This window comes from Mustela lutreola, chromosome 11, assembly GCF_030435805.1.
Source record: "Mustela lutreola isolate mMusLut2 chromosome 11, mMusLut2.pri, whole genome shotgun sequence".
Taxonomy (NCBI): domain Eukaryota; kingdom Metazoa; phylum Chordata; class Mammalia; order Carnivora; family Mustelidae; genus Mustela; species Mustela lutreola.
The window spans coordinates 60,414,407-60,547,545 of record NC_081300.1 but is presented as its reverse complement, the minus strand read 5'-3'; the positions used below and the strand labels follow the sequence as shown (position 1 = coordinate 60,547,545).

The 133,139-nt window shown below is 46.1% G+C and overlaps 3 protein-coding genes and 2 long non-coding RNA genes across 10 annotated transcripts; 3 read left to right on the top strand and 2 right to left on the bottom strand.

The window, feature by feature from the left end:
- The first annotated feature begins 12,827 nt into the window (after positions 1–12,827).
- Positions 12,828–60,963, top strand: AFG3L2 (AFG3 like matrix AAA peptidase subunit 2). 2 transcript variants are annotated; one of them, XM_059140795.1, is made up of 17 exons: positions 12,828–13,140; positions 17,523–17,622; positions 18,224–18,301; positions 23,308–23,414; positions 23,553–23,705; positions 26,214–26,288; positions 30,337–30,461; positions 32,210–32,483; positions 33,718–33,855; positions 37,276–37,429; positions 44,529–44,636; positions 44,735–44,860; positions 47,198–47,308; positions 50,087–50,202; positions 53,922–54,122; positions 56,226–56,420; positions 60,127–60,963. In XM_059140795.1, exons 1-17 carry the CDS (start codon positions 13,024–13,026, stop codon positions 60,367–60,369), a joined length of 2,421 nt encoding a protein of 806 aa, XP_058996778.1. In that variant the 5' UTR covers positions 12,828–13,023; the 3' UTR covers positions 60,370–60,963. The 2 variants fall into 2 exon arrangements, with proteins under 2 accessions (XP_058996778.1, XP_058996779.1); XM_059140796.1 differs by lacking the exons at positions 12,828–13,140; positions 17,523–17,622 and having other exon boundaries at positions 18,239–18,300; positions 23,306–23,414.
- Positions 60,964–63,442: 2,479 nt separating this feature from the next.
- On the bottom strand, positions 63,443–81,536 carry TUBB6 (tubulin beta 6 class V). Of its 2 annotated transcripts, XM_059140797.1 has the most exons (4): positions 81,343–81,536; positions 80,845–80,953; positions 79,158–79,268; positions 63,443–64,935 (listed from the first exon to the last, which is right to left on the bottom strand). In XM_059140797.1, the coding sequence occupies exons 1-4, from the start codon at positions 81,397–81,399 to the stop codon at positions 63,872–63,874; spliced, it is 1,341 nt and encodes a 446-aa protein (XP_058996780.1). In that variant the 5' UTR covers positions 81,400–81,536; the 3' UTR covers positions 63,443–63,871. The 2 variants fall into 2 exon arrangements, with proteins under 2 accessions (XP_058996780.1, XP_058996781.1); XM_059140798.1 differs by lacking the exons at positions 79,158–79,268; positions 81,343–81,536 and having other exon boundaries at positions 80,845–80,952.
- On the top strand, positions 78,806–79,620 carry LOC131811844 (uncharacterized). Its single transcript, XR_009346132.1, has 2 exons — positions 78,806–79,066; positions 79,102–79,620. It is a non-coding gene; the product is annotated as an uncharacterized LOC131811844 (long non-coding RNA).
- Positions 80,846–103,320, top strand: LOC131811843 (uncharacterized). Of its 4 annotated transcripts, XR_009346129.1 has the most exons (7): positions 80,884–80,983; positions 82,161–82,270; positions 82,648–82,855; positions 92,678–92,707; positions 94,392–94,679; positions 99,765–100,842; positions 103,070–103,320. It is a non-coding gene; the product is annotated as an uncharacterized LOC131811843 (long non-coding RNA). The 4 variants fall into 4 exon arrangements; XR_009346128.1 differs by lacking the exon at positions 82,161–82,270 and having other exon boundaries at positions 80,846–80,983; XR_009346130.1 differs by lacking the exons at positions 82,161–82,270; positions 94,392–94,679 and having other exon boundaries at positions 80,846–80,983.
- Positions 103,321–107,924: 4,604 nt separating this feature from the next.
- Positions 107,925–127,869, bottom strand: CIDEA (cell death inducing DFFA like effector a). Its single transcript, XM_059140506.1, has 5 exons — positions 127,741–127,869; positions 117,222–117,366; positions 116,228–116,374; positions 110,169–110,350; positions 107,925–108,368 (listed from the first exon to the last, which is right to left on the bottom strand). Exons 1-5 carry the CDS (start codon positions 127,776–127,778, stop codon positions 108,221–108,223), a joined length of 660 nt encoding a protein of 219 aa, XP_058996489.1. The 5' UTR covers positions 127,779–127,869; the 3' UTR covers positions 107,925–108,220.
- Positions 127,870–133,139: the final 5,270 nt, after the last annotated feature.

Below are 133,139 nucleotides of genomic sequence, written 5' to 3'. Positions count from 1 at the left end.
CTTACAGTAATCTTCCAAAGTTGATACCACTGTGCCTGCTTTATAGATGAGCAAACTGAGGTTCCAGGCAGTAGAAAAGCTCTCTTGGTGTTCACACACTAAGGGATGGAGCTAAAAACCAGTACGGGCCATTGCCAGGCCTTACCTTGGCACCCTGAAAAGAGGAGCAGGCTCTGTCCTTTCTAGGGGCACTTAGGTAGAGAGCCCACAGAGCAATGCTATCTGTTTGATGGAGGGGCCGCCCAGCTGATGAGGCCCATGGTGGAACTGCTGAAGCAGGGGGCCGGGGGCAGGATTTCCTCTGCGGGTTCATGGAGGGCTGAGCTGCTAACAGACCTCAGGGAGCCAAATAGGACTGGACAGTGGGGGTTTGCACGATTCCCACTCACACCTGTGCTACATAATTACAATTATGATCAGACCCATTGTGGAATACTTCCTTTGTGCTCAGCACTAGGAATCTAGGTGCTGTTATTTTGGTTTTTAAAAAGCGTCATCATTTACAATCAGCATTTTCTGCAAATGCATATGGACCGTGAGGCTTAAGGAATGGGGCCAGATGGTGAGTTAGAACACACTGTAGGGAAGACAGCTCCTGCAGGTTGTTCCAGGTCTGAGAGGGATGAACTTCTGAGTTTGCATCTCACTGTGTGAGAAAGTTAAAACCCTAACCAGGTGAAACGTTGGTACAGAGACCTGTTGTGTAGTGATGAAGCTGGTAACTGAGAAGAGGGAAGAAACAGGACCACCTTCCATCTGGGACAGCGCTGCACAGCTTCACAGCCACCTGCCCTGGCCCAGCCCTCAGGTCTCTGGGGGACACACAGCTGTGGGTTCTCAGGCGGCCACGCCCAGCTCAGGTGATATCCGGTCTGTGCAGCTCCCTTCTTCTGATTACATCACAGCCTACGCACACCTCCCTCTGAGACTCACCATCACGTATAATGATCCCGTGTGGTTTACTGCCTCTCTCACCAGGCCAAAACACCTTTTGAAATCAGATATTAAGTTATCCTTATTCTTGGTATTTCCAGAGTCAGAAACATAGTAGGTACACAATGAATCAATAATTGTTGAGCAACCAATGAAAGTCACATCCCTGCTTGAAGCCCTATCCTGATACCTCCGTTTTTGGTCAAGGACTACACTTTCCTTCCCTCTGTGAGCAGCAGCTACAGGACCTGGGAACCTCTGAGAGATGGAGACCCCGGGCCCCACCCTCAGCCCTGCCATACCATAGCCGGGGGCCAATGGGGACAGGCATTTGCAGTTTAGCAAGTTCTCCCAGGGATTCTGACGCCAACGGAGACCAACAGCCTCAGATCCTCCTTGCCCAATCTGCCAGCAGGATTGGGCAAAGTGCTTCCTTGTCATCACCAGACCTTCACTCATACTATTTCTTCCAGCCAGAATGTGCTCCTCCATGCTTGTCCTGGAAGCATCTTCCAGATGAAAAGAGAAATAGATGCAAAAATCCAGAAGCCTGAGGGGGTACCGCGCTCTTAGGAGGCTGCAAATTGCCTATAAGGCTGGATTGCAAGGTCCCTGGGGAAAGTGACAAGGGTTGAAGTTAGAAAGGTAGACAAGGAGCCTTATCACGAAGGCTGCATTTCTCTTATATTTCATTCCAAGATGCTGAGATTTTATTTTGAAGTTCTGACATATTTTAGAGTTTGAGATTGCTGAGGCAAAACAGTTCAAAATATAAACAAGATCTATGAAGTACACTTGGCTGGCTGTGGTGGGGGCGTGGTTTCAGTGAAATGGAGATGAAGACACTACATTGCGTCATCCCCCAAGAGCCTCGCCTGTCCCAAGTCTGCGTGCAGAGTCGCCCTGACGCTGGGGAGCCTGCCGACCAGGAGGCACCCACGAGTCTCTACCGTAGCAGTGTGTGTACTCATATCCCCCGGTGGGCATCTGGGGGAGAGGCAACCACATGCTTTTCCTTTATCTACTTCCATGCCTGGAGCATAGGGGCTTAATACATTCATTCCACTGAGTGATTAGGAGCTCCAACTGCCCTTTGAGATGATAAGGGACCACAGTGTGAGAGGTAGAGCAGAGTCCCAACCCTGGCTGTGTGTTGGAGGAATCTGAGAAGCTCTGAAAAGGACCAACACCTGGAACCCACGGGCTTTTATTTCACTGGACTATCACGTGGTCAGTCTAGAAGCTTCTGCCCCAACAGAGTGCTTGGGCCAGCTCAGTGGGGATCAGACTTGAAAACCCTTAAAGACCTTATATGCAGTCGGGTTTAGTGGAGAAGGAAAGGAAGGACGGCCCACCCACCTTCCCTCTTGTCCCTCATCCCTGTCATTTATTGAAGAGCTGGCAGTCTGACTTGTGGGGGTCCCTCTCTCCACCCCCACTGCCCCACCCTCACCATCTATCACCTTAATTCTTTTTCCCCCAAATTTTATTATTTTCTTAAGTAGGCTCCATGCCCAACATGGGGCTCAAACCCACGACCCTGAGATCAAAAATCACCTGCTCTACCGACCGAGCCAGCGGAGCACCACTATTGCCTTCATTCTTGGCACTGTCAACATCAGTGTGTGTGATCCATGCAGACGTCCAGGCTTCCGATTCCTTGACCTTCTTAACTTTAGACACCTCCATCCCTGCTAGATTTCAGCCACCCACTCCCCATCTGGATCTTGCCTGGATCTTGCTTGTGTTTTGAATTCCACCTTAAACATCGCAAGCTCCAATACCTACCTGTGAGGGACTCTGCCTCCCTAACAGAACAAGGACGGGTTAGGGGGCACGTGTCTCACATCTGCAAGTGTTCAGTGGAGGCAGAACCCACTCCACCTGCTTCAGGGCTGGACCAAGATCTGAGGGTCTGAGGGTCTGAGAGTTGGCCCAGGAGCCTACCTGTGACCCAATGCTGGCCACGGAGCATGAGGGAGCCCCCTGCTATGTTGTGGGAGAAGGTTCCTTGCTCCAAAGAGCAAGTCATCAGAAACCGTCACTTCCATTGCTTAACTCCTGGAACTTGTGGGACCCCATTGCTTCGAGCAGGAGGATGAAATCAGCCCCGAGAATGGAAATTGGTAGGAAAAAGGCAGTTGTGAACCCTTTCTCAGCCAGCCTAAAATGCCCTTTCCTAGGAACTCACAACCATGCCACAATAAATGTTCTATTGTTTCGTGTCATTTGAATTCACATTTTAGCCTGAAGCCCCCAACTGATACACCACCTTCTGAACACAGCCTCCAGTCCTTACCCACGCGACATTCCCTTCCCTCCCACACGGGACACTTCACTCCACATCCCCCCTGGGTTATACATATGGTCAACTTTAAACTTGAACCACCCGTGCCCTCCCCCAAAACCCTCCAAATCTCCCCCCTTGACTCTGCACCTGTCTGTGGGTCCTTAGAGGAGCCCAGGACCCAAGCTCTTTTACTTACCTATACCCCTGCTCATCCCAAACAAACTAGTTGGGTTGATTTTTCCTTGCTTGGGGTTTGCAGAAAACAGAGGAGCAATCCCTAATCGCCCTCCTCTTAAATAGGCAAAGATTTGTTATTTTTAATAAAATGTGATATGAGGGGCGCCTGGGTGGCCCAGTCGGTTAAGCATCCGCCTTCAGCTCAGGTCATGATCTTAGGGTCCTGGGATCCAAGCACTGTGTGGAGCTCCCTGGTTAGCGGGGAGTCTCCTTCTCTCTCTCCTTCTGCCCCTCCCCCACCTCACCCAGCTTGTGCGTGCTCGCTCTCTCTCTCTCTCAAATAAATAGAAACTTTTAAAAAATAAATAAATAAATGTGGAATGAAACAATGTTTTTGTTCCATAGGAATATTCGAGCAGAGATGGAGGCTAGCTTAGGAGGGTGCTGGGCAGACCCAAGACGCCCCGAGGCAGTTCCTGGACACTTAGCAGGAGGAGCCCAGCGCTCTACGAAGCAGCCAGGACAGATGCCAGCAGGTGTGGCGGGTGTGATCATGGCCAGGTGACACATGAGTCTGATCCAGGGCCACCCAACAGCTCCTTGTTGTTGTTTTAGTTATATGAGTTCTGTAGAACTGGAAAGGTGCCAGTGAAAAGAGCCACTTGGCATGTGTTAGTGGGCTCAGCACCGGTTGTTTCCCCAGTAATCATCAGGCAAAGATGGGATGACAGATTCCGCTGTTGACTGACCTCCCACAGCAACGCAAAAGAATTGCTTGCTCTCACGGCAGCCGTGGGAATGCAGGAGAGATTCCCAAGGAATGGGGGATTTACGGGCAAGCGTCACCCCTCACCTTTATCTCTGGTTGAAATGTCTCTTCCACCTTTTTTTTGGCTTGGAAGCCAAGGTCACTTGTGTGTTTACTGAAGCAACAAGGGAAAGGATAAAGGACACGTGCCATCCTAGAAGTTGATGGTGGTAAATGCCCACGGTGCATGTGTAAAGCCCTTGAAACTTATCCTCCAGCTGCTACACTCCCCTGTAAGTAGCAGAAAATTGTTCTTCCCACTTCTCCTCTCAGTCCTCAAGATTAACGTTTGCTCTTTCTGCTTTGTTAGTGCTTATTATAATCCACATGTTGTGACAGGCTCTTCTCCTTAGGGTCACCAGAAGCCATCACATTTTCCAATGCCCTTGCCATTGGTCAGCCCCCCATCCTAGACCTGCCTAGTGCACTTGAACTACTGAGCAGTGTCTCCTTGAAACTCTGTTACCTTGATTCCAGTGACATCTCATTGCTATGTCAAACCTTTCCGGTCTTTTTTGCAGATTCCTCTTCCCCCTCTGGGTTCTTCTATTCTTCTCACTCTACACTTTCTCCCTGAGTGTACTCACTGAGTTTCATGGTTTCTACTCACTCCCAAACCTGTATCTCGATCTCATTTCAATCCCAAGCCTCACGCCCATCTATCCAGTTACCCAGGAGATATTCCCTAGGTCCGTAGCTCGAACTCATCATAGCCCAAGCATCTTCCAACCGTAAGCAAATTCCTTTCCAGAATTCACTGTCAGGGTCATGGTATCACCCGGGTGCCCCAAGCTAGAATCATCCCTTACCCCCTACCTCCAACCAATCATCAGGTCCTTTAGAACTTACCTCTTACAGATTGTGTTGATCCATTCATTATTCTATATGCTTTAAGAGCCAATGTGATTTAATAATTGTAGTTGAAGGCATAGGTTTGCAGAGGAAGAAACCGAGGTGCCTGTTCTGGCGAATTGTATGACTTTTCCAAATGTCCATGTCGTGATCTATGAAATAGGGTTACTAGCAGTAGCTACACTGTAGGATCTGTGAGAATTAAATGAAACTATAGGGCAAGTCCTTTAGCACAGTGACTGCTGGGTGGTAACAAGTATCTGCTGTTCCAATTGCTGGTGTTGGACTACCACCTGCCACCTCGGACCCAGCCCAGCCCTTCACCACCTCTCTTCTGGAATATTCTACTAGCCCCCTGGCTGGTCTCACAGCTGCTCAGCCAGCCCCTCAGAATGGTGCCATCCCCAAGCCCAAACGTCACTCTCATCACTCTCCTGTCGGCAGTCTATGTTGCACCCCCTCCAAAGCTATGTTTGATCTCCTCTCCCTCCCCCCCCCCCCCCCCCCGGGGCGCTCTGCACTCCCAGGCCCTCCCGTGACTGCCCCTGCACGCCTCCGCCATCACTCTCAGCTCGCTGTTCCACGGTGACTCTTCTTGTTTGTGTTTCTGCCTCTCCCACTGGATGGATGCTTATTAAGCTGGAAGATTTCCGGCTCCACCTCTTACCTTTTCAATTGACATTTCCGGCGGGGGGGGGGGGGGAGACCTAGAAATAGGCATTTTTTGATGCGCAGCCCAGGCAGATAGAAGGCTCCTCGAAGTGTGGAAAGGAGTCCTCCACGTGACTGTGAGCTCTTCAAGGATGAGGGCGCAGCCTTGCTCATTTCTGTGTATCCAGGAACCGTCCCAGGACCTGGCAAACAGTAAGCACTAGATAATTGCTTGTTCATTGAGTCAGGGCGACTCAGAGGCAGTCATGAACCTGGGAGTGGCCTGGCCACAGGGCGGGGGGGTGGGGTGGGGGTGGGGGTGGGGGTGGGGGGGTGGGGGGGTGGGGAGGTGGGGGTGGGGGTGGGGGGGGAGCTCCACCTGCAGGAAGTACTGGGGGAGCCACGCAGTCCAGTGTTCCCAGAAGCCCTCAGGCCCCCTTTCTGAGAGGTTTTCAACTGTGAGTCCTACCTTCCATTTCATCGGTTTGGATTCTATATATTGAGATCTTGTGTCAAAATTTCATTTTAACAAGAGTCTAATGCTAAAAATAAGTAAGTTTGAAAACTCCTGTGGCAGAACAGTTTTTAATGTGGAAAGAAAATCAGTCTCCCAGTAGCTAGGAAGTTTTGAAGAACTTTTGGAGCTGTTTCTCTCCCGGTTGCCATGGATATGGCTTCCTGATCCCAGGATAATAACAAAACCTAGGCTGTGATTTTTTTGTAAGTTTGTACCTTTAGTTAACATACAGAGTTATATTAGTTTCAGGAGTAGATACGGTGAGTGGTTTAGCAGTTCCATACATTACCCACTGCTCGTTAGGCTCGGATGTTTAATTGACACAAATACAGTGACAGTAAAGACTGGCTTTACAGAGATGTCACACTGCTATGTTGTCAGAGCAAGATGGCAGAGGGCCATGCCTCTAGATCTTCTAAGATCCTATGTATAGAATATTACTGGGATCCAAAGTCATGTTCTCTAACTAAACTGAGAACTATCCCGAACCTCAACACAGTCAAGATATTCTAGCACATTCCTAACACAGAGTATATCTCCATGACCTTTAAATTTCTATGGTGTACGCTTCTATTATATAATTAATCCTTCTTCTCAAACCCCACATACAATTTCCGAAGTAAGCCCCTCCTATGTATAGCTTAAATTGCGTTCCTTTTTCCTGCTCCTGGGCCCTTTATCCCACACAGCTTCCACAGTTTTTCACTAGAAACAGAAGATACCATCTCCTTCCCAGCGTGCAAACCCCCTTCCCATTAAGCCTGCTGGGTCGTGAGTTCAAACTCCACTTTGGGTTTTTTTTTTGTTGTTGTGTGTTTGTTTGTTTGTTTGTTTTAAGATTTTATGTATTTATTCAACACAGAGAGACACAGCGAGAGAAGGAACATAAGCAGGGCAAGTGGGAGAGAGAGAAGCAGGCTTCCTGCCTAGCAAGGAGCCCGATGCGGGACTCCATCTGAGGACCCTGGGATCATGACCCAAACTGAAGGCAGACGCTTCACGACTGAGTCACCCAGGAGTCGCTAAAGCCCCACTTTGGGCATGGAGTCTACTTTAAAAAAGAAAAACAAAAAAGGAAAAATATTTCATCATTATCAAGTAAAGTGGTGATTAGAAAGATTCTAAATGTCCTGCTGTTATCATTCATGAAACTTGCACTGGTATAACTTGAGTCGATGTCATGATTCCTTCATTATTCATTATCATCTAGGAGATATTATTCTGTCTCTAGGTTGTTTTACCAAGTTTTTGAAATGCACACTGCGGGCTCCTCTCAGAGATTAATAGACCTCTCCTGCCACCTAGTGGTAAAATATGCATACTGCTCTGCATGAACGGTCTCCAGGTCCTCCTCCCAAAACACTCTTAATCGATTTTTTAAAAATAGTATTTACCAGGCAATCTCTCTGCTAGGAAATCATCCTCTGAATAGATACTGGTATATAGCTATATAGCTATATTATATGGGTTATAGATACATCAATAAGAATGTTCACTGTAGCATCTGCAGCACAAATTAATTGAGAGGAGTCTGAACAACCCTGTTAAAACCAGTTCTTCATTTACCACAGAATACAATGGAGCTGATCCAAGAATGGGGTGGAACTATAGGTTATTAGCATACAAAATATATGTTAAAAAACAAAGGTGCATAAAGTATGATTTTATTCATGTAAAGGAACATTTTATATGCTTGTAAATACATATAAAATATATAGACAAATACAGAAAAATAACTTAAAAAATTTTTAAGATTTTATTTATTTTTTTGACAGACAGATCACAAGTAGACAGAAAGGCAGGCAGAGAGAGAGAAGGGAGGAAGCAGGCTCCCCACCAAGCAGAGAGCCCGACATGGGGCTCAATCCCAGGACCCTGGGATCATGACCTGAGCTGAAGGCAGAGGCTTTAACCCACTGAGCCACCCAAGTGCCCCCAGAAAAATAACTTTTAGAGAGTTAGCTTTAAGCAGTAAGAATAAGAAGTTCAGAGACGTTTTATGATTCATTTCGTGACTTTATATACTGATTGAAAAAAATTTTATCCTGAACTTTTTGTATTTACAAGATTTATTTGTTTTTGTTTTTGTTTTTAAGATTTTATCTATTTATTTGACAGACAGAAATCACAAGTCGGCAGAGAGGCAGGCAGAGAGAGAGGGGGAAGCAGGCTCCCTCCTAAGCAGAGAACCTGATGCAGGGCTCCATGTGGGGCTTGATGTGGGTGGGGCACAATGTGGGGCTTGATCCCAGGACCCTGAGACCATGACCTGAGCCGAAGGCAGAAGCTTAACCCACTGAGCCACCCAGGCGCCCCTATCCATTCATAAGTTGATGGACATTTAGGTTGCTATAAGTAACACTGTTATGAACCAATGTCTATTAATTTTTGTGTGGACATGTTTTCATTTCTCTTCGGTTTACACTTAAGCAAGGACATGCTGGGTTACATGGTAATTGTATGTTTAACCTTTTGAGAAACAAGCTTCCAAAGCGATTGCACCCTTTTACTATCTCACCAGGATGAGGGCTCTGATTTCTCCACCCACTCATCAACACCCACTATCTCTTTTTATTGCAGACATCCTACAATGTGAATCGAAATCTCAACTTGGTTCCAATTTGACTTTCTCCAATGATGTTAATGACGTTGAGCGTTTTTTACAGTGCTTGTTGGCCATCCATCTATCTTCTTTGGAGGCATGTCTATCTAAATCGCTTGCCCAGTAAAAAGCTTTAATGAGATTTAACTAACATAACATATAATTCACTCATTTAAAGTGTATAAATCAATGGTTTCAGTCCATTTGCTGGGTGGTGACGCAAACATCACAACCATCTTAGGACATTTTTGTCACCCCAAAAAGAAACACAAACCCTTGAGCTATCGCCCCCCATCTCTCTCCCTCCCCTCATCAGTCTTAGGTAACCACTAATCTGCTTCTGTCATTACAGATTTGCCCAGTCTGAACATTTGATATAAGTGGGTTCGTATACTATATGGTTTTCTGCGTCTGCATTCTTTCACTTGGAATGATGTTTTCAAAGTTCATCCATGTTGGGGCATATATCAGAATTCTGTTACTTTTCATGGCTGAATAGGATTTCATCATCCATATATTACCACGTGTTGTTTATCCATAACATTTGGGTTATTTTCCGCTTTGGGGCTACTGTGATAATGTTGCAATGCACATTGCTATACAAGTATGTTTGAATCCTTGTTTCAGTTCTGTTGGGTATATACCTAGGAAGGGAGCTGCTGGGTTGTCTGGTAATTCTATGTTTAGCTTTTTGAGCAAATGCCAAACTTACCCACAACAAATGCACCATTTTACTTTCCTATATGTAGGAATGTAGCAGCAATATATGAGGGTTCTGGTTTCTCCACATTCTCACTTTTTAAAAAAATTATTATAGCCATTCTAGTAGGAGTGAAGTAGTATTTCACTGTAGTTTTAACTTGCATTTTCCCAGTGACTAATGATGTTGAGCATCTTTTTGTGAGTTTAGTGGCTATTTGCGTATCTTCTTTCCAGGAATATCTATTCAAATCCCTTGCCCACTTTTTTTTTTTTTTTTAAAGATTTTATTTGTTTGTTTGACAGACAGAGATCACAAGTAGGCAGAGAGGCAGGCAGAGAGAGAGAGGAGGAAGCAGGCCTCCAGCTGAGCAGAGAGCCCGATGCGGGGCTCGATCCCAGGACCCTGAGATCATGACCTGAGCCGAAGGCAGAGGCTTTAACCCACTGAGCCACTCAGGCTCCCCCTTGGCCCACTTTTTTAAACGAGGTTATTTGTCTTTTTACTACTGAGTTGTAAGAATTACCTGTATATTCTGGATATTAAACCCTTATCAGATACATGATTTACAAATATTTTCTCCCATTCTGTAGGTTATACTTTCACTTTCCTGTTAATGACCTTTGATATACAGAAGTTTTTAGTGTTGATAAAGTTCAACTTATTTTGTTGTTGCTTGTGCTTTTGGTGTCATACCTACGAATCCATTCCAAGTTGAAGGTAATAAGGATTTAATTTTATGTTTTCTTCTCAAAGGTTTATGGTTCTATTTGTCATCCTTAGATCAGTGATCCATTTGAGTTAATTTCTGTAGATGGTGTGAGGTAGGGTTCCAACTCATTTTTTTGCCTGTGGATATCCAGTTGTCCTGGATTTGTTGAAGAGATTATTCTTTCTTTAATTGAATGGACTTGGCACCTTTGCCAAAATCAGCTGGCCATAGATGTATAAGTTTATTTCTGGATTCTCAATTCTATCCCATGTGTCGACCCTTATGCTAGTTCCAAACAGTCTTTTTTTTTTTTTTTTTTTTTTTTAAGATTTTATTTATTTAGGGGCACCTGGGTGGCTCAGTGGGTTAAGCCTCTGCCTTCGGCTTAGGTCATGATCCCAGGATCCTGGGATCGAGCCCCACATCGGGCTCTCTGCTCAGCAGGGAGCCTGCTTCCCTCTCACTCTCTGCCTACTTGTGATCTCTCTCTCTCTCTCTGTCAAATAAATAAATAAATAAATAAAATCTTAAAAAAAATACAATGATATTTGCTTTTACATTTTTCTATTTATTTACCTATATTAGAGATCTTCATTTCTTCATATAGTTTCTGTTTGGTGTCCTTTCATCTTAACCTGAAAGATTTCCTTTAGCAATTTTTGTAGGGTAGGTCTAGTGGAAATGAGCTCCCACAGCTTTTGTTTTTCTGGAATGACTTAACTTCGCCTACATTTCTGAAGTTTTACTAGATACAGAATTCTTGGTTGACATACTCATTTTTCTTTCAGTACTTCAAATATATTATTCCCCTGCCTTCTAGCCTCCATGGTTTCTGATGAGAAATTGACTGCATATCTTATTGATGAGCTCTTGTAAGGGATGAGTTGCTTCTCCCTTGTTGCTTTCAAGATTATCTCTTTGTCTTTGGTTTCAGTGGTTTGATTATAATGTATCTCATTATACACTAGAGTCTCTTAAAGTCAAGATGGATGAACTTAGAGGGTATTATGCCAAGTAAAATAAGGCAGACAGAGAAGATTTCACTTCTACCTGGAATCAAAAAAACAAACAAACAAAACAAAGCAGACAGAGACTCATAGGTGCAGGAAGCAAACTATTGGTTACCAGAGAGGGAAGGGTTGGGGGGCTGGGTGAAATAGGTGAAGGGAATTAAGAGGTAAAAACTTCCAGTTATGAAATAAATAAGTCATGGAAACGTAATATACCGTATAGAGCATACAGTCAGTAATATTGTAATAACTTTGTATGGTGATAGATGGTTATGAGATTAATGGGGATCATTTCATAATGTATAAAAATATGAACTCACTATCATGTACATTTGAAACTAATAGGATACTGTATGTTAATAACATTCAGTAAAAAATTTTAATAATGGTATGAATTTACCATTGTTTTAAACAGTCCCCTATAGATGAATATTCTAGTTATTTCCAATAAATTGTGACTACAAACCATGCTGTAATTATTAACCTTGTGCTCACAGCATTTTATACATGTGCAAGCTGTCTGTAGGGTTCATTTCTATAAATGGAATATCCGGGTTAAGGAACACATGCATTTGACATTTAGGCAGACATTGCCAATTTCCCTTCCACACGCTGTCATCATTCTTTGTGCCCACCAGTTATTTCTGAGAACGCCTGCCAGTAGAGTGAGTTGTCAATATATTGGATTTTGCCACTGTGACAGGTAAGAAATTTCATTACCATTTCAGTGTCTGTTCTTCCAGATTTTTCCCGTCTATGTGCATACGTTAATACAATTCTGAGGCCACCTTCGTACTCCTCCTCAGCCTCATCTCCGGCCTTTCCTTTTCCTCCCCATCGGCAACATCAGCTACCACTTTTATTATACATAATACTGGCCAAGCTAACAGAAAACAGTGACATGTAAAACTTGGCTCCAGAGTCCTCTCTCTCCTCCTCAGTCACGGTGTGCGAAACAGCGTGCAGTTCCATTGAGTTCATCTGAGAATCATTTCTCTTTCAAACGGTTCCCGATGGATCCAAGCCAGATGTCACAGTCTCAACACTTTTATCATTGCATTTAGCTCACCGACTTGTGATTATTTGCATTGCTCTCCTAGGGTTAGGGATGCGTGTTAGCATCTCCAGACACTTGGGCGATGCCGTCGCTGATTAGGAGCTCAATAAAATATTTCGGGAGTGACACACCGAGTGTGAATGCCCAAAATGTCGACAATGGCCTCGCGCCGAAACAAGGAAAGATCCGTTTGTCTGGGACCGCAGCAGCCTGCCCGGCTCTCTGCTGGCTGCTACGAGCTGGCCCCGCCCCGCAGCCCTCGCCTCCGCTCGCCCTTCTACCCTACGGCCACGCCTCCAACCCCGCCCCCAACGTCCCGCCCTCCTCCCCGCCCACCAGCCCTACGCTCCTCCCTCTAGGCCCACTACCTTGCCCGCCCTCCCCCTCCACCCCGCCCACTGCCCGCTGTCGCCCTCGACGCTCCTCCTCTTTCGACCGCGCCGCTCGCGTAGCGAGGACGCTCCGGAGCCGAAGGAACGGCCCTAGACCCCTGCGCCCGCTCTGCGGCTGACGTCAGCACGCCGGGAGGGGTGGAGCTGGGAGAAGACGCGCGCGTCGAGAGCGTGGGCTCGCCTGTGAGCCGGAGACCCGCAGCGCGGTTCGCTGGTTGTTCCGACCCGGTTCCCGCGGCCGGAGTCGGTCCGTCGCCACCTCTCCGGCCGCAGAGCCGCGCCTGCGCAGCGCCCCCGGCCCGAGCAGGCGGCGCCGGCGGCCATGGCGCACCGCTGCCTGCGGCTGTGGGGCCGGGGAGGCTGCTGGCCCCGCGGCCTGCCCCCACTGTTCGTGCCTGGTGGCCGCCTGGACCCCACCGAGCGGTCCTACCTCCGGACGGTGAGTCCCGGGGGCCCAGCGCCCTCCGCCCCCGGCCCGGCTCGACCCTCCGGCCTGCTTCCGGCCCGGGAGAGCAGGGCGTCAAGGTCACCGGCCCCCGGGCGCGCTCGCGCCTGTCCGGGCGTCTGGGGCGGGTTCCTCGCGTGAATGAGGCCGCGTGCGCTGCGTGTTCCGGGCCAGGACGCCCAGCGTTTCAGATCGGTTTTATCCCGTGGTTCCCGTAAGCACGCTGTGCGTCTCAGAGCCTGGGTGTAGAATTGGATTTTTGAAAACAGAATCAAATACTTTTGCGTCAAGGAGCTTCAAAAAGATCATCCGGGAGGGTCCTCTGACTTCATTCAGGACGAACCCATTTTACAGATAGAGTAGATGAGACCTGAAAACGTTAAGGAACTTGTCTGTCGTATCTCCAGTGTAGCTTACCTTTCTTTCACCTGCTCTCATGGTATGGAAAAGTAGCAGCTGTTGTGCGTGTGTTTTAAGCGTTGGCAACGTGAGCGTGATCTGAAAGCACAGGTTTCGGAGGTAAGCTACGCAGCCTCTCTCAGCCTCCATCTCTCCATCTGTAGAAGGGGGCTGCTGCCATTCTGGATCTGGCACATAGTAGATAATACATATTAACTATGATTATTAATAACATCATCTCAGAGTAGAGAATGTGCTTTTTGTTGTATAAGAAGGCCCGTCTTCAGTTGGAGGCTGTTTTTCTGTTGGTAAGGAGCAGATAACAGGGCTCCCACGTGGGGGCGGTGGTAGTACGTTTTTCTGAAGTGATGGTAGCCTGTTCTCACGGGACAGTGGCAGTAATCTGTCAAGTAAAGGTTCGTGTCATGGGTGGGTAGTCAGTATCATCTATTTCAGCCACATGGTCTCTTGCTGTCTGCCAGTTTTTTAGAGACCAACCTTGGCATTGGTTTGCTTAGGGCCAAGGGGCAAATGAACACGGTGATTAAGGCCCAGAGTCAGTCACAGGAACCTGTCACTTACTAGCCAGATGCCTTTGAGGAAATTATCTCAGCCTCTCCACTGAAAATGGAGCCTTCATGATTTTCTTTGAAAATGTTGCCAGTCTTGGAGTATCTTCATCTCTGTCTTACACGCCTGCCCTGCGCTAGGCCTAACGTTTGCGTCACATTGTGTTGCCATCTTACCATGCCCTCTCCTTTCGTCCCTAGTGAATACTGGACTCAGACAAGTAAGAAGCAGATAGGGATCTGCCCTTTGATTTTGCAGTTATGATGTCAGGAATCTTACCTGAACACCTTTTCTTTTTTGAGTGGCACTGTTGTCCTGTGAGTCTTGGATGCTTAGGTCTAAGGAAGTCCCCTGTGCTGACAGCAGTAGCTGATTGATCAGGGGTCTGTGACACATTCCTGGTGTTGCTTAGAAGATCTCTATGGGGACATTAGGGCATTGCTAGGGAGTCTGAAAGAACAGATTTGCCTTTAGGTTTGTGCCACTAGTAAAGGTCAGACACAGAAGAAGTACGATTCTCACATTTTTTCCGGGGAAAAGATTTTGGTATGAGATGTCCATTCTCAGATTTTATGCTCAGAGGAATAAAGACTGATGAAAAAGCTGCTAAACTGTACACATATTGGCAAACCTAAAAGCTAATCCTCTAATATGAGGTGCTCTAAACTTAAATTTTATGAGTTGATATTTTTTATCTTATCTTTTGAATGGGCTTGGGTTAGATAAGCAGAGAATAGTTTCAGTGATGGTGCCCTTAGAGAAAATAACCTCAGCGTTAAAAGCAGGTTCAGGATTATTGCTAGAGGTATTCTAGGTTAACACAATTTGAAAATAGAAGAGAGTTTATTGGTCAGTAAATGTTTATGGTGTATATGCCTTATGCCCAATTCTGTACTTTACAGTGACATAAAGATTTACTTTATATGGTGATGTAAAGAACCCTTACTTTCCAGGGGCTTTCAAAATAATTGGAAATGGTAATTTAAATCGAGGTATCACCATATGATTTTAACAGTGCTTTTACATACGTAACTACATTTGATCCTCATGGTGGCATGCCTGGGAACTAGCTGTTTTCTCCCATTACAGATGTGTAGGTGAAGTTCTTAATAAGAGATGTGTTAAAGATGTCATTCAAAAATTGAGATTTCTGGCTTTAACAAAACTAAAAGTTCTGACACCGTCTGCCTGGTGATTACAGGTTCTTTGAATCCCAGGCCTAGATGTCGCTTTTCTTATGACATCCTTAGGTCCCCTGAACATGTAATCCCTTCCTCCTGTGCTCCCTGTGTACTTGCATGTACTTGGAGGTTTTGTAGTGCTTGTGTATTACACCATCCTGCAGTAGGTCTGTCCTCAGGACTCTCTCCCCTACACTTCTGAGTTTCTTGGAGGTAGGGATCGGTTCTGACTTCCAGACCCCCAGCACTTAGCAGCGCGTGGCCTGGAATAGATGGTTCAGTGGATCAGTGTGACTTACTGTTGCCTTATCCACCTTGCCTAACAGGTTATCTTAATCTAAGTGGATTTGGTATTGGAAAAGCCTTATTTACTTTCGATACATTCTTGCTTATTCTTAGTGGTGTTTTCTTAGGCCAAGTGCTCTCAGGGGTCAGGGAGGGCCTAACACAACAGAAGCTCCAAATTCTGTCAGACCAGCATTGCTGTCAACCAAGATCAGTGTCAGTGCTTCTGTCCTATTTTGCTGTGTAGAATTGTGTATTAATTTGAAGTTAAATCAGCTTATTCTTTATTTCTTATTGACTTTTTTATTCCCATCCCATAAAACTAATCATTTTAAAGTGTACAATTCACATGGTTATACAACCCTACTACTATCTAATTCCAGAACATTTCATCACCCCCAGAAAGAAGCCTTGTAACCCCATTTGTCTGCAACCAGTCCTCTAGTCCTAGGCAACTGCCAGTCTACTGTCTTTGGATTTGTCTATTTTGGACATTTCATATGGGTGAAATTACATAATATGTGGCCTTTGTGTCTGATTTCTTTAAGTTAACATGAGCATTTCATGAGCTTGTCACATGAGCATTAACATTTCTTAAGTTAACATGAGCATCTTTAATTTAACATAAGCATAATGTTTTAAGATTTATCCATGTGGTAGCATGTATCAGTGCTTCATTCATTTTTATGGCTGAGTAATATTCCATTGTTTAGTATACCACATATCAGCACTTGATGGACATTTGGGTTGTTTCCCCTTTTTGGCTCTTGTGGATAATGCTGTTATGAACATTCACGTACAAGGTTCTGTGTGGACATGTTTTCCATTTTCTTGGGTTGGAGTGGACTGACCAGATCACATTGTGACTCTGCATGTAACATTGAGAATGCTGAACTTCTACAAAGTGGCTACACCGCTTCCCATTGTCACCAGTTCCCGGCGGCTCTGCCTTTTCCACTTTCTCTACGTTCTCACCAGCACTTTTAATTGTCTTTTTGATTATAGTCACCCTGGCAGATGTGGTTTTGTGTTGTTCTGTTCCTCCCATCAGACCCAAATGAGGCAATGCTGGTGGAGACTAATACAGATGAACTTCTCTGTAAACATTCTCATCTGTATTTAAAAGTTTGTTCTCCTCAAAAATGGTGATGAATTTTCACTTTGCCAGGGGATAGGATTTCTTGAAGTTTTTCCACTGCCACATTTGGATGTATCTCCTCACTGCACCTTGCTTTTAATTGTGAACCTAAAAATTTAACAGGGAGTTTGTTCAGCTTGTTTATGTTATATTTCCAGTTTACCTAAACAGTATTTAAAAAATAACTTTATAATAGCCACATATGTTATTTAAAGCAGAGATGTGTCTGTAACAGGACTTGCATAACCTGCATTCTCTCTAGGATGACAGTGTATCAGGTATCTTTAGCAACTGTTAACTAGTGTAAGGATTATCAGTAATGTGGACCGTAACTTCCTCATCCTGGAATGAAGATGAATTTACAAGCAGTGCTGTCATGATTTCAGGTGAATAGTCTTGGTTTCAGGTGAATAGTCTTGCCGTTTTATAGACCCTGCAAATGAGACAGCACGATTTACTGTATCAGTTTGTCTTTTGAGTGCTACAAATTGCATAAACAATGCCAAGGTGAATGTGCCGATGAAGAGTAGTAATTGGGCCACAGTTCTAACTCAGGCAGGATTTAAAGTGTTCTTGTCTTCTGGATCATAACTTAGGTGTCCTGGTTCATGTGGTGGAATAGAGAGGCACAGTCCCAGGCAACCAAAGTCCTCCCCTTCAAAGGGTGGAGACCCCTATGCTAGTGTGAGCACCTGTTGAGGGGAGAAACATTTCATTCACTTTGAGATATTAGGAAAAGAAGTCCTTTCAATGGTTTTATCTTGATATAACTTTTATGCTTTTATATATATGTTATGTTGCAGCTTTATCGATATGCTACAACTCAAGCAACAACCAGCAGAAATTCTCTTTTGACAGATGTAATTGCTACTTATCAAAGATTTTGTTCTCGACCTCCAAAAGGTAAACACACTCAGGTGTGATCATAATGTTCTATAATCTGTTAAAAATGTGCCAGGAGTGGGGTGCCTGGGTAGTTCAGTCAGTAGAGCATCTCACTTGGGCTCAGGTCATGGTCCTGGTGTCCTGGGATTGAGCCCCCATATCAGGTGACAGGCTCCCTGCTCAGTGGGGAGTCTGCTTCTCCCTCTCTCCCTCTCTGCCTCTCCCCTCTACTAGTGCTCTCTTGCTCTCAAATAAATAAAATCTTTTTAAAAAAGTGCCAGGAGCAGGTGTTCACTAATAGATGCGTAGCTGTTTTAGGTTGACTCTCAGCTTCTGTCTCCTGTAAACCACCCCCTATGTACTTGTGTCTGATTGCAGTGATGAAAATGTATCCCATTCAATTATAACACTTCTGTAGGTAATGAAATTGGCATGCAGTTGAGGCTTTTTTTCTTTATCACCAAATGGTTATTTAAGCATTGAATTACTTCTACACATGAACTGCTATATTTTGAGCTTTAGCGTTTTAATGGTATATCAGCTTTCAAAATGAACATTCATACGTAAAACCTAATGAATTTAGTCTAAGGGTGTGTTTTTTTTTTTTTTTTTCTAACAGGGTTTGAGAAATACTTTCCTAATGGAAAAAATGGGAAAAAAGCTAGTGAATCTAAAGAAGTTACAGGAGAAAAAAAAGGTACCTTTTAAAAAGATTATGTTTAAGCTTACTACTTTCCTCTAGTATATAATGTTGCCAGTCATTTTCTCTGAAAAAAGGAAGTGTTCTCCTAAGGCAGTTGTGAAGTGGAAGGTTACAATACATATAAAATTCTATAGACCCTGTGTTTCATTTCACCTTACTTTTCTATTCATTCTTGTCATTTTCAAATTGAATTAAGTTTACCTTAGAGATACTGATCAGTCAGTATCAGTCATATTTATTCCTTTTATTTTTAATGTTATGTTAGTCACCATACAGTATGTCATTCGTTTTTGATGTAGTGTTCCAAGATTCATTGTTTACATATAACACCCAGTGCTCCATGCAGTACATGCCCTCCTTAATACCCACCACTAGGCCAACCCATCCTCCCACTTCCCTTCCCTCTAAAACTCTCAGTTTGTTTCTCAGAGTCCATGGTCTCTCATGATTCGTCTCCCCCTCTGGTTCCCCCTGCTTTATTTTTCCCTACCTTCTCCCAATGTCCTCCTCGCTATTCCTTATGCTCCACAGGTAAGTGAAACCATATGATAATTGACTCTCTCTGCTTGACTTCTTTCACTCAGCATAATCTCCTCCAGTCCCATCCATGTTCATGCAAAAGTTGGGTATTCATCCTTTCTGATGGAGGCATGATACTCCATTGTATATATGGACCTTATCTTCTTTATCCCTTTATAGCTAAGGGCATCTTAGCTATTTCCACAGTTTAGCTATTGTGGACATTGCTGCTATGAACATTGAGGTGCCTATGGCCCTTCTTTCCACTACATTGTATCTTTGAAGTAAATACCCAGTGGTGTAATTGCCAGGTAATAAGGTCGCTCTGTTTTTAACTTTGTGAGGAACCTCCACACTGTTTTTCAAAGTGGCTGTATCAAGTTGCATTCCCACCAACAGTGTAAGAGGGTTCCCCTTTCTCCACATCCTTTCTAACGCTTGTTTCTTATCTTGTTAATTTTTGCCATTCTCACTGGTGTTAGGTGGTATCTCAGTGTGGTTTTGATTTGAATTTCTCTGATGGCTAATGATGATGTACACTTTTTCATGTGTCTGTTAGCCATTTGTATGTCTTCCTTGGAGAAGTGTCTGCTCATATTGTCTGCCCTTTTTTTTTTTTTACTTGATTATTTGGTTTTTGGGTGTTGAGTTTGAGAAGTTCTTTATACCTCTTGAATATCAGCCCTTTGTCTATAGTGTCATTTGCAAATATCTTCTCCCATCCCATGGGTTGTCTCTTTGTTTTTTTGACTATTTCCTTTGCTGTGCAGAAGCTCTTTATCTTGATGAAGTCCCCAAAGTTCATTTTCGCTTTTGTTTCCTTTGCCTTTGGAGAAGTGTCTTAAAAGAAGTTGCTGTGGCTGATGTCAAAGTATCAGTTGAATTTAACTGCAAATTTCATCAATATATTTTACACATCTAAATCATTTTTTAAAAATTTAGAAATCCAGGGCCTGGGTGGCTCAGTGGATTAAAGCCTTTGCCTTCAGCTCAAGTCATGATCCCAGGGAGCCTTCTTACCTTCCTCTCTCTCTGCCTGTCAAATAAATAAATAGAATCTTTAAGAAAAAAATTTTTTAATTAAAAAAAATTTTAGAAACCTAATACATGCATATGTATCTGGCACATATTTTGATATAGTGTGGTGTTTTTCAGAGTTCCTCAGAACCTGTATGAGCTTGGGTTTCAGATAGGGTTTCTTAGAGCTTGGTGGCTGGGGTAACTGTGTAGTCCATGAGTCTCCTGTCCCCATTTCACGTGTGTGATAACATTTAGCATAATGTCTGTCACATTTCAGTTGGCATCTTTGTTTTTAGGGAAATGTAAGGAAAATTACAATACAGTGTTTTTTTGAGTCAGCCAGTGGAAAAGTTTTATTTTAACAACCACATACAGAAGGTGGGTCTTACTTACTTATTTATTTTTATTTTTTTATTAACATACAATGTATTATTTGTCTCAGGGGTACAGGTCTGTGATTCATCAGTCTTACACAATTCACAGCACTCACCATAGCGCATACCCTCCCCAGTGTCCATCGGCCAGCCACCGCATACTTCCCACACCCCCCTCCACTCCAGCAACCTCCAGTTTGTTTCCTGAGATTAAGAGTCTTATAGTTTGTCTCCCTCTCTGTTTTTGTCCCATTTCATTTTTTTCCTCTTTTCCCCCATGATCCTCTGCCTTATTTCTCAGATTCCACATAACAGCGAGATCATATGATAATTGTCTTTCACTGATTGACTTATTTCGCTTAGTATAATATCCTCTAGTTCCATCCGTGTCATTATAAATGGCAAGATTTCATTTTTGCGGGGGGGGGGGGGTTGGACGACTGTATAGTATTCCATTGTATATTGTTCCAACAATATACATCTTTTTTTTAAATTTTTTATTTTTTATAAACATATATTTTTATCCCCAGGGGTACAGGTCTGTGAATCAACAGGTTTACACACTTCACAGCACTCACCAAAGCACATACCCTCCCCAATGTCCATAATCCCACCCCCTTCTCCCAAACCCCCTCCCCCCAGCAACCCTCAGTTCCAACAATATACATCTTTATCCATTTATCTGTTGATGGATATCTAGGCCCTTTCCATAGTTTTCCTTGGCTTTCCATGGCTCTTGTGGACATTGCTGCTATAAACATTGGGGTGCATATGCCCCTTCGGATCACTGTGTTTGCATCTTTACCCCAAAGATGCAAACATAGTGATACCCAGTAGTGCAGTTGCTGGGTCATAGGGTAGCTCTATTTTCAACTTTTTGAGGAAACTCTGTACTGTTTTCCAGAGTACAGCCCTCGTTTTTAAGTGAACTTGGTTTTAATTCTAGTTCTAGTCGGAGAGACAAATAGATGCTCAGAGAATGCACGGAGTGAAAACAAGGCCAGGGGCTAAGAGAAGGGAGCAGCACTAGTGTGGCCTGACTGGAGACCTGGGCAGTTTGTATGTACAGTGTTTCCCAGGGTCATGGTGGCTCGTCTTTTTATCTTGGTTTGGGGTAGATTAAGGATAATAGGTCTGCTTTTAAAATAGAGCCTGTCATGTTACATTTTCACATGTGTTCCACTCCTGTCCCAGTAGTAGGGATTCTTGTCAAACAACTTTAGAAATGCATTGTACTCTTTCCCAGCCCTGCGCCTCATTACAGGTAGAGCTTGCCTCTCTCAGACCCTGCCTCACCTAAGACATGTGCAGAAGCCCCTTGTGTGCATGACGGTGGGGTGATCACGTCAGGAACTCTGTGCTAGGTAGCTGCAGCCTCCCGTCCTGCGTAGTAGAGGAGTCACTGCACAGTAGTTGAAGATGTTAGAGTAGTATTTGTGATTCTATGAGAGGATAGAAAGTAGGGTGGGGGGATATTCACTGGTTTCCCAGGGCTGCAGTAACAGAACTGCACAGCTGGGCATCCTGAGCAGCTCAAGTATGTGTCTCCCAGTTCTGGAGGCCGGAGGTCCAAGATCAGTATGTTGGCAGGGTTGGTTTCGTCTGAAGATCATGGGGGAAGGATCTGTTTCAAACCTTTCTCCTTGGCTTATAGGTGACTGTCTTCTCCCTTGCTGCCTTCTCTTTGTGCATTTCTGGTTTGTTTTAATAAGAATGACCACTATATTGGACTAGGATCTACCCATATGACGTCATCTTAAACTTGATTATTTTTCTCTGAAGACTCTATTTCCAAGTAAGACCACAGTGGGCTAGGACTCTAAGCACATGAGTTTGGGAGAGGATACATTTTCATCCCGTAACAGAGACTAATTTCAAATTCTTGCAAACTAATTTTAGTGGGTAAGGTTTTTTGTTTGTTTGTTTGGGTATCAAAATCATGCCTCGCTTACGGAAGAAACTGTGACAGTATTCAGTTCATGGGAGTGGGAAAGGGGAGCCCCTCCTTTTTACCTACAAGTGGGAATTCGGAAATTCGTTTACGTTCACCTCAAACACAACTCTGTCACTCTCTCAATGTCACTTAACACTACAACCAGTTATTTACCAAATTTCTTAAGCTATGCCTTTTTTATCTGTAAAATGGGTACACCCCCGGTTGTCGGTGTATTGTGCAGGTGTCACGGGATAGTGTGTGTAAAGCGCTGGCAAGCTTCCTCAAATGCTGTCAGTTTCCTTTCTCACTTCAGACTCCTCAGTTGCCATAAGCTATTTCGCAGGAAGTCCTTTTTTTGGATTTGTATAAGGTTTTGATTTTTTTCAAAGACTGGAACTTCCCTCTCTTTTTTGATACTACCCTATAAAATAGAGAAAATGACATTATTCACATGTTACTGTTCCTATTTGACAGGAGCATGAAGAGATTAAGTAAAATCTCAAGGTGTCAAAGTGATTGGAAAACAAAGCTGGATTCTAATCCCAGATATGCTTCTGATTCCTCAGTCAAGGTCAAAACATGTTCTAAAGCCACAGTAACAATAGAATTAATGATTCTGTCTCCCAGGAGTATAGCTTATCTGTGCTCAATGATTTTTATACTTGGTTTAAATCTAGTTGAGGTATAGGATTGGATTGCCTTACAGAACTTCGATGTAACTATCAAGTAACAAAGCTAACATTAGGGTGGCCTGATGAAACTCTGCCTCCTGTGTATCTTAGTTGCACAGAGTGAAACAGTATTTCCTTCAGACTCATCCATACTTTGAATACCAAGTGTTGTCACGACACCTTAACACACAGGCCGATTCTTGAAGTTGCTGGTTGATGAGTACCTGAGACAGGGTGCTGAAGGGTTTCCTATTCCTGATTCCCAGAAATAAAAGGCCTGCGTCTGTTTCTAAGCATACAATACAACACAGAGGTCACAACTATTAATAGTTGGCTCTGGATATATCTTAATGAAAAAAGATCAACAAGTTATTGTAAGAACTTTTGTAGTAAGTCTTTTATTAAACTATATTAATGGAAACTTTGTTGAGAGATATAAAATCTGCTGTGTTGGTATATGTGCTCTCTGTTCGTGAACAGAATCAAAGCCAGCTGCTACCTCACGCCCTTCTGGAGGAGGAGTTGGTGGCGGTGGAAAACGAGGTGGCAAGAAAGACGATTCTCACTGGTGGTCCAGATTCCAGAAGGTGTGATTCCAAACTGGATATTAATTTGGAGGGTGTGGGGTGGCTGCAGGGGAAGTTGGGAGGGATTTGTGGCCAGTATGGCCTAGATCATGTTGTGACATTTAAGTCTTGACAGAGACTGTCTCCTTCTTTGCCCAGGGTGACTTTCCATGGGATGACAAGGAATTCAGAATGTACTTTCTCTGGACTGCTCTATTTTGGGGTGGAGTCATGTTTTACTTCCTGTTCAGGAGCTCCGGGAGAGAAATCACATGGAAGGACTTTGTCAATAACTATCTTTCCAAAGGAGTAGTAAGTATTTTGTGGGAGTGGTGGTTTTTAGTGGTTTCAAAGGTGAATTCAGTAGATTGCACCAATAAAGTAACAGTCAGCTAGTTACACAGCTTGTCCATTGTAAAGTTACTATTATCATCTCTCTCTCTCTCTTTTTTTTTTTTTTTTTTAATCCTGGAAAAAGTACTTGCAACCAAAAACCCTGTTTGTTTTGGCCCAGCAATCCCCACATATACCACAAAATCCTTTTCTTGTGCTTCTGCTAGAACCTAGCTTTGGTCTTGCTCCCGCCATCCTCCATCTACTTTCTCCCTCCATCTACTCTTCCTGTGTGCTCTTTGGTCACCTCTTCCTCCTGCTATAGTGTGCCAGCCTCTCCCGGCTCCTTTATACTTCCAGGGCTCTTAATCTCCCGTGGCTTTGGCATTGGGTAAATAAGGGGCAGCGGGTGTTGAAAGTGAGAACAGATGGGCTCTAAGTCCAGGCAAGGCTGCTCAGGAGGCTTTGTCATACCAGCAGGTCTTTACCTAGTGAGACTATATTCCAGTATCTTTGAGATGCTGTGGACTGTAAGACACATTATTTTATGTATTCCTAAGAAAAATTTAGTAAGCTGCCATTGAAACTATAAAATAATACTAGTGTCAAACATACCCTAATTTCTCAAGTTAAAATATGAAAAATGTCCACCTTAGAACTGATTAAATGAACTGATAGTGAGAAAACCGGGCTGCTGTGTCACTGGGGAAATTTAACCTCTTGGTACTGGGCTTTTCATCAAGGAAAATGGATAAAAATAAAGGTGAGATAGTGATACTGGGTAACATAAAGAATCAAAAGTTGTTTTTATTTTTTTTAAAGGTATTATTTATTTGAGAGCGAGAAAGTATGCAGGGGGAGGAGCAGAGGGAGAGGGACGAGCAGACTCAGCACCAAGTGCAGAACCCAACTCAGGGCTGGATCCCAGGACCCTGAGATTACGACCTGAGCCTAAATCAAGAGTCAGAGAGGTTCAACTGACTAACCCATCAAGGTGCCCCTCCGAAGTGTTTTTTTTTTTAAGATTGATTTTATTTGACAGAGAGATCGCAAGTAGGCAGAGAGGCATGCGGGGGGTGGAGGGGGCAGCAGGCTCCCTGCTGAGCAGAGAGCCCAATGCGGGACTTTACCCCAGGATCATGACCTAAGCCAAAGACAGAGGCTCAACCCACTGAGCCACCCAGGCGCCCCTCAAAAGTTATTTTTAAAGGTTGTAGAGTAAGGTTGAGGATGGAAAAATGGAAACGATTATTTACTCAGATTTTTGAGGCAAATGTTTCTTGTGGAAGCCAAGATATTTATGTGTATATCCCAGATGTTGGGAGAGCCCGCTTTCTAAGAAGTGACTTGTGTCTGTGTTGAGGGGGCTGTAGCCATCCTTCCAAGTGTGGTGACAGGGCCTTGGGGGAGATTCTCCAGAGAGGCATCTACTTTTGACCCCCTGGTTCTTTGAAATCTGTCTGCTGTTGTCCCAGAAGTTTTATAGGGAGTAGTCACTCCTTTCCAGATGGCGTGCCTTTAGGAACAGATAGTCCTCTGTCCCAGCTCCTCCTGGAATTACCCAGGGCTCCCTCACTTTCCATTTTTGACTTGTACCTTTCAGACTTGTGCCAAAGCATGCTTAATGACGACAGCAGGAGGCAAGCCTCTTCCAGAGGGCTCATGCTCCAAGTCCACTCCAAACTTTCGAGTGAGGTTTTTAGTGTTCTTTAGAACCCTGTAGTTAGGATGTTATAGGGGGAAAAAAAAAAAGCTTATTTCATTTTATACCCATAGAATGGCAAAATGAAAGTCTTCTAATAGCAAGTGAGACTGAAGACCAATAGGAATATTTTGTTGTGCGTTGTGAACTGGAGAGCAGTTTCACGGTGTCTACTAAAGTACGTATATCATGCAGCCCAGCCTTACTGTGTCTAGCTACAGGTACACGTCCAGAGATATTTTTGAAGATGTGCCCAGGAGCGTATACGCAAGACTATTCGTAACAGTTAGTGGTAGCGAATGTTTTGAAACAGCCTAAATGTCTATTAACAGGAGAATGGATAAATAACTTGGGGTGTGTGCATAAAATGGAATACCATGCTGATCTGGCTGGTCAACAAGGGTGTACCTCACAAATACAAGGAGGGGGAAAAAAAGTTGCAGAAGAATATATACCAAGCAAGACTGTTTTTAAAGTCCTAAAGACAGGCAACAGCGAGTATATATTTAGGGTTATGTCTATGCGTGGCACAAGTGCCAGGACGTGCTTTGGGACAGTCAGCACCTAACACCACCTCTGGGAAGGGGACATGACTGGGTGCTTCAACAGTGTTTGTGGCGTTTTTATTTTTCAGCTTGGAAGGGGAGCATGCTTCCTCTCTGTATTTTTTGTCATGCTTCTTTGTGTGTCTAAAATAAACTACCATGTGCGATTTTAATGTGCTTGACCATCTCAAATCTCTTCTGTAAATTTATGTCTAAATATATAACTTTTTAAAATTCCAGGTAGACAGACTGGAAGTCGTCAACAAGCGTTTTGTTCGAGTGACTTTTACACCAGGAAAAACTCCCGTTGATGGGGTAAATGATTTTACTAATTGATGTGGATTAACTATAAATTAACTTCTCAGATCTGGAGTTGAAAAGCGAGCTTTCCTCACATTGCAATAGCTCTCTGCGCTGCAGATATTAGAATTAGGCAGCAGAGCACTTGCAAATTTCACTACCATGGGTGAGAATGTGAACGCTGTGTATGTAGTTGGGTTACGAAAACTGGGTCAGTTTTGGTTTGGTTTTGGTAATCATTTGGCTATACATTTAGGAAACTGTGAAATCCTAGTTTTCAGTGTTCTGGTGTCATCTGTGATTTTTCAAGACTGAGAAAACAGTTGTTCGGTTAGGGAAAAACTGTTAAAACTGAATTGTTTATGTTTCGAGGTAGGTTTTTTCAGATTGGTTTAAGAAGCATTCTGATCATATCTCTCCCAACTGTTATGTGATATGGATTATTCTGACTTAAATTTCTTTTCTGATTTCAAAAAGAATTTGTATATCTGGTCCACCAGTTTGAACTCTACTCTAGACCCCCTAGACCAGGTCGAGGGGATTGTTGGGGAGGGCAGGAGAGGGGCAAATGAGGTTCCCAGGGGTCCCCAGCCTTCCATGGGCCTGCCTTCGAGGGCTGTTCCTAGTCCCTTGGTGTCCTGTTGTCTTACCGCCCTCCCCCAGGACCAGATCTCTTTACCAGGTTGCATCCCTCCTTCCAGATGATTTTGCTTAAACGTTCCCTAATCATCCTGCCTGGGTAGGGTGACACTTAAGGAAAACTAGAACTGATGGTGACCCCTTCTTTCTGAGCATATTAGTAAACAGAGGAGTATTTGTAAAGCTGTATGGCTCCGGTATTTCAGTCATGATGAAGTGTGCATTAATAACCACACTACTTTTTTTTTCCCCAGAACTATCCCTCACAGTTTTAGTGCTGGAAATTAAATTGGCACTCCCTTTCAAGAGGACAGTTTGGCAGAGTATTTATCAGCAGTTTTGAAAGTACGCACACACTCAGTCATGTTGCTTCTAGGACTGTATCCTAGGGAAGTAAGGATACATATAAAGATGTTTATGCAAGGATGTCCTCCAAAACGTTGTTTCTAGAGCGGAAACTTGGAAATCGATAAATGTCCACAGTAGGCCCCTGGTTAATGTTAGGGGCTCCTCATTTCTCTTCAGTCTTGCCACTAAAGCAGTGGCCACATTTATGTATTGAAATTCATACCATTTTATTATAAATTGCTTTCTTTTTGTCTCTCCTTTATATTGTAGTTAAGATTTTATATGAATTTCAGAATTGTGCATGCTTCAAGATCATAAAGGGGATATGAATATGATCTTGAATGGCATCAGAATTGCTAATAGTGTTTGTCTCTGAGTGTTGAGTTTACAGATGCTTCTTATTTTCTTTGTATTTCCTTAGTTTTCTACAGAGGGCATGTATTACCTGTTTTATTTAATAAAAGACTTTTATTTTGAGCTTTCAGAAACAGAAGATTTTTAGTGTCCTGATTCTAGAGTAGCAGTGTCAGTTGCTGTGTTGTGTAAGCAAGGCTTTGGAGTCTGACAGATCCAGCTGCACATTAGCTCTCCTCTTGACTAGCTCTGTGACCTAAGTCCCCTAAGCCTGGGTTTCTTTTTTTTTTTTTTTTTTTTTTTTTTTAAGATTTTATTTATTTATTTGACAGAGAGAAATTACAAGTAAGCAGAGAGGCAGGCAGAGAGAGGAGGAAGCAGGCTCCCTGCTGAGCAGAGAGCCCGATGCGGGACTCGATCCCAGGACCCTGAGATCATGACCTGAGCCGAAGGCAGCGGCTTAACCCACTGAGCCACCCAGGCGCCCAAGCCTGGGTTTCTTTATTGCTAAGATCAGAACCTCAATAACAACTCTTTAGGGTTTAGTGCTAAATGAGATCATGAGCTGGGGGTTTTTGAACTTCAGTATCTGAAGAATCACTTGGAGGACTAGGAGCCACCCTCAGAGGCCCTTAACTAGATCTGGTCTCCAGATCTGCTGCTGGTCCTTTATCTGCCCCGATTCTCTAATAGGAGTCATGTGTCTTGTCATGTCCAACTGGAAATAGGCACTAAGTAAGGGAATGCTCAGTCACACGTGCTTAACCTGTTATTGACTTGCTGGGAGCCTGTAACCACAGGAATCTTGTAGCTTTGAAGTGCACAGCTTAGCAAGGACCATTGTTGTATAATGTAAAACTTAAGAAAAAAATACACTTATTACAAAACTTACTCTCCATCTTTTGTGTTTAGATACTTGGAGAGAAATATCAGAGTGATATCCTCCACTCAGTAGCACTGGTTGGTGGGAGGAATACGGGATGACAGGTTACTCTCTTCTGTGTATTTTCTGAGTTTTATATTCTAGACTTATTGTTTTGATGGAAAAAAACCCCACTTTTTAAAGCAATGGCAGATTTAAGAAGGAACAGAGTCTTTTCATGCTGTAAAATGCAACTACTACTTGCTGAGTGCTTAAGTGGGTTCTTGTGTATTAGAAACTCCGTAAGTGTGAGTATTGGTAGGTAGGTGTGTGGTTGTGGAAGAGGCAGTGTGACATGCCAGATAGGGTCCCTGGCTCAGTAGCCAGCCAGACTGCTTGGGTTTGGATCCAGCCTCTTTTTTTTTTTTTTTTTTTTTTTAAGATTTTATTTATTTATCTGACAGAAAGAGATCACAAGTAGGCAGAGAGGCAAGCAAAGAGAAAAGGGGTGGGAAGCAGGCTCCCTGCCAAGCAGAGAGCTCGATGCAGGACTCAGTCCCAGTACCCTGAGATCATGACCTGAGCTAAAGGCAGAGGCTCAACCCACTGAGCCACCCAGGTCCCCTGGATCCAGCCTCTTAATAGATATGTAACCATGAGCAAGTGAAGTCACCCCGTAGTTTTCTTGTCTGTAAAAAGGGGACAGGAAGAGGGCTGGTCTTCAGCCAATAAACAGCGAGTACAGCGGGGAATACTTACGTGCTGGTGCTGGGGGGTAAGTAAGTAGCCGTTGCTTCAAAGCCTTCAGCTGTTCCTCTCAAGGGTCTCAGTAACTTGCCAGATCAGGTGAATAGGAGAGTAACAGCTGGCACAGCAAGATATGCCTCTGTTGTTGTAGGCTGGTGGGGGTGCCTTCCTAATGTTCAGATTTTGAATGTGACTTACGGTGATAGCACCTCCTTCTTAGGGGATTTCTGAAGATGGAAGGAGTTCATGTATCTAAGAGACTAAGAAGGATGCCTGACATTTAGCAAGTGCTCAGTAAACTTTACCTGTTGTTACTGTGTCCCATTAGTTTTTAGTTGGGAATAGGCAGCCTAGAAGTGTGTGGGAAATGAAGAAGAGGAAAAGGATACGTATTTATGAAAAGGCTTGTCTTTTTTTTTTTTTTAAAGATTTTATTTATTTATTTGACAGACAGAGATCACAAGTAGACAGAGAGGCAGGCAGAGAGATAGAGGGAAGCAGGCTCCCTGCTGAGCAGAGAGCCCGATGCAGGCCTCGATCCCAGGACCCTGAGATCATGACCTGAGCCGAAGGCAGCGGCTTAACCCACTGAGCCACCCAGGCACCCCAAAAGGCTTGTCTTTTTAAGTAGATTTTTCATTCGTTCGAGTTTATAGTTGTAGAACCACTAAGGAATATTGCTTAAGAAATGCTTATTAGCAAGGATTGCCAAGTGTTTTCACTGAGTGAAACTTAATTGCTGCATTATTAAAACCAGTCTTTTATTATTGTTGGGGTTTTTTTCAGATTCTGAATTTTTGGTATTTCTGAGAAATCCTTTAAAAGTTGAACGTTACAGGGCGCGTGGGTGGCTCAGTGGGTTAAGCCGCTGCCTTCGGCTCAGGTCATGATCTCAGGGTCCTGGGATCGAGTCCCGCATTGGGCTCTCTGCTCAGCGGGGAGCCTGCTTCTTCCTCTCACTCTCTGCCTGCCTCTCTGCCTACCTGTGATCTCTCTCTGTCAAATAAATAAATAAAACTTTTTAATTAAAAAAAAAAAAAAGTTGAACGTTACAGTAAATTAAACTTTGCTTCCCTTTCATTCTTAGGATATTTTGTTTTTGTGTTTTTATAGCAATACGTCTGGTTTAATATTGGCAGTGTGGACACCTTTGAGCGGAATCTGGAAACCTTACAGCAGGAATTGGGCATAGAAGGGGAGAATCGGGTTCCTGTAGTCTACATTGCCGAAAGTGACGGGTAAGAAGACTGTTGACCGGGCCTTGTGCAGCTCAGTGTGTGTTCTGTCACCAGGTGGCAGGGTACAGACAGCATTCTCAAACAGGCCTTTCTTGGTGTAGCCAGACTTCTTGTAAATCTTAGGTAATTTGTAGGTTTTTGCTCCTGACTAATTTTCTACACCTTCATATTTATCTTTGATTAAGCAATAGATTGGGGTATGACCATCCTTTAGTAGGATTTTAGGGTAAAGAGTCCTTTTGTGTGAAAGAGTGGCGTCACCGTCTTTTAACCTTCATTTACATTTATGTTTCAGAGTTTCCCAAGAATTTTAAGTAACTCTTCTTCCTTTCTTGTCAGAACTTGCTTCTTCTCTTAGGGGTTGTCTTTAATAAAATCACTTATGAGTCTGAGGGGCCCATTGATTTTAAGAGTCACTTGTCTTTCATTTCTTTGGGGATTATATTGTCTTTGGGTACTCAGCCACATACTACACCGGGTAGATTTCCTCACGGTCACTTCATTCGCATTGAGGTGTACCTCATTATGGAGTTACCAGTTCAAGAGCAAAAATAGAAAGAAATCCTAAATTTTCTGAATATGTAAAAGAGCAGAAAAACAAATTGCTAGTGTGCTAATCGAGCTGATGATTACTCTGTTTTAGAGACTTTCTTATGTCTCGGTTTCTGTAGACCTAGTTTCCCTCCATTATTTAGATCCACATAGCTATCGGGGTGGTTTCACCAAGGCTGTGTCCCTCAGCCCCCAGGGCTGTCATATAATCAATTAACTAGGCTGCTGAAATGTTATGGAAAGTTTTGTTGCACCATTTTTTAAACCTTTACTGTCAGTGAGTATTTTTTTGCCGTCCAGAAATAAACCAAAGGTAAAGTTTTCACGGTTCTTGCTGCCTGCTGTAGGGGCATTTAAACTAGTGTAAAAGATGAAAACTTAGAAAGTAGATTCTGGTTTTGGTTTTTGTTTTGTTTTTGAGCTAACCGGTCTACAAGGTTTTGACCTAAATTTCTTTGGGTAAGTTCAGCTAAATTGCTTATATTAACCAATACGAGTATGTATCCTTACCCATGAGTGTATTGAAATTTACTAAGGCAAAAGGCATCCCCCAGCTTTACGTCCTCTCTGAGCAGAGTTGTCTAGAGCAGGCACTAGTCTGAAGGACAAATGATTGCTCCCCCAGGAGTCAGGCTCTTAGGTCTGCACAAGCTGCACAGCACTCAGCAAGCAATAGCTGTCACCACTGTAAACGGGACTTTGGAAGCTGATCTGCTGTTAACTTGGCAAGGATTTGATGTTTGGAAGACATCTCTTTAGAATAAGTCAATGTATTCCAATAAGAGAACTGGAATTTCTGCCCAAGCTAACACCAGATCATATTAAAAATGTTAAAATTTTTAAGTAATGCAAAAGAAATGTCTTTGAGCTGTAGATGTAATGATAGTAAATTACAGTTTAGGTCTGTTGTGCATAAAGGGTGATTATCGGGGTAGAAAGAAAATCTCAGTAGACATCGCAGAAAGAACAGCTTTATCTTCGGTGTCATCTTCTGCAATTCTACGTCAGTGATATCGAGGCACTAAGGTCTCTTTGTGCCTCAGACAAATCTTAGAATATTCAGTTTTTCTAAAAATAGAAAATCTATACAATTAATACCCTTAGCAGTTATCAAAAAGTCTATCTTACAAAACATGTACAAAGCCAGAGTTTAACAGACTTAAAAACATGTCAGTGTTGTGTGTGGTTTCCTTCAGCTCGTTTCTCCTGAGCATGTTGCCTACAGTGCTCATCATCGCTTTCTTACTCTACACCATCCGAAGAGGGCCTGCCGGGATTGGCCGGACAGGCCGGGGGATGGGTGGACTCTTCAGTGTTGGAGAAACCACTGCCAAAGTCTTGAAGGATGAAATAGATGTGAAGTTCAAAGATGTGGCTGGCTGTGAGGAGGCCAAGCTAGAGATAATGGAATTCGTGAATTTTTTGAAAAACCCAAAGCAATATCAAGATCTAGGAGCAAAAATCCCAAAGGTAAAGTGAACTTTCAGACGATTATTTTCAACTGATTAACCCCAAAATCTTTTGAATTACTTCTTGATCTCTAAAGTTATAATTTTATGAAGTTTGATGACTTAGGATAAAGAATCTGTTATTCTCCTTCTATCTTACCAGTCTTTGCTTGTTATTCCATGTCATTTAGTCTGTGAAAATGTTTCTTCTTGCAATACAGTGTGTATATTCCCAGAAAGATTTGTGTTCTCTCCCCTTGGAAGCCTTCCCTGATTTGCCTTTTTTATCCCTCCAGTCAGATTTAAATAACCCATCTCTTACCAAATGTGCATGAAAGCATATTGTCCCCCACTGTCACCCAGTTATCTCTCCCTGAGCAACTCTGAGCACACACTGCCTGTGCGTGGCACCTGGAGTCAAACTCACACAGGATTTGGTGGAGAAGAGATAGGCAACACTAATTCAAGTCTTCCCCTCAAATCCGAGGACTGTTGACCATGGGCTGGGCTTACTGACCTTTTTACTCCAAGGGCCAGGCTCAGTCTTTAAGTAAAAGAATCCAGAATGCTTCCTGATTTAAAAAATCCATTAATAAAGTTTCCTTTAAAGGGATCCTTTGTAAAGGAAATCATAATTTCCTTGATTTTCATGTCCTACCTATATGGATTTAAAAAAATCATATTTGATAATTTTTATAATTGGTTGTTACTTTCTTAGTACCTGTGTGCATCATACCGAAGCATCTCCACAACTTAAATAATTCTGCTGTTTGAGCAAGCACATTTTCTCTTTTTAGCTATGTTCACAATTGGTCATTAGATTTTTACTTCATTTGTAAAATTTTAAAGGGAAGAAAGTAAGCAGAATGTAATTTGGGAGTGTGTTGTTTTGTGTCTCCTTGACTTATTTGGAGTGTGTTGTTTTTGTGTCTCCTTGACTTATTTAAGTAAACCTCGGTTGGTTCATTAGTAGATATTCAGCCTAAGTCTAAAGGTCTGAAAAGCAACACTAAAAATCTTATAAAACAGGCAAAGAATTTAAGATTTCACATTCTTACTAAGTTTTTAAAACATCTCTAAGTAATCCTTTTCTTACTAATATAAAAATGTTTTGCCATAGTTCATATGTTTTAAGGAACATTCAGTATATGTCAGTAGAGTTTATAGACAGATTTATATCTCAGAATTGCCTGCGGATATGCAATTTACTTTTCTGAAATTCTAGTTAAAGATACTTTCCTTTTTTATATCTGAAGGGTGCCATTCTCACCGGTCCTCCAGGCACTGGAAAGACACTGCTAGCTAAGGCCACAGCCGGAGAAGCCAACGTCCCTTTCATCACCGTTAGTGGATCTGAGTTTTTGGAGATGTTTGTTGGTGTGGGTCCAGCTAGAGTAAGTCTCTTGTTCTGTTACAGTGGCACAGCTTCCACACCTTTCCCCTGAGCTTCTCCCCAAATATGGAGTTGGTAAAGATGGCCCTGGCCCAAACTAGTGCCATCTGTTAATTGGGTTGTCGTTCTGACATTGAGTTGTGAGAGTTCTTTGTCTATTCTGGGTAATAAATCCTAACCAGATACATTATTTGCAAGTAATTTCTCCTGTTCTGTGGTTTGCCTCTTCTCTTTCTTGATAGTGAAGCACAAAAGCATTTAATCTTGATAAAGACCAGTGTATCCATTCTTTAATTTTTTTTGCCATTGCTTGGACTTGGTATCATATTTAAGAATCTGTCACCAAATTCAAGGTCATAAATATTTACTCCTATGTTTTTGTCTTAAGAGTTTTATAGTTTTAGCTCTTATTTAGGTCTGTGATCCCTTTTGAGTTAATGCAGCAAGGTGTAAGGGTCCACTGTCACTCTTTGACATGTGTGTATCCAGTTTCCCCAGCAGCATTTGTTTGTTTTTTTTTTTTTTTTTTTTTTTTTTTGGTGCATATTTTTTTTTTCCTTTTATTTTTTTTATTTATTTTTTTAATATAATTTTTTATTTTTTATAAACATATATTTTTATCCCCAGGGGTACAGGTCTGTGAATCACCAGGTTTACACACTTCACAGCACTCACCAAAACACATACCCTCCCCAATGTCCATAATACCACCCCCTTCTCCCAAACCCCCTCCCCCCAGCAACCCTCAGTTTGTTTTGTGAGATTAAGAGTCACTTATGGTTTGTCTCCCTCCCAATCCCATCTTGTTTCATTGATTCTTCTCCTACCCACTTAAGCCCCCATGTTGCATCACTACTTCCTCATATCAGGGAGATCATATGATAGTTGTCTTTCTCCGCTTGACTTATTTCGCTAAGCATGATACCCTCTAGTTCCATCCATGTTGTCGCAAATGGCAAGATTTCATTTCTTTTGATGGCTGCATAGTATTCCATTGTGTATATATACCACATCTTCTTGATCCATTCATCTGTTGATGGACATCTAGGTTCTTTCCATAGTTTGGCTATTGTGGACATTGCTGCTATAAACATTCGAGTACACGCCCAGCAGCATTTGTTAAAAAGATGATTTCCCATTGAATGGTCTTGGCATCCTTGACCATAGATGGGTACATGGGTTTAATTACTGCACTCTCAATTCTGTCCTGTTGATCTGTATGTCTGTCTTTATACCAGTACCGCAGTCTTGATTACAACTGCTTTATAGTAAGTTTTGAAATCAGGAAGTGTGAGTGTGGATTAACTGTTAAAGCAACACTTAAATTTTTCCTCTTGTGTATTTCATTAAATGTTAACTTTTTTTTTAAACACCTAGGAGGGGTAAAGTGCTATCATAGTTGTCTTTCCAGACATCAGGATACAGCATATAATCAGGTGTTATGTCATCAACTGGCAGGATTTAAAATTTTTCTTAATTTTTTATTTTTTCAGTCAATGGCAAATGTGTTAATGATGTGTCTTACCCCTGATGGCATCTTCGGTAGAGTAGGTAGATTCATATGGGTCTTGTCAAGCAGCTAGGGGAGTCTGAAGGTGTTGTGTTGCTGATGTTGTGGCATCTGATATGGGCCGGAGCAGTGGGGGGACTGAAGACAGGAGAGGAGCTGTGGGTGGTGAGAAAGCAGTGAATCTAATGGGGTGGAGACCAAAGAGGAGCTGGCAGTCAGAGAGGCGTGAGCCCATGAGTAGGCCAGACCAACGGGAGGGGGGGTGTCAGAGTAGACTGGGAAGCTGGTTGTGTAGGGAAACCTTGGCAGTGAAGGTGATGGAAATAGGTGCTTCAGGGGACCAATCAACCAGGAACCACTGAGAAAATAATGTCCAGTGAGGGAGGGGTGGAAAAGGGAGAAATCAGGCCCAGGGAGTACTATAACCAGGAGGGTCATGTCTCTGCCCCATATTGAGAACATCGATGAGCAGGGGTTTTCCAGCAGAATTATTTTGGCAGTAGTCACAGCATATGAGGTAGACTTCAACTCCCACGGGCCTGGAAGGAAAGACAAAAACCCTTTCCAGTTGAGAGCTTTGCAGTGTTAGCCAAATTAGAGTTCAGGCAAGAGGGTGAAGGAAGTATTTAGGGAAGAGTGTGAGATGGTTTATTGATCACAGATCTGGAGTTGAGTGGGGGAGGGCCTAGGTAACATGAGTTACCCTAGAGGATGTGTTCAGAGAAGTATAGCAGTGAAAACCTGGAAGTCCAGGGAGGAAAGGGTGACAGGGAGAGTTGGACTTCGGTGAGTGAGGGGAAGAGGGATGTGAGGCATGGGAGATTGTTTTTGAAACTCTGAACTCTTGGCTGGTGAAAAGGTGTGGGGATGCCCATTCCTTCAACCCACTTGAACTAGTGGCCTGAAGGGACATGTTTAGTAGGACAGAATATAGGTGCGGGAGCCTCACACCTGCTCCAGCAACAGCAGGGCTAAGGGCAGGACACTGTGTCTAAGCTGTGGGGTGATGATCCCTGTGGGGACATGGCTCAGTCACTGCCTTCGCTGTGTGTATGTGTACTGCCTAGGTCTGTTAGTGCGTGTCTGCTTGCAGCTGCCTTGGGCATGAAATGCAAACCCCAGAGTAGTTTGAACTTTTAATCTGAATATAAAGTCTACAGTTCTACAGCATTATCTTTTTTTATTTTTTAAAGATTTTATATATTTTATTTATTTGACAGAGCGAGCCAGAGAGCACAAGCAGAGGGAATGGCAGAGGGAGAGGGAGAAGCAAACTCCTTACTGAGCAGGGAGCCCAACACAGGGCTCGATCCCAGGCCCCTGGGACCATGACCTGAGCTGAAGGCAGAGGCATAACCATCTGAGCCACCCAGGTGCCCCTACAGGGGCCATTGACTCATCCTTTTTTTTTTTTTTTTTTTTTTAAGATTTTATTTATTTATTTGACAGAGAGAGATCACAAGCAGGCAGAGAGGCAGGCAGAGAGAGAGGAGGAAGCAGGCTCCCTGCCGAGCAGAGAGCCCGATGCGGGCCTCGATCCCAGTACCCTGAGATCATGACCTGAGCCGAAGGCAGCGGCTTAACCCACTGAGCCACCCAGGCGCCCTGACTCATCTTTTTGTAGGGCAAAAATGTGTAGTATTAAGTTGCTATAAAAATAACAGATATTGTTAGTGCCTGTGATATATACAGTATCTTACGATGCTATAGAAAAAATGTTTGCTCACCTTAAGACAGTTACCCACCAACTTCATTTGCCACTTCCTTGCTTATAACTTTTAAAATATGTACTATACAGTATAGTATGTTAACAAAAAGATTTCCTATTAGATGGAAGCATGATGCTTATTTTAGTAGGAGGAAAATAATATTCACTTGTTAAGTGACTCTAGTGTTTATATTTTTATCCAGGTCCGAGACTTATTTGCCCTTGCTCGCAAGAACGCCCCCTGCATTCTCTTCATTGATGAAATAGATGCCGTGGGAAGGAAAAGAGGAAGAGGCAACTTCGGGGGGCAGAGTGAGCAGGAGAACACACTCAATCAGCTGCTCGTGGAGATGGACGGTGAATATTCAAGTCTTTTCATATTTTATTTTATTTTTCTTGGTGTAGAACATTTATTCCATGAAACACTGAAAGTGTAGGTCAGAGGGAAATAATTTTAATCAAAGCATTAAATGTTTTCTTTCTACATATCTTGCTTTGTATTAGGAAATGACATTGCAGTCCATTTCACTAATGGATCACAAAAATATTTACAAGAAAATATTAAAATGACTCAAACACAGAAGGCAAGATGAGGTGCAGTAAACTTTTTTTTTTTTCCAGAAATCTCTACCCCAGTGCCCCCCACATACAAGAAGAGAGTGAAATAAATAACAAGGTTCCCTCAGTCACAAGTTTCCAAAGAACTGGAGGAGGGGAACAAACAGGATGAAAACAGTGTATGAGAGGGAGAGGAGGTTAGCACTGCTTCAGTAACCAGCCTGTTCTGAATGTAGTAATCCTCTTGTAGGTGCAGTAAATTCTGAACACAGCTTAAACTTTAGGGCTTAAACTATCCTACAGTTTAATTTAAGAATACCTTAACAGTAAGGGCACCTGGGTGGCTCAGTGGGTTAAAGCCTCTGCCTTCGGCTCAGGTCATGATCTCAGGGTCCTGGGATCGAGCCCCGCATCGGGCTCTGCTCAGCAGGGAGCCTGCTTCCCTCTCTCTCTCTGCCTGCTTCTCTGCTTGCTTGTGATCTCTCTCTGTGTCAAATAAATAAACAAAATCTTTAAAAAAAATTTTTTTTTAAAGAATACCATAACAAAGTCACTCTTTCACTAACTATAGTAAGAACCTCTTTCCCCAAACCAATGATCCAAACAGAAACCTGCTCCGGCATTAGAAGCTATCATAGTAGCCCTTCCATTCCTTTCATGGAAGCTTCAGAAATATCATCCTTAGCCTGTGCTGAGACAGGAACAGATGGACCAGATTTGGGAGCTGCTTTGGCCAGAGGTACATCCTCTGACTTTCTTTGAGGAGCAGCAAATTTATTCTCCCAACATACCCTCAACGGAGTGAGCATGAATGAAATAATCTCTGCCTTGGGATTAATGATCTGTGGCTTGGTGCTGATGGTTGCCGTGGCTTTCTTCTCATTGGTGGCTGCACTTGTATCATCCACCTTGGGTCTCTGAATCAAGTTGTGGGGAGCCCGGCAAGGGAGCTGGTGGGACAACCTAGGGCAGGTCCAAGTGGAGGCATTTAACTGTGGTTGCTGTACGAGGTTAAACTCCCTTTCATCCAATTTCTCCATGTCCTGGATAACCCGTTTGGGATCCTTCGACTTCAAAGCTGTAGCTCTTACCGTCATGCACTGTTTCTGTCCTTCTTTAATTCTCTCTTTGGGCTGCTTTTCAGGGTTGGTCTGTGGGATTCATAAATTTTCCACTCTTGGTGGATGATGTAGATCTCCGTCCCATGCTGACAACTTGTATGGTTTACTTGTTCATTAAAACAAAACAAAAACAACACTTTTGCTGGGCTCCTGGGATTGAGAGAAGTGGGGAGGGGAGGATTCTCTGCCTCTTCTACCTCGTAGGGGCCTTCACCTGTCTGCCAGTCAGCCACCCAGCCACTGCCATCTTGAAGGTCTTCCATATTTTAAACTACACTTTCTAATTGTTTCCCATGTATCTAAAGTGAGAGGATGCCTGGGTGACTCCGTTGGGCGTCTGCCTTTGGCTTAGGTCATGATCTCAGGGTCCTGAGATTTGACCCCCACATCGGGCTCTCTGCTCAATGTGGAGTCTGCTTCCACCTCTCCTTCTGCCTGCTGCTCCCCTGCTTGTGCTCTCTCTTTATCAAATAAATAAAATCTAAAAAAATTAAGTGAGAATCCTTGTGTTGATGGTATAGATTTTTTTAACAAGATTGTATTTATTTATTTGACAGAGAGAGAGAGATCACAAGTAGGCAGAGAAGCAGGCAGAGAAAAAAGGGAAGCAGGCTCCTGGCTGAGCAGAGAGCCCAATGCAGGGCTTGATCCCAGGACCCTGAGACCATGACCTGAGCTGAAGGCAGAGGCCCAAACCACTGAGCTATCCGGACGCCCCAAAATAGCCCTTTTTAAAGAAGTTCTGCACCAGTACAGATAATAGCAGAATATTCTTACCTAGCAGCCTGCCATAACTTAATATTGGTATTAAGGTGGTGTTTGTACCTGGTGTTGAATAAGAGAAAAATTGGTGAAATGATCCACAAAAGAATCATAATTCCATTCTTTTTTCTTTAAGATTTTTTAGATTTGAGAGAGCAGGGGAGGGGCAGAAAAAATCTCAAGCAGAGTCCAACATGGAGCTCAGTCATACGACCCTGAGATCATGACCCGAGTGGAAAACCAAGAGTCAGATGCTTTACTGACTGAGCCACCCAGGTGCCCCTCTTTTTTTTTTTTTTTTTTTTGTTAAAATTTATTTATTTTACAGAGTGAGCATGAAGTGGAGGGTAGGGGAAGGACAGAAGGAGATGGAGAGAGAGAGAATCTCGAGCAGGCTCCCTTTGAGTGGGGAGCCCGACTCTGGGCTTGATCTCACGACCCTGAATGACCTCAGCCAAAATCAAGAGTCAGATGCTTAACCAGCTGAGCTGCCCAGGTGCCCTGATAGTCTCATTCTTAAAACCATTTATGGTTCTGAAACATCAGGAAAACCCATGTATAACCAAGTGTAAATTGGGCAGATTTTGAATACTCCTCTTAAGAAAGTAGCAGTCTTTCCACATTAGTTAGCTTTTTCTTTTATTACGAAAGCTAGTTTGTAGGATGTGAGAATGCTCCCTGCTGTAAGATACTTGAATGCTGTTGTGCGCTCAGAGAGGGCAGTACAGTGCTGAGTATTGAACTGCTTTATGTGACTGAGCTGGCCATTGTTCAGGCACTCCTCAGAGATAACTGCGGGTTCAGTACCAGACCACCGCTGTAAAGAGTATTGTAATAAAGCGAGTTGAATGTTTTGGTTTCCCAGTACATATAGAAGCTGTGTTTACACTATAGTAAGTGCAAAAGGTGTCTAAAAAAAAATGTACCTACTTTAATTAAAAAGTGCTTTACAGGGCGCCTGGGTGGCTCAGTGGGTTAAGCCGCTGCCTTCGGCTCAGGTCATGATCCCAGAGTTCTGGGATCGAGTCCCGCATCGGGCTCTCTGCTCAGCAGGGAGCCTGCTTCCCTCTCTCTCTCTCTCTGCCTGCCTCTCTGTCTACTTGTAATCTCTGTCAAATAAACAAACAAACCAAAAAAAGTGCTTTGCAGCTGAAAAATGTTGACCCTTATGTGACCTTTCAGTGATTTGTAATCTTTTGGCTGGTGGAGGATCTTGCCTCCGTGTTGACAGCTGCTGACTGATCAGGGTGGTGGCTACTGAAGGCTGGGTGGCTGTGGCAATTTTTAAAGTTTATTAGAGAGAGTGCACAAATGGGGCAGGAGGAGGGACAGAGGGAGAAGCAGGCTCCCTGCTGAACAGAGAGCCCGATGCCAGCTCAATCCCAGGACCCTCGGATCATGACCTGAGCTGAAGGCAGAGGCTTTTAACCCGCTAAGCCACCCAGGTGTTCCCTCCCCCACTTTTTTTTTTTTTTTTTTTTTTTTTTTAAAGCTCTTATTTTTCAGTAATCTCTGCACCCATTGTGGGGCTTGAGCTCGTATCCAGTATCAGGAGTCACATGCTCCACTAGCTGAGCCTGCCAGTGCCTTACCTTACTGTAATTTCAGCAGTCTTCACAGCACCTTTACCTTTAATTGATTCTTCACTCATCCATAAGAAGCACCTCATCGTCCATTAAAGGTTTATCATGAGATCATAGCAATTCATTACCTCTCCAGGTCCACTTCTAATTCTAGTTCTCTTGTTATTCCCACCATATCTGTAGTTACTACCCCCACTCAAGTCCTGAGCCCCTTAAAGTCATCCATGAGATTTGGAATCAGCTTCTTCCAAACTCTTGGCAGTGTTGATACTTTGATCTCTTCCCATGAATCACAAATGTTCTTAATGGGGAATCCCTCCTTCTTTCCTGCTATCTATAGCAGCAATAGCCCAATGAAGTGTATTTCTTAAAAAATAAGACTTAGGGGCCCCTGGGTGGTTTAGTGGGTTAAAGCCTCTGCCTTCGGCTCAGGTCATGATCCCAGGGTCCTGGGATCAAGCCCCACATCAGGCTCTGCTCAGCGGGGAGCCTGTTTTCCCCCTCTCTCTCTGCCTGCCTCTCTGCGTACTTGTGATCTCTGTCTGTCAAATAAATAAATAAAATCTTTAAAAAAAAAAAAAAGACTTAAGTTCAAATTACTCTTTGATCCATAGGCTACAGAATGGCTGTTGTGTTTGCAGGTGTGAAACAACATTAATCTCTACGTCCCCATCAGAGCTATTGAGTGACCGGGGCATTGTTTGTGAGCAGTAGTATTTTGAAGGGAACCTTTTTCCAAGCTGCTTTCTCAACTGTGGGCTTAAAATATTCAGTAAACTGTGTTCTAAACAGATGTGCTGTCCTCGGACTTTGTTGTTCCATTTCTAGAGCACAAGCAGAGTTAGCATGATTCTTTAGGGCCTCAGGATTTTCAGAATGGTCAGTGAGCTCTGGCTTCAATGTAAAGTCACCAGCCGCATTAGCAACGAATGAGAGAGTCATCCTGTCCTTTGAGGCTTTGTAGGCAGGCATTGACTCCTCTGTAGCTATGAAAGTCTTAGACGGCATCTTCTTCCAATATGAGGCTGTTTTGTCTACATCTAAAGGTGTTAGTGTCGTCACCCTCTTGAACTGTCTCAGTGAGACCTTCTGGATCACTTGCTGCAGCTTCCACATCGGCTTTTCCTTCTCATCTTGCCCTTTTATGTTATGCAGCTTCTTTCCTTAAACCTCACGAACCTCCCTGTGACAGCTTTCAACTTTCCTCCTGCAGCTGCCTTATCTCTCTCTGCCTTCATAGAATTGAAGAAACTCAGGGTTTGGCTCTGAATAGGCCTTGGTTCAAGGGAATGTTGTTGCTGGTTTGCTCTTCTATCCAGACCACTCAAACTTTCTCCATGTCAGCAACTAAGACTGTTTTGCTTTCTTGTCGTCGTGTATCCACTGGAGTAACGTTTTAATTTCCTTCATGAACTTTCCCTTTGCATTCACTCCTTGGCTAACTGCTTGGCACAAGAGGCCTAGCTTTCAGTCTACAGTCTGTCTCAGTTTTCAACGTGCCTTCTTTACTGAGCTTATTCATTTCTAGCATTTCATGTAAAGTGAGAGATGACTCTTCTTTTCACTTAAACGCTTAGAGGCCTCTGTAGGGTAATTAATTGGCCTGATTTCAATATTGTTGTTTCAGGGGATAGGGATGCCCAAGCAGAGGGAGAGAGATAGGGAACACCCTGTTGCTGGAACAGTCAGAACACACACAGTATTTATCAATAAAGCTCACTTATATGGGTGCAGTTTGTGGTGCCCTAAAACTGTCACTACAGTGACATTAAAGATTTTGGACATGTCACTGCAGCAAATATAATCATGAAAATGGGGTGCCTGGGTGGCTCAGTTGGTTAAGTGTCTGCCTTCAGCTCCTGGGCTCGAGCCCCAAGTCAGGCTCCCTGCTCAGCGGGGAGTTTGTTTCTCCCTCTGCCTCTCCCAGACTTGTTCTTTCTCTCAAATAAAATCCTTTAAATAATGATAATAATAATAATAATAATGAAAATGTTGAAGTACTGCAATTACCAAATGTGATGGAGACACAAAGTGATCAAATACTGTTGGAAAAATGGCACTGATAGATTGGCTGAAACTAGGATTGCCACAGACCTTCAATTTGTAAGAAACACAGGGTACTTGGGTGGCTCAGTGGGTTAGAGCCTCTGCCTTGGGCTCAGATCATGGTCTCAGGGTCCTGGGACCAGGCTCTGCATTGGGCTCTCTGCTCGGCAGGGAGCCTGCTTCCCTTCCTCTCTCTGTCTGCTTCTCTGCCTACTTGTGATCTCTGACTGTCACATAAATAAATAAAATCTTTTAAAAAAATAAAATAGAATGGGTGCCTGGGTGGCTCAGTGGGTTCAAGCCTCTGCCTTGGGCTCAGGTCATGATCCCAGGGTCCTGGGATTGAGCACCGCATCAGGCTCTCTGCTCAGCAGGGGGCCTGCTTCCCCCTTCTCTCTCTGCCTGCCTCTCTCCCTACTTGTGATATCTGTCAAATTAAAAAAAAAAGAAAAGAAAAAGAAATACAGTATGTATAAAGTGCAGGAAAGCAGAGTGCAGTAAAACAAGGTCTGCCTATATCCAGACAAAGAAGCAGAGCTCTTCCCTTGCTCTGTGGTGGTCAGTCCGAGTAGAGCCATGTTTTTGGGTACCAGTACCAGAGCTCTTTTGGGACCAGGGTCCTGAGGGTGAAGGCTCTATAGCCAAGGCATTGACATTTGCAAAGTGACTGATAGAACCAAGCAAGGTGAGCCTGGCTGAGAGGTTGGAGGTAAAGTTGCATACTTGTCATCAGATATTCATTGGGTTGTCCTGTGACCCAGGGAGGTTAGACAGATTGTTTGCAAATTTAATCGTATTGATTTTATTTATTTTTTTTTAAGATTTTATTTACTAGTGAGAGAGAGCCAGCGAGCTTAAGCTGGAGGAGGGACAGAGGGAGAGAATCTCAAGCAGACTGCACTGAGCGCAGAGCCCAACATAGGTGGGGCTTGATCCCAGGACCCAGAAAGATCATGACCTGAGGTGAAATCAAAAGGCTGACACTCAGTTGACTGAGCCAGCCAGTTGCCTCTAATCTCACTGGTTTAAAAATATTTAAAAAATGATGAAGGTCCCTGGGTGACTCAGTCAGTTAAGTATTGGCCTTCAGCTCAGGTTACGATTTCATGATTCTGGGATCAAGCCCAGCCCTGGGCTCCCTGCTCAGTGGGGAGTCTACTTCTCTTTCTCCCTCTGCCCCTTCTCCCACTCATGCACTCTCTTGGGTGCACATGCTGTCTCTCAGATAAAATGTATCTTTAAAAAGAATTTTTTTTTAAGCATTCAAAAAATGGACAACATATTCTCAATTATAGTCATATAAATTAAAATCTTTCATACTTGTGTTTAGAAAAATGATGCTTTATTAAAGCTTTAAGTCTTGCATTTTTGTTATTGTCTCTTTAGGTTTTAACACAACTACAAACGTCGTCATTTTGGCGGGCACCAATCGACCAGATATTCTAGACCCAGCACTGTTGCGGCCAGGGCGCTTTGATAGGCAAATCTTTATTGGTGAGATGATCTTCATTGGGTTCAGTCCAATTCTTTTGAGGAGAGATGTGACTGTTTCACTGTGATTTTTTTTCCCCCCTTAAAAATAATTTTTCAAGGACCACCTGACATAAAAGGAAGAGCCTCTATTTTCAAAGTTCACCTCAGACCACTAAAACTGGACAGCACCCTGGAAAAGGAGAAATTGGCCAGAAAACTTGCATCCTTGACTCCAGGGTTTTCAGGTGAGTAGAACAGAGCCTGCTGTGTGTTAGAAGTCCTTTAGGTCAGAGACATTTGCCAGATACCAGTTTACTTTTACCTCTCACCTTGGGTCTCTTCAGTGTGTAATTTTACCTTTTTATTGTGGGAAATTTCAAACATCTGCAGAAGCTGAGAAAATAGTGTGATGAACCCCTCTGCATACATCACCTATTAGCTTCAGGAACAATTATTAATTCATGGTGAACCTTCCTCCATACCGCACCCTCTTCCTTCTGCCTCTGGGTTATTTGTATGTGGGTTTTGGGTTTTTTATAATTAAGATTCATTTATTTTATTTGTTTGAGAGAGTGTGCACATGAGCCCTTGGTTGAGCGGGCAGGCAGAAGGAGGGAGAATCTCAGGCAGGTTCCCCAGTGAACACGACCCTGCCGTGGGGCTGGATCTCACCACCCTAAGATCACAGCCGGAGCTGAAATCAAGAGTCAGACACTCAGGGGTGCATGAGTTACTGGCTCACTGGCTTAAGCCTCTGCCTTTGGCTTGGGTGCATGATCTCAGGGTCCTGGGATCAAGCCCTCCATCAGGCTCTCTGCTCAGCGGGGAGCCTGCTTCCCCTTCTCTTTCTGCTTGCCTTTCTGCCTACCTGTGATCTCTCTCTGCCAAATAAATAAATAAAATCTTAAAAAAAAAAAAAAAAAAAAAAAGATGCTCAACCAACTCAGCTACCCAGGTGCCTCATGAGGTTTTTTAAAACTGTTGAGACAGAATTCACATACCAAAAAATTCATCTGTGAATTGTAAAGTGGTGTTCAGTGGTTTTTCGTGTATTTACAAGGTTTCACTGTAACTACGGTAGTCTCATTTTAGATCATTTTCATCACCGCAGAAGAATCCATTAGCAATCACTCACTCTACCCCCAGCTCTAGGCCACCCCTCACCTACTTCTTTTTCTATCGATTTTCCTATTCTGGACATTTACGTACAAAAAGAATTACACAACATGTGATCTTTTCTGCCTGGCTTCTTTCACTTGGCGTAGTGTTTTCAGAGTCCAGCCGTGTTGTAGAATGTGTCAGCACTCTGTTCCTTTTTCCGCCGGATAATGTTCCATTGTGTAGCTAGACCACATCTTTATCTATCATTTGTTTCCATCGTTTGGCTCTTAGAGATAATACTGATTTGAACATCGGTGTCTAGAATTTTGTGTGGATGTACGTTCCATTCTTCTGGTTATATACCTAGGAATAGTGCTGCTGAATCACTTTTTGAGGAGCTACCAAACTGTTTTCCAAAGCGACTGTGCCACATTCTCACCAGCAGTGTCTGTAGATTCCAATTTGCCACATTCTTGCCAGTGCTGGTCATTGCCTGTCTTTTTAATTGTAGCTACCCTGGTGGTGTCTCATCGTTTTGATTGGCATTTCTCTAATGACTAGCCATGTTGAGCATCTTGGCGTGTGCTTATTCCAGAGTTTTTAACATGTAAAATGTGAGCCTTTCTTAAAAAGGAACATGTGGAAAGTCTGAGAGGGTTATATACGGAAGTGTGTGGTTAGAAGAAGGTAGGCATCTTAAATGTCCCAGGGTTCTAATCTTTTTACTTGTTTTCATTCTTTGGTCTTTGGAATTTATAACATTTCAGTGTTTATTGAGTACATACACATGTTATAACTTATTTGAGTTAACCATATACTTGATCTGAAACGTGAATTTTAAGAGACTTATGGGGGCACCTGGTGGCTCAGTTGGTTAAGTGTCTGCCTTCGGCTCAGGTCATGATCCCAGCTCAGGCTCCCTGCTCAGCTGGGGGTCTGCTGCTGCCTCTTCAGCCCACCCCTCGACCCCCAGTCATGCACTCTCTCACTCTCGCTCTCAAATAAATAAATAAACATATAAATCTTTTAGAAAAAGACTTATCCATCTAGAAAGCATTTGGCAAGCTTCACATATTTAACTTTTGTTACTTAATTGAGTGCACTGCTTATGTTTTCATTATATTTCAGCATGTTGCCTAATATTCACATTAGTCACTCTCCCAGCAGAGCTCATAGAACTAAGTTAATTAATGGGTATTTTTGTATGAGCCATCTTGCCTATAAAAGTTGCTGCCCGTAATTATCTGCTGACTGCTACTAACACTTGCACCTTAGTTCAAAGGGCCAGGATTGTACCACGTTATTCTGAATACTGCTAGAACAGCTTGGGGTTATGAATCAAACTGAATTTATATTACATTAAACCCTTTCTCAAAAGTCTGTTGCTGGTTGAGAAACTGAATGTGGTCATCTATAATGTGTGTGACTAATCAGTCCGAGTTTATTTGGTGGGTAAGCTGTTCTGCACATTTGTTTTGTAGGAGCTGATGTTGCTAATGTCTGTAACGAAGCGGCTCTGATAGCTGCGAGACACCTCTCAGATTCCATAAATCAGAAGCACTTTGAACAAGCAATTGAGCGAGTGATTGGCGGTAAGCAAACTGAATGTACCTCAAGTCAAAAGGCTGATAAAATGAGCTTGAAGCCATGGGTTTCTCTGTTTTGGCAAGATCTAGAAGCAAAGTCACTCCGCCCAGCTTGGGGTTACCATGCCCTTGCTATGTTCCCTCAGTGATGTGAGGGCACCCCCCTCGCCCCCACCACAGCTTGGTAGAGGTGGATGGTGTTGGTTTAGGGGAGTGTGAGACAGCATCCCACACCATACCTGACATGTGCAGCAAGCAGCAAGGTGTCTACCCCTGAATTTTACTGTCTAGTGTTTTGAAAATGCTCGCAACCTTTCTGTTTTAAATTGTATTGCGTGATTTAAATGTGCTCTCTATTATGGGGACATACATAACGTGTTTTCCCAGCCTTCTAGGGAGCTTATAATTTAAATACCTGTAAAACTATAAATAAATAAATAAATAAATACCTGTAAAAAGCTAACTAGCAATTCCAGAACTTGGGCATTCAAAGAAGTGAAGGGCACTGTGGTCAGGCAGGGCTTTGCAGAAGAGGCAGGATTTAAGCCAGGCTCCCCTGAAAGAAGAGTTTGGTGTCAGAGAGGCAAGAACAGAAGGTGGCTGGTAGCAGGGGTGGGAAAGTAAACCAGTCAGGCTTAAGTTCCTTTGAGAAGGAAGTAAAGCTGGAAATAGCTGCTTTGGTGTAGATTTTAGAAATCCTTCAATGTTAAGGTCAAGGGCTTTTTAAACTCTTGTTCTGTGTCCAGTATTGAACTAAGGTGGGATTTTTCTGGAGTCATTGAGTAGCATAATCAGTGATATTTTAAATAAAAGGAGTCTGACATTGAAGAAGGGGGAAGCATCAGAAGGCAGAAAACCTTGTTGTCATTTTTTAACGTGAGATAGTGGATTTTAACATAAGTGGTCCCAGTGGTAATAGGCCCCCCCCCAAAAAAAAACCGTCTCACTGGCCTTGGGAAGAATGGGGTGCTTCAAGAAGCAGCCAGCTTGGCAGAAGATGAGATTCTTGGCAGAATTGGAGATGGGGCAGGCTGTCCACCTGGCACTGTGCAGCACCCCAGCACCACACTGTGTTGTTCCCATGGCACAGAGGTTGGGGAGAGCGCGCCAGGGGACGGGCCCACACAGTAAACACTACCTGCATTTGGCGGCAGAGGGGAGAAAAGTGAGCCAACGGAGTCACCAGAGCGTGTGTGCCAGGGGCCCAGAGAGCGCATTAGGGAAAAAGATAAGGAGTAGATGCCATGAAAGGAAACCCAGGAGGTCAGAAGAAATGGAAGATAAGGGCAAAGACATATTTATAAAGCACTTGTCATTGGGATCAAGTAATGTGAGAACATTGAGGAGGATGACCTTGGATTTGGCAATGAGGTTCTTCCTGGTGACTTCTGACATGACAGTTTCAGTTGAGTGGATGCCAGACTAATAGAGATTCCAGCAAGGATCTAGAGGCTAGTATAGCAGTGTCTGACCTGGATTAGGTGCTACCTAAATAACTAATACCTTGAACTAATGAATGGACTACTTATTCTAGAAATTTGTTATTGAAAGGAGAAAATCTAAGTTGACGGAGTTGTTAGTGGAATTAAAGCAGTTCACTGTAGAGGCAGGTGAGAGCCGTGTATGTGTCTGTGCCTTTTAGGTGGGGGGAAGAGTCAGTGCTCAGTGTGAAAGACATCAAGGTGGCACACCCTGGAGGGGCCTCGCTCTGAGGTACACGGACACCCGCTTGCAGCTCAGCTGCTGTAAACCAGCCACGAGCCATTGTTCTATAGTATGCCTCCTGGGAAAATGAAAACTTCCAGGGATAAACCAGGGGGTGGGTCAGAGTTCTTGTTTTTCTCATGTAAGCAAGAACTGCTCGTCTCTACTTAGTAACTTACCTTTTGTCAATCTCTGCCCTTCCAGCTCTGTTACTGTCTTGGGTTAGGTCATTGGGAACGTAGCACTCTTTTTTTTTTTTTAAATCTTTCTGACTCAATATGTTATCATTTGAGAAATTCTCTCAGATGTGTTACCTTGAACACAACAAAGCTACTTTTGTCACAGTGTGACAATTTGCGTTAGTACAAAAGGTGTAGTTCATTTCTGTGGTACAGAAGGGCAAAAGGAGGTTTAGTATCTACCTTGATCCAGGCCAGAGAAGACTTGGACTTGGACTAGGGGGTCCGCCTGCTGTATAGTCAACACAGGAGGTGTCTCTTGGGTTTATTTTCTCAGGTCTCCCCTGCTGGAGCCCCCTGGGCCAGTTGATTAGTGTGGCGGGTGCCATAGCATTGTTCTGGCCAGCTTGCTGACTAGGTATTTTCACATCTTCCACCAGCTCCGTTCCTCCTCACTTGCATGCTTTCCATCAGGAACAGGCAGCAAGCAGTCTGCTGCATGTTTGTTTGCCCGGTGCTTGTTAATTCCAAGGACCTGGATTAAATAGGAGATCGTTCCAGACCTCTTTGTCTTTTCTGAATTTTATGTTTTAAGTTGACCTAAGTGCTGAATTTTATTTTGCATTTCTATTTCCCAAAACAATTTAGATGGCTCAGAAGAGTGGGAGAGTTAGGGAAAAAGTGGACCTCGGGGTCGTGAATGCATTTTGCAAGTGGCTTGGGTGTATTTTGGATTTGGTCCTTTACTTTAAGCCTGACCGTGGTTGGGAATTTACAAATTATCATAGGCAGCGTAGTCGCTAAATCACCTTTTAGATAAGGCAGTGTAGATTGTATAACTGTCTTTATGTTGGTGCCACTGAGGCAGTGGTTTTTTGACGTTTTGGTGTTATTTTGTCAGGCTTAGAGAAAAAAACCCAGGTTCTGCAGCCCGAGGAGAAGAAGACCGTGGCGTACCATGAGGCAGGTCATGCGGTTGCCGGGTGGTACCTGGAACATGCAGACCCACTTCTAAAGGTAAAGCGGTTTGTGCTGAACAGTAGGCCAGCCAGCTGATCCTGTGAGCAGTTACCTGAGGAGAAGATTGCATTCCCACTCAGGATAGGTACATAAAATTCAGCCAAGACGTCTGGTAATGATGGTGGGATGAAGGGGTTATGTAAACCCTCCTGCAGAGAAGTTACAAAGTTTGGAAAGAAAATTGTTATTTAAAGGGACCGAACAGTGTCCAAAGCAGACCAAAGCTGGAGGAGAGTTTCCTTTTGCAAACCAGTAGCTGCAGTGGGTTAGAAGTGGGAGTTCGTGGCTTCCTTGCCTGAGGGGTTTTTTCTAGGGCCACAGTGATGGAAAAAGCGGGTCTTTTCTATACATTGAGGTGGCAGAGGAAGGAATTCAGAATTTGAAGAATATTGGAAATTTAATAGGTAAATCCTGGAAGCAATAAAGCTACAGAGGAGTTAGACCCAAGTCCAGGTAGAAACTGCCCAGCTCCCTGGCTCACCACTGCACTGCGCCTGCACAGGAGAACCGAGAGAGCCTGGCAAAAAAGAGAGCAGAGGGGCGCCTGGGTGGCTCAGTGGGTTAAAGCCTCTGCCTTTGGCTCAGGTCATGATCTCAGGGTCCTGGGATCGAGGCCCGCATCGGGCTCTCTGCTCAGCGGGGAGCCTGCTTCCTCCTCTCTCTCTCTCTGCCTGCCTCTCTGCCTACTTGTGATCTCTGTCTGTCAAGTAAATAAATAAAAATCTTAAAAAAAAAAAAAAAAAAATAGCAGAGGCCAAAGGGAAATATCCTGAAAGATGGGTGCACCAAGTGAGATTGGTAAATTTTTGCTTTTTCAATTGAGTGCGGTCCCCAGACTGATGCAGCACAAGCAACAGGAAGCCAGAATCTGACTTGCGATGTCAGGGGACCTCTGGAAATGGAGGGGGATCCCCCTGAAGCAAGGGGACCACAGAGAAGATAACATTAAAAGTGTGTGGAATAGGGGTACCTGGCTGGCTCAGTTGGTGGAGGGTACCACTCTTGCTGATGGTGGAGTCATGAGTTCAGGCCCCATGTTGGGGTAGAGTTCACTTTAAAAAATAAATACATGTGTACATAAATAACCAACTTAGATAATCTGCAAAGAAGCGGCTAGAACCAATAAGGGAAATTAACAAGTTACAGAATTCAGGATCCATATAGGGATCAGTTGTATTTCTGTATATTAGCCATGAACAATCAGAAAATGAAATTTTTAAAATGCAGTTTCATTTTCAGCAGCATCTAAAAACATGAACATGGCCAGGCCAAATGTATGTACGGATATGTTTATTGAGGTACTTGTAGGATCTGTACACTAAACGAAACAAGACCTAAATAAAAATAGAGCTATAAGGACACCTGGGTGGCTCCATTGGTTAAGTGTCTGCCTGTGGCTCAAGTTGTGCTGGGATCAAGACCCACATTGGGCTTCCTGCTCAGCAGGGAGTCTGCTTCTCCCTCTGCCTCTCCTTCCACTCATTCTTTTGCTCGCTCTGTCAAACAAATAAAATCTTAAAAGAAGAAAGAGATACACTTGTATCCCTGCAACGTTATGATTACCATTCTCCCCAGATTCATGTATAGTAACAGTGCAATCTCTGTCTTAAACGTAGCAGACTTTTTTGGAGAAATTGATAAGCAGATCTAAAATTTATACAGAAATCAGGTCAACTAGAATAGCCAAAACAATGGAGTTCGAAGGAGTTACATTGTCTATTTTAAGACCTTGTTTATAGCTAAAGTAAAGATGATTAGTATTGCAGAAGGGACTGAACAGATCAGTGGGTTGGAATAGGAATAGACCCTCACACATAATCGACTAATAGATTTTCAACAGAGATCCCAAAGTAATAATTGAAGGCGGGGAAGATTGTCTTACCAACAAACGATTCTGGCAACTCAGTGTTCATGTGGGGGGAGAAAAGCTAACACTGACTCTCAGATCATATGTAAAAAATTAATTTGAAATAGATTGTAATAGCTAAAACAATAAAGTTCTGGAGGAAAATGCAAGTCAAAATCTTTGTAACCTTAGATAGGCTAGTACACAAAATGCATGAACCACGAAAGAAAAAGTTGATAAATGGGATCTCAGCAAAATTGAAAATGTTTTGTCTTTGAGAGACACTGTTAAGAAAATGAAGAGCAAGCCACATACTCTGGAAAAACGTGCAATTTAGGTATATGACAAAGGACTTATACCTAGAATAAGTTTAAAAAAAAAAATCTCTTCAAACTCAAAAATAAGCAACCCAGTGAAATCATGGGCAAAAGATCTGAAGGTATACAAATGGACATTAAGTACATGGGGATACTCAGTTTCATTAGTTTTGGGGAAAGTGTAAATTAAACCACGGTGAAATACCACCACATATCCACTGGAATGGCTGAGGTTAAAAAGTCAGTCCTAAGTGTTGGTGAATGTCAGTCTAGCTGGAGCTCTCATCCATTGCTGTTGGGAATGTGAAATGGTATAACCATGTTGAAAAACAGTTTGGCAGTTTCTTACAAAGGTAAGCGCTTCTGGGGCACCTGGGAGGCTCAGTGGGTTAAGGCCTCTGCCTTCAGCTCAGGTCATGATCCCAGGGTCCTGGGATGAAGCCCCGCATTGGGCTCTCTCCTCGGCGGGGAGCATGCTTCCCCTTCTCTATCTGCCTGCCTTTCTGCCTACTTGTGACTTCTTGTCTGTCAAATAAACAAATAAAATCTTTAAAAAAAAAAAAAAAAAAAGGTAAATGCTTCTGTACAACCAACCAGTCTCCTATATAATCACTCAAGAGAAATAAAAACATGCACACAAAAAGACTTTTGCTGCGTGATCCATAATAGCACTAAACTGGAGACCGCCCTGATGTTCCTTGAGAATGAAACGGATGTTTGGTTTGTATACACAATGGAATGCTACCCAGCAGTAAAAATGAATGAACTATTAATATACCTGGCAGTGTGGGCAAATCTCAGAAACGGTGAAGAAAACCAGACACAATAATGTACATACTGTAGGATTCCATTTATATGCAGTGCCGGAAATTGTGACTAATCCATAGGGACTGGTCGCACATCTCCGGCGCCAGGGCTGGAGTTGGTGGGGTGGGGTGCAGGGGTGGGGGGTAGGTAAGACTGAGCAGAAAGGGGTACAAAAGAACTTAGCAGAGCAAAGAAAAGATTTTCTGTCTTTGTTGTGGAGGAGGTTGTGTTTGTCAAAACTCACTGGACTATAACCTAAAATGAATGTGTTTACTGAATATAAACTATCCCTTAATAAAGCTGATTTTTTAAAAATTTAAGGAATTTACTCTGTTGCAAAAAGCACTAGGAGAGAAAATAAAGGCGCTGAGCATCCAGGTCTGCCTTCCCCTGCGTCCTGTAAAGGGCGATGTGGCTGGGGCACTGTGAAGTTGAATGGCACCTAGCCCGTATTTGAGCTGTCAGGATTCCTCCCTCACCAGCTGTCCTTCCATCGGGATCGAATAATTTCAAGTGTGTTTTATAAAAAGATAAAAATACTTTCTAGAGCTTCAAGGTGAAGTTCTCCTAAGAGAAAATACGGCCCCAGATAGTCAGCAACTGCTGATCTCGTCTTGCCAAGGCTGATGTGTTGCCCAGCTGCTGTGTTTGTGTTTCAGCAGCGAGCTTATTTGTGTGCAGATAACCACACTGGTCAGCATTTGGTGGTGGAATCCTCAGCATCTTGTGTGTTTTCTACTTGCCAGGTCTCCATCATCCCTCGGGGCAAAGGACTGGGTTATGCTCAGTACTTACCCAAAGAGCAGTACCTGTACACCAAGGAGCAGCTCTTGGACAGGATGTGCATGACCCTGGGGGGCCGGGTGGCGGAAGAAATCTTCTTTGGGAGAATTACAACCGGTGCTCAAGATGACTTGAGAAAAGTAACCCAGAGTGCCTATGCTCAAGTAAGTGGAAGAAAGGGGGGTTTCTTCCTTGCTCTTCCACATTTGCAGAAGAAATGGACATTTGCGGTTGGCTCTAAAACAGTACTGTTGTATTTAACTGGCTTAGGCTTTTCAGTCAAGAATTAATTCCTAAACGAAACTTTTTTTTGGTAGTGTAACAAAGTTTACGGATTTCTCCCGCTCTCTGAAAGTCCAGCCTTCCTATGAAACCTTTTGGGAGCCGAAATGGCTCAAAGCAAAGAAGCACTAACTGTTAATTGATATGGGAAAATTTCTGAAAGTTCCCAGACTGCAAAACTAGGTCTGGTGCTCTTCCTCAGGACTCAATTTCCATGGGGACTGCAGTGCCGCTCACTGCCCCGGGGGGGCGCGCCAACTCTTTCGCAGCTGCTGCAGAACCCGTGTGGAGCACTGTGTTCGCCTTTTTTTTTTTTTTTTTTAAAGATTTTATTTATTTATTTGACAGAGAGAGATCACAAGTAGGCAGAGAGGCAGGCAGAGAGAGAGAGGAGGAAACAGGCTCCCTGCTGAGCAGAGAGCCCGATGCGGGACTCGATCCCAGGACCCTGAGATCATGACCTGAGCCGAAGGCAGCGGCCCAACCCACTGAGCCACCCAGGCGCCCAATGTGTTCGCCTTTTTTCATCAAAAGGAAAGTCCTCTTTCTCCCGGTTAGCAAAAGCAGATGCTGCTGGAGGCCATAAAAGCAGAGTGGCCTGAATGAACTGTCGAAAGATGGGGGATACATGTGACCAAGAGTCTCTAAAGCATATGTGCAGAGTTCAAAGCTCTGTGACAGGCCCCTGTGATCCCACAGTACAGCATTGCCTGTACCCTTGGGCTGTCCGTAAGAGCGTCCCTTCTTCGGGCCCTCCCTTCCTGCTGGATCAGCCGCTCTCCTGACTTGTAATTGTCATGCCCACATTTTGCTTACCTATCCCTGGTGCATACATCCCCAAACAATGTAGTTTTGCTGTCTCTGAACTTAAATGACTTTCTTTGGAAACTCCTGTTACCTGTATGTCAGCTCTTCTGGTCTGTCTCTTTTTCAAGTCTTTTTTGAGAATGAACAAGCAAGAGAGCATCCCTTTAAAAAAAAAAAAAAAAAGTTTTGAAAAACATTTGAGGGGTCCCTGGGTGGCTCAGTCCATTGACCGCCTGCCTTTGGCTCAGGTCATGATCACAGGGTCCTGGGATCAAGCCCCATGACAGGCTCCCTGCTCAGTGGGGAGCCTGCTTCTCTCTCTGCCCCCACCGCCTTGTGTTCTCTAGCTCTCTCTCAAATAATAAAGTCTTTAAAAAAATAATAATGATAACAAATATGGCTTCCTGCTTTCTGAGTTCTCTTGGCTGTTTTCCTGTTCCTCGCTTTCATCTGGGCCTTTTTTGGTCAATTTGGATTTTACTTCCAGAAACTTCTTAATGTGGGGCATTTTAGTTTTGGGAGCTCATAGGGTCCAGGCTTGACCTAGTGGCTTCAGGGAATAGGAAAATGGAAACGCCCTTCCAGGATCACTTGTTCTCAGGTTGGCACACTGCCCTTTCCAGGAAGAGCCTAGAGGGCTTGCGTTTTAAATTCTTGAGTCTGTCAGAACCTTCTTGCTTCTTTACCTCCCCTCGTGCAGGGAGAAGTATCTTGCACATTTCGTAGATGTTGTCCGTGGGCTTCTTGTCTTGTGTCCCTAGTTGAATGCTATCCAGTGCTGCACTGTCTACATAGAACACCCCATCCAGTCAGCCAGCACAAGGCTGCCGTGTAAACTTGGCCCGGTTAAAGAGTAGTATTACAGGGGCACTTGGGTGGCTCAGTGGGTTAAGCCACTGCCTTCGGCTCAGGTCATGATCTCAGGGTCCTGGGATCGAGCCCCGCATCGGGCTCTCTGCTCTGCAGAAAGCCTGCTTCCTCCTTTCTCTTTCTCTCTGCCTGCCTCTCTGCCTACTTGTGATAGTTCTCTGTCAAATAAATAAATTCTTAAAAAAAAAAAGAGTAGTATTACAGCAAAGTATAGGGAATTAAGGCCCGTATGAAGACGTACTGCCATTTTATAAGTCAGTCTGTCAGCAAAACCAGATACGCACCACTAATCATGTCTTCTTTTTCAGATTGTTCAGTTTGGCATGAACGAGAAAGTTGGGCAGATCTCCTTTGATCTCCCACGTCAGGGCGATATGGTTTTAGAGAAGCCTTACAGCGAAGCCACCGCGAGACTGATAGATGACGAAGTACGAATACTTATTAATGATGCTTATAAGAGAACAGTGGCTCTCCTCACAGAGAAGAAAGCTGATGTGGAGAAGGTGGGTGCTGTGGGAATAATTTTGTTGTGGGAATAATTTTCTACGTGATTTTGCCAGAAAAAAAAAAAAAAAGAAACGTTGAAGTGATAGTGATGGATGTACGGTTTGGTTTGGTTTGTAGACATTAGCGTTTCCTGTGACTGTAACTCTTGGGTTCCTTTCTTCATTCTGGTTCTATGTCTGCTCTGTCTCTGTGAGGAGGTGGGAATGCAGGATTAATGGAATCTGCTCATGGCCACAAAATACACAACTGAGGCATTCCCTCCCCCCAACCCTGTGTTTTACCCATACTCCTCAGTAAGGAGCACAGTGGACTGACAGGAATTTACCATTGTCCTACACCTCTGGAATAAACAGGTACTAATGAAAGTGCAAACAAAAGCCAGCCCACGTGAAATTGGCACATGAAAATTACCTTTGGTTTAATTACAAGCTCTGCAAATAAACATGCTCTATGTTTTCTGTCCTACTTCATATGACTCCACCTACCAAAGGGAGGGTTTCCTTCTGAATTCAGTGAATTTTTTGCATCCAGTAAATTCTTAATTATTCAGAATCCATACAACCAAAAGCAGAGTTTTTTTGTTCTTTGAACATTCCACACTCCTAAAGCACAAATGAGAAAGCCTTTTCAGAGGGATTGATACAGATAAAAGAATATTCCAAGATATGCTCTTCGATCAGTAAGGCAATCGAGAAGCATCTGTGATGTCTTCTCACAAAAGTGCCCAGTGCAGGCTGAGATTGCTGGCGCCCTCCACACTGGAAAGCACCCACAGGATCTCGGAGAAAGGGAGATCGAAGTGGTCAGCAAAGGCTTCGTGTAGAAGATAGAACTTGGGTTGTATGTGGAAGGGTATGTATGTATAGATAGATATGTATAGATTGTATGTAGAAGGGTAGTCATATTACAGTGAATTAGTTGAGGGGAGCAGATGGTCGTGTGCTGGCCTGGGGAGCAGGAAGTGTGTGGGGAGCAGGGCAGGGCTGAGCGGAGAGTTGAGGGGAGGGAGCTGCAGTACCCAGGTTCTCAAAAGCTAGCTAGAAAGTTTAGAAACACAGTTTTAGAAATAAGAGTGACCTTCAAAATGATCTGATCCAGCCCCTTTGTTTTAGAGCAAGGAGTCCTTTAAGAGTGTCGAAATGATGAAGTCCATCATTTGCCGGAGTGTGGCAGCAGTGTGCCTGCCTAGGGGAGAGGCAGAGACTGCCGCTGGGGGCTCAGCTCTCCCACGGTGCTGTGACTAGCCATGGAAGTAGGGCAAAGGCCCATCTGAAAAAAACTGGGATTTATTGGTTAAATGCACAGAGTGAACGAGAAGAAAGCCCTTGAGATGACTCCTAGTGGCAGACATGGGGTGGGAGTCAGTCTGGAACCCAGGAGAACATGTGCTGTGGGCATCTGCGAATGAAACATCGACAGCAGGTCCAGGCTGGAGATAGGATCTCTTGGTGGTCCCCCCATAGCCAGTTGTGGAAAAGGAGGACCTGAGCTGTGGAAGACAGTGGAGGAGCTCCCTCAAGACCCCTGGCTACAGGGGGACAGTGTGCATACACAGATTGAAGAGCAAGCTTCCATGTGCACATCATAGGTGCCAAACAGTTTCTCCCAGTTATCTGTCCTTCCACATGTACAGTGTGTTTACTGACAGTGGTAACAAAGATGTGTGTGGGAAAGGGAAATTGGGTTCAGCGGAGTGAGGATTTTGAAACACTCCAGAGCTCTGAAGTACTGTTTGGCCCATTTGAGAAATTTAAATCTATGAAGGGCACTGTTGAGCCAGCCAGGAGATGAGGAGCTGTCAAGAGGAGAGGTGGCCGGAGACTTTGCTGCTAGGACTAGTGTCCTCCAAACTATGGGCCTCAGTTTACTCCTCTGCTGGACAGGGCAATACAGAAGGGCCATGCTTTAGGAGAATAAGAGTAGCTGGTTAGCTAGCATCCACCCAGCATCTCATGTGCACTAGGCACTGCTGGAGATGGCTGAACTTCTCGAAAGCTCCCTGCAGCCTCAGGACATTGAAACATTATCATCCCATTTTACAGAAGAGGAAACTAGTACATGCAGCGGTTAAGTAACTTTGCTTAAGCTTATGCAGTTGATAAGGAGCAAGACCAGGGCTTGGACCCAGTATCCTTCCTGCCTGCAGAGCCCTTGCCGTTAACCTCTGACTAAGCCTGTGCTGCTGAATGTGGCTGGTCCCAGTTGAAGTGTGCTCTGAGCCCACTGGGTCTTGAAGACTTGCTATGAAAAAAAAAAAAGAAAGTAAAGTATCTCAATAATTGTTTAAGTCATTACAGGTTAAAATGTTACTTTGTTTGGGGGCATCTGGGTGGCTCAGTCCTTTGAGTGTCTGACTCTTAATTTCAGCTCAGATCATGATCTCAGGGTCACGAGATCGATCACCACATCGGGCTCTGCACTCAACTCAGAATCTGCTTGACATTCCCTCCTCTCCCTCTGCCACCCCCACCACTTTCTCGCTCTCTAAAATAAATAAAATCTTTAAAAATTAAACTGCATTTGATATATCGGGTTAAATAAAATATTGGGTTAAATTAAATAATATATTATTGCTGTATAAATGGTTACCCACAACTGTGTAGTAGGCAAATTGAGATTTGATGGTGGTCTGAAAGACAACCTGGTTATGTTTTTAAAAGTTTTTATCTCAGAGATAAAGACAAAAATATATATGGATAAAATATGACAGCTGAGATTTTCTTCAGAGTAATCTAGGAGGTAGAGGAGACAAAAACAGCTCTAAGTTGGGGACTGTCGCTAGTGGCTACACAGGGATTTGTTACCCATTTTCTGCTTTTGTGCATATTTGCAGTAGTCCGTAGTAAGGGTTTTAAAAACTGACAAAACAGCATAAAATTGTTCTATTATTTGGTATCTTTAAGAAATGGCATCTAGCATAAAAGTGCAGATAAGTCAGATTTCTAAGTAAGGAGTTACCTTAGGAAGTACATCTGTTTTATGAGGTCAGTTGATATTTTAACCCACTTTGCTATTTTTTGTAGCAGTCAGATGCTCTGATAACCATTGTCCTGCCCCCGACACCCTCACTCACCTCCATACACACAGCTGGTCAGGTGTCCCGGTGACCTGTTAAGATGTGTACTGTCAATTTGTGGTTTAAGCATAGAAATGACTAGAACTTCAAGATTCATGTTTTCATATAAACCTTCTTGGCTTCCTTTTGTATCTCTGCCCTTGTCTTTATTTTTCCCAACTAACTTTTTAAATTTCTTGTTTACCTGTTTTTCCCCTTTCCCCTAACTTGCTCTCTCAGCCACTTTTGTAAGTGTATAATGTATCCTTCCAGAACTTTTCTTATGTACATATAAGCACATAAAATACTTCTCTCCTTTTAAAGGCAAATGTAGCATACCATAAAAGGTGTGCATCTTGCTTTCCTAACTGAATATGCCTCTCTAAGCCCTATCTAGAACAGATTCTTCATTACAGGTGCATAATTGTTCATTGGGTCACTGTATGAAAATGCATTTAGCTCCTCACTTGTGGACATTTGTTTTTCCAGTATTTCGTGTATTTTACTCTAAAATCATGGGACCTTGTCTGTATCTTTTTCAATGATCTTAAATCCTGTTTTGGGGCGGGGTTAGCTAAAAATAAATCATTAGCTTTGCAAATACTTTACTAAGTTACTGTGTTTAATGGGAATTATTCATGTTTCAGGTTGCTCTTCTATTATTAGAAAAAGAAGTGTTAGATAAGAATGATATGGTTGAACTTTTGGGCCCCAGACCATTTGCAGAAAAATCTACCTATGAAGAATTTGTAGAAGGCACTGGCAGCTTGGATGAGGACACTTCGCTTCCAGAGGGCCTTAAAGACTGGAACAAAGAGCGGGAAAAGGAGAAAGAGGAGCCCCGGGATGAGAAAGTTGCCAACCAGATCCGAGAAGTGAGACCATTTTAGCTTGTGCCTTTGTCAAGGTCGACTCTGGCTCTCTCACAGGAATAAGGACACTGTGGGGTTGATCGTAACCATCTGCTGACCTGGTTGAGATGGTGGGGAAAAAGGGGTCCTTAGCCCTCAGGCTCTGAAGTCACAGCCTGGGTGGCAGGGTGACTTTCTGAAGGCCCAGGAGAATGTGTCCCAAGCCCTCCAGGCTCTCGTACAGTGGCTGGGAGCATGGAGAGGGCACCCAGCACCGCGCCCTCCGCCATCCGTGGTGCCAGCTGGTGTGTGTTGGGCATCGACCGACCACCGTGGAGGCTTGCCAGCGTGGAAGAGGTGTGTTTTTCTCTTTCCATCACCCACTCTTCATTCCTGTTTCCCTTCAGAGTTTCCCTCTGTGGATGAGCTGTGAAATTACATTGGAGTCCTGATAAGAATATTTTAATTTGACTTAATACTTAAAAGATTGAATCCAGATCACATGTTGCTGTTTTAATGGAATGGTTTTCTACAGAGAGCTGTAACATATCTACAAATATGAATGTATTATGTAAATATGGCTTCTTTACATCAAAAATAAAGTGTACTGTACTTTTTTCCTTCTGAACTCAACAGCGGGTCACTGTTTCGTGCTTGGGATGTTTTCTTTTAGAAAACCTAATGGAAAGGAATCAAGTATTCTAACTTTGGAGAGAGGAATCCTTTAAAACCTTGGTCCTGCTGGTTCTTACCAGCTCTCCCAAGAGGCTTGGTAATTTCCAGAGTCCTACATTCTGGAATGATGAACTCTGGACATAAAGTACATTGAAAAAATTTAAAAAGTACATTGATAAGAAGTCAGTGCAACAATCTGTGGCAACGGCATCTGTTTAGAGCCTCACGAGGCCGGGTTGGTCCTGCTGTCTGGGTCTGGATGTCAGTGTGGTATCAGAGCAGGTCCGGCAGGCTGTCCCACGCCGTCCTGTTGGATCGCGGTTACTTCAGCTTGCCTCATGTGTTCTTGATGCAGTTAAGTATGTTTTGGGAGCAACAACTTCTCAGCCTTCAGACACAGAAACAGGTGGCACCCCAGGGCAGCACGAGACCAATGGGGAGGACGGTGGCATTGGCAGGCTGCTCTGTGCCAGGACAGCTCTGGGTGGCCCAGAGCAGCCAAGCTCACCGCACCACCGCACCGTCTGCAGACGCCAGCAGCTCAGTGTTCCGGGCGCACGGGAGCCCACCTCTGCTCACACTGCAGTCGCCCAGTGCCTCTGCCCAGTGACCTGCAGATGTGACAGACTTACTGCGTCCCTTCCTCAGAGGATGTCTGTGGGAGGTGATTCAGTGAAGAATTGTCTGGAGACGGTTAGGATTCACCTGACCATCAGGGTGTCAGCATGCTGTTCCCCACACAACCCAGAGACGAGGAGACTACTTCCTCGTGCGGAGGTCTGGTAGGCCTTGGCTGTGAGGCCTCCTGAGTGGAATGACGCAGGATGTGCCACATGAGTCAGGTTTGATTTAGTGAGAAAAGGGACAAAGCCATGCATGAGATGGTTGGTCAGATGCTAACTCATCTGCATTTCGAATCCAAGCTTGCGGAGTCTTGAGAAGGCAACCAGAATGGCCTGGAAGAACTACCACCGCCACCCTCGGACTTTGTGATCTGCACAAGGAGGCCCGCAGCACTGTGGTGAGCAAGACCCATGTTGGTTCCCATGTGGAGCCTGACTCACACCAGGGGCTCACAGCACGCATCTTTTCTCTCTGCCAAGGTCAGTCACACCTGGCCTATTTCCAGGGTAGATGTGGTTAGTAAGATACTTAAGATTTCTACAGAAATGGGGCCTGTTTTCACCACAGTTCAAGTCACGCTGCCATGTTTAGTGAGTCCCTTTCTGTGTGCCCAAGGTTGGGGCTTAGCCCAGTATAGTTAGTTATTGGGTGTAAGCCACGGCATCACAGAGCTCAGGCCTGCTGTCAGGTGGGGGAGCTAGGTTACACTGTGGGGTAAACCCCAGGCCAAAATGACTCCAAAGGACAGTCCTTTCTTTCTCACTCCTTGTTCAACAAAGGTCAGAGGGGGCTATGCTCAGCAGTTCTTGGGACCCAGACTGATGGAGAAATCTGTCAAGAGGCAGAATTGAGGGTTGAGCACTATCATTTAGACCTTTCCACCTGAAAGAGACGTGCTACTCACATTCTCTTGGCCAAACCAAAGTCATGTCCACGGCTAACTTAAAGGGGCAGAAAGGAGAAATAAACCAGAAACTGGTGAACAGCAATGTCTGCTAATTACTAATAGGACTAGCCTGGTCATGTACTGTGGAGTTTGGCTTTACAAGACCTTACAGAAGTTGTGTCAAGTTACCGAAACTGTAAAGTGGTGATCTGTTATATAGAAAATAGCCCTCATGGGGCGCCTGGGTGGCTCAGTGGGTTAAGCCACTGCCTCCGGCTCGGGTCATGATCCCGGGGTCCTGGGATCGAGTCCCGCATGGGGCTCTCTGCTCAGCAGGGGGCCTGCTTCCCTTCATCTCTCTCTGCCTGCCTCTCTGACTGCTTGTGATCTCTCTCTGTCAAATAATTAAATTTAAAAAACCTTTAAAAAAAAAAGAAAAGAAAATAGCCCTCAGCCTCCACCCTGAACCCGAGCACTTCTGAAGGAAGCACACAGCTCCCCGAGCCGGCCCTGCCAGGTTCCCCCTCACCCACCAAGAGCTTGCATGTCCCCCTGGCTCTGGCTGGAAGCCTGGAGGCCATTTTCTGTAGTTCCTCTGACAAATCTTAGCCCAACTGTTGGGGAAGTCTGGGACTAACTAGCCCAGGAGGTCGTGACCCGGGAAGATGAAAAATTCTGTGGGAGGGCTAAGTGTTAGTAGTTGCAAAAGGGGACTACGGGCTTTTATTTACATGTGTGCTACTCAGATGCTCAGGAAAATTCTGGCCGCCACCCGTAAGGTCTGCAGTTCAAGGAAAACCTTTCCCCTGAGCTCATTCACTGAGTGGCAGGAGCAGTTCCCCCCAGAAAGAGACAAGGAACCCAAATAACCATTATTTAACAACACAAAACAAATCTTTCAGGGAAACAGGCTGGAAGAGGCAAAGGAACGGTTTTAGTGTTTTATTATGAATAGGCTGTTGTAAAGTTCCATATTGCGTTTTCAGTATAAGGCAACACTGCACAGCTTCAGGTTTCATCACAATGGATGAAAAACACTTGTTTCTAACTTCCTTGCTAATTCTCAGCATGGTTGAACACTTGACAGAAGGTGAGGTCAATTCACTGCTCCCTCTGTTGATGGCCTCTTCATCTTTCCAAATCCTCCAGTAGAAAATTGGGTAGGGCTGCCGATTCTCTGCTATTCCGATGTACTTTCTTGGTTCCAGATGACTGATGGTGCAATTTTGTTGCATTGGTGAGAGGCCTATGCCCACATATTTAGAGCAGAGCACCACGGGTGGCCATCAGGGTCACGATGCTCCAGAGTTAAAGAAACATCATCTGATTTGCGGTACGTTAGACTGGGATGTGCCTCTATTCGTTGATCTCCTCCTCATCGTCCTCGAAAGCTTCCTCGCCATCGTTGGCCGTGGCTTCTTGATACTGCTGGTACTCGGACACCAGGTCGTTCATGTTGCTCTCGGCTTCTGTGAACTCCATCTCGTCCATGCCCTCGCCCGTGAACCAGTGCAGGAAGGCCTTGCGCCGGAACATGGCGGAGAACTGCTCGGAGATGCGCTTGAACAGCTCCTGGATGGCGGTGCTGTTGCCGATGAAGGTGGAGGCCATCTTGAGGCCGCGTGGCGGGATGTCGCACACGGCCACCTTGACGTTGTTGGGGATCCACTCGACGAAGTAGCTGCTGTTCTTGTTCTGGATGGCCAGCATCTGCTCGTCCACCTCCTTCATGGACATGGGGCCCCGGAAGACGGTGGCCACGGTCAGGTAGCGGCCGTGGCGCGGGTCGCAGGCGGCCATCATGTTCTTGGCGTCGAACATCTGCTGGGTGAGCTCGGGCACCGTGAGCGCGCGGTACTGCTGGCTGCCGCGGGCGGTGAGCGGCGCGAAGCCCGGCATGAAGAAGTGCAGGCGCGGGAAGGGCACCATGTTCACGGCCAGCTTGCGCAGGTCGGCGTTGAGCTGGCCCGGGAAGCGCAGAGAGGTGGTGACGCCGCTCATGGTGGCCGACACCAGGTGGTTGAGGTCTCCGTAGGTGGGGGTGGTCAGCTTCAGGGTGCGGAAGCAGATGTCGTACAGGGCCTCGTTGTCGATGCAGTATGTCTCGTCCGTGTTCTCCACCAGCTGGTGCACCGACAGCGTGGCGTTGTAGGGCTCCACCACCGTGTCCGACACCTTGGGCGAGGGCATGACGCTGAAGGTGTTCATGATGCGGTCGGGGTACTCCTCGCGGATCTTGCTGATGAGCAGCGTGCCCATCCCAGACCCCGTGCCCCCGCCCAGCGAGTGCGTGAGCTGGAAGCCCTGCAGGCAGTCGCAGTGCTCACACTCCTTCCTCACCACGTCGAGCACCGAATCCACCAGCTCAGCCCCTTCCGTGTAGTGGCCCTTTGCCCAGTTGTTGCCGGCGCCTGTTTGTCCTGGGACAAAGCACAAGAGAGGGGCACACGATTTCAGTAGGTCTGCACAGGGTCGGGTGGAGAGGGGGAGCTCAATCCTATTCATGCTTATAAGAGGGTGATGAAAACAAACACATCTTTCAGCCCCAAACAACTGGATGGGAAGCAGCCCTGGAAACAGCCTGAGTTGGCTCATTCTTCTCTTTTGCTTCACGGAGAAATCAAAAAGCTTTGCCACCAGGACTTACTGAATGTTGCCTCTTATATGCAGAGGAACTTGTTTTAATCCAATAGACTTGGAAAGAGTTGGGGAAATGGAAATATTAATTCCAATACAATTTTGCCAATGTAATTTTTAAAAGATTTTATTTATTTATTTGACAGAGAGCACAGGCAGGGGACCAGCAGGCAGAAGAGGGAGAGGGAGACATGAAGCTCCATCCCATGACCCTGGGATCATGACCTGAGCTGAAGGCAGATGCTTAACAAACTGAGCCACCCAGGCACCTCCACCAATGTGATTTTTCATTTAAATGTTTTAAATAATTTTTACTGGAGGGCACCTGGGTGGCTCAGTGGGTTAAGCCGCTGCCTTCGGCTCAGGTCATGATCTCAGGGTCCTGGGATCGAGTCCCGCGTCAGGCTCTCTGCTCAGCAGGGAGCCTGCTTCCTCCTCTCTCTCTCTCTGCCTGCCTCTCTGCCTACTTGTGATCTCTATCTGTCAAATAAATAAAATCTTTTATAAATAAATAAATAAATAAATTTTTGCTGGAAAGAATTTTTAGGTTGAAGCTTAGCTTATCCCTGTTATAAAAAAATGTAAGCCATATACTCTAATTGGCAAAGACAGTCCTAACCATCAGAGCAATCCTCCAAACTGGACTTTCTTTAAAAAAAAAAAAAAAAAGAAGAAGAAGATTGCATTTATTTATTTGACAGAGAGCGAGCGCACAAGCAGGGGGAGCAGCAGATGGAGAGGGAGAAGCAGACTCTCCGCTGAGCAGGGAGCCCAATGTCGGGCTCTATCCTAGGACCCTGGGATCAAGACCCAAGCAGAAGGCAGACTCTGCCAACAGAGCCACCCAGGTGCCCCTGGGCTTTCTGTCAGAAAAACATGACTTTTTCAATCCAAATGTATATGTTAATACACATTTCAAGGATTATTAGAAACATCACTTAGAACTACATTCTAGAGCACACTGTAGAGTAAATGATGAAAAGCAGTGAAGTTAACGCCCAGTGCTGACCTCCTCAAGCTTGTGATGAACATGGTCCCTTTCCCCCACCTCCATGCCTGGCTTTGCCCCTCTGACACTGAGTGATGTCACCTGCCAGGAGCGGCCCTGCGCTACATCAGGTAAGACAAGCAAATGGGAGGCATTTGTGCACTTCGGGCTGGGGCCCTCTTACTAAGCTCTGCTGCTGGTCCCCTTCTGGATTCTGCCGTGGACTGTGGGTGTGGCCTTACACAAGGGCCTATTTTTGGAGGAACGGGTCTTATCTCAAATATCCTTGAGTCGTCTACAGCATTTATCAGTGCTAAGCACTGTGGGTGTTAAGTGGAAATCTGTAAAATAAGAAAAACCACCAAAATCCTGTGGTTCTTCAGTAAGGTTAAAATGTTCACTACCAGTACTTGTATCGCATACAAAGGGATACGCTCCTTAAAGATCTATAGAAGTCCTTACAAATGAATAAGGAAAATAGTAACTTTTGGAAAAATGGGTAAAGGATATCAACGGTTTACAGGGAAGGAAATGCAAACAACTTCAATATTTGATGCATTCCTTATAAGAGAAACACACATTAAAACAAGGAGATTCAGGGTGCCTGGGTGGCTCAGTGGGTTAAGCCGCTGCCTTCGGCTCAGGTCATGATCTCAGAGTCCTGGGATCGAGCCCCGCATCGGGCTCTCTGCTCAGCAGGGAGCCTGCTTCCTCCTCTCTCTCTGCCTGCCTCTGCCTGCTTGTGATCTCCATCTGTCAAATAAATAAATAAAAAATCTTTAAAAAAAAAAAAAAAAAACAAGGAGATTCAATTTCACCCCTGTGAAACCGACAGAGCAAAAAGCTGGCAAACCCTGTTGGCGAGAGCTGGGGAAAGGCCCCTCCATACACTGGGGCTGTGGGGAAGGCATAACACAAGGACCAGCTTCTCTGGAGAACAGTTTAGCGTATCTTTGAAAATTAGTCCCCTTAAGCTCAGCAATTTCACTTCTAGAAATTTGCCTAGACAGGTGTATGTGCACAGGTGGAAAATGGCATGCAGAGAAATACACGCTGAGGAGCAGTTTGTAATCATAATAAAGAAAAAAGGAAACAGGGCGCCTGGGTGGCTCAGTGGGTTGAGCCTCTGCCTTCGGCTCAGGTCATGATCTCAGGGTCCTGGGATCAAGCCCACATCGGGCTCTCTGCCCCGCAGGGAGCCTGCTTCCTCCTCTCTCTCTCTCTACCTGCTTCTCTGCCTACTTGTGATCTCTCTCTGTCAAGTAAATAAAAGCTTTAAAAAGAAAAAAGGAAACAAACCTAAATCTCTTTTAACAGAGGATTGGTTGAATCCATGATGGTTTCTGTACACAAGAACACAGCAGCCATCAGCCCTAGCACTGAGATGGTAAGGTTTTCAAAGTATATTGCTAAGGGGGGAGAAAAACCCCAAATTTCTAAATGGTGTATGCAGTTGGCTGGCATTATATGCATGTTCAAGAATGACCACAGGAATCCTAGAGGGCTGTCTCTGGGAAGGAGCCTGGGTGGGCACCAACTTGGTGTTGGAATGAGACCACCTTTTCACTATACACTATTGTTCCCTCTGAGTCTCGGGCCAAGTGAATGTCTTGCCTAGCTAGGAAACTGAACGTTTTAACCCTTATTAAAACACTGAGAATGTTGGGACGCCTGGGTGGCTCAGTGGGTTAAGCCTCTGCCTTTGGCTCAGGTCATGATCTCAGGGTCCTGGGATCGAGCCCACATTGGGCTCTCTGCTCAGTGGGGAACCTGCTTCCTCCTCTCTCTGCCTGCCTCTCTGCCTACTTGTGGTCTCTGTCAAATAAAAAAACTTAAAATAGATTAAAGAGCTAAATGTATAAAAGTCTCAGAAGAAAACTTTGGGGTAGATTTGGTAATGTATTTTTAGATACAACCTCAAAAGCCTGAGCAACGGGAGAAAAAGAATAGATAAATTTGGACTTAAGCAAAATTAAAACCTTAATGCTTCAAAGCACACTATTAAGAGAGTTAAAAGACAACCTATGGAATGGTAGAAAATATTTACAAATCTTTTATCTGTCAAGAGTCTAATGTTCAGAGTATACAAAGAATTTTTATAATTCAACAATACAAAGACAAACAATACAATTTAAAAATGGGCTCGGGGTGCCTGTAGCTCATTGGGTTAAAGCCTCTGCTTTCGGCTCAGGTCATGATCCCAGGGTCCTGGGATCGAACCCCGCGTCGGGCTCTCTGCTCAGCGGGGAGCCTGCTTCCCCCCTCTCCTTCTGCCTGCCTCTCTGCCTGCTTGTGATCTCTCTCTCTGTGAAATAAATAAATAAAATCTTTAAAAAAAAAAAAAACATGAAAAAGATTTATTCTTAAAAACAAACAAACAAACAAAAACACTGAAAATGTATTTAAGAAATGAACTGTAGAAACACAGAGTGAACTTAGGGATAACCACGGCTGTCTCTGAAAGATGGGATGAGAGGATAGTTGGGTTTCAACATGACGTACGGCTTATAAAATGTTAACTCAGCAAACATGTCTCTGATGATAATCAAGAGAAAAAATATGAAAAGATACCTTTAAGGGAAGTTTTTTTAAAATTTTTTAATTTTTTAAGATTTTATTTATTTATTTGACAGAGATCACAAGTAGGCAGAGAGGCAGGCAAAGAGAGAGAGAGAGAAAATGGAAGCAGGCTCCTGAGCAGAGAGCCCAATGCGGGACTCGATCCCAGGACCCCGAGATCATGACCCGAGCAGAAGGCAGAGGCTTAACCCACTGAGCCACCCAGGCGTCCCTAAGGGAAGTTTTTAAAATGTCAGTAAGTAGGGGCATTTCTCCAGGAGGATAGCCGCTCGGCAGAAAGGCACTGTGACGGTCGCAGGGGACATCCCAGTGACGAACTTTTCAAAAAGCCACAAAGGGGTATGTGTGGCATGATCCCTTTTTCTGAAAGCCAAGTCAACTGCCTGCCTGTGTGTGTGCGCGTGTGTGTGCGCACAAATGCACGTGTACGTGGGAAGACGCGGGCACCATGTACAGCACTAGTTATGCCCAGGGAATAAGATCTCAGGGTCATCTGTGCAAGGGTTGAGGAGGTTCCATTTTTATACTCCATCCTCGCATGTTTGAAAAACACACGTGCCATTTTAACTTTACGATTCAAACAATAAACACATTTTAATATTCAATAGCAACATGTCCAGGAGAGCAGAAGTGCCCATCAGAATGAGACACAGCTGGCCCCTTGCTCAGCTGTGTTAGCCCCTCCTCCCAAGGGAGCTCAGCCTCTCACTCCTGTTGTCTTTGTCCCATCAGCTCAAAGATCCCAAGATGGGGCGCCTGGGTAGCTCAGTGGGTTAAAGCCTCTGCCTTCGGCTCAGGTCATGATCCCAGGACCTGGGATTGAGCCCCGCATTGGGCTTTCTGCTCAGCAGGGAGCCTGCTTCCTTCTCTCTCTCTGCCTGCCTCTCTGCCTACTTGTGATCTCTATCTGTCAAATAAATAAATAAAATCTTTAAAAAAAAAAAAATCCCAAGATGATGGGCATGGCGGCACCGTGGCTCCAGGAGGGGCCAGGCTGGGCAAGAGTAAGACCCTCTAGGCTTGCAGCACCCCACCCCCTGGAGGGCATTGGCCCCTTAGCCCTCTGGGTGGCCGCTTCCTTGTCTAGGAGATGACTGTATTCTCTCTTATAAAGATTCGATTTTCCCCCAGCCCTATGGACTCGAATATGGCCATTGTCCTTCCTATGCCCCCCACTAACTTCTGTCTACCCCTCCCCACCCAACCCAGTGGAAGTGGCCCAGCCAAATGACCCAGAGGCATGGGGAGGAACAAGGCCAGGGCCAGCCTCGCATGCTGAGTTCAGTGTAGGCCTAGCACACCTTCACCAAGGTCAAAATGCAAGTGCAATTGTCAAAAAGAGGCAAAGAGAGGAGAGGGGCGCCTGGGTGGCTCAGTCAGTTAAGCGGCTGCCTTTGGCTCAGGTCATGATCCCAGGGTCCTGGGATCGAGCCCCGCATTGGGCATCCTGCTCTGCAGGAAGCCTGCTTCTCTCGCTCTTACGCCCCCTGCTTGTATTCCCTCTCTTGCTGTGTCTCTGTCAAATAAATAATAAATTCTTTAAAAATAATAAATAAATAAATATTTATAAATAAAGTCTTTTAAATAAAGTCTTTAAAAAAAAAAATGTGAATAGACTAGAGTAGAAACCAGCTACTGACAAGAAGGTAGCTTCGGCAGACGTGCAGCCACAGCAAGGCAAGCTGAACTTGACTCTTTTCCCCCGGCTCACACACGATCACTTGGCTTCCTATTTCAGCACGATTAACCATGAGGTTTTCTCTGCCTTTGACAAAAGGAAGAAGCTAGTGACTTCCGAAAATATTTTGCCACTGTCTCATAGCAACAGATGTTCCCAGTTAAATATTTGGGGGTCATGAGTTGAACACGTTCTGTAATGAGCTGTTGTGACATTAATCAGCGGCTCAGGCCCATAGAACACAAGGCTGCAATCTCCAAGCTTTGGCAGGCAGGTTGCAACAGGTCCCCAGGGTTTTCTCAGAATCCGGCCTCGGGTCTACCTCTTGCTCACACTGGGTAAGGGATTAAGTGCTCCCTGACCCCCTCTAGCCCCAAGTCTGCAAGGGAAAGTTACATGTGCAAAAAGAGGCTTTCTGGAGCTCCATTTTCTCCCACAAAACTCTCTCCCACTGTCTCTGGGCACGACTGCTATAAACCAGCAATTCAACCAGCAGTTGGTTAAGAAAAAGATTTTGGTGTTTTTTTTTTTTTTTTTAAGTATATTCATGTTCAAAACTTAAATGCAGATAACTTTCACTTTTAAAATTATATATTACTTCAAATCAGTGTTGTGTTTTTTTTTTAAAAAACGTGTCAAACCATACCTAGAGATGGAATGACACTAGTTTACTGTGATTGACCAACTCCGAAACAGGGGGCTCGGAAGCTCCTGGGGGATGAACCACCTCCCAGGCAGTGCTGCCTCTTTTTTTTTTCTTTTCTTTTCTTTTTAGAGAATGACTTATACACAACTGTTTCCTCAAACGGTATACTGTGTTTATGCACTCTGAACACCTCCCCATTCCCTGTAACAAGCATGCTATTTTAACAAAATAAGTACATTCATTTAAACAATTCAGGGTTGTTAATTAAAAATAGTGTTGGCTTAAAAAAAAAAATTTCTTTCAATAGTTTCCATTCCAATGTGGGGCTTGAAACTCACAACCCTGAGATCAAGAGTTGCATGCTCTCTCTACCAACTGTGCCAGTCAGGTGTCCCAGTGTTGGCTTTAAAAATTACCATTAAGGGGTGCCTGGGTGGCTTAGTCGTTAGGCATCTGCCTTTGCTCAGGTCATGATCCCAGGGTCCTAGGATCGAGCCCCATATTGGGCTCTCTGCCCAGCGGGGAGCCTGCTTCTCCCTCTCCCACTTCCCCTGCTTGTTTCCTCTCTCGCCATCTCTCTCAGTCATAAATAAAAAAAGATCTTTAAAAAAACAAGAAATAAAAACTACTATTAAAGCTATCTCACATCAGCACAATCTACCAAAATTTTAAAATATTCTGAATCAAAAATCGGGACGCATGTTCTAACAAAGAAGCAGATACAAGAAGCAATCCTAAAGACAGTTTAAAAGCCTGATGTCATTTCTAACATTCTTGAAGGTTTACAAAAGCAGTGGATTCGATCATTAAATGGTCACTATGGGTCTGTGTCTTAATCTTTTTCGTCCCACTTATGGGCAGCTAGAAAGATGAGTCCAGACCTTTTTTAGTCTCTCTCATTTTCAGTTCAAATAAATTAAACCAAAGGAAACTTCCACCATCACTGAAGCGGCTGCCATGAGAAATTAGCCTAGCACAACTCCAGTGGTTTGATCCAAATTCATAAGCCTCCTTTTTATTCATGCATATTTTTTGTTTCATGAAGACTCTTTAAAAAGTTCCACATGGGGTGCCTGGGTGGCTCAGTGGGTTAAGTGTCTGGCTTCGGCTCAGGTCATGACTCTGGGTTCCTGGGATGGAGTCCTGCCTCAGGTTCCTTGCTCAGTGGGGAGCCTGCCTCTCCCAGTCCCTCTGCTGCTCCCCGTGCTTGCATTCCTTCTCACTCTCTCTCAAATGAATAAGTAAAATATTTTTTTTAAAAAGCTGCACAGGGGGCGCCTGGGTGGCTCAGTGGGGTAAGCCTCTGCCTTCGGCTCAGGTCATGATCCCAGGGTCCTGGGATCAAGCCCTGCATTGGGCTCTGCTCCTCGGGGAGTCTGCTTCCTACTCTCTCTCTCTGCCTGCCTCTCTGAATACTTGTGATCTCTGTCTGTCAAATAAATAAATAAATAATCTTTAAAAAATAAAAATAAATAAAAATAAAAAATAAAAAAGCTGCACAGGTCCTCGGCTGCACAGGAGTGATGGCGGCTGAGGGAGGCCTGACCCGGAGCAGACATCAGGGCTGGGTGAGAGACAAGTGAGACGGGGAAGGCGCATGGCTTCCAGGGTCCTATCAGAAACCTTCTCCGGCAAGTGCACGGATAAGGCCTTGTCCATGCCGACATGTCTCCAGATGGACTGAACCGCATGTAAAAAGCTATGAAACAGACTTAATATCTATACGCCTGCCACCCATTGTAAAAAATAAAACCCTACAGGGTTCCCATGAAGCTTCAGTGTAACAAGTAGGAGTCTGAACCTCTTAAATTTAAACAATGTACAATTACATAATGTTTTTCTATTCTCTCAAGAACCAATCAATAAGGGTGTGTGTGTGTGTTTCAGCTAACTGCCCCTCCCCATGGGGACAGGGTTCACTGAGTTGTTTTTTTTTTTTTTAATTTTATTTATTTATTTGACAGAGAGAAATCACAAGTAGATGGAGAGGCAGGCAGAGAGAGAGGGGGAAGCAGGCTCCCTGCTGAGCAGAGAGCCTGATGCGGGACTCGATCCCAGGACCCTGAGATCATGACCTGAGCCGAAGGCAGCGGCTTAACCCACTGAGCCACCCAGGCGCCCCTCACTGAGTTGTATTTTAATGACTGCGTCTTCAGGTTTCTCAATGTGTGAGTCCTATTTATGGGAGTGCAAGTTTCTCTTTTCTTATACTGACAATTTATACAGACTTGCCAAGTTCAGAGTTCTTCCATTTCCTCTAAAGTATTTCTTTTTTTTTCTTTTTTAAGATTTCATTTTTTTATTTGACAGACAGAGACCACAAGTAGGCAGAGAGACAGGCAGGCAGAGAGAGGAGGAAGCAGGCTCCCCACTGAGCAGAGAGCCCAATGTGGGCTCGATCCCAGGACCCTGAGATCATGACCTGAGCAGAAGGCAGAGGCTTAACCCACTAAGCCACCCACGTGCCCCTCCTCTAAAGTATTTCTTAAAGCATTGTCAATTATAGTGCCTCAGAGTCCCTCAGTTGATACGTTTCTTTAAAAGTTTAATTCCAGGTAAAAACTGTGCTCTCAACGCTGCTGGTGGTATTAATCCAAAGGAAAGATTACAGCAAAATGTATAATGGACCTAAATATGTTAACAGGCTCTGGCCCAGTAATTTCACTTTTAAGGATCTATTCTGTGATCTGAATTAGAAACCCAGACCAATTTATGTGAACCAAGATGGGAGCGTCTGGATTCTATGTTAGTACATTCTTTCTTTTTAATTAAGTAAGCTCTACACCCAAAGATCAAAAGTCGCACGCCCTGCGGAATGAGCCAGCCAGGCGTCCCTATATATTATATTCTTTCTTAGAGCAAAATCTGCTAAGAAATGACTCCCTGATTATTGGCCATTGTGAAGATTATAGATTTTAAAACTGTAATTAACATGGAATATGGCTTAAGTATAATACTCAGTGGGGAAAAAAAGATCTAAGTGATAGTGTTTACAAATAAGGAAAATCAGCAAACAGAAAAGTCAGAAAAATACCTCAATGCCAATGATGATTAGGTGATGATGATCACACAGAATAATGCTTTTACCCCAGTTCTTAATTTTTAATGAGATTTGTTGAAAAAAGCAGTGTAAAAATCAAATAACACAAATAATGTAAAACGAAGGGGGCTCTCCCTTTTTAAGAGTGGTATAGTCTCTTGGGCGCCTGGGTGGCTCAGTGGGTTAAGCCGCTGCCTTCAGCTCAGGTCATGATCTCGGGGTCCTGGGATCGAGTCCCGCATCGGGCTCTCTGCTCAGCAGGGAGCCTGCTTCCCTCTCTCTCTCTCTGCCTGCCTCTCCATCTACTTGTGATTTCTCTCTGTCAAATAAATAAATAAAATCTTTAAAAAAAAAAAAAAAAAGAGTGGTATAGTCTCTTTCATGACAGCCGCCAAGTCCTGGCCTTCCTATGCTGAATGTAATTGCCAGAAACCCAGAGCATAAATTAATTCTCAGCTGCAAATGAATTAACTCTCAGTTCACTCTCTTTGAAACGGCCATGCTTGATGGCTGTCTTTACTGTACATTGTCTTAGATCCTTCCGAGAAGCGGGAAAGCCATGTGTTCCACATAGATCTCCACCATGTGTTCCACATAGATCTCCACCATGTGTTCCACATAGATCTCCACCATGTGTTCATATACTCAAACTCCCAGGGCTCCTGGGTGGCTCAGTCGGTTAAGCATCTGTCTTCGGCTCAGGTCATGACCTCGTGGTCCTGGGATGGAGCTCCATGTTGGGCTCCTCGCTCAGTGGGGAGTCTGCTTCTCCCTCTGCCACTGTCCCTCCTCACCCCTTGCTCGTGCTCGCTCTCACGCTTTCAAATAAATAAAATCTTTAAAAAACAAACAAACAACTCACAAGCTCATGTACTCGCTTCTAACATGCATATGCCCCAGGAAGGCCTCCTTAAAGGGTCAGCAACAGGACCTGGCCTGCTGGGAGAGGACTAACTGGACAGAGAAGGCAGGGGCCCACTTCCCACTGAACATGCCTTCCGCACTTCTACCATGCCCAGCCCATCAAAAATCAAGTACAGTTGACCCTTGAACTATGGTGGGTGGGCTTAAACTACATGGGTCCACTTACGCACAGAATTTTGATAAATTAAGTACAGTACTGTAAGTGCACTTTCTCTTCCTATGATCTTCGTACCATTTTCTTTTCTCTAGCTGACTTGATTATAAGAATACAGTACAGAATACACAGACTATACAAAATAGGTGTTAAACGATTTTTATGTTATCGGTAAGCATTCCAATCCACGGTAAGCTATTAGTAGTTAAGTTTTCGGGAAGTCCAAAACTGTAGTAAATTTTGGACTGTGCAGGAAAAACCCGTGTGTTTTTCAAGGGTCAACTGTATACTTTTCTTAATGACGCAATCTATTAATTTTGTTTGGTAAAGTTTACTAAGACTGAGGCAGATTCCGCCAACTGTAATCCAGGTTCAAGAAACTTTAGTTATCCTCTCAGACTCTCACCAAAAGTCAATTAAACCTCCAAGGGAAGGCACCTGGGTGGCTCAGATGGTTAAGAGTCTGCCTTTGGCTCAGGCCATGATCTCGGGGTCCTGGGATTGAATCCCGCATTGGACTCTCTGCTCAGCAGGGAGCCTGCTACTCCCTCTGTGGCTCCCCCTGTGTGTGCTCTTTCGCTCTCTCTCAAATAAATAATTAAAATCTTAGAAGACAAACAAAAAACCTTCAAGGGAAGAAACTGAGCCAAATTCTATGCGCAGGTGTATTTCTATGCCCGGGAGGGAGACAGGCCATTGCTTCCTTCAGATTCTTACAGAGGCCTGGATGCTTGGGCCCCTCGTTCCTCACACCGTCAAGCCGAAGGAGCTCCAAGAACGTAAACTGATAACACCAGAGATGGTAGAGCTGAAATTAGCTGCCAAGTCTCCCTTCTCCCCATTCAGTTCTTTCTTTTTGGTGCCCCGAACTCAGTAACCCAACCAAGCAGTGCATCCAGGAAGATTCTATAGCTGTTAAGAATCTATACCTGTTAGTAAGAGAAAGAGAAAGATGGCATTGATCTGTGTCAAGACCAGTTCCCCGGGGAGGTCGTCCTTTTTAACTTTCGGGCATACAGACTCTGAACATTCCTCCAGTCAAGGCTACATCACAGGTACTGAGGGAGCCGACCACAGGACGGACCGAGACGGACACCAGCCAGTGCTAAGAGCAAGAGGGAAGGGGACGGCAAAGGAGTCCAGCTCTTCTAGAAACCAGGACGCAATGTCCACTCTGCATGTGCAAGCATTTCTTCCGGACAGATTCCTTGAACTGAAACTGTTGAATCGAGATTCCTGAGTTGCTGAATCCATTAAGCTCCTCTCTGACAAGGGTCACAACTCTGTCTCCCCAGACAACCTAGCTATCTGTTGGTTTTTAATGTACCACCCAGTCTGTTGGGAGGAAAATGTCTTGTTTGACAAATGTCTTGTCTCCTCATTCCCAATTACTGGTAAATTTTGTCCCTAGGTATTTATAACTTTCACTGCTACTGTGAATAAGATATTTTCCCATTATATTTTATAATTGATTATTGCCTTGAAGGACATCAATTTGTCCCAGTTTGCCTAGGAGTTGACCAGTTTCAGCACTGAGCAGGCAGTGTCCTGAGAAGCCTCCCCAGTCCCAAGAAAATCAGGACAGTTGGTCACCCGATAGCAATAATGTCTGAGGCTTTATTTTGTGTCTAGCTGCCTTACTGAGGTCTTGTAAGTGCCAGTCACTGTTCACTGGACAGCCTATCTGGAAAATCCCAGAGAATCAGTCTACCTTCAAATAACAATTTTGTCTTTTCCTTTAAATGATCCGTATCTCCTTTCCTTCTCTGGTCTTCGTGTACTAGCTAGAACCTTCAAAACATGGACTAATAGTAGGGGCAATGATATCTCTTTCTCATATGTGACTTTGTGTGGAATACTTCTAATGTTTCACCAGGGAGTGTGACGTTGCTATGGGTTTGGTAGATAATTGTTAAACAGAGAAAGTATCTGTCTACTTCCAGCTTACACATAAGGATTTTTGTCCTGAACAAGTCAGGAATACATACTGAATTTTGTCAAATATTTGGGGTTACCTATTAAGATGCTGTCTCTCTTAATCTATTAGCAGACTTCTCCATGTTGAATCATCCTTGCCTTCCTAGGATGTTGTTAATATTTATCAAGCACTTACTTTTTTTTTTTTTTTTAAAGATTTTACTTACTTATTTGACAGACAGAGATCACAAGTAGGCAGAGAGGCAGGCAGAGAGAGAGGGGGAAGCAGGCTCGCTGCTAAGCAGAGAGCCCGATGCGGGACTGGATCCCAGGACCCTGGGATCATGATCTGAGCTGAAGGCAGAGGCTTTAACCCACTAAGCAACCCAGGCGCCCCTATCAAACTTACTGTGTGGAAGATAATCTAGATATATAGGATTTAAATAGGATTACCTGTTACCCTCAATGAAATTGTCTCTATCTGGTGCCTTTTGAGGAAGGGGTTGGAAAGCAGATCTTTGATAGATTTAATTTCTATATCACAGTAACTTTAAGCCCTGAATCAGTCTTAAGAGTCTCTCATTTCGGGGCCCCTAGGTGACTCAGTCGTTAAGCACCTGCTTTCAGCTCAGGTTATGATCCCAGGGTCCTGGGATGGAGCTCCACATCAGGCTCTCTGCTCGGCGGGAAGCCTGCTTCCCCTTCTCCCACTCCCCTTGCTTGTGTTCCCTCTCTTGTTGTCTCTCTCTCTGTGTCAAATAAATAAATAAAACAAAAAAGATTCTCTCATTTCCATGTGAGACACTTTGCCTTTTACGGACACTGAAACTGTGCTTGGTTGATTGAGGTACTTCTGTTGGTTAAGTAGTATTTTTCTCTCTGGGCACATTTCTTACTCAATTACACTGGTAATTTTTGAGAAAGAACATCAGTGAATCTAACTGAAGCGGTATGTAACATTGAAATAGGCCACTGCCTAACTCTGCTACAGAGTTATCAGTTTGTGTACCAATAAAATCTTTCAGGATTCTGTCTCTACTTAATCTTGATTCTAAAAACCATGGCTATAGGGTGATGGAGGCCAGTAGCACTAACGGTGTCACTTCATTTAATGTTATATAATTTTCTTTGGGGGGCACCTGGGTGGCTCAGTCACTAAGCCTCTGCCTTTGGCTCAGGTCATGATCCCAGGGTGCTGGGATCGAGCCCTGCATCGAGCTCCCTGCTTGGCGGGAAGCCTGCTTCTCCCTCTCCCACTTCCCCTGGTTGTGTTCCCTTTCCTCTCTGGCTGGGTCTCTCTGTCAAATAAATAAAATCTTAATTTTTTTTTTTCCTTTTGGAGTATGCAGAGGGACAGGTGTTTTATGTCTTAGGTAGAAGAAGGGAGGGAAGGATTTACCCAGTTTTGTTTTTTTTTTTTTTAATATTTTATTTATTTATTTGACAGGCAGAGATCACAAGTTGGCATGGAGGCAGGCAGAGAGAGAGGGGGGGAGGCAGGCTCCCTGCTGAGCAGAGAGCCCGATGTGGGGCTCGATCCCAGGACCCTGAGATCATGACCTGAGCCGAAGGCAGCGGCTTAACCCACTGAGCCACCCAGGCGCCCCGGATTTACCCAGTTTTAACAAAACAAAATTCACATGGTGCCGAACTTTGGGGAGAAAGGAGAGTAACTGCCTTGAGGTAATGAAAAAGAAACATAGGTATAAACACATCGCAACTGAAAGATGAGCAACACAAGAACCAACAAATGATTATCATCATGTTATGATCATTTATAAGGGGAAGAAAGAAGCTAATGTCTAAAAAAATCTGTTAAACCAAGAACTATCAATACAAGCACTTCCTTTAGCGATACGGAGATTATGTTCCTAAAGAAAAGTCGAGAATTAAAAGGCACAGCACCCTGGCATGACACTGGGGAGTGCTGATTTCCATCCTAAGCTTTTCTTTGTCTTTTAATCTCGCACATATATCAGTTTAATGTGTAAAAAAAAAAAAAAAAAAAAAAAAGAAAGAAAGAAAAAGAAAGAAAGAAAAAGAAAAAGGCAGAAGGAAGCAAGAGAGAGGGAACCCACCGAAGATGAAGTTGTCGGGCCGGAAGAGGTGCCCGAAAGGCCCAGACCGCACACTGTCCATGGTGCCAGGCTCCAAGTCCACCAGGGCAGCCCTGGGGACGTATTTCTGAGCTGGAAGAGAACAAAGCCCACGCCCAAGGTCACTTTCTGGTCTCCAGGGTCATGGGCTGCCCCACAGTGAGTCCCCCCAGCTGCCCAGATGGTAGGAAGCAGGGTCTCTTTAGAGACAGAACCTTAGTGCTGGGAGGGGACCGGGGAACACTGTCCCAGCTGATGCTGTCCCGATGAGGAAACCAGCCCAAGCATGAATGGGCAGAGGAAGTACCAGGAATAAGCAGGATGAGAAATCAGGTCTCCTGACTTCCTGCCTTCTGTATTTTCCACTTCACCCTGACACCTCTTTCCTGTTGGGAAGCTTTACTTTTTGAGCTCCATGGAAATAAACTGTCTCTGTTGCAGCAAACCGCTGTGTGGCTCTGACATTCTTTCCACTTTTTGGCACCTCCCTCATGCACACACATGCAGGAACCCAAGCTGTAGTCTGAGCACCTGGTTATGGGGCCGTTTCTGGGATGCACTCTCATTCATGAACAAGTGCCTACTGGGCAGGAACTTGGGACTGCACACAGGATCTGCCCTATAACTCCTGTCCCGCTACACACACACACGCAGACTGAAGAGAGCAAGTTAACAAGCAGGACCTAACTGGAATTTTCCTGAGGGCTATCTTGAAATTTCATATTCTATGCCCTGCTGGTCCAGATCTTTCCTTCTAGCTGCTAGATGGATAAAACCCAGTGACTTATGTATCCTGCTCTTCACAGCTCTTGTATAGACAAATGGCAAGTGACTCCAAAAACAGGAGTAATTCTTTCTGGGGACATACGTCATGCGTCTGTCATTTTCTGGGTGTCCTTTCAAAGTCTTAGTGGTGCTGTTTAGTGAAGGGCACCTATCACTTTTATAATAAAAACTGTAACAAATAACATATACATGTAGCCACAATATATACCTAGGTACCCAGAGCAGAGGTGAGATTATTCCCAAACTTGGATATGCCACAGCTTGGAATTTTTACTGCACTCCACCAATGATCCAGAATTGAGAGCATAGAACGCTTTTGGACGTTGGTAAAAGGTCAGATAAGTCATTTAACGGGGGTGCTTTTCAGATTTTTAGCCAAGAATCTCCATTAAACCGAAAAACAAAACAGAAAGTCCTACGTGACCCAGTAAGTGATTTCACAACACTAACGGGTTGTCTGGTTCAAGAGTTCAGACTCCGTGATAGGCCAAATTCGGTTGTTTGAAAGAAACTGACGGCGGATTTCCCGCCCCAGGGCGAGAGAGGAAAGAGTCGGGCATCCTGCTATATAACCCGGGAAAACTTCCGAGGGCAAACTACCCTCGCGCGAGGGCGTTATCCTGAAAGCTAACCTTGGGTCGATCGGAGAAGACTCGGGAAGGCCGGGGTCCCAGAGGGGGAAGGCCCGGTCCGGGAGGAGAATGGCCCAGGTCCAAGCGGGGCATGGCCAGAGTCCAGGCGGGGGTGGCCGAGGGCCCGGAGCGGAATGACTAGGGTTCCTGATGGGTGGCCAGAAACCGAAGTGAGGACGGCCAGGGTTTGGGAGGGGGACGGCGGGGTCCGACGGGGAAGGGCGGAGTCCCGGCGGCGCCGCGCTACTCACAGGATGACTCATTGTAGTAGACGTTGATTCTCTCCAGTTGCAGCGCCGAGTCACCCACGTAGCCTCCGGCTGGGTCGATACCGTGTTCATCGCTGATCACTTCCCAAAACTTGAGAAGGGCAAGGCGGGGGAAGAGACGGTGAGAACCCGGAGCCTAGGGCGCCCCCCCCCCCCCCCCGGCTCACGCCACGGCTGGCCCCGCGGGGCGGGGTGCGCGGGGCCCGGCTGCCGAATTCCAGGCGCGCCTGAGCCGCCGGCCGCCGCTCCCAGCTGGGGTGGGGGTAGGGTGAGGGGCAGGGGGGGTCCCTGGCTGTGACGCCCCGTCCTCGGCCGCGCCACTCCTCCAAGCACTTCCCGGGTGCAGCGCAGGGCAGGACAGGGCTCCGAGGACCGAGGCGCACAGAGGGTGCGCACCGGGGCGCCCGCACCGGGGGGTCAAGCCCCGGCACCCTAGGCCTGCTCGCTGCCCACCCTCAGGAAGCCCGGTGCCCGGCCCACCTTAGTGCCGATCTGGTTCCCGCACTGGCCCGCCTGGATGTGCACAATCTCCCTCATGGCGGGCGCCGGCTCTGCGCTCTGGGAACTGGCTCTTCGGACCGCCGCGGCGACTGCGGGCCCGGGGCGCTCTCCCTGGGACTCGACCCTCTGCCTGCTCTCCACCCCCGATCCTGGCAGCCCAACCAATGGCCGCGGGCCTCGCCCTCCCCGGCCGCGCCCCCTCAGCCCCCGCTCCCCTCAGCGCCTCCAGAGCCCCCACCCCCGGGCCTCGCCCTCCCGGGCCGCGCCTCCTCCGATCCTGGCGGGCCTTGGGCCTCCCTTCTCTCCCGGCCTCCGCTCCTTCCCCACCCCACCCCTCCGCCAGGGCTCGCGCCCCGGGCACCCCGCTGCCCGCGCCCCACCTCGGCTCGCCTCCCCCTGGGCCATCTTCCTGGGGCAGCTTCCACGCGGTTCTGTCCCAGGAGGGAGAACAGAAAGGGGAACTGAGGACCCCTTGCTGGGGAAGTCAGGCCGGGAAAAGAGCCTACTGAAGCGGGTTTGGGGGCGGAGGTAGGGTTAGTCGTTGGGGACTTCCAAAGTGGGGAGGCGGACGGGAAGGACACGGTTCTGGCCGGTCGCCGCCCCCATTTTGCTGCCCACACTCCTGTTGCTGACCCTCCCGGGAGGGAGACCCTTCCCGCTGAGCCGTCGTGGGCAGGCGGGGGCCCACCCGGAGCCTGGCGGGGCCAGGCCGGGGCGCTTGGGAGTCGTGGGTGCTCACAGTCCCTCCGCGCCCCCCGCCCGGGCTCCCCGCCCGCGCTGCGGGGCAAACCCTGCAGGGAGACGGGCTTTGGGACACGAAAGTGGAGTGTTCGGCGTGACTCTGACACTCGTCTCGGGCATTGGCTCTCACTGCCTTGCTTTCCTGCCTGTGCGTCTCGGAATACAGGTACCATTCGGTTCCGACGACCCCGAATCTTTTGTAGTGGGATTTAGTTAAAGTGAATCCCTGGCTGGGGCCGACAGCGAACACACACAAGCGCGCACACCCACACACACCCACACGCACGCACACCCCCGCACAGTTGTCTACGCAGCCTCTCCATCTGGAGTCAGCGATGAAAAAGCTCTTTGGCCCCAGGAGGGGCAGAGGACTGCCTTCCACCTCTGCTGGCCCCTTCACCTTCCCTACTCCTGGGTGCGGGGGGGTGGGGGGTCCCTTTTGCTCTTCCGAGCGAGGTGTACCTGTGTGCCTGCTCTTTAAATGCAGGACGAGTGAGGACGCTAGAGGGAAAGTTTAATCACACGGGCCTCTCTCTCCTCCAGGGGCCACGGAAAGGCAGACCAATTCAGCAGAACGAACTAAGCCCTCTCTGCGGACTTGGAGACAACTCTGCCTATGCAAATCATGGCTCCGTATTTCTTTTAGAACATGGTACAGCCCTGACCTCGCTCTGAACTCCAGTCCTCCCGCTTCTGCATGTTTGCTGGATGGTCCCTCCTGGGCACCTGCTCCCTTCTCACCCTCCAGCAGGTAATACAGTCCTCATTTTAGGGGCTGACATGTGGGCCCTCTGGGCTCTGGCCCCCTACCCGTCCCTCCTGTCCCTCCTCAGTTGCCCTCATTCTGCCCCACCCCCTCTGTTTGCCCCACCCAGCCTGGGCCCTTCTGCTGCCAGCCCTCTCCATAGGCATGCCCACCACGGACACCCACACACCTAGAACTCTCTCCAGTTCACTCCTATGGATGCTTCTAGCTGGCAGGGTTCGCTCACTCCTGTACCCATGTGGCAGACACTTAAGGCATGCCAGGGGTAATCAAGGTTACTTCTGGGCATGAATTAGGCCCTCAGGGAGCGACAGTCCCTCTTCCACGCCCTGTTGTGTGGTAGAAAGCAATGACCACTGGGTGGAGAGTCAGGGTGACTTGGAATTCAATTCCGGTTCTGTTTCCAATTAGTTTTGTGTTCACTCCAATTCTCTGGGCTTTAGCTGATTCATGTGTAAAGCGAAAGGATTACCCTAGGGGCTCTGGTTCTGTGGCACCTTCGTTTGGAATGTACATCCACCGAAGACTTCTGCATGAGTTTCCCTGTGTGAGCACTTTCGGTGGGGAGACTCTGGAAAGGCCGGACTGCGCCCCCACCCCCCCCCACGCCCCAGCCAAATTGAAATGCTACACAAAGTGGAAGGGACAGCGCTCTGTCACCTGCACCAGCAGTTTCTTTTTAGATACAAGGAAACCTTGGGGAAGTCCTCACGAATGTGTGGTTGGAAAGAGGCAGAGAACTTGAAAGATTTTTTCCTTCTGGAGTTTTCCAAATGTTTCTGATGTTAAGGATTATTTTCTTTACCCTTTGCGTCGCTGGCCCTGGTCCCTCCTGCACCTTCTCAATGCCAGAGGCCACAGCCCTGCCCACACGCCACCATCAAACTTTCAGCCTGAGGTGACCCGGCTGTCTTCTTCCGAGTAGCTGGCACCCTTGCTTAGGCTCTCTGTGGCCATTGTTCCATTTAATTATTGACTCCAAGTAAATGTTCCCCTCTTCCATCTCCTGGGACTGAATCCAGTGTCAGGAGGTGGGGGAGTGGAAGGCCTCGGGTTCCTGGGGGAGCCTTTGCTCAGCTCTGGTCCCACAGCCCTTGCGGAATCAAGCCACTAAGTAGCTTAAAGAAAAGTGTCTTCTTCAGCAGCTTTGGCTGTTTGTGGCAATAACCATGTTTTCAATGCTAGTCCTTCGGTGGGGATTTGCATCCAAGATATTTGAAGGAACCAGAAAGTAGGTGTCAGTGGCTTCAGGACCACGGCTTGGTAACAGGATTCAATGGGGGAAAGTTGACTAAGTAGAGTTTCTGATGGACACTCCCTGTAGACCGGCCTACCGACCACATCAGAAGGGCGAGAAACTAAGGTGACTTAGGCTTACGTCCACACGCTTTTCCACAGAATTTATAGAATCATCACAACATCCCTCCAAGGCAGATGTTATTGCCCATGAGAGAACCGACGCTCAGAGTGGCCGTCACCTTGCTGGCAGTGGGTGACAGGATCCCAGCCCCCGTGGCTAAGGCCCTCACAGTGATGGGGCTGGAGCAACAGGACACCTGTGCCTGATGTAGGAGTTATAAATTAAGTCTACAAAAGTTTTAAAGAGTTCATTCTGCCCTACTTTTTCCTGTCTGGCAAGCCAGGTTCCAACGTAGGATTCTCAGATGCCTCAGGGAAGTGCATCAGGAGTGGCAGTGGAGTGGGGAGGGCTCTAGCCTCCAGCCCCAACTCTCAGCTTGCCCCCCTCCTGTCTCTCCCCCTCCAACTCCATCCCACGCTGGGACAGGCCTCCTGTGTTCCTATGAGCACCCCAGCACCCCCCCGCCCCCACACAGCCATCCCTTTGTGCACATCAGTGTCACCGTCCACCATGGGGTAGGAAGGTGGCCCTGGAAGCAGGTTGGGACGTTTGTGCGGGGGGCTTCTCCCATCCTGGCTGCTGAAACAGTGGTGTGGGCACATCCTAGCAGCCGTGCCTAAAGCGGTACCGCCCAAGGCAGAGACCGTCTTGTCTGTGGCAACATGATGGGCAATAGGTGTTCTTTTGATTATTGTATTGTCCTTTTAACTTTTCTATAGGTTTGTAAACTTCTCAAATGAAGGGGTGGGGGCGGGGAAGTACCAATACATGAAGGAGCCCAGTGAACGGAGGGCACAGACAGCCTGACCACAGCCTCAGTATCTGCTGGTAAAAAGCTGCCTCCTAGAGTATGGGGGTGGCTGTTGTCCCTTCCCTGGGGCACAGAGATGGGATGGATGAGCAGAAAGTTCCTTGCAGCTGAGAAACAGGGCCTCTAAGGGAGGAAAAGGACCTCCAAGAAGGGCCTCCAAAGGCGGGAGGTCTTTGAAAACAGGGCACCGTCTCTCTCATCCCTTCCGCATCAAGCAAGAAGAGAGAGGGAGGAGACGAATCACCATTCACTCTAGAGCCCCTGCGATGTTGGCGGGGTAGCTCCCTTGGCTCTAACCCCAGCTCCCCAACAGTAACTCAAGGGCCATGTGTGCAGGAGCCCTGCTGGTTTGCGAGGCAGGAACCTGCAGATGCTGCCCCATGAAGGTAGAGAGGTGGCTAAGAGAAGAGCCAAAGGACAGATGACTGGGCCCGGCCCACGCACGCACGCACACACACACGTACGCATGCGCACACACAGCCCCCAGCCCACCCTACTCGGAATTTCCATGATCGGGTTCACCCGGGCAGTGGGGATGGGGATGGTCACGTGATGGCACCCTTCCACGATGCTCCCTCTCCAGCCGCTTTTGTTTTGGGTTGGGAACAAAAATAAGGATCCAGTTTTATAGGCCATTGCTAGACAAGACCGGTTTGGGATGTATGATTGGAGAATATCTTTGTTTTTATGGAATGCCGTAGGCCCTGGAGTGCCACGGGGAGCCCCTGTGGGGTGGGGCTGCTGGCAGCCTGTTCTGCTCTAGGTGGGAAATGAATCGGAAAGTTAACTGTGCCTCCTAACCCTGCATCCTGGAGGTTCTGGGTTTAAATAAAACCCGTTTCCTCATCAGCCAGAGTTAACCAGGTGATCTTAAAATTCCTTTGCAGGGGGCGCCGGGGTGGCGCCCTGGGTGTGTTAAAGCCTCTGCCTTTGGCTCAGGTCATGATCTCAGGGTCCTGGGACTGAGCCTGCATGCTCAGCAGGGAGCCTGCTTCCTCCTCTCTCCCTGCCTGCCTCTCTGACTACTTGTATTCTCCTTCAAATAAATAAACAAAATCTTAAAAAAAAAAAATTCCCTTGCAGCTCTCATATCTTGTGACTGATCAGCACCTTTCCTAACTTAAAAAAGAGCCAGCTGACCTAAAATGTGACCTGGTTGTCCCATTTCACCTCCTTCTAGGGACGTAATGAGCAGGGGCCCAGGTGGCTCAGAAGGTTGGGAGTCTGCCCTTGGCTCAGGTTACAATCTCTGGGTCCTGGGATTGAGCCCCACAGCCAGGCTCCCAGCTGGATGGGGTGGTGGGGGAGCCTCTTTGTCCCTCTGCCTCTCCCCCTGTTTTTTCTCATTCTCTCTCTAAAATGAATAAATGAAATCTTAAAAAAAAAATAGTGAGCATATATCCATAAAGTACACAATGAAGAATAAACATTCATTCATTCAAACTGAGTGTAGCAAATCAACTTTGTAACAAATATAACCTGACAGCCACCTGCTGGTAATGGAAGTGTTGCCCTGTTGTGTGGCAATGTGGCAAAAATGGCACCATGTCTTGCTGTAGTCAGATGGCTTTACCCAGCCCAACCTAACTTTGTATTTTCCCAGTCATGGAATCAGCTCCAACGCTGACCATTTTCTCCGATACTGTGCCTAATGTAACAGTCTTCAGTCTGTTCTAGAAGGAAGAGCTCTGTGTGAGGTGGCAGAATCCCGGGCTCCCATCCCCGATGTGACCTTCAAGTCTCAGCTTCTTCCTCAGCAACATGAGGGGGTTGAGTGACCAGATGCAAAGGCCATGAGTCCAAACATCCAGGAGAACACACTCTGGTAAAAAGCTGCCTCCTAGAGTATGGGGGTGGGTGACGGGATCCCAGCCCCCGAGAACACACTCAGGGGACCTTTCCCTCATTCTTTCTCACCCTGACCCCTTATCTTGACCACACACACTGCAGGGTGTGTGGGGTGAAGGGCTGAGGCCCCAGCACACCCAGGTGCTATGGAGGAGGGGAGAGACGTGCTGAGAGGGGCAGAGGCCCTGGTGGGGAGCTGCCCTGGGGAGAAGGGGCTCCAGAATGTTCCAGCCAGGTGACTTAGCTGGAGGCCAGAGACAGGTAGGAAAGGCACCTTCATCCTGGGATTTTTAAAACCAGCTGAATCAGGATAATGTTCAAGGCTAGCCTTGCATACTTTATATTTTTAAAAATAATCGTTATATTCTTTTCCCATTAAACCCTAGTAGATGAGTTGAACATTCTGGAGATCTGTTGCACAACACTGAATATACTGAATGCTCCTGAACTGTATGCTTTAAAATAGCGAAGATGGTACATTTTATGTTGTGCCCTTTTTTTGAACCACAATTTTAAAAAGGGGTGGGGTGGTAATAGACAAGCTTCACAAAAGTTGGAAAAAACTGAAAAGTAAACAAAAAACAAAATCCAACCCCCCAAAACCATTAATTAATTAATTAACATTTGGATGCATTTCCTGGCGGTCTTTTTTTTTTTTTTTTTAATTAACGTATAGTGTAATATTAGTATCAGGTGTAGGATTTAGTGATTTCTCACCTCATACAACAGCCAATGCTCATCACAAGGGCCCTCCTTAATCCCCATCACCCAACTCCTCCCTTCCAGGAACCCGTCCTGGCAGTCTTATTCTACAACCAGTTTTCTTACACTTAATTAGTTTCCTGTGGCGTGTGGGCTTTGAAACCCTGAACTTTGAAAGCGTATCTTTTTCACATTTGTATGGTGCTCCATAAGAACCATCCTTTTTTTTTTTTTTTTTTGAGATTTTATTTATTTATTTGACAGAGACAGAGACAGCGAGAGCAAGGGAAGTGAGAGAGGGAGAAGCAGGCTTCCCGCTAAGTAGGGAGCCTGATGATGGGCTCGATCCCAGGACCCTGGGACCATGACCTGAGCCGAAGGCAGACACTTAAGGACTGAGCCACCCAGGTGCCCCCATACAGACCATCCTTAGCGAAGGTACAGCATTTTATAGAGTATTCTAATTATTTCCTTCTGTTTGGCTATCCCCATTGTTCCCAGTTTCCAGCTACTGTCAATAATGCTTCAACAAACATCTTTGTAAGCGAAATGTTTTTGAACTTAGAACTGAAGATTCGTCCCTACAAGTGGAATCACTGGAGCAAACACTATGTTTCAAAGGATTTCGATCTGCATTGTTAGCCCTCTTTCCAGAAGAGAGGCAGAGAGGAGCAGTGTAGGAAAGAGCTCATTGCGATCTGAGGCTGAGAATCTTTTTGAAGAGGGAGAGCCTCACCAACCCCCAGACCTCCTCTCCTGGTCTCTGGATGCCTGGAATTCTTTGAGAGGGAGACAAAGCCTGTGCTTTTCCCTTAAAGAAGAAATACCTTAGAGGCTCAGCTGGCAGGGGCTTGAGGTCTGGTGTGTGTGTGAATAAAGATATGGGGCCCTGCCCTGATTAGTTGGAGGTGGCCCCTGGGAGGCCCCCAGCCTGTCCCTGAGAAAGGAAAGGACACTTCTGCCACCTCTACCTGGAGTCAGCCCTAACATGATGGGAGTCACTCCAATGAAATTCTGTGTACCCCACCGGGCCACTTCACTCGCACCCGTCCTATGGGAACCACCCCTGACAGTTTCATGTGCAAAGTGTTCCCTGTCCCTTTCTACGTGACTTCTGCAGTAACCTCCTTGGGAATGTTAGAGCAGAAAACTGTCCCGCTAATAAAGTGTGGTGGCTAGGATTGGTGCCTTGTGGAGCTTTGAGAATGGACAGAATAAATTTAGTTTCCGCCCTGCCACCTGGGGAAATGGGGGGTATAACTCCAGGCTTATCCGATTGTTGGGCAGATTATGTACTGGGGATGTAAAGGTCTTTACTTTTGATGAGAAGGTTGCCCAAGAGCAGGCACTCAGCACGTTTGTCTTCAAGTACGTACCATATAAATGCATTATTCTCTCAGTTCTAGAACTGCAGATGACAACTTTGTTTGGTTGCAGTCATAGGGCTGTAAAAAATTTATGTTAAATGAAACAGAAATCGATTTAAGTGATTGTGTGATTTAGAAGGTTGTGTGTGTGTGTGAGAGAGAGAGAAATACTTAATTACCTATTTATTTTTAAAATTTAAATTCAATTGATTTACATATAGTGCATAATGTTTCAGAGGTAGAGTACAGTGATTCATCTGCTGTATATAACACCCAGTGCTCAGTATATCACGTGCCCTCATTAAGGCCCATCACTCAGTTACCCCCACCCCTCCAGCAGCCCTCAGTTTGTTTCCTATGAGTAAAAGTCTCTTAGGATTTGTCTCCCTCTCTGATTTTGTCTTGTATTATTTTTCCCTCCCTTTCCCTACGATCCTCTGTTTTGTTTCTTAAATTCCACATATGAGTGAGATCATATGATAATTGTCTTTCTCTGATTTATTTCGCTGGGCTTAATACCATCTAGTTCCATCTACATCATTGCAAACGGCAAGATTTCATTTTCTGATGGCTGAGTAATAGTCCATTGTGTGTGTGTGTGTGTATAAATATTACATCTTCTTTATCCATTCATCTATCGACGGACATCTGGACATCTGGGCTCTTTCCATAGTTTGGCTCTTGAGGACATTGTTGCTATAAACATTGGGGTGCAGGTACCCCTTCAGATCACTACATTTGTGTCTTTGGGGTAAATACCCAGTAGTGCGATTGCTGGGTCATAGGGTAGCTCTATTTTTTCAACTTTTTGAGGAAGCTCCATGCTGTTTTCCAGACTGGCAGCACCACCTTGAATTCCCACCAACAGTGTAGGAGGGTTCCCCTTTCTCCGCATTCTTGGCAACATCTGTTGTTTCCTGACTTGTTAATTTTAGCCATTCTGACTGGTGTAAGGTAGTATATCATTGTGCTTTTGATTTGTATTTCCCTGATGCTGAGTGATGTGGAGCACTTTTTCATGTGTCTGTTGGCCATCTGGATGTCTTCTTTGCAGAAATGTCTATTCATGTCCTCTCCCATTTCTTGATTGGATTATTTGTTCTTTGGGTGTCAAGTTTGAGAAGTTCTTTATAGATCTTGGATACTAGCCCTATAGATCTTGGATACTAGCCCTTTATCTTATATGTCATCTACAAATATCTTTTCCTATTCTGTCGGTTCTCTTCTGGCTTTGTTGACTGTTTCTCTTGCTGTAATATTCTTCTTGATGAAGATTCTTCATTCTTCTTGATGAAGTCCCAATAGTTCATTTTTGCCTTTGTTTCCCTTGCCTTTAGAGACGTCTCTAGCAAGAAGTTGCTGTGGCTGAGTTCATAGAGGTTGCTGCCTATGTTCTCCTCTAGGATTTTTTTTTTTTTTTTAAGATTTTATGTATTTATTAGAGAGAGCACAGCAGGGGGTGCGGCAGGCAGAGGAAGAAGCAGTCTCCCCACTGGGCAAGGAGCCCCATGCAGGACTTGATCCCAGGACTCTGGGATCGTGGCCTAAGCCAAAGGCAGACACCCAACCAACTGAGCCACCCAGGTGCCCCTCTCCTCTAGGATTTTGATCGATTCCTGTCATCAAACAAATATTTACCTCGTTGATGAACATAAGTGTTCAGTTTTATCTGTTAGGGAAGAGAATGGAGAAGGCAGGACGAGGACAAAAAGGAAGAGAGAGACCTCCATGCGTAAAAGGAAAAGGAGAAATACAGAGAAGACCCGCCATGTGTTCCCACAGATGGATCTGCCCCTGGGGTTAGCGCCCATGCCTGTTTCTCCAGCACTCTCCCTCTGCCTTGCTGGATCAGCTCCCTGGCAGGGCCTGGGGGATCAAAGCTCCAAGGTCAGAGCCACCTCAGTCTGTTCTGCCTGGTTCTGTCGTAGGATGCTATTTTGAGTGTTGATGATTCACCGATGTATTCATCCTTTTCTTCAACAAATGTTGGGTGTTTACTGAATCCAAAACACTGGGCTACGACTGATTAGAATTGTCATCAAGTTTTAGTAACCTCTGCAACAAATAAGAAAAAGAAACAATTATAATAACTTGATATGCTGGGAATAAATAGTGGTTGCCATCATTCTTACTATTAAATGACTTGGAAACATTTTTTTTTTCATGTTAATATTAAGGAAGAAAGTGATGGAAGTTGAATGAATGAGTCTGCCCGTAAGTGCGCGAGGAAGGGCAGTTATATGGGAACCATCAGGGAAGGAGAATTTCTTTTTTTTTTTTTTTTTTTTTAAAGATTTTATTTATTTATTTGACAGACAGAGATCACAAGTAGGCAGAGAGGCAGGCAGAGAGAGGGAAGGGGGAAGCAGGCTCCCCGCTGAGCAGAGAGCCCCATGCGGGGCTCGATCCCAGGACCCTGAGATCATGACCCGAGCCGAAGGCAGAGGCTTTAACCCACTGAGCCACCCAGGCGCCCCAGGGAAGGAGAATTTCAATGGGACTTATTTGCACAGGCAGAGCGGACCCCCTCCCCACACTCTACCCGCGCTGCCCCAGGAAAGCGCAAGAATAATCGACTAGATGCCCAGGATCCAAAGGGACCGTGTTAATGAGATTTGGGATCTCCCAACAAGGCTGGGAAGCCCCAGCAGTGAGGGTGACCACATAATGCTTCCAACCCTCCGGGTACCACATCCCAGTTAATGTGCACCACATCCCAGGAACCAGGGTTTCCTGGGGACCTCTTGCGACCCCCGCCTTCTCCTCTTGAGGTCGACGGGAGTTGCTAGCATCTTGTTCGTGATGAATCCAATGAGCGTTTGCATGCCTGCCAGGATACTTTTTTTTTTTTTTTTTTTTTTTTTTTTGTGACAGAAATCTTATAGGTCTGAACTTGTGTCCATTGACTCCTAGAAAGAAGATCTAATTTAATTTATTGCTGCCCTGAACTTTGACCCTTGGTTCCCGCCGTGGAACTTTATCTCCCTGTGACTTGGACTCTGCTGTGGGTCCCCCAGCCCGAGCCTCCTGAGGACCTGGAGACTCTCCCCATGCAGCTTCCTGGTCCTTCTTGCTTCCTGCTCCTCTCAGCATCACCTCTACCTGTATCTTCTGCCTGGAACTCTGGCAATCTGCTCCATCCACCTTTGGGACTTCTTTTTTCCTTTTTTTTTTTTTTTTAAATTTTATTTATTTATTTGACCGAGAGAGACACAGCAAGAGAGGGAACATAAGCAGGGGGAATTGGAGAGGGAGAAGCAGGCTCCCTGCTGAGCAGAGAGCCCAGTGCAGGGCTCGATCCCAGGACCCCTGGGATCATGACCTGAACCGAAAGCAGACACCTAATCACTAAGCCACCCAGGCATCCCCACCTTTGGGACTTCTGCCTGTTGCTGCTGTCAGAGCCCCTCAGGCCACATCCCTCGCCTCCTCCTGGCATGTGTCAGCTGGCCTCTCCCTGCCCTGGGACGTGTCTGAGACGTTTGGACCTGTTCATCCCTTCTCCAGCCCCTCCTATCACTCACTGAGCTGTTATGTAATGAAACAGTGCCAGGAAAACCAGTTAAAGCTCTGCTATACTTTCCCAACTAAAAGCATAAATGGGACTGTTGGGGCTTTTGCTATTTACCCCTGTGGCTTGGATTAAATTAAGTTATGTGCATCACCCCACCCCCCCCAAGTTGGAATAATTAGATGATGTCCTCTTTTTCTGGTCCTAGATTCCCATTGGACATGACATTGCCACACAGGTAAGTCAGCATTCAACTTCCAGTCTGCCCCAACCCCGGTATCATGCACTTGGTCTCCATGATCATATTCTCCAGGTGTCCCACATTTAGAATTCTTCCCTCCTGGACCAGACTGTAAATTCCCAAGGTTAGAGACTAGAAGTCCTGTATGCAGCACTCAGGACACAGCTCACTAGGCACCTGCATCCAGTAAATGATTGGAAACGAAGAAAGTAGAATGCAAGAAAATTTGCAGTGCAGAGGGCTTCCCCTTCCTAAAGGGAGGGCCCAGAATATCATAATGGGAAATGAGGAAAAATTTAGCCTTGCCTTCCTGAACAAAGATGTGTCCACCAGGGTTTTCTGAGAATTAAGTGTAAATTCAGACGGCATTTTAAAAGCAGAGTCAGAATGGTTCACAACTGATTACAATCAACTGTGCCTCGTTCTCTGCCCCACCTACTCCCCGGGCTAGTTAGGGACTGAGTTTTCATCTTAGCTGTGGACGTGGCCCTGGGTGCTCTTGCAGGTGTTGGGGGGGAGGGCATCTGGGAAGGCAGGGAACAAGCCCAGAGGCCGCTGCTCCGGGGCTCTGGAGTGGGGTGGGTCTTTCCACCTGGCAGGCTTGCTGGGAGCACCTGACGTAACAGACCTGAAGATGCCCGCAAACCTGAAAGTGCCAGACCAAAGCAATGTGACGTTCTCATCCTTCCTCCTCCGTAGTAAGAGACTGCTTTGGAGAGTTCAGCTCAGTTCATACTGGGGGCCACCTGCTCCCAGCTGTCTCAGCTGTCCTCAGGAATGTCGTGGCAGCCCCTCCCTCGCTTCTCAGCTGGCCTGGTGATTCAGAAAGCATCGCCCTCCACCCACCCTGACCGCTTATCTCCCAGTTCTTTAGCTTATCCCTCCTAAAATGTCTCTTTGACTCACTGCCCAATATAGGCTATAGGGCTCACTCACTTGATCAGGAGAGATGAAGCCGTGTCTGGGGCCATGTCCACAGTGTTCCGAACAGGGAGCATCGTGCTTTAAGCAATGTATCTCATTTAAGGCCGTCCTTCCCAAGGCAGGTCTTATTTGCTCTGCTACAGAGGAGGAAACCAAGACCGAGAGAGGCCACGTAACTTGTCGTGCCCTGTGACTCTTTCTTCAACTCTAACTGCTGCTTTTTCTTTCCTCCTTTTACATTTTGTTGTATAATAAGAGCCCTTAAAGTGAGATCTACCCTCTCAGCAAAGCATACACTCTATCATTATTTTTTTTAAGATTTTTATTTATTTATTTGACAGACAGAGATCACAAGGAGGCAGAGAGGCAGGCAGAGAGATTGGAGGAAGCAGGGTCCCCGCTGAGCAGAGCCGGATGCGGGGCTGGATCCCAGAACCCTGGGATCACGACCTGAGCCCAAGGCAAAGGCTTTAACTCACTGAGCCACCCAGGCACCCCTGCACTCTATCATTATTGACTATAGATACAAGGTTGCACAGCAGATGTCTAGAACTTCCTCATCTTGCTCAACTGAAACTTTATGTCTGCTGATGAGTAACTCCCCATTGCCTAGATCCTAGCTTCTTAAACAAGATATGGGGCTGGGAGCTCAGGGTTTGGATCTCTGCTGGCATAATGCAACAGTGTTTCAGCTGCAATAGAATTGGCTGGAAACTGATGAAACAGGAAGACCTCTTTTGTCTGGTGCTTATTCCAGGGAGAACTGGGGGTCACAAGGCTTTCCTGGAGAGTGAGATCGTCTCCCTGCCCTTCCTGTTCATCCTCCCTGGGCGAGAGGCTGCGCTCACCCACCAGAGAGACACACTGAGCGCCAGCCTCTGCTTCAAACGGAGGCCATGCCTTGTCCCCTCTCTCATCTGGCTTCCACTCAACAGAGCAGCTGGAGAAGTGGCACCTCAAGGGCTCCCCGACTATTTTTATGTGGCCATCTGCCTTCTCGACAGGGCCTGGCAGGCAGCAACCCTCCTGAGGAATGCCACAGCAGGTGGGTGACGCCCAGACAGCTGCGGATGCCCAGCCCTGCCCTTGACTGTTGTTCTGGGGACGCTGGAATTGCGGCGCAAGGATATCAGGAGGAAAAAGGAAGCCTTTTTCATGTCGTGGCTGGGGCGTGATGTGGCTGCCCTTCTGTTCTTTTTCCGTTTCTAGAACAAGCTAAGGGCAGTTCTGCCCTGCCACCACCGGGACCCAGGTGGTAGGGCTGAATGGGGAGCACAGTGTGGGGGGCAGCAACACGGGCCACCTGCAGACCTCAGTGCCATCAGAGGAGACAGCACAGTAAGGAGGCTCTGCAGAGGGGAATGTACTCAGTGTAAGCCTCAGGCTTCAGCTGTAATAAGACCCCGGAGTGTCCCTGCAGCCCACCCTGCCTGAAAGCTGAACCTGGGGCCACATGGGGGCAGGTGGGGATTTTCTCCAGAAGCGTGGGTTGGCCGGGGACCATGGTCAGATCTGTGATTAGTGAAGGGCTTCCTCACTCATAGTTCCGGGGAATGGAGGAAGCATTAAAAATCTATCAATAGGGGTTCCTGGGTGGGTCAATCGTTAAACGTCTGCCTTTGGCTTGGGTCATGATCCCTGGGTCCTGGAATCAACTCCCGCATCTGGCTCCCTGCTCTGCAGAAAGCCTGCTTCTCCCTCTGCCCACTCCCCCTGCTTGTATTCTCTCTCTCGCTGTGTCTCTCTCTGTCAAATAAATAAATAAAATCTTTTTAAAAAAATCAATCAATAAAAACCCTTTTGGCAATACAGAAACTTTTAAAATATGCAAATTATACATAAGATCCTAAACCCAAGTTCCCATGGAAGCATTTCTTAAAGAAACCTTGACTGTCCACTTCTTTCCTGAGAAAAGAAAGAAAAGACTGTATTCCTGGCAGATTTATAGTAAAGGCTTAATTTGCCTTTTCCAGGACGAAATGGGAAAATAAATGGATCAGTATATTGAATTTCTGCTACGTCTTTCTTTCTCCTCAGTGTAAAAGATGTTTCCTTCCCAGGCATGCATGATGCCTGCTACCTGCCGAACCCCATTCCAGGTCCATGTGCTCCACCAACTGCAACAGCAGTTGGGCTCTTGGGGTTCAGGAAGAGGTGGATCAAGGCTTCTGGGCTGGTACTGGTGGGACTTTGAGAAAGGCACTGAAATTCTAGATTTTAGGCTTCCTCATCTGCAGGGTAATCATGATAATGAGCATCTTAATCACTATTTTGTAATGATAAAAACATTAAAAAATTTATAGAATAAGGTGCGTGGGTGGCTCAGTCATTAATCGTCTGCCTTCGGCTCAGGTCATGATCCCAGGGTCCTGGGATCCAGCCCCACGTAGGGCTCCCTGCTCTTCAGGAAACCTGTTCTTCCTCACTCTTGCCCCCTGCTTGTGTTCCCTCTCTCTGTGTGTCTTTCTCTATCAAATAAATAAATAAAATCTTTTTTAAAAATGTAAAGAAGTTATTGGGGGATGCGGCACCTAGTTGGCTCAGTGGGTTAAGCCTCTGCCTTCAGCTCAGGTCATGCTCTCAGGGTCCTGGGATCGAGACCTGCATTGGGCTCTCTGCTCAGCAAGGAGCCTGCTTCTCCGTCTCTCTCTCTGCCTGCCTCTCTGCCTACTTGTGATCTCTTTCTCTGTCAAATAAATAAATAAAATCTTAAAAAAAAAAAAAGTTATTTGGGGGTGGGGCACCTGGGTGGCTCAATAGGTTGGGTGACTGCCTTCAGCTCGGGTCATCCTCCCAGGGCCTTGGTTAAAGTCCCATGTCTGGGGGCGTCTGGTTGGCTCAGTGGGTTAAGCCACTGCCTTCGGCTCAGGTCATGATCTCAGAGTCCTGGGATCAAGCCCCGCATCAGGCTCTCTGCTCAGCAGGGAGCCTGCTTCCTCCTCTCTCTCTGCCTGCCTCTCTGCCTGCTTGTCATCTCTGTCAAATAAATAAATAAAATCTTTAAAAAAAAAAAAAAAAAGTCCCATGTCTGGCTCCTTGCTCAGCAGGGAGCCTGCTTCTCTCTCTGCCTGCTACTCTGCCTGCTTGTGCGTGCTCTCTCTCTCTCAAATAAACAAAAAAAATTCTTAAAAGAAAGAAAGAAAGAAGTTATTTGGAACATGACTGACCCAACAAGGGGATCAGAATCCTTGTGGGTGTCTAAAACTCCCCTCCTTTCAGGAGAGGTTGGACAACTGAACTGAATTTTTGCCCTCCTTGTGGCAAGGACTCTGGTTGCAAATGGCACATGGTCAGCGAGATGCTGGGGCGGGGTGGGCGCACTGGTTCGGAAGCAGAACTCTTCCTCTTGCTCCTGCTGCCCTGCAGCTCCCAGCAGACCCACTCGGACCCAGTGAGCGTGTCGAGGATCAGGGGCACCAGAGCTCAGGCAGCCCTGACTCCAGCCCCCCGCTGACATGAGCACCTAATTCCCTGTGCGAGACCCTTCCATGCCGCAGCTGCCCAAGGTGGCTGTTGTTCCTACTTTGAACCCTGTCTGCGATGGCGACTCAGAATGAAAGCGGGGTGTGGCAGTCAGGAGCGGCTACGGGAGCAGAGAGGGCCCCGACCCCACTGCCCCAGTGCCTGTCCTCTTGTTTCCATGAGGCTTGGTCTCTTGGGCATTTTATGTGGCAGGGACCACGGATGCCACTAGACTAGCCTGGGCCGGGCGACCCACGGGTGGTTTTGGGTCTGGCAGCTCCATCCAGACATTGGAAAGCCCAGCACCAGCTGTTCCTCAAAGAACGATGTGTGTGTCTCACCCGAAGAGTAGGAAGGGGCGCTGTGCAGAGGGAAGGGGCCCCCCGCATGGCCAAGACAACCAAGACGAGCACGGACTCCGGCACCTGGGGGAGCCATTTGCTATTTCTGAGAGATGTCCACCATTGGTGGCCGCAAAACACAGTGGCTTGAACAACAGGCATTTTTTTATTTTCTTGTCCCTCCCTCCTCCCCACCCACCGATTTGGCTGACAGCTCTGTGTGTGGCTCCAGGCTGGGGGACAAGGGAAGCCCTGGACCACATGCCTCACTCTGGGGACCCTGCCAAAGGGGTCGTGGTTACCTGGTCGTGTTCTCATCTTGATCACACTGAGAGGGCAGGCCAGGGCAGGCCAGGCACGCACACTGAAGGCTTGGTGTGAAAATACCAAACCCGCCATCATGGGGCCTCCCGAACCCAGCAAGACCCTCTGCCCCAGCAGGGAGCAAAATCTCATCTCCCCAGGAGCCTAAGAGACGAGTCAATTTTGAGAGGAGACGAATCAACAATTCGAGGAAATTGTTGCTCATGTCTGATCAATTGAGTTCATTTGAGTGTCTGTTTTTGCTTTGTTTTTAAAGATTTTATTTATTTATTTATTTGACAGAGAGAGATCACAAGCAGGCGGAGAGGCAGGCAGAGAGAGAGGGGGGAAGCAGGCTCCCTGCTGAGCAGAAAGCCGGATGCGGGGCTCGATCCCAGGACCCTGAGATCATGACCTGAGCCTAAGGCAGAGGCCTAACCCACTGAGCCACCCAGGTGCCCCTGAGTGTCTGTTTTTATAAACTATTTTGCTCATTTGTGACCTGCCTTTGATATTTTTATTAGTATTTTTGTAATTTTTTCATGCTCTCAGGAACTATGTGTTTTCCTGCCATTATTTAGTAGAACCTTACTGTTTGTGTTTATATTATTATTTTCAGTCTGTTTTAGCCTTGTCTTATTCTTATAACATTGCTCTTGGGAAGGAAAAATAACATTATACCCATTTTACAGATGAAGAAATGAAATCTGAGCAGTATCAGTTAACTCCGCTAAAGTCACCACAGCTGTTAAAATAAAAGAACTTGGGGGACGCCTGGGTGGCTCAGTTGGTTAAGCAGCTGCCTTCGGCTCAGGTCATGATCCCAGCTTCCTGGGATCGAGTCCCACATCGAGCTCCTTGCTCCGCAGGGAGCCTGCTTCTCCCTCTGACTCTGCCTTCCACTCTGTCTGCCTGTGCTCGATCTCGCTCGCTTTCTCTCTGACAAATAAATAAATAAAATCTTAAAAAAAAAAAAATGTTTAAAAAAATAAAAAAAATAAAAGAACTTGGAACTAGCACCTGCATTTTGTAGGCGTCTTCAAGAAAACATGTCTATTTTGTAATAATCATGTCGCCCATGTCCCCTCCTCTACCCTCCCACCTATTTTTGGACACAGCCTTGGCATCCCTTGTGTATTAGTCAGCTCTGTTGCAGTAACAAACAACCACATGCTCAAAACCAAACCAAACCAAACCAAACCAAAACATGTTTGTTTGGCAACCACAGGGTGATATTAAAAAATGGCAAACAGGGGCGCCTGGGTGGCTCAGTGGGTTAAAGCCTCTGCCTTCAGCTCAGGTCATGATTCCAGGGTCCTGGGATCGAGCCCTGAATCAGGTTCTCTGTTCAGCAGGGAGCCTGCTTCCCCCTCTCTCTCTGCCTGCCTCTCTGCCTACTTGTGATCTCTGACTGTCAAATAAATAAATAAAATCTTTTAAAAAAATGGCAGGCACTGGTACCATAAAACTTGACCCAATTAGTCAAACTACAAAATGAAGGGCACCTGGGTGGCTCGGTAGGTTAAGCGCCCGACTTGATTTCAGCTCCAGTCATGATCTCAGGGTTGTGAGACTGTGCCCCAAATCCAGCTCAAGCTTAGCACAGAGTCTGCTTAAGATCTTCTGCCTCTGCCTCCCCCTCCCTCATGTACGTGCGCACTCTATGTCTCTCAAAGATAAAATTTAAAAAAAATACAAAATAACATATTTTTATCCCTAGTTAAACAAAACTATACATTATAAGGGGTGCCTGGGTGACTCAGTTAAGCGTCTGCCTTTGGCTCAGGTCATGATCTGAGGGTCCTGGGATCGAGCCCCACTTCAGTTCCCTGCTCAGCGGGAAGACTACTTCTCCCTCTCTCTCTGCCTGTCACTCCCCCTGCTTGAGTTCATTCTCTGTCAAATAAATAAATAAAATCTTTTTTAAAAACCTATATATTATAAACTCCCAATCATGTGATATAAGTTGTAGCACAATTTGTTAAATCATTTTATTAATTTTGAATCACTTTTTTGGTTTTTAGGAAATGTTCATGTGACCTCCCCATATGACTTGGTGACTGCTAGCTAAATGAAGCCATTGTCAGAGCAATGGTCTGGCACGGAATGACATCGATAGACACTGGGTGTCTTGTATGGAGAACTGCTCTTCGCCTCAGTGGCATTTGCTCTTCGTGCTCATGAGTGCTACAAAACCAACAGTAATTCCATTCAAAGCACTTCTAGACTTCTCTAACACTGCCTGAGATTTTGTACGGTATCTCCATGATTAGCCAACCTGTGAAAAAACTCTGTTAGAATGCCGTTATTTAGTAAGTGCCTTCCTCTTGTTGATTTTTCCTTTTCAAGCCATGGAACATAATGCAATACCTTGAAATAATGTAAAACATTGTTCTATTTTTCGCTTTTGTCATCAAACCGCAAGTGTGTTGTAATATAATTTGTAAGACATCATCAATGGGAAAAAAATAGTTTTCTCCTGGAGTTGGTGTTTCATTGTGTGTATCCACAAATGGTGTTTCCTCTGCCTCCATTTCAATAGTGTCTTCTCCTTCAAGCTTGGTATATTTTAAACATTTGATCAATTTTATAATTTATGGAATTAACTTATTATTTTTTAAGGTTTTTATTTATTTGACAGAGATAGAGAGCATGAGTAGACAGAACAGCAAGGATACAGAGAGGGAGAAGCAAGCTCTCCACTGACCATGGAGCCCAAGGTGGGGCTCGATCCTAAGACCCTGGGATCATGACCTGAGCTGAAGGCAGATGCTTAACCAACTGAGCCAACCAGGTGCCCTAATCTGTTATTTTTAATAACAAAAAGTGTTCTTTCTGATAAAATCAAAAGTATTGGTGCTTCTCCTAGATTATAATATATAATTTTCAAATCTCTCTTTTAGATATTTTTTAAAAAGATTTTATTTTTTCATTTGCAGACAGAGATCACAAGTAGGCAGAGAGGCAGGCAAAGAGAGAGGAAGGGAAGCAGGCTCCCCGCTGAGCAGAAAGCCCCATGCGGGGCTCGATCCCAAGACCTGAGATCATGACCTGAGCCGAAGGTAGAGGCTCAACCCACTGAGCCACCCAGGTGCCCCACCCGTAGGTATTTTTTAATGATTTTCTTTTCTAAAATGTTAAAGACTTCCATTCCAGTTGTGCATGACAGTGAATACACACAGCATGATGCATTTTCACTCTGCTTTTCTGGCTTGAGCCCCACCGGCCGCCCATCGAGGCTCATCCTGTCTTCTTACTTCAGTTTCCAGCCTGTCAGGCACATTAGATATTTTACTTTATTTTATTTTATTATTTTTAAAAGATTTTATTTCTTCATTGAGAGAGGGAGAGGGAGAAGCAGGCTCCCTGCCCTTTGTGGGGCTCCATCCCAGGACCCTGGGATCATGACCTGAGCTGTAACCAGACCTTTAACCAACTGAGCCACCCAAGAACCTGGAAAATGCCTGATTTTTAAACACTTTTTATTGTGGAAAATATTAAACATAAACAGAAAATAACATAATGAACCCCTCTGGACCCATGAAGAATGGTCAATTCATGAGTACTTTTGTTTCAGCTATAGTCTCATTTACTTCCTGCTCCACTCCAAAGTATCTTGAAGCATAGTGCAAATGTCATTTACTCCATCTGAGAAAAGTTCTGTTTGTAGTTCTAAAAGGTAGGGAGTTCTTTTGGGAACATAACCATTATCATGCCTAGAAATTAATTTTTAAATCTGTTTGCTAAGAAGTTTGGTGTCCTCTAAATGTTTTTCATTTGCTTTATCAATTTCCTTTGATTACGTTTTTGAAAGTTTTCATTATTATAAATGGCTTGAAGTGTGAATGGTTTTCCTAGCAACAATTACCTATTTTCTTTTAATTCAGAGCTTTGCCATACCATGATTGCCATTCTGATAGATCTGTATGTTTTTAGTATTTTCAACTTGAATGAATCAAAACTTATGTCACTATCAGTAATAAGCCACATTTTGTTGTTGTTGAAATGACTATTTTTCATCCCAAAAGTTAAATTGAAGGGAATAGGAAAAAAATGCACTTGGCACTGACTTCTGCCTCTCTTTCTTTCTTTCTTTCTGTCTGTCTTTCTTTCTTTTTCTTTCTTTCTTTCTTTTTTTAAAGATTTTATTTATTTATTTGACAGAGAGAGATCACAAGTAGGCAGAGAGGCAGGCAGAGAGAGAGAGAGAGGAGGAAGCAGGCTCCCTGCCGAGCAGAGAGCCCGATGCGGGGCTCGATCCCAGGACCCTGAGATCATGACCTGAGCTGAAGGCAGAGGTTTAACCCACTGAGCCACCCAGGTGCCCCTCTTTCTTTCTTTTTAAGATTATCCATTTATTTATTTGTTTATTTATCCGTTTATTTATTTATTTGACAGAGGGAGCACACAAGTAAGGAGAGCAGCAGGCAGAGGGAGAGGGAGAAGCAGGCTCTTTGCTAAGCAGGGAGCCCAACACGGGGCTGGATCCCAGGGTCCTGGGATCAAGACCTGATCCAAGGCAAAGCTTAACCTTAACAGACTGAGCCACCCAGGGACCCCTGTCTTTCTTTCTTCTTAAATTCATTCTTCAGCAAGAGGAAGAAGCTTCATTCATCTTCAGGAAGCTGAGTCATTCACGACTTTAAAAAAAAACATTCTCACATTCTTTGTGATGTTTCACCCTTGCCTGAGGTCTGAGATCTGATTCAGAGTGAGTGGTATTTTATTCTAATTATACAGATTCATAACGTTGCTCAGGGAAGCTGTGCCCTGAGTCAGGCAGATTGGCAGATGGGCAGGGGCGCCTGGGTGGCTCAGTTGGTTGGACATCTGTCTTCAGCTTGGTTCATGGTCCCAGGGTCCTGGGATCAACCCCGCATCGGGCTCATTGCTGGGCAGGGAACCTGCTTCTCCCTCTCCCTCTGCCTGCTGCGCTCATTGCTGGGCAGGGAACCTGCTTCTCCCTCTCCCTCTGCCTGCTGCTACCCCTGCTTATGTTCTCTCTCTCTCTCTCTCAAATAAATAAAATAAAATTTAAAAAAAAAAAGAAAAGAAAAGAAAAAAAAAAAGAATGGAGTCGGGCAGCCAGGTTTCCCCCAAAGCCAAGCTTCTGAGTGGGCATTGGATTCTCACGCTGGGAAGTTTTATATCATATTTCAATTTAGATGATCATGTTATGCATCGTCTGTGCATTTCCGTGTTGTGTATTTTTGCGCTTATTATTGTAGTGTGCCAAATAATTCTCCTAAAGGAAAGAGTAGAGGAGGACTTTCTTCCTTTACTTATTTATTCCATTAATTAACAAACATTTATTGAGCACTTTCTATAGGAAGATGCTGCAGGAGGTGCCGGCAGGTGGTGGGACAGTGTCCGGTGAAGGGAAGCTTTGCAGGGATCCGAGCAAGCCCAGAGTTCTCATCCAGCAAGTCAACGTTCCACCGCAAGCCCCAGTTTAACTTAAGCAAGCATCATCTACATTATATTAAAGCTGTGAACCGGGATTTAGTGGGTTTTTTTCCCAGTTTTGTTTATATTTGTTATGTAAATTTGAAAAAACAGTTGAATGGAAGGAATCAGAATAGAGGATTCATATCTGGTTTTGTTTGTACATATTTAAACAATGTTACAATGAAAATAATAGAACTTCTTTGGGCTCTCCCTCCCCTCCTGCCTTTCACAGGAACTCTTCAGCAGTTTCAGGTCTCCCCCTTGACCACACAGGTGCACGCAGGCACACAGCACGGGCACACAGCCGTGCAAACAGCGTGCACACGCACACACCATGCACACGGCATGCACTTACCTGCATTAGCACGCGCACTCCAGAGGCCCTGTGGGAAACCTCAGGAACCTGGCAGGGGATCTTCTCTCCCTCCCAGAGGTTTACAAGTCGCCCTGGGAAGGATCCTAGAGCTATCCTTCCTGCACCTGCTGCTCAGAACCCCCCCCAAGAGGCCCCGCCCCCTGCTCAAGGTCCTGTCTCCTGCAGGACGCCCCCTCCTCGCCCTGCCACACGGAGCACTGGCCCCAGACCCCTCCCGGGCTGCACACTCTGAGCGGGACCCCCAAGTCAGCAACACCATCTACTTTTGTTTTGCTCCTTCCGAAAGCTTGTACTTTTACTAGCTTGTACCAGCCACCCTGGCAGAGAGGGCAGGCCAGGTCCAAGTTGAAGAAAGGAGGCTGCGCTCCCCAGAACGCTCCCTTCCGGCCTGGGGCGTGGGGAAGAGGAGTTGGTACTGGGTTGGGAGAGTCCAGCAGCCCGCGGTGGTGGTGGTGGTGGTCGGGGGGGGGGGGGGGGTGCCGGCATCCCGGGGAGATTAAAGGCACTGGGTGGCGAAGTAGGTAGGATTTGTTTTTTATAACTAAAGAGGACAGAAGCAAAACCTGTGAGCGCAAGTCTTAGGGACCCAGATATTTGACATAAAAAAGAAGAGAAAAGAAAAAGCGAACAAAACTGTCTACAAATAGAATGAGCTGCCTTGGTAGGGGATGTGACCCCTGAAAGTGTTCACACCAAGGATGAGGGCAGAGCACCAACATCCTGGGTCGCTGCTGCCCTGTCCCCCACGGGGGACATCTGTGACTCATGTTGAGACAACAGCTTGGCCCTCAGGGGCCATCCTCCTGACCCAAGCGCCCTCATCTGCTCATGATTCAGCCCTTGCCCAGAGAGGTGATCATTTCTAAAGCAAAATGCCATTTGGAGTGGTAATTCACCCTGGTGCATTGGGAGCAGGAACCAGTGGTAGCCGCATCCTTTTAGATCTCAAATTGTTTCTATGTTTGAGGTCTAACTAAATACCAACGAGACTGGTGTTGGCAGGCTTGAGTGTCATCCCATCTGAAGTGTCCCCTCACTGAGTTTCTGTGAATCATGTCCAGGTAGACAAGGAGAATGTGCAGCTCAGCCTCAGTGACCAGGCTGGCGATTTCAGCGCCTGGCTGCTTTTTCTTTTTTCTTTTTTTAAAGATCTTATTTATTTGACAAATCTTTTTAAAGATTTTATTTATTTATTTATTTGACTACTTGTGATCACAGAGAGGGGGGCAGCTCTGACGGGCGGCCATGCACACCTTCCCTGTGTAAGAAGGAAAGCCTACAGCTGCCATGCTGTGTGAGGAGAAAGAGAACTTGCCTTGGAGGAACTGATTCTGGTTTTAAGATCCTTGTCTGACAAAGCCTACAGCAGGGTCCCTGACTTGGGGTCCCGGAGCCAGCAGGCAACAGACACTTTCCCGGGGTGGGGGGTGCTGGGTACAAGAGTAGAAATGTGGGGAATTGGAAAATGCCAGGGTGACAGAAGAAGCTCTGTTAACATTTTTTAAACCCGTGCCAAGAACACCTGCCTGGAAATGGAATTGCCGGACCACCTCGTTTTAATCTTCACTGTACAGACGCAGAGTGCTGTGACAGGAAGTCTGCTCACAGCCCGGTGATCCTAACCAGAGTCTGTCTTTGGCCAGGGCAACGCTCTCAGTCCATGCCTGGCTCGGTCACCCAGTGGAGATGGCAGGACGTGTGGGGACATGGAGCTGTGTATGTGTGACTGAGAAAGGGGGCACACTAATAAACATTGGGGTGCACACTGAAATGGGAGGTCACAGATTCGGAGTGCCTAGGCATGATTTCCCATTTCTGAATTGGGCTTCTAGAAGTCAGTAAATTAAGGGCATAAGGAGAGAACCTGAGCGCTTGCGAGGGACACATGACACTGGAGCAGCTTCGGCCAGTGACTTCGTTACTGGTGACATCTCAAACCTTATATTCTGCTCTTTCTCTGCAAGGTCTACACTGTGGGGAGCTCCAGGGAGCAGCCACGGTGACCCCACCTTTCTCCCAGTCAGCGGACTAAATGTGGGGTGTGGCGATACTAAGATTAGAACAAGAAGTGTCACGTTTGGAATGTGTGTCACCTAACTCAAACCGGGGACAAGAGGGGGGCGCACCTGTTGGGACTCCTCCCAGACATGAAACAGGTTTTAATTCTGCGAGTTCTCTCCCATCAAAAGCCTCATGAAGGGCCCTCGGGAGCCTTTGATGTTTGCAAAATCAGCCTTTGCCTCCCCTCTCCGCAGGCCTTGAGCATTACAGCCTCGAGGCTGGAACCCCGAGGCCCGCATTTAGCCTTCCCTGAGAGCTCTGTCAGGGCTGCTCCAACCCAGGCCGTCCCCGTCAAGCACCGCACAGCATCAGGGGAAGAGAAAAGCTCCCAGACTCTAAGTAGTCCTTCTGAATGGATCCCCTTTTTTGATGATGAGGCGGCATTTCCCCATTTTCCCCTTTTGCTTCACTCCCCTACCCCCGAAACAGGCCAGGGTGCCCTGTGGACACGGTGAGGAAAAGGACACACCAAGAGAGGGCACCGGCTGAGTCAACAGGATCAGACACATCAGGGAAAATTCCTTTTTTGGAAGCCGGGCAGTCTCTTTCCAGGACTGCAGAATCCTGGGGAAGTGACGCAAGCCCTCAGTCAGGGAGAGGCAGGGCCAGTGCTCGGCTCCTCTGAAGGTGCTGGAAAGACGGCTTAGCGAGTGAGATGTGAGCAGTTTCTGGGGCCTTCTCCTTCCTCCTGGAGCACCCGGCCCAGCCCCAGCCCCAGCCCCAGCCCGCAGAGGGCAGGCTTCTCAGCAGAGCTCCTTATATAGGAAACCTTCACCAGGAGGCTTTTATGGTCCCTCAAAGGCACTGTTTCTGAGCCTTTCCTGCGAAACAGCCTCTATGCCCCTGCAGCGTCCTATTCTAGAAGGAGAATGAAACAGAAGGGGGCAGGGGGTGCTCCAAGTGCCTCTTTTATCACGATGCTAAACGCAGAGGCTGTGTTTTGAGGAACGCTGCCATTCCTCATCTCCATGCCAGGGAACGCCTTTCCAAGTGGGCAGCTCAGGACTGGAGAGACCCAGGGACAGAGCAGACCTGCCCAGCGGGAATGTGGGAGGATCTCTGGACTGTGTGTCAAGGGCAGCAAGGCGGAGACCCCTGGGAAAAGCCTGGGTCTGGGGCAAGAGCCGCAGAAACCATGCGGGACAGTCTTTGCTGGGGTTTCTTCTCAGGGAACTGTCGGCCAGGAAAGGAGAAAGGCCTCCAGGGTAATGTTTCCTAAGAGGAAAATCACAAATCTGAGTAGGAGAACAGTGGTCTCCTAGCATCTTAGGAGACAAATCATGTTCCCCCTTATTCCAGTAGTGGCACCCCCATTTCCTCTGGGGAGTGCAATTGTCCCGACCCCATCTGTGTGGTTGGGTTTATCCTTCTGAGCCTGTCAGACCCGGTGTGTGGCCCCACATGTCACACCCTCACCCCTGGGTCCCGGAGACCACGTAGCCCCAGGATTTCCTGCTCGGGGGGCTGGCATTTCACTTTCATGTGGGGAGGGACCCCTAAAAGGACGCTAGCTCAGAGGGAAGCAGAACCGAGAGCGAGGAGTATAGATTCCTGTCTACCTCACTTGAGGGCCTGTCCCCAGCAGTGCCTGCAGTGAGAGCCACCCCCTTGGCTCCCAGCCACCTGGGTCAGGGGTCCCTCCTGATAACCCCGGTGACATTAGGAACCAAAGACGTAGTCCACTAGTGCCATGTATCATCAGGTCTGGGTTTCAAGTAGTTTTGTAGGGTTTTGTGTGATTTTTTAAATTTTTTTTTTTAAGCGATAAGCATGGGTTGAAGACCTCCAGAACTTCAGGTTCTTAAAGTTTTGGGTCCCTTGGGGCTCATTCAGGACCTATAACTTAAACAAAACAAAACAAAACATGGGGACATCTGGGTGGCTCAGTCGGTTAAGTGTCTGTCATCGTCTCAGGTCATGATCTCAGGGTCCTGGGATCGAGCCCATTAGTTAAACAAAGACTTAAAAGTGATTATATCTGGGGTGCCTGGGTGGCTCAGTGGGTTAAGCCGCTGCCTTCGGCTCGGGTCATGATCTCAGGGTCCTGGGATCAAGCCCCACATCGGGCTCTCTGCTCAGCAGGGAGCCTGCTTCCCCCACTCTCTCTTTCTGCCTGCCTCTCTGCCTACTTCTGATCTGTCAAATAAATAAATAAATAAGTAGAATCTTTAATAAACAAACAAATAAATAATAAAAGTGATTATATCTGTTAGCAGAACACTTCTGGCTGATTTTTGCTTATATATAGAAGGTTTGCTTGTTTGGAACACGAAAGAGGCACAAGGAGGCATTACCTGTATGAAAAGCAGCTCTTGGGATTGGTTTATTACAGAGGAGAGGAGCTGAAAGACCCAGTGTGTGTTTGTGTTGCTCACCCTCCGAGGCCCCTCCACCTCTCCTACCTTCGGGGCATCCCACTGGGCATCTCCCATCTCATGGGCCGTCAGCTCCTTCCTCCCCGCTGGGTGCTACACCCGAGCACAGGTGCCCGCGGTGTCCAAGTGTGTGTGGTTTAGAACAGAAGCATCTTCAAAATCATCATTCGAGACAGAATGTTTGGGTCAAGAGCCAGCTGGGTCCCTGCGGCTGGCCTCCCTAACCGCACGTGAACCCCCGTCTAGAGTGTGACCTGCGAGGAGCCGGCCCTTCCGTGTCGCCCAGCAGCTGGAGCATGTATGAGCCGGTGTAGATGAGCAGCTGTCCAGTCACCTGGGCGGCATGAGACACGAGTCGCAGCAGGCTCCTGCAACGAGGGAGCGAGGGCGCACCTCAGGCCTGGCGCTCTGGGCCAGCCAGGGGCAGACGCGCTCGACTCCTCACCACTCCCCAAACATGGGCTCAGAGCAGACCCTGCTTGCGTGTGGGTGCTTTAGGGAACCACCCCCGCCCCCCAGGGCTGGCTAACAGGCAGATGCTGACGCAGGAGGCCTGGAACCACCTTTCCTCCAGCCACTTCCAAACGTGGCCTGTTGTGCAGTAATTAGGAAGCACAGGGAAGGCACATGGTGTGTCCTGTCCTTTGGCTGCTTGCTTACTCAGGCCACCTTGGGTGGGTATGGGGGGCTTGTTATTAAAATCAGGCAAGTCAGGTGTGGAAGGAAAACCAGGCTGGAGGAGAGTGACCCTGTGACCCAGATTGCTTAGGGGAGCTGGGACAACCCACCTGGACCCTGTTCTGGCCCTACGGCTGAGCCTGGCCTTCCTGTTATTCTAGGCTAACAAAGTGGCTTTAACTCAAATTGTTATTCTCCACCGAGTCTAAAGCAAAAGGATTTCCTTCCAGTGTTAAAGGTCTGTCCTTTAGCAAGGCCTGGGCATCAGCCACGCTGGCTGGGACAGCCCCAGCCCCTGGGGTCCCATGACAGGACCCTGGGGTGATGCTTTCAACGTGGGGACCTTGATGACTTCTGTGGCTCCTTGTGGGGCCATCAGATCTCAGATGGTAAGAATTAGGGATGAGGAGGCCTCTCCAGAAAGAGTTTGCTGAGGCAGGATTTGGGGTGAGGTTTACTTTCCTCATTATACTTTTCTAAGTTGGTATTAACTCTCCTGTCTCACTTTAGAAAAATCAATCAATCAAGCTCTTTTCTCCCATCTCAGGAGGGAGAAGGAAGTTCTCCTGGGAGTCAAGATTTCAACACGGGGACAGCCACAGTTGTCTGGGGCCGATGGGTCCTGATGGGTCTGAGTGGGAAACAGAGGCCACCCAGAAGACATTGTGGAGCCAATTCTGTGCTCATGGGTGGGGAGACCCAGCCTCATTTCCAGAGCATTTCCTGCCCTGCACTAGGGCTCAGGGATGACAGGGCCTGTGGAGAGAAGGAGCCCATGCCCTTGGAGAAGCAGGGGCCCCTGCCCTGAGCGGCTGTGCCAGGACTTTATAGATTAGCTTCAAAGACCTTCTGCCACTGTCAGTCTCTCCCATCCATCCATCCCTCCACAGGAATTAGGTATTTACAGGATCAGTCCGACTTTACTAGAAGACAGAAGGAGGTGTGTTTAGAGCCAAACCATTCATAAAGAACTTGGAAGCAGCCTTGTCATTTTAAAGACGTTAGAACTAAGGCTCAGAGAGGTTAAGCTGCGTGTTAAAGGTCCCACAGCTGGTGGCTCAGAGGCAAGGCTGGGAGGGAGGGCAGGGGGCCCTCCATTCAGGGCTTGGGGGACGGGCTGTCCGGTCACAACCGCAGAGCATTCCTGGGGAATACACAGAACGTGTTCAGACCAACCCCTCATTTTTTAAAGACATTTGGTTCTTCTCTATACTTATTATTTAGTTTCTGTTTCCATGTTGTATTTAGTGGTCTCTGAAGGACAAAAAAAAAAAAAAAAAAAAAATTTGGCTCAATGTTCTGTCCCCTGACTGAAGTCTGTGGCATAAACTACCAGAGGGCAACATGAATTAGTGAAGGTCAGGTCAGGGCCTCCATGGGGCTGGGCATGGCAGGGCAGAGCAGTGAGCTGGGGACGGGTCTCCCCACACACCCACCCCAGGCAGCGCCCATGCAGCTCCCAGACCCCTAGCCACCCCCCGAAGTGTTACCTCAGCAGGGCCTTGACTCCCGTACACCGGATGTCGTAGGACACTGAGTACATCTCATACATCGTGGCCTTCACGTTGAGGCAGCCAATGACATCCTTGGGGTTCAGCTTGTACAAGTCGAAGGTGACCCTTGCTATCCCCGCTTTCTTTGGCTGCTGGCGAGCTGAGACGTAGTTGCCACCCTAGAACCAAGGAGGGAGGGAGGGACTTCAGGAACACCGCCAGCTGTGACGTGCGCATCCCATAATTCTAGGTTTTTGCCCGTCTTGACTCTGCTGGCTTCAAATCTGTTGGTGACTGAGCTGCTAATTACTTGAGGCATGTTTCTGGCAGATCAGTATGCCCCCACTGCTCCCGTGTCCTAACCTGTAAGAAACGATCCTTCCCTAAGCTACTTTCACAGTTTAGTGACTCGGGGTCAGTGTGGTTTGGCTTCGGGGCCCGGACTCTAGGATGACTACGCTATTGACATGAGGTACAGAGCACACTCGGCCTGGTCCCTTAGGCTCACCCGTGGTGACTTGATCGATGGGGACAATCTCATGAGTATAGCACGGTCTGCTCAAAGAGGAGTGGACAGCTATTTCCATTTCACAAGAGGCTGCCAGGCGGGCAGTGACTAAAGCAAGGGGCATGGCATCTGGGGAGCTCAGTCCATGAAGCCTCTACCCTTCGGCGCTCACGATCCCGGGGTCCTGGGATCAAGCCCCGTATCAGGCCCCTTGCTCGGCAGGAAACCTGCTTCTCCCTCTTCTACTCCCTCTGCTTGTGTTATCTCTCTCGCTGTTTCTCTCTGTGTCAAACTAATAAATAAAATCTTTAAAAAATAATAAATTAAGCAAGGGGCAGGGCGAGAACTTCCCAGGGCTGCCTCTGCTTTCTAGCTACCGCCGGGATGAATGCAGACCTCCTGGGGACACAGAAAGCTGTCTGGTTCCAATTGCCATGGAGGTCATCGTGAAACATCAGTAGACCCTTCGGGTCAGGGGAGAAAGCCAGAGACCACTGTCAGTCCCCAGGTTTACAAAGAGCCCTGGAACGTCTTCCACACAGACAGCTTTGCAAACAGCAAGAACGGATGGACACTGTGCCAGGGGCGACTCTCCCTAGGGCTGGCTCCATGCAGGGGTCCTGCAGGATCCAGGATTCAAAAGTACACAATCAATCCAGTTACTACGTCTCAGGAAGCTTGGGGGTTGGGAGGAGTTGAGGCTGGAAATGTTAAATTCACCAATGACAACAATGACTCTAGGTGAAGGTAAAACATAAATTTCCCAGAAGTACCCACTTCTTGGCAGAACCACTCTTCTCTCCTCCACACAGGACATACACAACAAGTTGTTTAATGCACAAGGGGTCCAGCTGCCTCTTTAGGGGATACTAACTGTCCAGTATTTAGGAAACGTTATTATTATTTCTTAAGTAATGTGGAGCCCAATCGGGACTTGAACTCATGACCCCAAGATCAAGACCTGAGCTGAGATCAAGAGTGGGACTCTTAACTAACTGAGCTACCCAGGCACTCCTAGGAAACATATTTTTTAAAAATTAAGATTATAGAATGAGGGGCACACAGGTGGCTCAGTGGATTAAGCATCTGCCTTCAGCTCAGGTCATGATCCTGGGGTCCTGGGGTCGAGTCCCACATGGGGCTTCTTGCTCATTTTGGAATCTGCTTCTCCCTCTGCCTCTGCCTGCTGCTCCCTCCGCTTGTGCTTGCTCTCTGTCAAATAAATAAAATCTTAAAAAAAAAAAGATTATGGAATGAGAAGGAGGGTTTTACCTAAAATCGGCCCACTGTTCTTTCTCACTGCTTCATGTTCCTTTCTGATATATAGAAGCTTGTATCTTATTCCCCCTAAATGTCTTCCTTGAGTGTTGGTCTTAAATCAAAATCAGCCCTCACAAGCTCCACGGTGACAAGGATTTCTATGACCTGCTGGCTAAGGAAGAAGAAAGGATCGCCAGGCAGCCTGGTCCTTCGCGCCCTCCCAGGCCTCCCCGCGCTCAGACTGAAGACGGGCGACCCCTAGCGTTAAATACAATAGGCTTCACTGACTTGGGAAAAAAAAACACACGCACCTACAAGGTGGGTATAAAAAAATACGCACCTCCAAGGCTCTTATAATCACCTTGGAGGTGCCCATTTCCACTAGAGGGAAGAAGGTTGAAAGGCCTAAGTCAAGAGATGACACAGGTCCCAAAGTCATTTGTCAAGCAGGCTGTTGGGAGCTGCAAGGCCTCTTGCCCCGTTGGACACACCGCCCCACAGGATTACTTGCACCCACAGCCTCTCAGCGCCCTGCTCTCCAGCTCAGTCTCCCCACGCCCACCCAAGCTGAAGGCCCACTCTCCCAGTGTCTGTTATAAAAACAAACAGAAAAACCGCCCTTCCCTTCTGAGCTAGTTTCTTGTTGCTCTTGTAACAAATGACCACAAACTCAGTGGTTTGAAACAACGGAGATTTAGACCAGAACAATCTGGAGGTCAGCAGTCCAGTGAGCTGGCAGAGCTGTTCCTTCTGTAGGCTTCCAGGGGAGACAGGGGCCCCCTCTCCTTCTCCAGGTTCTTGGCTGCTAACGTCTCCTCTCCTCTTTCCCTGTGTCTGGCCCTCACTCTGACCCTTCTGTCCCTCTGTAAGGACCCCGTGATGACACTGGTGCCTGGGTTACCCAGGCCCATCTCCCCAGCTCAAGATCCTTAACTTATCCATACCGGCTAGGTTCATTTGCCAAGTAAAGTAACACCTTCACGGACTCCAGGGTTTAGGCTGTGGGCATCTCGGGAGGCTGTTATTCTGCCCACAACATCTTTCTCCAACAAAAAGGCCCAAGATGGCCTTTTAAAAGATTTGTCTAATTCACCCTATGCTCTTCCAATCCTTCAGTAACCCTCTCACCCCAGTTGTGGCCACAAAAATGTCTTCGGATACTGCCAAATGCCTCTCAAGGGGTAAGACTGCTCCCCACCCCCCCGGTTGAGAACCTCTGCTTGATGGAGATCTACAGGTCTACTGAAATCCACATAAACAAAAGCTATTGTGGGGTCATCATTTATTCTGAAGAGTGTAAAGGGGTCCTGAGGTCAAAAAGCTTTAAGATCCCTTGCTTAATGGATTATTCTGATATTTTCACTGAACAGAGGTGATGAGATTTATCCGCCGAGATGCCTGGAGCTGTACGTCCTGCATTGTCACAGCTGAAGACTATTCCATTCAAGGAAGAGACCCTAGAGTATTAATTTGTGTGTACTGACAGAGAAGCCCATGGCCAGGGGTCTGCGGGCAGGGTGTATGTCTAGGAGAGGACTGCCGGGGTCGTAGATGGTGCTTCAGTTCTATGGGATAAATGGACACCGTTTTAGATAACTGCTGGTGGGAGTGGAAAGGGTTCATTGCTCCATAGCTTAAAAAATTGGAAAAGCCTCAGAATACCAAATCTAATGGTATAAAACAGTATCCTATTATGGTCTTAAGTTATGTTTTCCTAATCACCAATGAGGTTGAAGATTTTTTTCCCTAGATTTTATTGTCCATTCTGCAGATACCGGTCCCTGTTTTTGGCCCATTTTTCTACCAGATCGTTCATTGTTTCCATAACTGATTTCTGGGACATTCCTAAATTTATCAAATACTAATCTTTTGTTGGATTATGTCGAAAACACATTCTGCCCACTTGGGGCTTATTGTTTTACATGCTTTACATAGTATCTTTACATAGTATCTTTTGATGAACAAAATTCTTAATGAAATGTATCATTTAAAAAGTGATTTATGCATTGTCTTTTTTAAAAAAAAATCCTAAGAATGTCAAACATCTCTGAGACCCTCTCAGTCCTGTCTCCAACTTCCTTAATGGTTTTCACCTCTACCTTCTTGTGCTGCATCACAGAACCTTCTTAAGTGGTCTTTTCAGTGCTGCCTGTCTCAATTGACTTTAACTGCATTTCCAGAAATTCTATTGTAGTCTTTGAAGTCTACCTAGTCCTGATTGCCTCTTGTCCCTTCTAACTTTTGAATAGCTTTGGATGTTTTAAATACACTTATTTTATTGATTGATTGATTGATTCATTATTTATTTATTTATTTGACCGACCGAGAGAGAGAGAGAGAGAGAGAGAGAGAGGAGCGTGTACAAGCAGGGGGAGCAGCAGGCAGTGCGAGAGGGAAAAGCAGGCACCCTGATGAGCAGGGAGTCCAACACAAGACTCAATCCCAGGGCCCTGGGATCACAACCAGAGCCGAAGGCAGATGGTTAACTGACTGAGCTACCCAGGAGCCCAAAATACACTTATTTTATACTCTGCCTGGTGATTCCAACATCTGACGTCTTTGGAGGTCTGACTTCATTATTTCTGCTTACTCTCACATAAGTGCCTTAAGTCCTTACATTCTATGATTTGACTGTGAACTCACATTTGTTGGAATTTTAGGAATGGAAACTCTCTGATACCCAGATCAATGCTCATTCTGAGCCTATTTGCTCCTACTGGTACATGGGGACCCAATCAACTCCAGGACTCTGGGGCTGGATGGAGGGACCAGATGAACAAAGAAAACTCAATGAATATGCTCCTGTTATTGATGCTTCCTTCCCCGGGCTCTGGAAACGAAACTCTTGGCTTGGATGTTTTTGGAATCAAGAGTCCTTAAAACCTCATGAAGGCAGCTTGTGTCCACGAATTCTTAGGAGAGACTAAGATTCTCTGCTTTATGTGGGCCTCTCTAATCTGGCCCCTTACCCTGTGTCAGCCCAAAGCTTTGTCTCCTGTCCTGCCGGCACCTGTCAAGATTGCAGTCCTCAGTCACTGCAGCGAGTGGATGGGCACAGGTGAGACGCTCGCAGGTAAGCTGCTGCTCTAGATTCTGGCTCCCATAAAAGTTTTGGCCTCTGAGGATTTTCCTTTGTTGAAGGTCAGTAAGCATATAAAATATGTTTTAATATTTTGTTTTACACATTTGGGTGTTTTATAGTAGGATCCAAGAGATATATAATCTGTAGTTTTCCTGGATATGGAAACCTTTATTTAACTTTTTTACCTTTCTAACTCACTGTAAATTCATACACACACACACACACACACACACACACACCCCTACTCAACTGCATTGGCTAAAGGAATGGTCACATCTGCATACTTTAACAGGATCTGTGGGTACTTATTGGCCTAAACCCGTTCCTCAGAATTATTTGCTTTAAAGCTGGTGCAGCCACTCTGGAGAACAGTATGGAGGTTCCTCAAAAAGTTGAAAATAGAGCTACCCTGCAACCCAGCAATTGCACTACTGGGTATTTAGCCAAAGATACAAATGTAGTAATTGGAAGGGGCACCTCACCCCAATGTTTATAACAGCAATGTCCACAAGAGCCAAACTATGGAAAGAGCCTAGGTATCCGTCAACAGATGAATGAATAAAGAAGATGTGCTGGAGATATACAGTGGAATACTATGCAGCTATCAAAAAAATGAAATCTTGCCATTTGCAACGATGTGGACAGAACTAGAGGGTATTATGCTGAGCGAAATAAGTCAGTCAGAGAAAGACAATTATCATATGATCTTGCTCATATGTAGAATTTAAGAAACAAAACAGGATCATAGGAGAAGGGAGGGAAAAATAAGGCAAAATCAGTGAGGGAGACAAATCCCAAGAGACTCTTAATCATAGGAAACAAACAGGGCTGCTGGAGGGGCGGTAGGTGGGGGATGGGGTAACTGGGTGATGGGCATTGAGGAGGGCATCTGATGTAATGAGCTCTGGGTGTTTATACGACTGATGAATCACTGAACTCTGCCTCGGAAACTAATAATACACTATATGTTTATTAACTGAACTTAAATTTTAAAAAATGATTTGCTTCAAATCATATAGCTTAGGCTCACTAAGATGCTAAATTTCCTAGAAATGCTTTGAAGCAACCGGTTGAAGTTTGCAGATGTGGTTATTAGGGGAAACAAAGTATATATTTAGAAAGAGGGCAAGTCAACACCAAACTAGGGAACGCATTTTGTGGGTAAAAAGTCTACCCAGTAGCTGTTTGGATAAGTGTTTTACTTACCGGTGTCCACTTCTGCCCTTTCTCCAGGATCATGAAATGCGTGTTGTCTTCTAAGGTCTGAAAGAACTCTTCCGTATCTACCACGGTCCCATCTTCCTCCAGCACCAAACTGACCAGTCCGCTGGTGATAACCAAGGCTTCCAGGGTCTGCACTGGCAATGCATCAGAGACATGGAAGAAAGCAGGAGATTCTGTTTTGAGCCCTCAGAGCCACTCTTTAAGTTATAGTTTCCAAAGTCCTGTCTGAACTTGCTAAAATTTCAATGGTAAAGATCTACCTTAACTGGGGTGTAGGACTTAGTCTTTGCTTGGAAAAAGAGAATTTCAGGTTTCTTTTTTTTTTTTTTTAAATATTTTAAATTAACATTTAATGTATTATTAGCCCCAGGGGTACAGGTCTGTGAATTGCCAGAATTTCAGATTTCTAGTGGATCTCTCTTTTTCAGAGATTTCACTGACATGAGACAAATTAAGACATTGAGTCATTCAGCTTCTATAATTACTGATTTTGGCAAATAAAATGAATAAGGCAGCAATACAATAGAGAGCCATCTTTCTTGCTATAAGGTCTGCGTGTGGGATGCTCATTTATTTCCGTGGGTGTCTTTGTCTGGGTTATGCCTCCATAACCCAACTCCACAGACTCCGGATTCTTCCTTTTTTGGTGATCTAGGACACTGTTTTAGATTAAAGACTATTCTTTCCTGGGACTTATAACCAAAAACAGATTTCCAAAGCCCGGTGCTTCCCTGTATTCTCCCTTGTCAACGAAGTCAGGCTACATTATCAGTTTTAAGGCCTTTGTTTCTGCAGCTAAATCTTTTATGGTCCAGAGAAGTGCTAATGTTCCCTTTCATTCTTTTCTTCTCCCCTTAGGGTCTCTGAGGTCATGACATTTCTGTCTTGGCACTGGCTTAGTACCCAAGATCAGAGCCCCAGAGTGCAGTCAGGGGCCCTCCTGTGAGCGGTGTGGAAGCACTGTGCTTCCTTGCACCTTGCTGAGAAGGTCCTTCAGACTGGTGGCCATCACCCCTCGCCGGCTGCTTCTGTCATGGTTGGAGACCCGGAAAGGGCGAGCCGAGTGCATCAGGGGGGTTAGTAGGACTCTCTTGGTCTGTGATCCCATAAACCTCAGAGGCCTGGAAATGGAGGAGAAAAGTTAAAATATCTTAGATGTAACCTTCAAAAGAATCTTTTAAGAGAGGATTGTGGGGCATCTGGGTGCCTCAGTGGGTTAAGCCTCTGCCTTCAGCTCAGGTCATGATCCCAGGGTCCTGGGATGGAGTCCCGTGTTGGGCTCTCTGCTCAGAAGGGAGCCTACTTTCCCCTCTCTCTGCCTGCCTCTCTGCCTACTTGTGATCTCTCTCTCTGTGAAATAAATAAATAAAATCTTTAAGAAACATATAGAGAGGTTTGATGTACACAAAATTAAAAGTTTTCATATTTGTATCTGAAAGAAAGAAAATCAATAGTTAGAAATTATTGAAATTTTTATATATATACAGATATATCCTGACATCCAAAAAACAAATGAGTAATAGATATATCATTTAAAAACACAACCATTATATTATTACACTCATTTTACTGGAACATTCAAAGTCCTTGTAGTAACTATGTGAGAAAAGAAACTCAAACAAGGAATAAGAATTCTATTCTGCAAACGTGGATTTTACAGCTGAAAAAATCTTAAAAAAAAAAGAAAAGGAAAAAAAAAAAAAAAAAAAAAAAGAAAAGGAAAGAAAAAGATTTCCAGAGGCTATGCAGTGACCAAGCAGAGTCAAAGAATTAGGTACCGGGGTGCCTGGGAGGTTCAGTGGGTTAAAGCTTCTGCCTTGGGCTTGGGTCATAATCCTGGGGTCCTGGGGTCAAGCCCCTCATTGGCCTCTCTGCTCAGCAGGGAGCCTGCTTACCACCCCCCCACCCCGCCACCGCCTGCCTCTCTGCCTGCTTGTGATCTCTGTCTGCCAAATAAATAAATAAATAACTATTTGATGAAAAAAAAAAAAAAAAGAATTAGGTACACACACACACACACACACACACACACAGAAAAGTTACTTATTGTATGGTAAGACTAAGCCATTGCTCTAAGCTCACTAGAGCAATAAACTCATTTGTAGGAATTAACTTAGAATAAATGAGGAATAGGGGCACCTGGGTGGCTCAGATGGTTAAGTGTCTGTCTTCAGCTTGGGTCATGATCTCAGGGTCCTGGGATCAAGTCGCGCCTTGGGCTCCCTGCTCAGTGGGGAGCCTGCTTCTCCCTCCACCTGCCATTCCCCCTGCTTATGCTCTCTCTGACAAAAAAATAAATAAACAAAAACTAAAAAAAAAAAAAAAAAAAAAAAAAAAGAAGAAGAAGCAAGGAACACTAGAACACTATAACAATTGTGGTTGGAATAACAAGAAGGAAAAGAACTTTGGGCCGTATACCACATGACACTTTGGAGCAAGTTCCACACTAAACAAAGAATTAATTCAAAGTTTCACTATTAAAAAAACTAACATGGAGAAGAAAAGTAACTAACAAAACCAAATCAAGACAATTTCCTCTTTTTTTCTTTCTTTTTTTTTTTTTTTTTAAGATTTTATTTATTTATTTGACAGACAGATCACAAGTAGGCAGAGAGGCAGGCAGAGAGAGAAGGGGAAGCAGACTCCCCGCTGAGCAGAGAGCCTGAAGCGGGGCTCAATCCCAGGACCTTGGGATCATGACCCGAGCCGAAGGCAGAGGCTTTAACCCACTGAGCCACCCAGGTGGCCCTCAAGACAATTTTCTGAGGAAAATAATCTTGAACCCTTGATTATCAAATTTTAGTTACCTAGCAAATACTCTCTCTCTCTCTCTCTCTCTCTCTCTCTATATATATATATATATATATATATATATTTATAGTGTATAAATAATTGGGGATAAATGAGAAGCTCACAGCTTTGGTAGTTACTTAACAAACACTTTTGTTGTTAAAGATTTGATTTTTAGGTCATCTCTACACCCAACGTGTGACTCGAACCCTCAACCCCAAGATCAAAAGTTGCAAGCTCCACTGACGGAGTCGGCCAGGCACCCTGACATTTGCTTTGTAAATATTACTTGCTTACTCCTCAGAAAACTCTGTGATATAGTCCTTTTTCAACTTGCAGATGAGGGAAATCAGGCCAGAGAGCTGCCCCAGAGCTGGGAGGAACCAGAGCGGGGATTAGGACCCTACCGTCTGTTCTTGACCTCATGAAGTTTATCTAGATGCCGCACACCAAAGAATAAGACAAGTTTGAGTATTTGGGGACATAGGAGGCTTTCGATAGCAATTAAAGAAATGCAAAGCCACCTTTGACATACTACCCCATGCTTTTAAACAAACATCCAAGAATTTATTTAAAAATAACTCCATGAGGGGAAACAGATGCATCTTGCTGTGGCACTAAGCGTGGCTTCGGTCTCTTTGGAGATCAGTCTAGCAATGTGTAGTTTCCACCCAGCACTAGGGGCTGTTTTATATTTAGGAATATATCCAAAAAGAAATTATTTAAAAGAATATAAACAGGATGCCTGGGTGGCTCAGTTGATTAAGCGTCTGCCTTTGGCTCAGGTCCTGGAATTGGGCACTGCATTGGACTCCCTGCTCAATGGGGAGTCTGCTTCTCCCTCTCCCACTCCCCCTGCTCATGTTCTCTCTCTCAAATAAATAAATAAAATCTTAAAAAAAAAGAATAGTAACGTAAGTTAGGAATGTGTCAGGTGGGTCTTGCCTCATGTCAGGTGCTGGGATAAGTGACACATGACCTTATTTAATCTCCACAGCTCCTGGGGTAACAGTATGTATGGTTTCGCTCTCCCCAAACCTGAACGGTGCCTACCAATTTCAGGTGCTCAAAGAGCTGTTGACAATTTGGACAAATAGTCCATCTGGTGACATTCAGGAGAATGGTTTTATTTTTTAGGGTAACCTTGTAGAAGATACAAAGTGAGGACATCACTGTTTTCTTTCTTTCTTTCTTTCTTTCTTTCTTTAAGATTTTATTTATTTATTTGACAGAGAGAGATCACAAGTAGGCAGAGAGGCAGGCAGAGAGAGAGAGGAAGCAGGCTCCCTGCTGAGCAGAGACCCTGATGCAGGGCTCCATCCCAGGACCCTGGAATCACGACCTGAGCTGAAGTCAGAGGCCTCAACCCACTGAGCCACCCAGGCGCTCCACATCACTGTTTTCTGACATATAGTATCTTGTCTAGATTAACCCCATGAAGGCTAAAATTCTAGAGACTTCTGTACTTTTTGTGAATGCCTATCGCCTAGGATTAATACTTTATTTTATATATATACACACACATACATTCATAGCTACACATATATTGTTATTTATTTATCTATGCTTTATTTTCCCAAGCAGATTGGAATTTCCTTATGGACAAAGTCTTCTTTGTTGTATCTCCCATAATGCCTAGACTAGCACTAGACAATATATGCTTTAAATAGTATGTGGTCTAACTTGAAACTCTACAAATGGACGTAGTGAAAAGTTCAGTGATTTACTGAGTTATTTTCTATATGAAAACCCGGTAGTATAGCAATGAGCCAGCTCTCAAAATTTGTCCAAAATTTGTCAGGTTAAGTTTATGCTTGTAGCATGATCAGCTAGTTTCAGCAAGGTTTCCATAATAGCCAGCACCTTATCCCTGTGCCCTGACCATGAACTGGTGTTCTAGGAGTCAGGCCTGGATTGTCAGCTCAGATCTGATGCGTCCGTTAGTGTGTCCTCACTGGTCACATCCAAGCACTTGCTATGGCCAGCTTGTGCTAACTCTTAACATATTACTAATTACCAGCATAACTTTACAGGGAAAGCATCACCCCATTTCTCAGATGGGAAAACTGAGGCTCAGAGTGTTTTCTCAAGGTCACTCAGTTAAGAAGGAAAAGACAGGGGTGCCTGGGTGGCTCAGTGGGTTAGGCCACTGCCTTCGGCTCCGGTCATGATCTCAGGGTCCTGGGGTCGAGTCCCGCGTCGGGCTCTCTGCTCAGCAGGGGGCCTGCTTCCCTTCCTCTCTCTCTGCCTGCCTCTCTGCCTGCTTGTGATCTCTCTCTGTCAAATAAATAAATAAAATCTTTAAAAAAAAAAAAAAAAGAAGGAAAAGACAGTTCCTTTCCCTTCCTGGCTGGCAGAGTCCATGCATTTTCTCTTCCTAGTGAGGCAACTGCAAAGGGACTGTGGTGCCCCATTAGACTGAACAGAGATCCAACGAGTGAATCAAGCCTTGAACTGACACAGCAGTGGGACCAGCAGACGCCTCTGAACTTTTGCCCTGATTACAAGAAGTTACACCAGGTTCTTTGGTTACACAACCCCATGAACAAGATGCCTACGTTGAGCTGAGCTGATGTTGCAGAGAACCCACTCACAGTTCCATCTCCGGCGATCTGGTGGACTGGGCAGTGAGGATTTTCCATATTATGCTTTACATTTAGGATTGGGCTTTGGTGGCAACCTACATATGGCGGCTGAAACTTACAACTCTGGGGGCCAAGTCCCTATGGGAAGAGAAGGATACTAGTTCCACTCAGTGTCCGACACTGGGCACATTAGTGCATTACTTAACAACTTGGCAAGACAGATGTGTCAGCTGAGCAAAAGGGAGGCTCAAGAGGTTAAGAAATGATTAAGGTCGGAGCTAGCATGTGCTAGAACAGGGGTTTGAGTCCAGCTCCCATTCTTTGCACCATTGTGTCTGCCCCACATGGTGAAAACCCTCCTATGGGACAGAGCCACCCTGGAATCTCTCCGGCAAGAGCCTCTCTTCTCCCCACAAAGCAGGAACTCATTGCTATGAACCAGGAGTCCTTCTAGAATCTGTACTCACTGAGGCCAGGGTCTTTGTGTCCATTTTCTGGCTTCCCCACGGCCCCTAGGCTACTGCTGGCATGTAATCTATTTATGGAGTAAAAGACAGGCTAAGACAAGATCAGAGAAATGGGAGAACAAAGTTCGTGTCCTGGAATCTTAGGTCCAGGCGCTAGAGGCCAATGGTACACCTTGTGGGCACAAACAGCTTTGACCTAGTTAGTTGTGGTCGTACACCTCCTCATTGGATGCAAGCGATCACGCCTTAGTGAGCTCCCGTGCTCCAATGCCGTAGTGTAGCTGATCATGCAGAGTCCTTATTGTCTTTTAACTTCAAACAAGGTAAGTGCTGGCAGTGATTTCTGGTCCTCCCTCTCCATGCTGCCCTCTAGATAGCCACCCTCAATAAAAAAAAAAAAGGTGGGCATATAGAGTCCATGTTCTTCCTCCCCATTATGTTTCCTAACCGGGTAGTGGCTCATTGTTAGAGCACACCTAAAAAAATCCTCAGAGACATGAAAATTAAATCCTGCTATTCCCTTTAAGGAACAAGAGGAATATCTGATGTATCAAATTATATAAAATTGAGACTCTCTTATGGATAATAAAAAAAGGGGTTATATGGAATTTTATGTACACTAAACTGATTTAACAATTATTGTAGGATTATTTACTTTGTACCAGCTAAAGGAGCAGCAGGGCTAACAAGATAGCTAATTGAACAAAGCAACATACGGATCCAATTCACTCCTGGTCCTCCTATTAGGAAAATCTAGGTCACTGGCTATCAGCATAATGTCTAAAATGTGTTGCCATTCTCCCCCGAATATCTTAATATATCAAAGTCGAGATAGGAGCTCCGAGAAGCCTTGGATTAGATACATCACATGTTAGTCACCCTTTTTTTTTTTTTTTTTAAAGATTTTATATATTTATTTGACAGAGAGAGAGAGACAGCGAGAGAGGGAACACACGCACGGGGAGTGGGAGAGGGAGAAGCAGGCTTCCCACCGAACAGGGAGCCCGATGCAGGGGCTCAATTCCACAATCCCGGGATCATGATCTGAGCCGAAGGCAGGCACTTAAGGACTGAGCCACCCAGATGCCCTTTTTAAAAAAAAAATTGTATTTATTTATTTGTCAGAGAGAGTGGGCAAGAGCCAGAGAGAGCAAGCAGCAGGCAGAGGGAGAAGCAGGCCCCCTGCAGAGCAAGGAGCCCAAGGCGGGACTTGATCCCAAGATCCCAGGATCACACCGTGAACTGAAGGCAGACGCTTAAGCAACTAAGCCACCCAGCATCCCACAGTCACCCTCTAATTCCTGGGAAAGTGCAGACAAGCTATGAAGCAGGAAGGAAACAGTTCACTAAAAGGAAAAGAAAAACCAGGAAACAGGTTGTTCGAGGAAACAGATTGTTTCGGGGAAATCAAGACAAAAAGAGAAGTCAGACTTCATAGAACATTCTTAAAAACTGGAAGGGGCATAACTCCCAGAAGTGAGGAAAACAGAGAAATCTTTTGTTTTTCCCTGAGGGAACAAAGGAGGCTCAACTTAGTATAGGGTGGCAAATAGAGCACGAGCCAGAGATGGACAGATGTGAGCTTCACACCAGGAAATGGAAGCCAGCTCCCACAGGGCATTAAAAAAAAGCATGTTTTTATGTTACCCAATGGACTTACGTTCCTTCCAAAAGTGGAAGGAGGAGGAAAACAGCAGGCCTGGGAACAAAGTCTCCCCCAGAGAGAAACATTTTGGGGTCAGCCGTGACGAGGTGGCCCTGTCAGGCCATGTAAGTGACTCCCCAGGGAACATCCAGAGTGAAATGAATGTTTTAGTGTCTGAGTGGCCCCACGTTTTCTTGTTAGGTGGCAAGGAGGAACCCACCTGAGAGTAAGTAAGCACAGACACGGGTAGGCAAGTCAACCAAGCACTACCACCAAAGCCTGGTGACAACAAAGACATTAGGGAGGGAAGTGGTGATGTCCAATACAGCAGTGCAGAGATAGACAGGATTGAAAAGCGGTCATCAGGTCTGGCTGGATCTGGGTGAGCAGTAGGGACAGTGTCAGGGTCCAACTCAATGGCCACAGCTGGAGGAGTATCCCAACAGCACAGGGTCCTAGTTCCAGGCTTACACACATGGTCCTGCGCCCGGCTTCCATCTGGACCTTGACCAACCTATTGAAATCCTTGATTCAGGAAGAGGATTCAGTGTATGTATGACCATACATTTCAAGTGTCTTTTGACACTTTGAAATATTTTTAAAATAACAGTTTAGACCCACGGAGGAGTAAGCGTCAGTAATCAAGGAAATTTACTTGTAGAAAATGCAATTCCTTGCTTAGGTCACTAATAAGACGGTGTGAAATGTGTCCTGAAATGCCAACTATTCATAACCTAGAGATCCTTGTCCAAGCAAAGGAAAGATGTACCAAATAGCAACAAACGCAGCAATTTTGCACACAGTATAGTATCTCGGCTCTGTAACAACTTCAAGGTCGGTGGGAATGCTCTTGCTCCTGGACAGACACAAAGGCTGAGGAGCTTCCTCTATGACAACACAGGAAGGTGTGGGCATCTTTGATGTCCAGAGCTCTGTTAAGAGACCTCAAGCTGCTTTCACCATGACTATGACCTTGAGGGATCACAGACAATTAACAAACGAAAGACTGGATTAAGATTTTAGAATTGCTGGCCTTAAAAAAAGAGGAGTATGTAGATTAAGTTATTTCTTTGGCAGAATGCAGTCATCTACTAATGAAAGAGTTAGGGCCATCTAGGTTAAAACGAAGGAACAAGTAGGAGACAGAAATCCAACAAGACTGTAACTAACACATGTGGCCATCACCTTGTCTGTGACTCACACGGGTCTTCAGCCTGGACATGGTTCTAAAGGACAGGGAAGAGAAGTGTTTTCCTTTCAACAAGTAGTATAGATTGTTTTTCTTCCAGTTTAGTTTGGAAGCAGGTAGATCCCCCCCCCCCCCAAAGAACTGTACAGTGTGTCTCTAACAAATGGATACTTATTTTTAGATTTTGCCAAGCTCAGAAGGAATGTGTCTTCAAGTAGACATTTCCTTTTTTTTTTTTTTTTTAAGATTTTTTTTTATTTATTTGACAGAGATCACAGGTAGGCAGAGAGGCAGGCAGAGAGCCCTATGTGGGGCTTGATCCCAGGACCCTGGAGTCATGACCTGAGCCGAAGGCAGAAGCTTCAACCCACTGAGCCACCCAGGTGTCCCCCTCCTTATGTTTTGATTTGCCAACATTTCGCAAGCAAGTGACTTCCATACACACTGGACCCAGTGGAAGCCTCGCACTGCTGCATTTTGGATCTGAATATCCCGTTGTAGGAATCAGGGGGAAGGGCGGGGTCAGCCCTCATTCCGCAGGCATCTCCTGCTCCAGGCAACACCAGTGAGGAATTAATGCCTACTTACCGGTCCTTAAAACTCAGCCTGCCCCCTCCCCAGGGCTCACAAGAAGTTGCAGAATGTGTGTGTTTGCATATTTGAGAATTGCACACCAAACTGTCAACAGGTGTTACCCCCTGGGGCGGAATTGTAAGAGGGGAAAGAGAGGAACAAAAAAGGAAAGAAACCCAAGGCTTTACCTTTATACTTGCGTGCTTTAGTGAAGACGTGTGAAGCAAGTCTGTTTCTCACCCTTCCTGGTTCCTACTACTTGACTTCTGTTTTTTTGGATTTTTTTTTTGTTGTTGTTGTTTATTTTTAAAGAGAGAGCCAATGCAGTTTAGACAGACCACATGTACATTTTGGAAGCTATTTTTCCTAACGTTGAGTGTTGCACACAGCAAATTCAGCCCTCTATACATCACACTGATTTTGCAGAGTGGCTCTCCCTTGCCACCCTTTCCTTTCAACCTACGAGGTCCCTCTGACCTTTCCTACAAATGGGATCAGTCACCTTTGAAAACCTGCATTTTAAAGAACTCAAGGGCTTCTCTATCCTTTTTGAAGCACTTCGAAGATCTTCAAGGAAGCACTATCCCTTTCATTAATCTATACTTAAAAATTACTTCCATACAATATTTGGATTTTATTAACAAGGACAGGATAGGGAATGTCAGATAGTGAAGTGGGAAACAAAAGCAGAAGAGACATTATTAAGTTTCCTTACTACCCACAGCTCATTGACAAGCCTTTAAAACAGGCCGAGTGACATTCCTCTAGGGACTCAACTGAATGTTAATGCTTTGCTAAGGGCAAAAGACAATCCCAGCCCAACCCCCCTTCCTCCCCTAGGATCCTATAAGTCTACTTTAACATACAAAAATTTCTTTGAGAACTTCCTTTAGATCTACCCCACAAGATATATGTTGGCAATCATCTCCCAAGTATATGACCCACCCATAAACATCTGAAGGGTCTCAGGACAGAGTTTCTACTAAACAGTAATAAAGGACCTTTCCTAATAATAGTAGATAATAATAGTAGATCCTAGTCCCCTAGGGATCCAGGAAACCTTGTTTCCAAAACACCTGGAAGGCCCACACCATCCCTAAACCCCTCCCCAGTTGAAAGTATATAATGGGCCACTCCTCAAGACCCTAGTGCAGCTCTTTCTGCCCACGGGTCCTGTCCCCTGCTTTAATAAAATCACCTTTTTGCATCAAAGACCTCTTAAGAATTCTTTCTAGGCAGTAGGCTTGGAACCCTAACGTTCTTTCCTACATCAGTATGAAGATGAACAGAAATTGGGTCCTCGCCCCCACCAGCGGGTGGCAAAGCCCCGGGAGAGCGGGGGGAGGACTCCGAAGGCTTCTAGGGGCCCCTGGTCCCTCCGAGGGCAACGAGGGCGCTCTCAGATGCGGCGAGAAGGGGAGCGCTTCCCTCCAAACACATCCTCACAAGTCTGGGTGGAGTCATCAAGCAGGGGTCACCGCGCATTCTAAGCCCAAGGGGTGCTCTCGGCTCAGCCCACCTCCTCTTGGAGCTCAGAGCCCTCACTCATCTTTAGGGGTAAGTCTGGACCATCCCAAAGCCACCGAGTGTCCCACCAGGGCCCCAGCTCCCGCTGAGATCCCGAGATACCCTAGAAGTCCTGTCCCCGCGCACTGTGAGGGCGTTGCCCAGGTTTCCCGCGACTGGGCCCTCGAGGATCTGCACGCGGGGCTGCAGCACCAGCAAGAAATTCAGCCATTCCCGCATTCACCACTGTCACCTGTTCCGTGGATGCCCGCGCAGCTCGGGAGCGCCACACCTGGCACTTGCAGCCAGCTGGAGGAGGGGAAGGAGCCCTGCGCCTGGCTCGGGCTCTGCCCGCTCGCGCTGCCCGAAGGCGTGGGCACCAGAGGTGAGGCTGTGTGCGTGGGCTGGGACGCGGCCTCGGGGAGTTCCGAGTCGCGGGGCACAGGGGTGCCGGAGGACCCCGGGTGCAGGCGAGCCGAGGGGCTCACGGAGATGCCAGGCACAGGGGGCAGCAGAACGCCCAGGGCGTCGGGGGACACCGGGCGCCGGTGGGACTCAGAGCGCACGGGCGCGGGACGCTCCGGGGTGCGGGGTGCTTGAAATGCAAGGCGACGCGGGGCTAAGAGGGGACAAGGGGCCCAGGGGACTACGGCGCTCAGAGGGATACGGGGCGCCGGGGGACGTGGGGGCGCGGGGGGACGCTCAAGCGTAGCCCTGAGCCGGGCTCGCGCCGCACTCGCCTGATGAGGGCTCCGGCGTAGTCCCGGGCGGTCTCCATCGCTGGGGTACCCCCTCACAGGCTCCGCTTCTGCCCGCCGGCGCCCTCTTAAAGCTCTGCCGCCAGCCCCGCCCCGGCCCCCGCCGGCCCGCCCAGCGCAGGGCGAGGAGCTTGGCAATGGGCTCTCCGCAGCCGAAGGTCGCGGCTTGGCCTTCTGGGAGTGCGCCCCGGTCAGTGCCACCTCGGGGCCCCCGGGGGAAACAGCTCTCGCAGACCGCTGCAGAGGACGGCACCCGGGGCTCTCGACCTCCAGCTGCTCCGCGGGTCCCTGGATGGTCGTTGTTAGCCTAGGCTTGCCTTGCCCGTTCTGGGAGTTGGAGAAATTGGCGACATCGCCAGCCAGGATAGCGTGGCTTTGACTGTGAAAAGGCAGATGTGTTGTTTTCAAACCCAGGCCATGCGGGGAGAGGCCGGGGTGGGGTAGGAGATGAGGTGCGGGAGGAGTTACCCCGAGGGCCGGCTGGGTTGGCGCCGGGACTGCAGCCCACGACGTCCCGCTCCAAGCTCCGCAAGCCAGTTGGCAAGGTGAGGAGGTTCCTGCAGACACCTGGACACGTAGCCCTTCAGGTGCTTGGGGGGAACCTTGGCTCCCTTCCTTTCAGGTTGCTTCACGGCTGTATCATGGGCATTTGGGAGCTGTGAGAAGCGTGTTCAGATCAGAGAGGTAAAGGAACCGCTGGACTTTGTTAACAATATTTTAGCTCAAATTAAGGGACTTTCTCAGAGTAAGGAAGGCAAGACAGAAGCCGAGCAGGGCGGAGGGGGATTTTGTTGAGGGCTTTCTGGCACAAATAACCATCCTAGGAGACGCACTCTGGCTTGTTGTAGATCTTGGAAGCCGGCAGGGGGCTTGTCAGGGATTCTCCGGGGCTCTTACCTACAAAATGGAAGCAGAAGCCTCTAATAAATTACGGTGTGAAGCAGCAGTCCCTTCATTCCAGCGCTTTAAAAAGTAGAAACTTTCTAGGATATAGAGTTGCTAGTGCTTACTGTCCTGCACATAGTCGAGTGACTGGCTCTGTAAATTATTGGTAACTGCGGGCTGCCCTGTTGTGTGTTTCCCAAGAGCTGTAGCCTGTCCTGTGCCTCCCTTCTCTTGACTCAACTCTGTCTTAGCACACCCAAAACACGGCTCCTCTGTCTGCATTCCTCAAGTCAGCTCACAGAAACAAGCACACCCTTATTCCTCTTCAAGGTCTGTGGGGGTCAACAAATCTCATTTGGGGGCGCCAGAGTGGCTCAGTCATTAAGCATCTGCCTTCAGCTCAAGTTATAATCCCAGGGTCCTGGGGGGTAGCCTGCTTCTCCCTTTCTCACTCCCCTGCTTGTGTTCCCTCACGCATACTCTCTCTCTCTCTCTCTCTCTGTCAAATAAATAAATAAATAAAATCTTTAAAAAACAAACAAACAAACAAACAATAAAAACGAACCTCATTTGACTTGCTGGAAGGTGTGTTGAAGCCAAGAGCAATTTCCTTCCAGAGTCCTGGATTCGAGAGGGCCTGCTGGGAACTCCCCAACCACAGAGCGCAGAACTGTGTCTTCTGCTGGATGCCACTGGGGTTGGGGCTTCTCCCGCTGATACCCTGCTATGACCTGAATGTTTGTGTCCCATCCCCAAATTCATGTATCGAAGTCCTAATGCCCAGTGTAATGTTATTAGGAGGTGGGACTTTGGGAAGGTGCGTCAGCCAGGAGGGTGCGATTAATGCCTTTTTTTTTTTTTTTAAAGATTTTATTTATTTATTTATTTGACAGAGAGAGATCACAAGTAGACAGAGAGGCAGGCAGAGAGAGAAAGAGAGAGAGAGAGAGGGAAGCAGGCTCCCCACTGAGCAGAGAGCCTGACGCGGGATCCCAGGACCCTGAGATCATGACCTGAGCCGAAGGCAGTGGCTTAACCCACTGAGCCACCCAGGCGCCCCTGAAAAATGCCTTCTGAAAGAGGTTCCGAAAAGATCCCTAGCTGCCTCTGTTGTGGGAGGATGCAGCAAGCAGGTCCCAGCTGTGAACCAGGAAGAGAGCCTCATTAGCTCTCACCCTGACTTCTCAGGCTTCCAGGCTCCAGAACTACGAGCAGTAAATTTCTGTTGTCAATAAGCTATCCATTCTGGGGTATGTTGGTATAGCAGCCCACAGGGACGAAAAAGCACACCCCTGGACTGATAGATGAGAATGGGGACCAGGCAAATCAACTCAACTCACTTTGTAGAAAACTTTTTTTTAAAAAAGATTTTATTTATTTGAGAGAGAGAGAGGGTGAGAGAGAGCATGAGAGGGAAGAAGGTCAGAAGGAGAAGCAGACTCCCTGCAGAGCTGGGAGCCCCAAGCAGGACTTGATCCCGGGACTCTGAGATCATGACCTGAGCCGAAGGCAGTCGCCCAAACAACTGAGCCACCCAGGCGCCCCCAGAAAACTTTTTATTGTGAAAAATTTCAAATGTACAGACGTAGAGGCAGAATGTTTTGTGAGCACCCTTATGCCCAGGGCCTGGATTCAACCACTGTTAACATTTTGACATATTTGCTTGTTATTTATCTGTATTTTTGTTGCACCCCTTCACATAAACGTTTTCAGCTTGTATCTCTGAAGAAACAAGGACCTTCTCTCACATAACACGGTGACATTAGCACTCCTAACAAAATAAAAATCATCTCACAATCACACCTAACACTCAGTGTATAGTCAAGCTACCCAAACATCCCTACCTTATGTATAAGGCACTTTTCTTGTGCCTGAGAGACAAGTGTATTAGACCTGTTCTGGAACAGTGAAGATCATGAAGGTCAAGATCACAGGAGATTCTGATACACCAGGAACCAAGCAGGCCACTAGGTGCAATTGGTTTGCATATTTCTAGGGTCTGGAGAGGCGTCTGGATCCTAAGGCACTCAGGGTAGGCCTGTTAAGGACTGATGAATGATAAGGGGCTATGTTAGCCTTACTACGTGAATGCATATTGCAAAGGGAACAAAAGTGAGGAATTCCACCTGAAGGGTGTCCAGGAAGGGCCCCTGGAGCTGAGGCTTGAAGCATGAGGGAGCATGTGGTGTATGGGGGACTCTATCCTGCATTGCTCAGCGTGTCTGGCGTCCTGGGTTGTGTGGGGGCTTTTAGAGGAGAATGTCCCATGACCCCTCGGGGCAGTCATGCTGGAGTCAATTTGCACAGCTCGGAAGGCACGTGACCATTGTTCTCAGTGGAGAACCAACAGAGGAGGTGGGGGTGACCTGCTCAGACACAGATTTGAGAAGACCACTCCGGGGTGGCTTAGAAGCCAGACTGAGCTAGAGGGCCTGTAGGTGACCCACGTGACAGATGTCAAGGGCACTGATAGTTGGGGAGGGGAAGGGGAAGGGGCTGGGGCGGGGAAGGGAACATTTCACAGAACCTGATGATGGACAAAAAAGGAAAGCAGCTGGAGAGACCCTGATATTTCAGAGTCGGTAGCTGGAGAGGCAGCGAGGCCCTTCCGGAGAGGGGAAACATGGGAGACCAAGCAAGGTGGCAGCTGAGATGGACATTAGGCTGAAACCCACTGGCCCGTGCGCTATACCAGGTAGAGCTGTGGGCTGGGAACTGCCGCTGGAGGCTCACACTCAGAAGGCCTCAGGGTGAGGTCCCGGCTGGAAGCCAAGGCTGGCCAGCTCCCTGTCTGCTCCTAAGTGGGGACCTGTGCCCTAGGAGGGGGTGGGTGGTCGCAGGAGGGCATGTGGAGAGGCAGAGAAGGGCAGGGGGCATGTGTTGCTCCTAAGCATGTGGTGGCCAAGCCCAGGAGAAGGAAATGGGTGAGAGACCTCACGTGTGGGCTGTGGGGGAAGTGCCTTTCTAGCACGTTCCCAGCCTCTGGCTTTCACACAGAGTAGGTTTGGGTTCTGGTGCCCCCGAAAGCAAGTCACAAACACGGAGAGCGATGCCTTGGCCAGAGTGAGCCAGGTAACAAGAATTTGAAGTGAATTTTCACAACGTTGGAGAGCATTGCTTCTGACCGACCTGCGCTGTCTTTCTCACGCTTTAACTAAGGAGACTGGGGATCACAATGAGAAGAAAGGAACTGGGGGATGGGGCAGATGTGTTTATACGCAGGAGGGTAAGGCTTCCTAGAGGCCTCCAGAAAGCCAGAGCACACTTTATTCAGTGTTCCAGTAGCTTCTGTTCCTCAGCCAGAGGAATGATAACCGGGGCAGAGTGTCAGGCACACTGGGGGTGTGTGTCCAGCTCTGCTACGTGCTGGGAGTGAGGCCCTGGACGAGTCACCCAGGTGGACGTTCAGCTCCCCAGGCAAAGTTGTGGCTGGAGGCGGAGCCATGGATCTGAGGGGGTGTGGGGTAAGCTAGCAACCCCTTGGGAGGAGGAGGGCTGGCACGAACCCTCTGTGGGGTGAGGAGGCCTCAGCCTGGACAACTGCTTCTCCATCTAGATTAAAAGCAAAACTGCCATTCAGTGGGTTAAGCTGTTGCCTTCGGCTCAGGGCGCGATCTCAGGGTCCTGGGATCAAGCCCCGCATAGGGCTCCCTGCTCCTCAGGAAGCCTGCTTCTTCCTCCCCCACTTCCCCTGCTTGTGTTTCCTCTCTCGCTGTGTCTCTGTCAAATAAGTAAATAAAATCTTAAAAAAAAAAAAAAGCAAAAGTGCTTTTAGATTCTGGATTGGGCATTAGGTTTAAAATTTCTTCTGTAGCCTGCATGGGAATCTCAGTGTTGAGTTATTGCCTGCCTATGCCACCGTGTCACCCCAATGCAATGATTCTCAAACTTTTGGGGTTCAAGCTCCCTTAAATAGCTGAGGAAAGCTCTAGACCTTTTCTCCAGAAAGTCTTCTAGGATCAACCCTCTTTGTGGGGTTCCATAGGCTCCAGTCTGCAAGTATCGCCTGGGAGAAAGGGCCTATCCCTGTGGCCCAACGCTGGCCCTCGATGACCAGGCTGTGCCTGGCTGGGAACAACTCAGGGTCATCCTCTCCCTGTCCCTGCCCGACACTCATGTTGGCTGTTCTCATTACTGGGGATGGTTTTTTTCCTTCCAAATATAAGAACAAAGGTGATGTTCTTTTCCGCTGACTTCAATTTGAATTTTTCTCTCCAAAGAAAGTGCCCAAAGAAGACCGTGTTTTGGGGCTAATTCCAGGGTGAACAGTCCTCGCCTTTCCCAACTGGGCAGAAGGGCAAAGCAGAACTCTGCTTTTTCGCAATGAGTTGTGCCAACATCAACCACAACATGTCTATAGAAAACAGGACCGGACTCTTCACACAAATACCTTGTCATCATGAGACAGTTTTATGAAAACCTGACAGATATTGGAACACCTCAGCTGGTCACCAATTCTGGCCTCATTCCTGCCCAGTTCTCCGTCCCATGTGAAT

What these genes read in the sequence shown, in the direction of transcription:
- CIDEA (XM_059140506.1), bottom strand. Translation starts at nt 127,778, where the DNA reads ATGGAGACCGCCCGGGACTACGCCGGAGCCCTCATCAG. An exon ending in TACGCCGGAGCCCTCATCAG is followed by an intron (nt 117,367 to 127,740) that starts GCGAGTGCGGCG and finishes CTCCATTTCCAG; the next exon opens with GCCTCTGAGGTTTATGGGAT. An exon ending in TGAAGGACCTTCTCAGCAAG is followed by an intron (nt 116,375 to 117,221) that starts GTGCAAGGAAGC and finishes TTGCCAGTGCAG; the next exon opens with ACCCTGGAAGCCTTGGTTAT.
- TUBB6 (XM_059140797.1), bottom strand. Translation starts at nt 81,399, where the DNA reads ATGAGGGAGATTGTGCACATCCAGGCGGGCCAGTGCGGGAACCAGATC. An exon ending in CTACTACAATGAGTCATCCT is followed by an intron (nt 79,269 to 80,844) that starts GTGAGTAGCGCG and finishes GTTCTCTTCCAG; the next exon opens with CTCAGAAATACGTCCCCAGG. An exon ending in GCCCGACAACTTCATCTTCG is followed by an intron (nt 64,936 to 79,157) that starts GTGGGTTCCCTC and finishes GCTTTGTCCCAG; the next exon opens with GACAAACAGGCGCCGGCAAC.
- AFG3L2 (XM_059140795.1), top strand. Translation starts at nt 13,024, where the DNA reads ATGGCGCACCGCTGCCTGCGGCTGTGGGGCCGGGGAGGCTGCTGGCCC. An exon ending in GAAAAACTCCCGTTGATGGG is followed by an intron (nt 26,289 to 30,336) that starts GTAAATGATTTT and finishes GTGTTTTTATAG; the next exon opens with CAATACGTCTGGTTTAATAT. An exon ending in CCCAGAGTGCCTATGCTCAA is followed by an intron (nt 54,123 to 56,225) that starts GTAAGTGGAAGA and finishes CTTCTTTTTCAG; the next exon opens with ATTGTTCAGTTTGGCATGAA.